Here is a 101,340-nt window from a genome sequence, read left to right as displayed (position 1 = left end):
AATCTACTGAGATTAGGATCAATTGGTTTTCCTAGATAAAAGTGTCCATACAATGTTAATATTTTCTAATGAAAAGAATAATTAAACAGCATTAATGTTCTGTGGAATTGATTGATTTTAAAGAGCACTGATTTCTAACTGAGACTGGCAGAAAAAAGAATATTGCAAGTTGCTAATGGGTGTCCTATTTCTCAATAAACACCAGCTTGGAATAATAATAGTTTTCATCCCTCAAGACCTGTGGTATATTGATTTTGTTATAATAGATTTTACTTTTTGTGATGGTAAATCTGAATCTTGCAAAATGCTGAGTCAAGGACACTTAAATTTGTTGACACTCAGAAATATTTCACTTAGCTTGAGTTCATTTCAGGACAAACTGGAAATCCCTATACAACCTATATGTCAATACTTTAACAATAATGAAATGAATTTACTTTTACATAGTTACTCCATATATATTATGTTCACAACAGCAGTGAGAGATGTTATTCCTTACAGCTTAAGAACTTGATGGTGAGAATGCCTCCCTAACACTGGATCATGTTGGTTGCTGAAATCCTGGTTCATGTTCATTAGAGATTCATTTTTATTTTGAAAAAGTCTTCAGTGGAGATGCTAGGAATATGCTTAAATGCTCAGCACTGTAATTGTTCTGCTTTTCATTTAGAACATTCATTTTTTGAACAAAATGGGTGGACTGCCACGTAGTGAATACAGCTTTAGATCCTGTATTTAATTATGGAACTATTGTCTTTGTTATATGTAAATTACAGATTTCTCTTTTTGTTATATCTTTTGATTTATTTTGAAGAGACTAGAACTGACTTGAGTAGAAGGTCCTACTGACCTAGCCCTTCCATTTCATTTACTTTTTTCACCCTTCCTTTAAGATAACTGCTGCTGATAGCTTTTACATTCAAGAGTTCAGTAATATAACTTCAATTCCATATCCATGTCTGTTACTAGTCCATATTGTGATGATGATTTCTGATGAAATAATGTGACACTGACTCAATCTTTCTTAGCAAAAAAAGATCTGTGCAATGACAGTATAGAGCAGGCATGTCAAACTTGCGACATCACATGACATCACGCAACGTATCAGGACTTTTCTCCCATTGCCGGCAATGGGGTGGGCGTTGTTTTGGCGTGATACATCCAGCCCGCAGGCCGGCAGTTTGACATGCCTGGCAATAGAGTACTGCCTTTATATTTCTTGTTTTATTTAGTTATAAATAAATGTTGTAGTCAAAATATTCTTTCAATTAATTGCAGTTTTTTTGTGTGATTGTCTGAACAACATCCACTATACCAGGCATGTCAAACCCGCGACGTCACGTGTCATCGCGCAACGTATTGGAGCTTTTTCCCCATTGCCGGCAATGGGGTGGGTGGGGTTTCATCGTGACACGTCCAGCCTGCGGGCTGGCAGTTTGACACCCCTGCATTATACTGACTTACCTCTAAGTATGTGTATTTATAGTATCTCAATATTATAATGTTATATTATTTTATATATCAATAATTTACACATTTTTCTGAGCTTTTAAATAGAGGGACTTCCTCTCTCATTCCTTTAATATTTATGAAATTTTATATCTCTAAACTGCAGTGTATTTTGAGGAAAACTATATACTTATTTGAATCTCCTGTTGTACTTATGTAATAGTGCCTGGAAAGTATTATTCATGTTGTCACTATACGTTAATATGGATTTGGTAGCAGTTTATCAGTCGTTCAAATGGTAATAGGGAGGGAGAATGAGAACCAAAGTTATATCAAGAGATACTTTCTTCTGTGCAACTCAGAGCAATACTGTGGAACATGTTTTCTTGAGTTATACAGTTACAGTTGATTTTATTTACAGACTAAGGTAATGGAATTTATGGTCACAGGTGAAATATCAGCTTTGTTCTGTATCTTCTCCCTTGGCACTGTGTGGTGACGGCTTGTAAGTTTTCTTTTTTAAAAAAAACGGGTTAACATGGAAAAATAAAACACAACTTCAGCTTGCTGCATTGAACAGAAAAGTAAATTAGTATATCTGAGTATTTTGTCCCAGTGGAGAGAAGCCTAACAATGTTTTTGTTTTGCAGTCCCCAAGTGGGAATACTGATTATAGGCTGGAAAAGAAGAAAAGTAAATCTACTCTATTCTATTTTAATGGATCTGTTTTTTAATACAATCTGATTTTTTTACTTCATGAGGGGTATAAAAGGCATTCACAGAAAATTCATAATTAAATCTATTTCTGAAAAAGGGAAAAAATAATATTTAATTTATTGCTATTTGCTAGAGGATACTTCATACCCAAAAAGACCAGTTATTGAGGAAGATTTGCATGTGTTTTTAAATTAATGTAAATAGGATGGTAAAGATTCGGTGAACTTTCTTCTACACGTACTTTTCAATCGTTACATATATTTGACTTACAAGTAATTATTTTAAGAACATTTTTAAAACTTTCTTTGTAGATTTAATCAAAGTATAATAGTGAATATTGCTTTACTGAGTGAAATTTACATAATCCTCTCGTTGCTACAGAATTTAGCTCCACTTTCTTTCATAGCTAAAACAAGTAGTTCCTACTTTGTGTATGTGAAGATACAGTGATTAAGGATGAAGAAGTATGCACAAGGCATGAGGTTCAGCTAGATAGCACAAGAAAGGTCCTGACTGAAATGTGAATCAGTAACAGGCTGCTATAGGTAATCCTTGACTTACAATCACAGTTGAGCCCAAAATTTCTGTTGCTAAGCAAGACAGTTGTTAAGTGAGTTTTGCTCCATTTTACAATCTTTCTTGCCACAGTTATTAAATGAATCGCTGCAGTTAAGCTAGTAAAATGGCTTAAAAGTGAACCTGCTTCCCCATTGACTTTGCTTGTCAGAAGGTTGCAAAAATAATCACATGACTCTGGGACACAGCAACCATCATAAGTATGAGTCAGTTGCCAAGTGTCCAAATTTTGATGACATGACCATGGGGATGCTGCAACTGCCATGTGACAAATACTCATATGTCACTTTTTTCAGTACCATTGTAACTCCAAGCAGTCACTAAATGAATGGTTGTAAGTCTTGGGGTACCTTTCATTAGGGGCTCTTCAAATGGGCTGTTGAAGTTTCCCTAACTACCTGTACTGGGTAGAGAGTTGTACTGGTTGGACTATAAGGTCCCCTTCGATTCTAATTCTATGGCCAACACCACACAAGGTATTCTAATGAATCAATACTTAAAGCTGAAAATATATTCTGGTGTTGCTGGTGAAACTGCATCCACACCTGGAATACTGCATCCAGTTTTGGTCACCACGATGTAAAAAAGATGTCAAGACTCTAGAAAGAGTACAGAGAAGAGCAACAAAGATGATTGGGGGACTGGAGGCTAAAACATAGGGAACGGTTGCTGGAATTGGGTATGTGTAGTTTAACGAAGAGAAGGGTGAGGGGTGGCATGATAGCAGTGTTCCAATATCTCAGGGGCTGCCACAAAGAAGAGGGAGCCAAGCTATTCTCCAAAGCACCTGAAAGCAGGACAAAAATTAACGGATGGAAACTAGTCAAGGAGAGAAGCAACCTAAAACTAAGAAGAAACTTCCTGACAGTTAGAACAATTAACCAGTGGAACAACCTGCCTCCAGAAGTGGTGAATGCTCCAACACTGGACGTTTTTAAGAAGAGACTGGACAGCCATTTGTCTGAAATGGTATAGGGTTTCCTGCCTGAGCAGGGGGTTGGACTAGATGACCTCCAAGGTCCCTTCCAACTTATTATTATTAAGTAATATACATTTCTGCACAAATCACATAGTTCTATTCTGGTATTTGGGTAAAATTTTAAAGCAAGATTAATACCAATTCTATGAACTCTTAATAGCAGGAAGTAATTATGAAATAAATAAATGTAAAGCTATTCTTTATTAAGGATGTTCAGAGTTATTAGTTTTTTATAATGTATGCATTCTTTAAAATCCCAGGCTGTTTTCTAATTTAAACAGTGGAACAATTTTCAGAGTTCCCCCAAAATCAGTTGGAAAGCAAGATTTTAACAAGTTCTATAGTTAACAAATTGATATTCTTAGATTAAAATGGCTTCCCAGTTTATGAATATTTAAAACTATGATTGCTGTTTACATAACGAAAGTAGCTGAGATACATATTGGATGCTTAATTTAGAGCAGTAATTACAAGTTCTCATGTGTTTTCTATATCTTTTCTAGAAATATTAACAATCATCATGAATTCAGTAATAAGATAACATGGGTTGACATCTCTCTTCAGTGCCTTTTTTTGTTTGTGCCTTTTGCTTTGCTTTGTTGTTAGCTTTGAAATGCTCTCATGCTACTCATGAAGAAATGGTCATGCTACTCCTGACATTACGTTTGTAAGTAAAATTTGGTTTTTCTTTAAAAGAGAAGTGGATTATTCTGAATTCTAAGAATAATGCCTAAGCTGAACTTTTTGTTGGTGGAGAGAAAAATGAAGGAAATCAGTTCTAGAACTCAATGCAAGTTGTCATATAAGCAGTGGCGTAGCGTGGGTTGTCAGCACCCGGGGCAAGGCAAGCACCGCACCGCACGCCTGGCACCCCCCCCTCCACAGTGGGCGGTGACCCGGCGGCTCGGATCGGATTCGCACAGCCAGCACTGCAGTGAGAGAGAGTGAGTGAGCCAGGCAGGGGTAGAGAGCTGCGAGTGCGAGCGCGCCCCCCCAGATGTTGCGCCCGGTGCGGCCGGGCCCCCCTGCACCCCCCACGCTATGCCACTGCATATAAGCACGAATAAATTATTATGTGAATATGTCTATGGAGATTCTCAGTCGTCCAGGTCATGGTTTTCCCAAAGGTGCTTTTTTCAAAAGGCAACTGGACTTTGTTTTTCCTTGAAGACATTACACTTCTCATCCAAGAAGCTTCTTCAGTTCTGAAGCTTCTTGGATGAGAAGCAAAACATCTTCAAGGAAAAACAAAGTCCAGTTGCCTTTTGAAAAAAAGCCCCTTTGGGGTTATCGTGAATATTTCAATATCAAAGCAAGTATTTGCTTAGTACAGGGCAAAGTAATCATTTCAAGTAAGTTTTACTGAGAAAAAGTTTCAGAATTCATAGAAATCCTCTTAGGCTTGGTCAAAGATTCCAATTTTGGTAAGCTTTCAGTAAACAAGCATTATTGTTATACAAATTAAACTTAAAATGTTTTATTTTATGTAAGTTTTAAGTAGGTTTGGCTAAATCAGAGATCCTGACAGATAGAACCCCAACAGCCATAAGATTTCTTGGATTTTGTTGTCCAACATCAGTGGTAAGGCTCTGGAGGACAAAATTCAAGATCAAATTTTTCCTTACAACTTTGTAACAGCTTTGATATGAGTTGCTTTAATATTTGAAAGATCTTATCAGTGGCGTAGTATGGATTATACAATGAGCAGAATGGAAAGAACTGACGCCTGTTTGATCCAAGTAGTTCTTTTATCCTTTGCCATACCCTGATGCAGGAGAAAACTTGAATCAAGCATAATAATTCGTTTTTAAAATAAAAACACTGGGAAGAGTGTTCCAGTCTCACTGACAGGACACCTGGATAGTGAAGTACTCCAGATAGATCATGGAATTGTCATTTAAAAGCTGTATGAATTTCTGAATTTTACTGCAGTGTATGTTCCTGCTGTTAACTTTTCCTATATATCTTCCATCAGCATATATAATTTAGGCAGAACTACTTAAAATTCAGGAAATAATGTGAAATTTTAGAATGTGTAAACTTTGGAACACTGTTACCATTGCAGTAACAGCAGCATACTGTAGATACACTTGTTACTGAATTACTGTTATGTAATCAGCTTGTTGATTCTAAATCCCATATTAATGGATGATAGACCAAAGTTTTATTTGTGTAGGTAGGTAGTTAGATGCAAAATAATTCATTTAAATTCTATGGTTCAGCAGGTGTTTGAAAATGTGACACAACTAAGTCTTTGTAAATAGCAGAGTTCACAAACCGAGGGTAGGAATCTCTGAGCATCAACATATAAACTTGGAATTGTGCTTCATCAAAAGTATGTATTGATGGTTCCATTATATTCCGGTTAATAATTCCTCTTGCCCTGGAGTCCAGGCTGACCTGTTAATAAATGAATTTATTAAAGTGTTCAATAATATATTTCCTCAATTCTGTTGCTAACAATGAAAACAATTTGATAGTATCACAATGGTCCTGAAAATTGTGTAGACATTTTTTATAATTGGAGGACATTCTGTTACCACTAAAACATTTGACAATGTTCTACTTTCATCTTATTTTAAAATCCATAATTTTTGGTTTTCCTTGAAGAAAGAGAAACAAAAAGGTTTTCTTCAAATGGTTAGCATTTGAAGCATATCCAGGATGGATTTAAAACAGACATGGACATTTTGGAATCCATCATATTAAGGTATATAAATCTCCATCAGGGATTAAAACAATTTTCCATCACAAATCAAATAAAACATTCAAAGAGCTTTCACAAGTGCAATCCCTTGTCTTCATGAAATATAAACACTTGTTTTAAAAATTTTGTATTGAAGGATAAGAATTGTATGTTAAAAATCTATTGTATGATTTTAAGTGATAATTGTTTATTGGAATATTACACAACTAGTATTTATCAATACCTGAAAGGTATTCTAAGGCATTGTATAATTGCAACAAGGTTAGATTTTAATAAATCTATGTATGTAGCAATTTACTATGTAGGTGGACTTCATTAGCAATGAGAAAAGAATCCAAAAATAAATCTTTTGAAACCTTATCCTATGAAATTGAGCTATGTTAGTCTTCTAGAAAGAAAAGTTTAAATTTTATATCTGTCCCCTACTTATGCACTTATCCCTATCCTTATTTGTATGCTTAAAGATAATTTATTCTTTTCAGTTAGAACAAATATATTCTAACATTTTAGTATTTCAGTTTTTAGTCCAAGAAGAACTCCCACTCAAATCACCTCACAAAATAAATGTTTAAAACTTATAAAAAAATAATTTTAAAACTATCAAACTTTAAAAATCTTAACAATCTTGTAACAGTCTTAGTCTTTAAAATATGCCATCTGAGCAGGATCAACTTGGAACAGTTCATTGTACATCTTTGGTTGACTCATTTAAAATCAAGGGTATTGCAAAATGTTACAAACCTCTCTTGGAGAAAGAATAGAAACATAATCTTCATATATTCGCCTGACTTTTTCCTCAATTACATTCTTGTTGGATTCCTGTTTTAAGTCCTCACAGGCCAACCAGAAAAGCATGTTTTCTTCACTGTATTCTGTCCGAAGGAATTCTCTGAAAGCATTTCGGCCTGAAGGTGTTGCCATCAGTTTATCAAAGGAATGCCTCCAAGCACTTGCTTCTTCCAAACTATGTGTTGAGCTATAAATGAAATAAATGAATGGAAAATACTAACTGTATGAGAGGAAAATGTGGAATTTGGGAGGTTTTTATGCATTGATAAATCTGAAATTTGAAGCAATTTAGTTAAAACGTGAAAAAAAGAACAAAAGTAGTAATGGTATCTTATGTTGTTAACATACAGTCAGTATTTTTCCCATCTATTATGTTATTATAGTATGTTTATTACTTATCGAACCACTGCTATTATGTACTATATATATTTACTCAGTATGACCAGTATTCTCATATTCTCTGTTATATGCTATCCTGTTGCTGCAGTATAAGGAACTAAAGTAAAAAAAAGTCTTATTTTTTAATGTTTTCATAAAGTAAAATGTTAAAATAGAAAAACACTCTTACATGAATTTTTCATATTTTCATAGCCACATTTTAACTAGACTCCGTTTGCAGGTGAATGTATACAGTGATCTATATCTTGGTAACTAAAATATGCTAAACTGGTATAAGGTTAGTAATAACCTTATCCAATGTGATGTGCAATATGGTGTGTTATGCAGTTAGCTCACATGGTGTAACAAGATGGTGGGTTTGTTGTCACTGTGAATTGTGGGGGCACGAAGGGAGGCTCAGCCAATCTCAATGTATACATGGTTGTACTTTGACAATAAAGGTTCATTCATTCATTCATTCATTCATTCATTCATTCAAATATGTAATACTACAACTACCATCACTCCCAGTCACCATGATCATGCTGCCTGAGAATTACCAGATCTTTAAATCCACACAATGGTTTTAGTCCCCAGTTAATCCTTACCTTTGATCACAGTACGGAATCATTTCTGATCCAATTTCATGTGCTACTGCTCTTTCATCTTGATTCCTAACAGTAAGACTGTAATAAAACAGAGTTTGGTAAAACTGAAATAAACAATTTGCTGAGATTTTAAATTTACCACTTGGGTTGATACCTGAATATAGGTTACATTCTATTTCCCCCAGTAAAAGAATTGCACTAAAGTACCACACAATTTCTTCTAAATGTGATGTGTTGAACGATAAGGCATCTTAGAAAAATATTGGTTCATATAATACATCATTTGTCTGTGCTTTATTTTAAAAATATCGGACAGAAGAGAAAACAATATTTTAGCAAATGTGATTTCTTCTAGAAAATCTGCAGAATACAAGAGGACAAGAATGGCAAAATGCTACACTGGGAGTTTTATCTGAAAGCAAAATAGCACTTTGATGTCCAGCCACTCAGGGTTATTTATGTGCACTCCCCACACTGCTATTTGTTCTTATGTTGAGAAGATCCCTTTCTCGTAATTTTATTAGACTGCTTCCTATGCTTCCTCTTTTGAACTCATAAATCTACAGGGAATCTTGCATTGGAAAGAACTGCTCTACCTCCTTGCCTTGAAAGAAATTTTATGTTTGATTTAGATTTAGATAAATGTTCAATGGGATAGACTGTGGTAAGTCTTGGCTTTCTATTTCTTCCCAATTTGCAATACTAGATCATGTAAATAGACAGTGTCTTTATAGTTGTCTTAATTTCCTTGTCTCTACAAAACTTTTGTTCCAGTTCCTGACTCGTTTATCTCAAAGTTCTGGATGAAAGGAGTTGCAGTGTCAAAAATCTCTAATTGGACTATTTTACTTTAAAAAAAAAGGGGGGGGGGAATCTGATTTTGATAAGAGTAATGATCTTAATAAGGGGCGCAGTGGCTTGGCACTTAAAGATGCTGAGCTTGTCAGCTGATAACCCAGGTTCAAGACCTGAGTACTGTGCAACATGGTGAGGCCCTGTTCCTACCCAGGTTCTGCCTGCCTTACAGTTTGAAAGCATGGAAATGTGAGTAGATTAATAGGTACCACTTTGGTGGGAAGGTAACAAGTGTTTCATGCGTCTTTGATGTATAGCCATGCTGGCCTCATGACCATGGAAAATTATCTTCAGACAACACCAACTCCCTTGGCCAAGAAACGGAGATGAGCGCTGCACCCTAGATTTGGACATGATTGGACAGGGAAACCTCTATCTTTAATAATCTTACTACAGTATATTTTAGCTTTTCAAAGTTGTAATGGATCTAAGTCAAGAAAACAGCATATGGTGCTGAACATGTCTCACTGTTTATCCACTCAGATTCCCTTCTCTTTTTTCTTTAAAAACAATTTAATTAGGAAATTCAGACTTCAGTCCTGTTGCAACTAAGAGTCTAATGGGTATTTATATACTTAACAGTTAGATAAAGGTTGTTTTCCTTTAAGGTAACCTTAGTTGAATATGATGCTTACTTCAAGTGTCAGTAATCTGGTGGATATCATCATCATCTGAGATACACTTGAACCCATCCCACAAAACTTAATGGGAACAAAAATGTAGAAACATTTTCTCAAGAATTTCAAGGACCACAAAAAAGCTGTCTGGGAATCAATATATACACCTAAATTGAAAAGTTATTCCACCAGTCAAGGAAGGGCTGTTAATGGAGAAAAAATAGAAAATAAGAAAGCACCAAGAGCAGGGCATGTAACAGACTTCAGAGCAAGCATTGAAGCAGTTTACCAAGTTAAAAAAAAGAAAGAGTTAGACAGCCTTAAGAGGTGGCCCAGATGAATTTAGATAGGCAGTAATGAGACAGACAGGTGGTCTTAGTAGGTATGTCTAGAAAGCATACTAGATTTGTAGAATATGTTTTAGGCTCCTTCAGTGACGAGATGGGCAGCATATAAATTTAATAGATAATTTAATGGAAGATCCATCCCAGGATTCGGGATGGAAATTAAGCGTTTTTGTGGCAATCGGCATATGTTCTGTTCTCTGCCTACCCAGTGGATGCCTTTTGGAATGATAAATGAGAACATAAACATCATTAGATGCTACTCCCCACCCCCTTGTTTGCTTTTGTTTTGAGTGCAGTTATCTGTACTGGCTTTTTCAAATACTGCCTTTGAACTTATTTATTATTTGCCAGATTTATATTCCTCTTTCCATTCAAGAGCTCAAAGCAGCATAGACAGTATGCTTACATTTTTTCTGCAAGAACAGCATAAAATGGATAGGTTGGGATAAAACTTAGTGACGCCCCAAATCACCCTGTAAACTTCCATAACTGAAAGTGGACTTGAAATAGATTTTCATGTCTTGGTTGAAACATACCATACATCTTCCATTTCTCGATCAATATGACATTGAAAAATTCCTTACTGCCTGCCACCTTTATTGCCAAGGTAAGTTTTTCATAGTTGTATTATTTATATGCTACCATATTTAAAGGTAGAATGCAAATGAACTCAATAAATTTATAAAGCAAGATTATCTGGATCAACAATGAGTGAGAATAAGTCAGCCTAAAATCCCTGACAAAACTATGAGGAGACATCATTCCTTCTCCAGATAAATAAAATTGTCATGCCTCAGACTAATGGATGTGATCTTTTAATGTAGACGTTTCTTCATGGAAGATTTATTATAGTTGTAAACTGTTTATAATTTCATCTAAAAAGTATTGATTCTAAGTTGTTGAAATGATAGAGCATAAGTTATGGCTTCACAAAAGTCTAACTGGTTGCCTCTTCTCAGTTTATGCTTCAAATATTGACGATTCTATACTTAAGGATACTATTTTTATTCATTTTTTCTTTCAATTCAGATTATTGGAAGAAATGCTTTTTTGTAAACTTAGGAGTATAAGTAGAACATTCACTTGTAGCTTGTTTCACATCAGTATTTGTTCCCAAAAATTGTTATTCCAAAGAAATAAACCATGTTGAGATTATTCTATTTCTGGTCAGATTCCAAGCCACTAAAAGTGTGAGGACTTTTTTTGGCATCACAGTTATCTGATGATTTAACAAGTATTTTTAATACTTAACTGAGCAATTGTTTCCATCATTGTAACTATATTTTAAAAGTAAAACAAAATAACTATTTATATGAAATAAAAAGGAAAAGTTTTATTATGCAGAAATTGATTTGTATTTTTCTTTATACCTGTAATAGAAATAAATGTTATGGGAGAATAAATTGTGATCATTTAAAGTTTTCCTGCAAATATGGAACCAGTGATAAAAACAGCTTTCAAGCCCATTGAGCAATCTAAGTATTATTGTAAATATAATGTTTGAAAATGAAATCCAGAACAGCTAGCGGGCACTACATGGACTGGGCTATTCTTAATGTTGATATGAATAAAAGTTCTTTCTTACAATTTATTGACGAAAACGTGAATAAAATAGACTGGTGGGTAAGAAATAAGACAATTTTTCTAAAAATATGTTAACTCAGAGATATCAGCACAGTACTTTAGGTTACAGATTCTATGTTATCCCAATTGGCTGCAGTGTGTTTGTGGCTGATATTTTGTACTTCACATAACTTAAACACAAAGAGTGGTTCCCTGTTGGATAGGTCTTCCCTGTTGGATAAGTCTTCCATGTTGGATAAGTCTTCCATGTCTTTTGCAAATCAAGCTTGATTCGTAATGACTCTAGCAACATGGCCTGTTTGATTTCTTTAGCAAGAATAAGGAAGTGGTTTGCCACTGTCATTTTTGGGGCATTTTCTCAACTTCCCTGTCTAGCTGCAGCACTGTATTTCCTTGACATTTTTCATTCAAGTGAAGACTGCTTGGCTTTCAAGCCCAGATAAGGCCAGTTCTCAACAGAGCAAGCCCCAAAGAATCTTAAATTTGTTCTGTTGAAAAGAGATTGCTTTGACTCTGGCTTGTTGAAGAATTATGAGTGCCTTTGTGTATAAATAGTTTTACAGTACTATCTTCTTTTCTGCCTCACAGTTGCATTTAGCAAATATTTTCAAAATACTAATTTCAGGTTGAAGCTGTTTTTTTCATCTACCAGCACTTTTGCAGAGACAATAATCTAATTTTCTTTCTTTCAAGAGTGCTGGTTAAAATTACATTGTTTTATCTACTATGAATCAAATGATTCAAGGTCTTCTGAAATGCTTCTGTACTGAAGAACCTACCATTCACAATATAACAGCTACATACGGCCATCTATGAAATGCATTTCATGCTACTCCATGTCTGGATTTTATGTACTGTGTTGTAGGAGCAGGTTGGCAGAATCCTGACTGAGTACTGGGTAGATTTTCTTCTTTCCAAGCTTTTTAAAAAATCCATTCCCTGGTGTTTTGAAAAATTCCAATAGCACCATTATTTTTACCTACAAGCATTGCATATACATTTATATTTATCCCAATAAATAATTCACTTCCTGAATTCAATAGCCTATTGTACTTGAAATAAAGTAAAAAATAAGTGGAGCACTAAGCAGTGCAATTCACATTTTATGAATAATCTAATTTAACCCTGAATCAGATTATTAGTCCATTTAGCCCAGGCATGTCAAACTGCCCGCCCACGGCCCGGATGCTTCACGTTGAAACCGTGCCCACCCCATTGCTGGCAATGGGGGAAAAGTCGCAATACGTCACGCAACATCACATGACATTGCAAGTTTGACATACCTGAGTCACTTAAGCCACTTCCAACTTTATAGATCTAAAATGTATTTGTGAATGAAGTTATCCTGTTTAGAAAATTAAATGGGAAACACATAATGTATGGATAGCATCAATCCTGCATCTTGGTCCAACTCTGCAAACAGCATGATTTTGTTTTCATCTCCACACAGCTGTTGCCTAGCTTAGTCTAGGTATCTTCCTTTCCTGCTTATCTGATTACCCAAGGGACGTATGTCTATGTTCCTATGGTAACTAGCTGTCATCTTCCCTGTGGGTGGATTGAATATATTGTAAAGACATACCAGGAACAACTGCAACAGCAGCACCAGCAGAAGCAACAGGGGTTGGAGCCTTGAGTCTCTACCCCAGACTGGGCAAGTAGGGAGCTTGGTATCTCCTGAGATGCAGAAGTCTGCCTTTTGCGCATTTCCACCTGCTCTGATCCCATGGGCTGCAAAACAGAATATTAGGAAATAAGTTAAACATGCCAGAAAAACGTATATGCTGGATTGCTGATAGCTGCCATGCTGCAAGGGCAACCAATAGTTTTTCTAATTGCTGTTTGAAATGCAAACAGATCTATGTCTTAACAAATGGAACACATTGGCTTCCTCATTTCCCTGACAGCTGCTTTGTCGTTCAGCAAAAATCCTGTGAATGAGGCAGAAAGAGTGTTGTTGAGTCTGAAAAGCATATTTTCAGGATTGACAAGAAGATTAACCTAATCATTATTTACAAAAGTTCTTTGGCTTGCATAACAAATGAAAGCTATAATAAAACAGATGGTATATTATTACATACTGCTTTATTCCGGCTTACTATTGTTCCCAAATTATACCAAAACTGAACTTGTATTCCTATTTAAGAAAGACTGGTTCTAAAAGAAAAGGGAGGAGAAAATACTACACTTTATTCCAGAAATACAAAACCTATTGAATGCTCTAACGTTTCGGGTTATTTATTGCCTTTTCTGTTTTAGAATTTCTGAATGAGGTTTTTTTCTCCTCCTGTGTCTTCTATATTCTTGAAGATGTATTGAAAAAAGGTGGTATCATGTAAATGTCCTGGCTTTTTTCTAGAAGTAAACAGATAACAGATAATTTCATGTTTTCTGGCTAGGAAAAAAGTGTTAAGGAGGGAAAAGCAGAAATAGCTGTACAGCATCTTTCTGTTTTACAGCACGAGGAGTCATGCATCTAGTAGCACCTAACAGCAAAGGCAGTATCTTTTATATGGCCAAATAGTTTAGTTTAGTTTAGTTTTATTAAATTTTTATACCGCCCTTCTCCCAAGGGACTCAGGGCGGTGAACAGGGCATATGATAAAAGTACAAAACTACAAAGGTTAAAATAGAATTAAATTAATGCCCAAGATAAAACAATAAAATATACAAATATTTAAAACCCAAATTAACTCCCCATCAGGCCAGGCCAGCTTGTTCAAACAGGTGGGTCTTTAACCCGCGCCGGAAGGAGCGGAGATCCGGTGCCATCCGGAGCTCCACCGGCAGTTGATTCCACAAAGCCGGGGCGCCCACAGAGAAGGCCCTCCCCCTGGGGGCCACCAGCCGGCATTCTCTGACTGGAGGCACCCTGAGGAGGCCCTCTCTGTGGGAACGCACAGGGCGGAGGGGAGTTGACGCCGGCAGCAGGTGGTCCCCGAGGTATTCCGGACCCATGCCATGTATAGCAGTGAGAAATGCAATAAAACCCACCAGAAACACAAAAATGCATCAGAAACACAAAAACCATTGCAACTTAGTAGGAATGAATGAATAAATGAATATGACAGCTAGATGGGAGAATTCTAAAAATAATATACATTATTTCAGCCATAGTGGATAACTCATTTAAAAAGCATACATACATACATACATACATACATACATACATACATACATATGCACACACCATATTTAAAGGTGGAATGCAAATGAATGTAATAAATTTGGGTTATCCACTTTGGCTGAATTAAGTATATTAGCTTTAGAATTCTCCCATCTAACTGTCATATTCATTTATTCATTCATTCCTACTAAGTTGCAATGTTTTCGCTATGAAGCAAAATATAGCTGTCTGCAATGTCCATCTGACAATTTATGATCTGCATAATAAATTACAAGCTAATGTCCAAAATTAAGCTACTTCATAGCATACCATGTTGTATTATTATTATTTTTGTTGCTTTGGTTCCCTAACATTGATTGGTCAAATGATTGAACATCAAGATTCTTTGCTTTGAATTTGATATATAACAAAGAAGAGGCTTTTGATATTAAAAGAGGGCAGGAGAAAATAAAAATGCAACTTTAACCTTTTTTGCAAGTTTCCAGTGATGGAGTATAAAGAGGAGTCTGGTGGCACCGTTTTCCAACTAACACATTTTATTAAAAAGCATAGCTTATGCCTTTTTTAATAAAAAATTTTAGTCAGAAAAGGTGCTTTCAGATTCAGGATTTTTTGGCAATATAGTGTAACTCAATTATATGACAGAATACTGAGTAACCAAATGTTGAGTAGAGAATGGGAGGTATTTTTATTTCATTGTGCTCTTTGCGCTTTACTTTCATCTTCCTGAAATAAATGTCATTTATAAGAACATACTTCTACTGTATAAACATCAAGTTTCAGTTTATATCTGTTTCCAGTTTACTTGTTAAGTCTACTACTAGTCCCTGAATCAAGTGAATATCATTTCTTGGTCAAGTTATTTGCATAATAATGATATTTTAGAATAATAATTAACACAATCAAACAACAAAAACTGCTGATCTCAGATCTTTGGGAAGGAGTCAATAGATGGATAAAAATGCCAAATCATCTAAACATCTTGGTAACTGTGTGACCAATCATAATAATAACTGATACCTTTACACCAGGGGTGTCAAACTTGTGACTTTTTTCCTATTGCCGGCAATGGGGTGGGCACAGTTTCATCATGACACATCTGGCCCATGGGCTGGCAGTTTGACACACTTGCTTTACACCATCAACAAGAAGATCTGCCTATTTCAGGCCCTTGGGAAGAACTCAGTAGCTGGATAAAAATGCCAAGTCCAGTCTAAACATCTGGCCGACTGTGCAATGAACTATAATAGCTTTAATAATGATAGTAATAACCCCCAGTGAGGTATTACTTTGATATGGGGGTTGCATGCTGGGAGAAAGATGAGAGCTGTGCCATGCTGGATAGGTCTCATTAGAGCAGCCAGACCAAGTGTGTCTCTCCCATAAACGATATGATCAGACATAACTTTACTGAAGCCTATATTGGATCAGTCAATGCCCAGGTTAATAAGAACCAAACTAGATGTTGGAGTTCCTAGAGATCTGGTGACAAGGGGGCTACAGATTCAAGATTATTGACTGAGCAACCAGGGTCAGCAGCTATTGGAGAAAAAATTACTTACGCATCGCATAAACAAAGACTAAAAACATAGATTGCATGCTTGGTACATTAAAAAAAACCTAGCAGACAAAACAGATAACTCTGGCAATAGCTAAGAGCAGGGAAGTTGAAGAAAGAGTCAAAAGAGCTAATTCTGGCTGCACAAGACCAAGCTTTAAGAACAAATTGCATATAAAACCAGAAGACAGCAACAGACAATAAATATTATCTCTGCAAAGAGAAGAAATAGTGGTGCTGCAAGAAGATCCTACAGACCGATTACAAATAACAGCATGGCAAAGAAGCAACAGTGGTTCATTGAAACAGCTGCAAAAAATATCTCTCCCCTGCAATCAAGAACTGGTAAGACTACAAAATAGACAAAACAATCAAAAACGAGGAAGCTAAAGTGCTTTGGGACTTTAGTATTCAGACAGAGAAACATATGCCATAGAACACCCCATACTTAACAACTATTGATAAGAAAGACAAAGGAAGTCTGAATAGTAGACATTACAATACCTGGAGACAGCAGAAGAGAAGAGAAAGAACTGGAGAATATATATATTGACACAATCACTTTACTTGGAACAGTTTACCTCCTGCAACGATACCTTTCATATTATAAAAATAATGTCTGGCTATCACAGGTCCTTGGGAAAATCTCAATGGGAAGACAAATGTGCTAAATACAGTCTAAACATGTGGCTGATCGGGCAACCAACTACAATAATAATAAAACAATGACACAAACTGGCTATTATGGTCCCAGTGGTTATTGATACACTGGGTGCCAACCAAAAAATCTTGGACAGCACTTAGAAAATGTGAGCACTAACAAAATTTCCATCTGTCAGTTGCCATCTTGGTTGGATCCGCACATATATTAAACTGATAAAAGGTAAAGGTAAAGGTTCCCCCGCACATGCGTGCTAGTCGTTTCCGACTCTAGGGGCCGGTGCTCATCTCCGTTTCAAAGCCGAAGAGCCAGCGCTTGTCCGAGCATGTCTCCGTGGTCATGTGGCCGGCATGACTAGACACCAAAGGCGCACAGAACGCTGTTACCTTCCCACCGTAGTGGTCCCTATTTTTCTACTTGCATTTTTACGTGCTTTCGAACTGCTAGGTTGGCAGAAACTGGGACGAGTAACAGGCGCTCACTCTGTTACGCGGTACTCGGGATTCGACCCGCCAAACTGCCGACCTTCTGATCGACAAGCTCAGCGTCCTAACCCACTGAGCCACTGCATCCCTTATTAAACTGATACATTACATCAATGTAGGTTCTTGGGGAGAACTTGATATGTACAAAGGTCAATAACTGCTAAAGAATTGGAAGCTGTAATTTCACATTGTTGTGTATACAATAGCTAATCTAGCCACAAATTTGATCATGTATTATTTGCAAGCATATGTTGACTTTTTAAAGCACATGCTGGTCTAGGTTTAAGTATTTCTGAGAGTTCTTTTAGTCTGCCTTTTGAGATCAAAAGGATCATCTTCAAAGGAGCTTAGTAAATAATTTCCCCAAACACACAATCCTTCTTCCCTAAGCAAATAAGCTCTGCAGAACATTAAAATAGCACCAGCAGTGAAAATTAGAACTATCCAGTTACTACAAACAGTCTAAAACCTTTTAAGCCTGTATGAGATATTTATAAAGAATCTTTCTGAACTGTAATTTCATCCAGACATTATGATCACTTATCTATCCCAAAGAGCCCCTCCTTCCAAATGTCTTTGTCCACAACAGCCATCATCCTCAGCCAGTTGCAAAGTTGAGAAATGCAGAGGAAGTGTGCTAATTTTGTTCAAGAAGAGGTAGGTCCTAAATTCGGGAATTTGTGAGATCCACCAGCCAGATACCTCTTTTCATCTTGGCAAATCATGAATATGTTGATGGGCTCATCCTATCCACCTGAAAATATATTTATTATTCTATTTTATTATCCTTTTTTGAAGTTAGTTTCAAAATTATTTTAGGCTTTTAGGCTGGCAATAGAAAGTTTGCTAACTTTGGATCACTTGTAGTGTCCTGCCTGCCTGCCTGCTCTTCTCGCTAGTTCGAAATTGCGCCCTCTCGTGTTAAACTGCGAAAGATTTGGCTGACTGAAGGCGCGTGTTACTTTCCGTTCGTTTCCTGTTTTTGCCTCTTTAAAAATAACGTGTGTTCAGTGTGTGTGTGTGTGTGTGTGTGTGTGTGTGTGTGTTTGCTAGATCGAATCTATTCCAGCAAGGGTTATTTTTTTAGCTTGGAAGACAAGAATAAACGCAATGCTTTCTCATCCACCTCCTTCGAATATTTCTTATGTGCAAATAGAGGTATTCCCCCCCCCCCTGGTTCGTACTGTACAATTCTTTTCCAACCCATGTTCGTTCTTCCTCAGTTCCGAATGAATCATATTAAGTTTTTTGACGCTGACCTTGCCTGGCATTTTTTCCCCCCAAATTAACGTCCAGTCGGAGTTGGCAATGCCGTTAAATTTTCCTCTCCCACCTTGCCTCCTTAAGGTTTCCTAGGAAAACCAGAATAATCGCAAACGTCAACCTGACAAAACTACCGCCCCTACTTTCCACAGCCCTCCAAGGAGAGCAACCTTCTGATTGAACACGCTGTTCTTTCTTCCCGCGTGGCTTCTCGCGTCCGATGCGTCTGTTTCCGAGTCTCATCAAGGATCTGTGACATCTGAACCTAGGAGTGGAAACCTTTGTATTCCTAACTGGAAAACTCAGACACATCTTTAACCGTTGTGTCCCCAGCGTCTAAGGCAGGGGTCTTCAAACTTGGCCCTTTTATGACTTCTGGACTTCAACTCCCAGAATTCCTCAGCCAGCAAAGCTGGCTGAGGAATTCTGGGAGTTGAAGTCCAGAAGTCATAAAAGGGCCAAGTTTGAAGACCCCTGGTCTAAGGGCACGGCAAGAACAAAGAGGTGAATGCCATTCCGATAGATTTCCGCAACCCGTTCTAGGGTAGTGATTGAAGTACTTACAGCTTTCTCTTCGATCTCCGGAGTCAGGTGGAAATCCTTGCCTTGCTCACCTCTGTTGGCACTATCACTTGCACGGTCGCGATTGATTTATTCCCCAGTTCTTCCCGCTCAAAAGCCCTCCCCCGTTTTTTTTTTTCAGTTACCAAACTTCTCGAGTCCTTTCGCCTATTGCGTATTTTTGTTGCCCGAAAGCGAAGAGACTTGGCTAGAAATGTGGCGAACTGAAGGCTTTGGGAACCAAAGAGGCCGCCCTTTACGGAGGAAGCGTCACTTGCTGTCCTTTCAGGACCTCGGACAGTTCCCGAAAAGTCGCTCAAATGAACCGGCGGCGGCTGAATTGATATTCCTCTCTCTTTTTTCCCCCACCTTCACTCTCCATTCCCGGTCCCGTGAATTACTTCGGCTGGTGGAAACACCTGCAGGCATGTGCGTGTATAAATGCCAGCTCGGTTAGTTGACATGTGAAGCAATAAACAACACACAGAGGGAAAATAAGCCTGAAGAGAGGGGCGGGAGAGGGAGCGACGCCGTTTCCTGCTTAGGTCTCCCTCTGGGAAGATGAATAGAGGAATAAACAAGAGGTGTTTGTCGGAAGGAAAGAAAAAAAAAACAACCACCAACAGAGTAGCTTTCACTAACCCGATGCCCTCCTAGTGTCCTGAGCTTCCATCCCTTTGCTTTCAGGCAAGGCCAGGCACTGGTAGTCCAAAACATTCGGGCGGCGCTGGATAGGTCTGATAGAGGTCAGCCGTCCTCTAGCAACTAACGGGGAAGCTGGTTAAAGAAGCGATTTGTGTCGTTCCGAGGATGTCTTTCCTCTCTGAACCTCAGCGCTGAAAGGAAGGATGGCACCGCCTCAGACTTTAAAGGGTTTGTGGGAAAGAGAAAACTGGCTTTTCCACCGGATCAGTCAAGACGGATCGATAGAGGGGAGAAGTGTCTAAAGGAAATTCTTTCTTTAGATTTCCTAGCAGGGAAATGTGGAAAAGCATTTTGCTGGGCTGTAGAGCTTCTTGATGATTTCTGCCTCCTCCGTTTCGAAGTTCTGTTTCACACAGCCACCCCTTGCCCTTTCTGGAGAAGGCAATGGAGCAGCTTCCTCTCCCAGACACTGAAAGTGATCAGATACAGAAATAACCTTGGCCTCACTTCCTTCTGCTTCTCAGGAGCTGGATTCAGGATCCCCTGGTTACTGGGAAAACAGAGAGCCTTCACATTTAGTAGATGTTAGCCAGGCTGCTGATTTTACTGCAGAATTCGAAGGAAGCTCCCAACCATTCCCAGTTCTCTCCCCTACCACAAATCCTGCTAAGTTGCTGAAATGAGAGTTTCCTAAGAGCAAAAATAGAGTTTTAGAAAACTCTATTTCTAGTTAAACAAGACTAATTTTTAAATGCTGTTCTCTTATAATAATAGCTTGACATCAAAAGGAATGATAGAAACTCTAAGCATGTGAAGAATGCCCCTCCTAAAACTCAAATGAGTAAAGCCCTGTTGGATCAGGATCAGGCCAGCCAGTCAGCATTTCATCTCACTTGGTAGCTCATTGGTTCCTTTTAGCAAGTCCACATTTCAGAGATCAGCACAACCCTCCTATACACACACACACACACACACTTTTACTGGAGTATTTTTCAATTTTATTTCTGTTTTCAACAATTTTATTTTTAAAATTTGTTTTAATTCTTAGTTGCTCTGAATGATATGCCTGCATTAGAAAATTAGACACACAGTCTATAGATAAATAAGGATGGAATCAAATGAAAATACATGACCACCAGTGTCCCTCACATGCAGTGATTCAACCAGTTTATTATAATTGTGTCAGTGAATGAATTGCATTACAAGGATCTGCTGATATCCTTGCCTAAAGCTGGCTCACATTCAAGGTTCTGTAAGTAGAGATACCTAAGCCTAAGATCTCTTCTACATGTCACAACCTCAAGATAGTCGTCATGTGTCCATTACTGCAGCCTTATGCTGCAGAAGGATTTTTCTCATATTAGGAAATAAAATAACACATATTTTATGAACTATTTTTAACAAAAATAAGTTGGTGATGATAATTAATGTGGTTGTCTGCCACCATATCCATTTCTGTCAAAAAGAAAACAAAATGGGACAGTGGTGCCTCTACTTCTTCTAGGGAAATTTCTTTGCAGAATTAGTACTCAGTTGATTGGGTTGTTTGCAGAAAGCCTTGTTTAGCCTAGTACCGCTGCTTTACATTTAGAGCATCTCAGGAGCTCCCGGGAGATGTGATTATGTCATGCCAACTCTTCTAAGAGATCTGCTTGTATGCTATCAAGATGAGCTAGAGACGACACTTCTACCCTAAGCTGAACACTTGTTTGAAAGCCTGAACTACTCCAAGAAAAGGCAGCAGGCACAGCTGGAAGGAATAGCTGATAAGAAAAAGAAAAGAGGGACCTTGGGAAAAAGAAATGTTAGGGATGGGAGAATTTAGAGATTTGGATGACAACATAAAAGGAGGGATGCAGGAAAAGAAAAAGAGAGAAACAAAATACATAATACTTTGCAAGTTTGCTCTAAGCATCCAGGATTCAAATCAGAAGCATTTGATCTAAGTGCTGGATTAACATAGAAGACACTGTTATGTCTTTTTTCTCTTCGAGAATCCTCTTTTACTTAGAAGAAGGTAGCTGGATTATGCAGCAAATTATTTTTGATGGAGCAGGAACTAGATGGAGATGTCATTTTTGCTGTTTCTGGCTACCCTTTCCTGACTAGTTATACTCTAGATCAGACATGTCAAACACAAGGCCCGGGGGCCGGATCCGGCCCGCGAAGTGGTTTCATGTGGCCCACAAAGCCATCCTGGAAACAGTGAGGGAACGGCCCCCTCTGCCTTGGCCCTGGCCCAGAGACCCTCCTCCTGCCAGAGACCCTCAGATCTGTCCCACTCCTGCCCAGACCCCCATAGGCACCCTTGATGCAAACGATGTAGAGCTGGCCACGCCCACCCAGTAGGCCATACACACTCTAGCCACGCCCACCCAGTAGGCCACACCCACCCTGGCCACACCCACCTGGCCCCCTGAGGGCAACTGCGATGCTGATGCAGCCCTCAATGAAATTGAGTTTGACACCCCTGCTCTAGATTCACTGGGCTATAATTCATAAAATCTTTAGATATTAATCAAATATTGCCTGAGAATTCTGGGAGTCATTGTCTAATGCTTGGCTGAAGGATGGGAAAGTTGCTCTAATACTTAATCACAAATTCAGGAAGAGTAAATTTTGAAGTAAGAAGTGAGGTGAAAAAACCCCTGAAAGAAAACATACATATCTTCCTGTTTTTGTTATACCTATGTTTATTTATTTCATATTCTATTTTTATAGCCCACTTGAATTTGGGGCAGATACAACAGAGTAAATTGACCAATCCATTTTATCAGTTAAGGGCTAGCTAAACAGTGTTGGACAGTTCTTTGTTAAAAATATTTTTTTCTCATTAAGCAAACTGTTGTAAGTCAAGGACAACCTGAATTAGACCATCACTGCCAGTATCTTGAAACTGAAAAATATATTTGCTCAATGGGCAGCAAATGTTGAGAGCTTTGAACTTTCTCTTCTACTGTTCTTTGGCTTCCAGGCTACAAACCTAGATCAACCACCAACTGATATGCTAAAGGCTGGAGAGCTAGTAAACATAATTTATTATAATTTGGAAAGACTAATTTGGAAAAGATTAATGTTAGAAGAGAAATTCCATATTGATTTAAACAGTTTAATCAGAACTTTTTCAAAGTTGTCCACCGCCTTACATGTAGAGTCAAATCATAGGGTGAAACTGGGGAAAATGTTGCCATAGAACATCAACAGTAAGTCTTGGAAAGCTGTTAAAGTTTGCCACTCATACTTTAACATCCTAAAAATATAGTTCACGTTTTCCAGACATATTTACCCACAGTTTTCCCTTCTTCAATCAATTTTCTGGGCTTGTATGGTATTGCTTTAGTATGGTATGTGAATTCAGATTATTGTGATATAAAATATAGCTATATTAGTAAATATTGGTTAACCAAATGCAAGGATTCATGATGTAATTTGGTCATTTTATTATTAAATTAAAATCGTCCAGCAGGTGTCACTATAGGCTCAATGTGAAAAAAGATTTTTGCTGAAAGCTATATTTGTTTTAAAAGGAGGTATTGTCCAACTGTTTTTTGCATAAGATTCTTTAACTTTCTTAACATTTATATATTATTATCATCAAATAATAACCTAGAATGGGACAACAGAGAAGAATTGATATGCAATGCAAATTAGCATCTGAGCTAACAAACAGGCCTTATACTCCCAACTTATTGGAAAAAAGTGTGAGAATATTCTCATTTTCCTCTAGAATATATTTTAACAACTCTTCTTTAGTATGCAAGTAGAAAAAACTAAAAAAGAAAAAATATATCACAAAATATATAATATTTGAAATCCTGGGTTTTTAAAAAAATTAATTTATTTCTTTTGTCAATAAGAATAAAATATAAAACAGAAAAATGAACATCCAACACTAACAATGAGAAAAAAAAATCTTGTGTACAAAAAAAGCGGGGGGGAAACCAAATGTCAAATAGATCTAACAATGAACATAAAAAATCCATCCCGGTTCGATGCTGAAAAGTAAACAAAAAAACCTCTTCCCCATAACATAACATAACATAACATAACATAACATAACATAACATAACATAACATAACATAACATAACATAACATAACATAACATAACATAACATAACATAACATAACATAACATAACATAACATAACACAACACAACACAACACAACACAACGTTTTCATGGCAAAGATACTGGAGTGGGTTGCCATTTCCTTCTCCAGTGGATCACGTTTTGTCAGAACTCTCTGCTATGACCTGTCCGTCTTGGGTGGCCCTGCACGGCATAGCTCATAGCTTCATTGAATTACGCAAGCCCCTTCACGACAAGGCAGCAATCCATGAAGGGACATAACAGGTGTACAAATAGTTATAAACTTTTCCATCCTTATTTAACAATAATACTATATTAAATAAAGTAATATTCCAAATGAGGATGTCTAATAATCAAATCGACCCAACATCTATTCATAATATATATGTAAAAAAATAATAAACAGGTTAGCCCAAACATATTAATCTTCAGATCCCTCTGTTAACTATCTGTTATTGTATTTAACATGTAGAAAGTCCACAAACGGTTTCCAGTCCCTTATAAAATGGTCTAGTCCATTGTTTTTAATCAAGGCAGTTAATTTTGTCATCCCTCCTAATTCAGTCCATTTTAAAATCCACCCTTCAACTCAATTCATCTCTTTTCCTTTCCAATGCTTAGCAAGCAGAATCCTCACAGCAGTCACTGTGTGAAGAAATAGTATCCCAAACTGTTTTTCTACTAGTTTGTCCATAATACCTAAAAGAAAAGCTTCAGTTTTCAGTAGTATTTGTATCTTAAATATTTTCTGCAATATGATTATGTTTATCCAGTATGATTTTGTGTTGAATGGTTGCACGGTACTTTTTTTTAAAAAAAACATGCAAACATAGATTTTGAAAACAATACTGAATTGCAAGGAAATTATGGGAGGTTGATGTGTTCGGTCCTGCTTTGTCAGAAAGTATGGAATTGCCTTTCTCTCTTTATTAGCTGCTAGGGAGTTGTGATGTGCAACTCTGTTTGGAATAACATGATTGTGTTAAAATCCCTATTAGTTTGATGGTTTCAGAAGACCTCAATGGGTTAGTCTTGGCTGTCTTAGGGGAAATGGCCATAAACTATTTTTCTTAGCCACAGAATGGCCTAAAATTAATGAATATAAGTTGAGTTAAAATATGAACAAATTGGAAAGTAGCTGTTGGTTACTTTCTAACATTAAAATATGTACAATACTGGAACAAGCCATCTCTATGGATTTTTAAGAAGATGCTAGGCAGCTACTGCTCAAGGATGGTTTAATGAGTGTTCCTGCATGTTGAACTGAGCTTGAGAGGATTTACAAAGAAGAATGGCAGAAAATTCCCTAATCCAGCTGTGCAAAGCTTGTCGTGTCATACCCCCAAAGACTTAAGGCTGTAATTGCTGCCAAAGGTGCTCCAACGAAGCACTGAGTGAAGGGACTGAATACTTAATGTGATATTTCAGTTTTTTTCTTTTTAATAAATTTAGATATTTCTAAAATTCTGTTTCCACTTTGTCATTATGGGGTACTGAGTTTAGATTAATGAGGAAAAAAATGAATTTCAACAACTGTAGAAGCAGGCTGTAGCATAACAAAATTGACAAAATGAAGTGGGTCTGAATATTTTCCGAATGCAATTGTATCTCTGAATTTGCCATGTGCGACCATCTCAGCTGGCTACTGACAAGCAAAGCCAATGGGGGAAGCCAGATTCACTTAATGGCTGCATGATTCATTTAACAACCATAGCAAAAAGGTTGTAAATCAGGCATGATTCACTTACTAACTGCCTTGCTTATCAGTGGAACTTCTGTCCCAGTTGTGGTTGCAAGTGAAGGACTACCTGTACTGTATTTTAAATGTTGTTGTTCATTCAAGAGAATTAAATATAGGATAATACAGCACTGATCTGCATGATCAAGTTGTAGCAGACCTCAGTGCGAGCTACTGTTTTCTGAGGACAGGAATATACAACATTGCTTTCTATCTGCTCTCCGGCCCAATAAGAAGGCAACACTCACCTTATTTACAGACCTTCCTTCCTTCCTTCCTTCCTTCCTTCCTTCCTTCCTTCCTTCCTTCCTTCCTTCCTATTCACAGGGATATACCAAACTGTGTCAAATGTAAGGAGAAATTAATAGCTAACTCCTGCAAACGTTTTATCACTTTGTTCTCAAAAACCTGGCCATAGAAAGGAAAACTTTCCCAACACAGATAGGAGGAATAGGGAAGCAGGAAAATGTATAAATCAGGAGCTGTGGTGAGTATGGTTTGTATAAAACATCATTCTTTATCACTGCTACCAAAGTGGTGGAAGGAATTGAAATTATGAAGGTGATTTTTTTTAACACCAACTTCATTTCCACCCAATTTATGCATAGCATTCAAACACTTTAAGGCTGCAGGCAGAAAAGCCCACAGTCCGGCTAAGATCAATAATATTTATTAATTATACATAGCTTATCAGTTAAGCAAATAGCCTTTAGCTAATCAAAATTAAAATTATGCTAATGGCAGAAGTGATCCCATATGAGAAATCTATTTGAATGGACTCACATCATGTATGTGAGAAAGGGTAGTCTTTTCAATGGCTGAGTATATTCTTTTTTTGTTTTTTTAATAGAAATATGCCTTTTTAAGGGTTTACTGCCATCTGTTTTCCATTTCACAACGTAGGGAAATTACAGGTTTTCAGCAATCTTGGACAGAGGGAAGGTCAAGAATTGAAGAATGGAAACCTGGGCTTGTATGTGGCCCTAGGACCCCTCCTGATTTACACGTATCAGGTAGATGTAGTAGGTTGCTAAGCTTGCCTTGAATAGTTCTTTATTTGTTACACTTCTATCTTACATATTGTGAGCTATAGGCATTCAAATGTAGCTTGCTATAATTAAATTAATAGCAGGAAAGCATACTGTTCCCTGTGAGGTTTTCCTTTTAACAAGAGTAGATTAATTGGCTTCACACAATCACTCTTATTTAGACTATAGAGATACATAAATTTTTCAGCATAAAGTTGAGAACAAAAATGGGGTAAATATGAGTTTAAATAGTAGCTAATTACATTCTGCTTATGATATGGCCACTTCAGTCTGTTGGCAATTTTTTCATGATTGTATTTACGACAAAGTAATGATCGTTAATTTCATTCAGCTATATAATCCAATTATTGCTGGGAGACTTTCAGATTTGATGTTGCACGTGTATAATCCTTGTTAGCTCGGCTTTTGAAACTGAATGAATGCATTATAATAAGCACACTTATTATAAGAGAGCTTGTTTGGGTAGTTTCCCCCAACCTTCCTTTTCCAGATGGGTTGGAACTTTTAATTCCCAGAATTGTCAGTGATGCCAGTCAACCATGTTGGAACTTGCTGTCCCAGCACTTCTGGAAAAGACCAAGCTGGATACATTTGAATGAGAAAACTGAACCTCTTCATAGATCTGAATTAACAATAACAGTGTTCCCAAATTTAATTGACAGATTATAGCCAAATAGTGTGTGTGTGTGTGCGTGTGTGTGTGTGTGTGTGTGAATCCTTTACTCCCTTAGAATGCAGCTTCCTGAGTTGTACTGGGTGCAGTTTGCTTTCAGGTCCAATTCAGGGTTTTGGTTATCACTTTTATGCTCCTCATGGCATAGGAACAGGATACCTGAGGAACCATCTTGTTATGTATTGGGCTTAATTGTAACACCACGTGGTAAGCTGGAGCTAGCTAACGGCCCCCAGCAACTCAGACACCCCGTCTCCAGTGCTGCTATTGGCTGCCCCTAGGCGGCAATGGGTTGCTTTAAACCTATTGGCTGCTGCCTAGGGGCCAGGCTATAAATTGCTGCAGGCTGCAGCTCAGTTCCTCAGTTCAGATCCTGCAAGCAAATAAACATGACCATTGCTGAACTCACTCACCTCGTTTTCATTCCTGCACAACAAACTCACTACACAACACAACACATCTTATCCCAAGTATATCAATCCATCCCACCTGATCAAGTAGGGGAGGCATGCTGCATGCCCCTCAGGGAGTTTCAACTGTCAGGATCTAGGAGGAGGGTTTTCTCAGCTCCTGCTCTTACTTTAAAGGTAAAGGTTCCCCCGCATGTCCGTGCTAGTCATTTCCAACTCTAGGGGCTGGTGCTCAACTCCGTTTCAAAGCCCAAGAGCCAGCACTTGTCCGAGGACGTCTCCGTGGTCATGTGGCTGGCATGACTAGATGCCAAAGGCGCACGGAACGCTGTTACCTTCCCACCGTAGTGGTCCCTATTTTTCTACTTGCATTTTTACTTGCTTTCGAACTACTAGGTTGGCAGAAGCTGGGACGAGTAACAGGCACTCACTCTGTTACGCAGCACTCGGGATTCGACCCATCAAACTGCTGACCTTCTGATCAACAAGCTCAGTATCCTAACCTACTGAGCCACAGCATCACCACCTTACCGTACATTTACTTGCAGAGGTGAGGTGACTCTCTGCTCTTCTGGTTTCCAGAAAAGCATTAAGAGCTGGCTTTGCCAATTAGCATGGGGGTCTAAAATTATAATGCAGCCCTGGGAATGGCCGGTGGCTTGAGGACACTCCTGCTGCTTTTTTTTTTAACTTCCCAGCCTTTGAATTTTAATCTGATTTTTTTTTTACTTGTAAGTTTTAACCTGTATTTACTTCTGTTTTTAAAGCTATGCATTTTTATGGTTTCTTAAATGTGGCTATAACCAGTGCTTTTTTGTAAAAGAAAAAGGTGCCAGAACTCACACATGTCATAGAACCCGCCTTGCCTACCCTACAAGGTTCCACCCAAAAAAGGTGCCGGAATTCCGTTCTGAGCATTCTATGACAAAAAAAAGCCCTGGCTGACTTCCGGTGGCTGCGCGGCGCCGGAGACAGCCTTCCCGGGCTGCCCGCGGCTCAGCTGTGTTTTTTTTCGCCCGAAACAGCGCTGATCAGCTGTTCAGGCGAATTTGAAGCCCCCTCCTCGGGAGAAGAGAAGGGGGTGAGGCCCCAGGTAGGGGTAGAGTTCTCCGGGGCCGCCTGAGCTTGGAGCTTGGGCGGCTGAAGGATTGAACTCCCCCGAAGCCTGGGTTGCTCCCAGCTGGCCAGCGTCTCTGCTCCGGATTTCTTGGAGCAGAGCCAGGCGTCTCCGACCACCCCTGCCTGAAGGAAGGACTATGGATTAAAGGAGCAGGCAGAGTGGTACAAGAGGAAAAGGTGAAGAGGATTATTTTATTATACTCTCGAGCTTGATGGACTTTTTAAACTTTAAGTGAAAGTGCGTCACAATTGAAAAGTAAAAGATGGCGGCTAAACCTCCCCCTAAAACTCTTCGGAGTGGTGGATCTTCTCCTGTGCAACAATCATCATTACAGGCGTTGCATCCTCCTGATGTACTGACACCGAAGGACTTACGAGATGCTTTGGATAAACATGCCCAGGTACTTTTGGAATCAATTAATCAATCAATGGGTGATAAATTTGCACAGATGGAGGAGAAATTGGAGAAACTGGAGGAGAGAATGGAAGAGAGGATGGAACAGAAGTTCAGCGTGATGAAGGTAGACATTTTGTCTTCAGTGCATAAAGTGGCGGAATGTGTGGAAGATTTAGATGAAAAAGTGGATGATTTGACTCAAAAGAATGCAATATTAGAAGTTAAAGTACGGGAGAATGAAAATTTAAGAGACAAAATGGAAAGGGAGTTAAGCCTTGCTCAATATTACCAGATGCAGTTTGCTGTTAGAATCAGAGGTTTAAAAGAGAACATTAAGGAAGATTTAAAGCAGCTGGTTTCTGAGGCTTTCGAAGTGGTGTTGAACCAGCCAGCATCTGAAATAAGAGCAGCTATGGATAAAGTGTTCCGTGTTAACTCATGGATTGCCAGACAGAGAAAGTTGCCTAGAGATGTGGTGGTTTACTTTGCAAAAAGAGAAATTAGAGATGAAGTTATACAAGCTGCCTATGATGCTAAAGTTGTGATTGCTGATCAAGAAGTCTTGGTTTTAAAAGAAATCCCTCCAAAGATTTTAAGGAGAAGGAAAGACTTCACATTTCTTGTTCAAGAGCTCAAGCAACGAGACATAAGGTTCAGATGGGAGATTCCAGACGGGCTGATGGTGATGTATGAAGGCAAAAGGTATCGGTTGATTACTGTGAAGCAAGCGCGTGATTTCTACAATACTGTTTTAAAAGCAACCCCATTAACACTTTTGGAAGCTGCAAAGGGATCTGGAGAAGGAGAAGGAGAACATCAAGAGGATGAAACAGAGGAAAATGGTGCTGGAGGAGATCAAGCTATAACTTCTTTGGATGATCCTAGAGAGCAAAGGGTAACGCGTGCTGCTTTAAAAAGAGCAAAGAAAATAAAAGAACAAGACCAGCAAAAGTCTTCAGAATCTTCACAACGTACTCATAGCCAAGCAGTGGGAGGAGCACGGCCTAAAGAAGATAGTCCTATCAAAGCAGTGCTTCAAGAGCTTTGGGAGGATATGCATGGCAACTAAATTTTTGACTTGGAACGTTAATGGACTAAATTCACCACAGAAGAGAAAGAAAGTTTTTCAATATTTAAAACAATTCAAGATAGATGTTATATGTTTGCAAGAAACGCATATTAGGGCTATGGACCAAAAGTTTTTATTGAACTCAAGACTGGGCACGCACTTTGTTGCCTCTGCAATGAATAAGAAAAATGGAGTGGTTGTTTATATTAAAAGTGCCATAACAGCGGACTTAATTGAAGCAGACAAGCATGGAAGATACGTACTGATAGACTTGTTGCTAGAAGGCAAAAAGACGCTTTTAGTTGGACTGTATGCCCCTAATCAACAACAACAACAGGCTGACTTTTTTAGTTTACTTCATACAAAGCTTACCCAGTTGGATTATAAATCTTTTATTTTTATGGGGGACTGGAATGGTGTTTTGGATGTACAGATGGATAAGGCTGGAGCTTTTAAGCGCATTCCAAGTCATGCTAGACTGCCTAAATCTTTTTTTGAAATGAAGGATGACTTGGAACTGCGAGATATTTGGCGTGAGAGACACTTGCAGGAAAAGGATTATACTTTTTATTCTGATAGACATCAATCTTTTTCGAGGATTGATTTTATTTTGGTGACTAATGACTTTTTTTTGAGGACTAAAAAGGTGAAGATTTGTGTAAGAACTATCTCTGATCATAGTCCAGTTTGGTTAGAGATTGATAAGGAGAAAAGAGATAGGCGCTCGTGGCGCGTAAATGAGAATTTGTTTAGAAATCAGAGAAATGTGGAAGAATGCAAACAGCGGATGAAGGATTTTTTTGAAACTAATATGAACAAAGGTACTTCTATGGATATGGTGTGGGATGCTAGCAAGGCATACATGAGAGGGGTGTTGATATATATGAATAACAAACATAGATGTGCTGTGGAAGCTAGGAGGAAAGAATTGGAGAACGAAATAAAGGAAAAAGAAAAGGCTTTGATTTTGAACTCAGAGGATGTGAAGACTAAGGAGGCTATTAAATTGTTAAGAGGACAATTTGATAAATTAATGGCTGACCAAGTGGCAACCAATCTGCGGTTTGCCAGGCATAATACTTTTTGCAACGCTAATAAACCAGGTAGATGGTTAGCTTATAGATTGAGGAAAAAACAAAGGGCTTCTAATATAGACAAGATTGAGCATAAAGGAAGGGTTGTGTTTCAACAGGACCTTATCAAGGACGCTTTTGTGGATTTTTATTCTAAATTATATGCTAAGGAGAAAATTAATGAAAAAGACATTGATATATATTTGGAAAATGCTAGCATCCCGGTTCTTACGCAAGTACAAAAAGAAGGGATTAATCAACTGATCACAGAAGAAGAATTTTTTACAGCAATTAAGGAATTGAAGGTGGATAAAGCACCAGGTACGGATGGCTTGACTGCGGCCTATTACAAAAATTTACAATTAGAAATGATAAAACCGTTAAAGGAACTGTTCCAGACAATCCAGAGGGGGGGAAAGGTGCCACCGTCTTGGAGAACAGCTTTTATTTCTTTGATTCCGAAGGAAGACCAAGATGCTACTCAAGTTAAAAATTATAGACCGATATCGCTTTTAAACACAGACTACAAGATATTTGCTAAGGTTTTGGCTAATAGACTGATGAGGGTTCTGCAACAGGTGATTCATGGGGATCAAACGGGGTTTATTAGTGGTAGGCAAATGAAAAATAATGTGAGGCATATAGTTGATGTGTTAGAGTTTTTGGAAAGGAACAACCAGATTGCTGCAGTGCTAATTTTTTTAGATGCTGAAAAAGCTTTTGATCAATTGAATTGGAAATTTTTGTTGAAAGTTTTAGACAAAATGGATTTTGGGGAAAAATTTTTACAACCGATTAGGGCATTATATCAAAAACAAACTGCCCGAATTATAGTTAATAATAGCTTGACAGAAGCATGTAATATTGAGAAGGGCACAAGGCAAGGGTGTCCGTTATCGCCCTTGTTATTTGTGTTAACGTTAGAGATATTATTGGTTAAAATTCAGAATTCGGAAAAAATTAAGGGGATTCAAATTGGAGATCAGGACTACAGATTGAGAGCATTCGCAGACGATCTGGTTGTTACAGTGACCCAGCCAGAGAACTCTGTTGTGGACCTGATGGAGATAATAACACAATATGGGAAGGTTTCTGGATTTAAGGTTAATGTGCAAAAAACAAAAATTTTGGCCAAAAATATGACAATACCGCAAAAGGCCCTCTTAGAAGGATTAACTGGATTTGAGATTGTTAAAAGGGTTAAATATTTGGGGGTGATTTTGTCGCCCTCTAATACAAAGCTATATAAAAATAATTATGAAAAACTATGGGGGAAAATTCAAAAAGAATTGGAGAGTTGGGAAAAATTGCAATTGTCTTTGTTGGGACGGATTGCAGCAGTAAAAATGAATGTCCTGCCTAAATTTTTATTTTTATTTCAAATGATACCGATTCTTAAGAAAGATTCTAATTTGGAGGAATGGCAGCGAGGTATCAATAAATTTGTGTGGGCAGGGAAAAAACCGCGAGTTAAACTTAAGATTATGCAGGATACTCGTGAGAGAGGTGGCCTTAAATTGCCTAATTTTAAATTATATTATGAAGCTGCTGCATTAGTAGGAATAAGTGACTGGATTAATTTGACGCAAGGGAGGTTATTAAATCTTGAGGGCCATGATTTGTTGTTTGGCTGGCATGCATATTTGTTGTATGATAAGAAGGTAGACAACGTGTTTAGGGTGCATATTTTAAGGCAGGCATTGCTGAGAGTTTGGAAGAAGTATAGACATAAGTTAAGTTGCAAGATGCCATTGTGGGCAATTCCAAAACACGCAATAGAAAATATACATGCTGGCTTCAAACATGATGTGACTACGTACAAGGAGATCCTCAGTTTGGAAAGAAATGTTTGGTGTTTGAAATCATATAGCCTCTTGCGAGAAGAGAAGGTTGTTCAAAATTGGTTTCAATATACTCAGTTACGGGCCAGGTGGAAAGAAGACCAGAAAAATGGATTTACAATGATTGATGAAAATTTAATAAAGCAAATTAGAAATCAGGGACCAGCACATATCAAACGGATATATCTTGCACTGATAGAGATTGACTCAGAAACAGAGCTTGTTAAGGATTGTATGATAAAATGGGCCCAAAACATCCAGGAAGTTATCACAATGGACACGTGGGAAAAGATTTGGGTGAGGAACATAAAATTTACTCAAGCTCAAAATCTAAGAGAGAACTTTTACAAAATGTTTTATAGATGGCATTTAGATCCTAAAAAGCTTGCAAGTATGTATCCGAATTATCAGCCTAAATGTTGGAGGTGTGGTGATGAAGATGCAACATATTTTCACATATGGTGGACATGTAAGAAGGTTAAGGCTTTTTGGATAAAAGTCTGGTGGAATATGCAGAAGATTTTTAAACAGAGGATAAAGTTTTGTCCGCAACTTTTTTTGTTGGGAATAATTGCAGACGCTACAGTTGTGGACACCAAGTTGATGTTGAACTTAATTACGGCGGCAAGACTTTTGATAGGCCAATATTGGAAGAAAGAGGAACTGCCGACCATAGAAGAGTGGACTTTAAAGGTTTCCGACCTGGCAGAGATGGTGAAGATTTTGGCCTATTTGAAAGATCATTCGCAAGAACGCTATATTATGGAATGGACAAAATGGATTGAGTTTATCCAGAACAAGTATAGGGTTAAGAAGTTTTATGTAGCATTTGAATAAGTCTTCTTTCGTTTTTTTTTCCCTTTTCTTATCTTAGTTTCTTTTTATACATATTCAATATTATTAAGGCTTGTTTTATCCTATATAAGCTAGAGAGTGATGGATTTTAGAGTTTATAGTTGTTAGTATATGATTGTTTATGATTGCTTTTTATATATATACCTTGTATTTAGCTCTGGGAAGTCGGGGGGGAGGGGGGGAGGGGGGGAGGTAGGGGGGGAGGAGGGAGGGGGGGAGGTAGGGGGGGAGGAGGGAGGGGGAAGGGGGGATTCTTAAAGGAAAATTGTATTTTAAAACTTTTCAATAAAAAAAAAGAAAAAAAAAGCCCTGGCTATAACCATCCATAATCACTTAGCTAAGATGGGTGGCATAGAAATTCAATAAACAAATAAAATAAACGAAGCTCATCTCTACTGCTGCCCTGGCACCTGCTGTTTGTACTGAAAGTACAAAGTCTCTTTTAAGCAGATTGAAGTATTCATTTCAGATATTGAAATGTGTGTGTCTTTTGGAAACAGAATTCTCCCTGAATTCTCAGAATTCTTAGTTAGTTCCTAGTCTAAAGCTGGGTTTTTCCAACCATGATCCTATATTACTGTCAGGACCCACCCCAATCCACGTCTTAGGAAAGAAGAACTCTTGGAGACAGGATTGTCCAAGCAGGAACTTTTACTAAAACATGATTGTCAGTGGAAAATCTAGACAGGATCTGGAAACTGTGTTGCAGATTGATATTTTTAAAGTGTCCCCGAGTAAAAAAAAACCCTCCACTCAGTCCATTTGGTCAGTCTCGGATCAATTAAGGTTCAGGTGTCAAAACCTTCCATGGGAAAAGGGATCTTCCATGCCTTTATGACATTTACTTCCTCCCCTTCAGATTCCAATCAGAGATACAAACCAGAATCTCTCTTCCCTCCCCCTTTCTTTGTTCTTCTCAGTTCAAAGGTTCTTTCCCTGGTCTTTGATGATGGCCTCCAGGCAGGCTGAATAAACAACCTTCCATTTGATGGATAGGGATGGCCAATTAACATCTTCTCTCCTCCTCCTTGAGAATGGCAGAATCCAGTGAGGGGTGAGATTTAGGGGTATACAGATAGGGATTTTTAGCCGCGAGCTAAAAACATACTTTTTTGAACAAGCTGGCCTGGCCTGATGAGGGGATTGGGGGGGGGGGTTGTCATTGTTATTTTATTAGGTTTTAAAGATGTATTTTAGTATGTGGGCATTTATTTAATCTTGTTTTAACTTTTGTAATCTGTATTTTTATTTTTGCCCTGTTCACCGCCCTGAGTCCTTCGGGAGAAGGGCGGTATAGAAATATTATTAAATTAAATTAAATTAAATTTAGGAATGGGATATAAATGGATTCTGACAATTACACACCAAGGAAAGCTGCTGCTCTCTGTTTGTTCCAGTGGCCTGAAAAACCCTGAGGATCATTCTCCAACCATATTGCTAGAGGAATCAATGTATATAGTAAGTTGACATAAATTGACAAAGTTCATCTGTGCAGTAGTTGTGTCCATAGCTAGGGGTATCAGACTGGGGCTGACAAAATATGGACCATCTCTAAATAGCATCAAAGAATTTTCTGTATTGTTTTGCTTCCATATAACAGTCATCTGGAATTTTGTAATCCATAGGTTAGCCATATGCGAGCTCATGATATCTGAATACCATCCAGAATGTTAGTTGGTAGAGAGTAATGAGGCTGGTAACTAGGACAACTGGAATACACATTTCTTTATTGCCGCTTTATACTTTTCGCTTCCTAAACTAAAATCTTGCAATTGGGATCAAATAGGAGAACCACTGATAATTATTTTTGACTGGCTAAATTAGTTAATTACTTAATCCCCATATTGAAAAAACAAACCTACAGAGGTAGCAAATATTTTTTTCAAAATGAAAGGAAAGGAGGAGGATGGTTTACCTGATTTGAAATTCTAATTTGCAGCTTGTTGTTTGGTTTGGATGGAATAATGGGTATTACTGAAAAACAGAAGAACTTTGGAGTTTGAAGAATATGAACCAAGTTTTGGATGGCTTGGATATTTGTGTTATAATAAAGTAACACTTAATGTGCATTTTGAAAATTATGTTAGAAATGCCATAGTGAGAATATGGAATAGACACAAATCCAGGTTTTGCCCCTGAACACCTACATGGATGTCAGCACAAGAAGCATTTTGTAGATCTTGATAGGCAAGGACAAATGATTTTAATTGAAATACTAGAATTCTGTCAAGGGAAATGTAAAATAAAATTAAAGGATGAACTGGTGGCATAGGGAAATAGTTGTCAATGCTTCTCCTGTTTACAATTTTTAGAAAGATTTAAAGTAAAAAAAAAGAATTTCTTGGTTTTGAACATTGTAACACTGAGTTTAAAATAAAATTGTGTACGAACGATGAACACATAGCTGTTAATGTCTATGGAGATTCTCAATCATCCAGGTCATGGTTGTTGCAAAGGTGCTTTTCAAAAGGCCACTGGACTTTGCTTTTTCCTTGATAATGTTTCACTTCTCATACAAGAATTCTCAGAAGTGAAGAAGCTTATTGGATGAGAAGTGAAATGTTTTCAAAGAAAAAACAAAGAAAGTCCAGTCGCCTTTTGAAAAGCACCTTTGGAATGTAATTATTAAAATGTATAAACTTTTATTGAAGTTTGAAACAGAAGAACAAGAGAAAGAATGTATGACAAAGTGGGCTAAATTTTTGGTTACAATATACAGATGGAACAATGGGAAAATATCTGGCTAAAATGACTGAAATTTATGTTATAATCTCAAAGAAAATTCTTACTTGATGTACCATTGTTATACAGTATATCATTCAGAGAAATTGTCTAAGAATGTTTAAAGGTGCTCCCTATTTATGTTGGAAATGTGAACATCATATTTTATCATATTTTATCATGTGTTTGCACATCCAATAAACATATAATATTTGATGGATGTGCAAAGAAGCTAGAAATTTTTGAATTCAAATGCTATACACTGATTCAGAAGGTTTTAAAGATTCATCTGCAACTGAGTACAGCAGTTTTTCCTTTGGAATAGATGGACAAACAGCTGGAAAAAAAGTTATGGAACTTTGTACATGACAACTTCAGCGAGATTATTTTATATACGAAGTTAGAAAGGTTCAGCATTATCCACAACGGAGGAGTGGTTGGTGAAGATGACAGAGCTTGCTGAGAAGGCTAAGTTGACATCACTGACGAGAGAAAAGACCATATCTATGTTTACCGCTGATTGGAAACCCATTATAGACTTGTTGTTTGAGACAGTAAAAATGTTTTGATAATTAGACAGTATAGATTATAGAAAGAAGAGAGTTACGTTGTAAGCATATAGTAAGGGAAGAGGTAAATTTATAATTGTACTCAGGGCTTTTTTTCTCATAGAACGCTCAGAACGGAGTTCCGGCACCTTTTTTGGATGGAACCTTGTAGGGTAGGCAAAGCGGGTTGTATGACATGTGTGAGTTCCGGCACCTTTTTCTTTTACAAAAAAAAAGCACTGATTGTACTTATAACTGGTGTAAAGAAGATTGGAAGCTACTTCTTTGTATCTTTCTTTTGTATCTTTCTTTCTTTTTCTTCTTTAAAAAAGTCTTTAATAAAAATGAGAGAGAGAGAGAGAGAGAGAGAGAGAGAGAGAGAGAGAGAGAGAGAGAGAGAGAGAGAGAGAGAGAGAGAGAGAGAAGAATACTATGTTTCTTATGGATGCTAGAAGTTGCGTTCACAGCACCCAGACAGGAAAGGGTTACGGCTCTCTGCCTAGCACAGGGGTAGGCAACCTCGGCTCTTTTATGACTCGTGGACTTCAACTCCCAGAATTCCTGAGCCAGCTATGCTATGCTATGCTATGCTATGCTGGCTCAGGAATTCTGGGAGTTGAAGTCCACGAGTCATAAAAGAGCCGAGGTTGCCTACCCCTGGCCTAGCACCTAACGTAGTGCTTTAGCGGAGCTTGGGCCGCCCTCGGAGACCTTGTCGGCATCCGTAGCTCGTTCAGTGGTACTGTCAGCTGAACTGTGTCATATGATCGTGAGTGTCGGTTCTCCTTTCTCCGCTCGGTGGCTGACTGCGAATCAGTCGTCGTCGCGTCTGCCGAGTCCGGGGGCGGGTTTCGTTGCCGGCTTGCAAAGAGAGGTGAGATTCATAGCTCTTTCTCTCCTCAAGGGCCACCCAGCAGGTCGGGGCCATTCCTGGCGTCTCTAGAGGGAAGCTTGAAAGAATTGGCGGGCAGCGAGAAGGCGCCTGTGCTGTCATTCTCCCCAGTCGAGCTCGGATAGACGTTGCTGTCGCCGGGAAGCTCGGTAGAGGAAGGAGAGGTGAACGGCCTCGCTCCCAAGGAAGCCGTCGGAAGAAGGGCCCTGCAGAGACGCCCCAATTCAATGGTCTTGCTTCCAAGAGCCGACCCTTTCTAGACTTCACAGGGAAGGTCACGCAAGGCGGTGGTTCTTTGCTGCCCTGCTGCTGTCAGACATGTTTTTTTTCCTTTCCCTATTTTTTAGGAAGAAAACCTGTTATTAATATGATTTCATAATTTCTTGGATCTATAATATTCAGACAGCGGGCTGTCTATAGTAAAAAATATGTTAGATAGGTCAGATGATTTAAGCCAGGGGTCTTCAAACTTGGCCCTTTTATGACTTGTGGACTTCAACTCCCAGAATTCCTCAGCCAGCAAAGCTGGCTGAGGTTTTCTGGGAGTTGAAGTCCACAAGTCATAAAAGGGCCAAGTTTGAAGACCCCTGATTTAAGCAAATAAACTGGGTAGATGTAATAAGTCTTCCATATACAGATTATGAGAAGGAAACTGCTTGTTCCAAATATTTTAGCTTTTTGAATCTTTTACGTCCTTGAGTTTGCTGAATTGTTATCGCTCATTCCATCGTTTTGTTAAAAGTAGGAATGATTTTTTTTTTACCACATTACCTTTAGAGTGCGACAGATTTATTTGCAGGGTGATATAGCTGAACTTGGCTAGATTTTTTTTTGAACAAATCATAGGCTAGATCATTCCTGCAGATGCCTTTCTCTGAATTAAACCTTGCTTTTGTTAGCATGCTTTAACCAAAAAAAGCAGTAATAGCTGCTTCGTCCAATAATAGATGTGTATTTGCAGGGGAAGGGAAGGAAGGATTAATCTGGGTTTTTTTTGCATATGGTTAAATCACTGTAATACAGTTTCAGCTGGTTTGGTCAGATAGAGTTGGCTAGTACTGATCAACATCCTGCCCCAGTCATGACTTGATGCAATAAAAGCTAAATAGTTGTTTTGGCATCAGAAATTCAGAGTAGGACAGAAGCTATTTGAGGAGAAAACTAAATGGTGAAGGTCATTGGTGCGAGGATATTTAGCTGTGCTTCTGCTTTTTTGTGTTAGCATAAACAGTTGATATTACATTGGGACCTTAAGTACAATTTGTCCATGTGTTTTCAAAAATAAGCTGTGTTCTGTGATCAGTTGCACTTAATTTAGGAAAAGCATGTGTAGAACTTTAGTTTGAAATGCAAATTTTAAATTATGAAACAATAGGAAGAACCAAAGCCTATAGCTGCTTTCCACATGGAATTGGATGTGGAAACTGAATTGAGATTTTTTTCTTTCATAAGGGACCTCTGTTTAATAAATAACAGGAATTCTATTTTGGTAACTGATGTGTAATAATTTGTAATAATGGGGTGCACATTATTTTGTTTCCACAAAGTAAATTGTTACTTGCAATTTACAGAGATCTAACCAAGAAAAAGTAACCACATTGTAAATAATACATTGTAAATAATAAAAACAATACTCCCCCAATTTACAGCTATTAAAAACCTAGTTTAAACAAGCCATGCTAATTATGTATCAATTATTTCAGAGGGAGTGCATTTTTATACTAATACTTTAACTCCAACTGGGATTCTGTAAGAAAACAAAAATGTTTTTTATTAAAATGTCCAGAAAATTGGTGCCATTACATTAAGTCTGGTTCTCTTCTTACTGAATGAGTTATGAGCATTTGTATGGTCAAAAATATTTTTTATAACACACATAGTATGGAGTTTTGTCAATCCAGGTCTGTGAGTTAGTAATACAGCATAAACACAGGATGATTCATTTTGTGAGGTGTGTAAAATTTTTATGCTTATAAGAACTTTTGAAAATAGTTCAAAGTTGAATAATTGAAATAGATTTCTTGATTTGTTTTACCCCAGCCAAGGAATTGTTTTGATTAATTTTCATAATTTATATATGAAATTTATATATATATATGTGTGTGTGTGTGTGTGTGTGTACATGTGGTGTTAGAGATTGTTTGCTTGGGCTGCTTACTGTTGGCTCTTTGGCAGTTTCTTGATTGGAGTATTGTTTACTTGATTGTTGATTGTTGATTGTTGATCTGAAGTTAATAAACTTAGATGACATTTAAATTGGAAGCTCTGCAAAGGTATTGAAATTTAGCTTTTCAGATCAGTGAAAGTAAATTGATTTCAGTGTTCGTGTATTGTCTGAAGCATTGTTCAGGTTTATTGTAAACTCATATTTATCTTTCTTTCCTTAATAGGATTTAAATTACAGTAATTATGGATATCCGGGGTGCTGTTGATGCTGCTGTCCCAACCAATATCATTGCTGCTAAAGCAGCTGAAGTTCGGGCTAATAAAGTAAATTGGCAGTTGTATCTACAGTAAGTTTTGAAATGGGTACAAATGTTTATAAATGGCATAATTTTTCTAAAATAGTTGCGTATTTTAGAGCAGGGGTCTCCAACCCCTGGTCTGTGGACTGGCACTGGGCCATGGCATGCCAGAAACTGGGTCACGCAAACAAGTGAAGCCCCATCTGTGGGATGCAGGCAGCATGCAAAACCACGCCCCCTCTGCTCTGTGGAAAGACCTCTCTCCATGGAATCGGTCCCTGGTGCCCAAAAGGTTGGGGGCCACTTTTTAGAGTAGCTGTATTGGAAAGTAGAGCACTGTTTAAGACATGGAAAAATCTTGAGTCAGTGGAAATTGGGGAAAATGATTTGTCAGTTATTAGTAATAAGATATTTCAGTGTAGTAGTATATATTATTGTGAACCGTGCTTCTAGTAACATATTAAATGTTAGCTAAAATCAGGTTTTCAGAATAGCAACTTGTCCATCTACTATATTTTAATCAATTATATATTGAGAAAGATATATAGTCTGGGTACAAGTATTTTTTGAGAGCTAACTATATCCTTTTCCATATCTTCTCATCCCACTACTTATGTTAATAAATTATTGCTTCGTAGCAAAACAAGTTTCTATTGTTGGCTTCATTTTTCTTCTTGAAGATACTTGAAAATTAAAGCTTATTGGGATAAATAGATGGACAAGGTTTTTCATACTCTTCTGTATTCTGCCCCCTCCCCCCATGCCCAAGACATTGATTGTATGAACCTGTTTATTTCTTTGTACCAAAATATTGGCTAGGCGATATCCTTCCTGCCTATGAAAGTAATGTTATTCCTTCTTGTTTTTGTGTGTCTTAAGTAAGAAATTATATGATCTTATGATAAAAGTGTCCAATTCAAATCATTTCAATTTGCTTTTGCCTAGTTGTCAATGTCAATTCAGTTCATTTTGTCTTTTAATACATTTGGCCATTATTAATTGATTATGTATCACAAAGTTGATGTTGATACTTAGCAATCACATAGATTTTCTCCATGATAATCTGTTCCGAGCTTGATCTTTATTAATATTAGTTCTACTCTTAAACTGGGTTTGCCAAATGTGTTAGGAATAATAAATCTATTATTTTTTAAACAATGTGTGTGTTGATGGAAAATGTCATAAGAAAAATGTTACAAAAAGATAACAGAAATGTACTTGGAATTGTTTGTTGTGGTAGCAGCATAAACTGTGCTGTGGAAAATAGATGTAAAATATAAAATTTAAACCTTCAAGTAATACAGAGGAGCCAATTTGTCTTGAAACATTAACTTAACTTTGACTTAAAACATACATATTGTAACAAATTTGAGGAGGCAGGGGCATAATGTATTTTCAGAAGACAGCCAGGACATGGCTTACATAAAGGACACATGTATATTTTTAAACAAAAGAAAAATATGCTCACATTGTCTAAGGAGCTTTTAAACAATTCTTGAAACTAAGTCTAAGATGAGTGGTAAATACTTTAAATGTGAGACATAAAGCTTTTGTTTATGAGGTAACATTTTGTCGCCAAGATAGCCCACCCAGTTCATCATTTCATATAAATGATTTTAGAAGCAATTGTGGGAGTTCTGGGGGCACAAAAGAATGAAGGCTACAAATCAGAAGTGCTAAAAAAAGATTCTTTTTTTCTTTTACAGAGGGCTAATGATTTCAGGAGAAGACTGTGAATTCATTCAAAGATTTGAACAAAAACGGAGTCCGGAAGAAAAGCAAGAATTAATACAAGCAGAAGGCAATCAAGTAATACCATTTCTGTGGGGCAAATAATTAGTCTTCTGAATTGTTTTGGTTTTATTTTTTATTTGTTATTGTAATTTATTTGGTTTGGAAAGATCTGTTCTTGTATGCAGTAGTCACAGTTTTTTCAAACTACTTACATTATTAATGTGACATACCTAAGTTATTTTGACAGTTTAAAAATAGTGTGTGCCCCGACAAATATTCTCCAGGAAATAGCAGTTAATCCCTATTATATTACAGTATATTATTTTACAAACTTCTCAAATTAGAAATAAATCCTATTGACCTCTGTGGGGTTTTGCCACAATAAAATTATTCAGCAGTATAATATGTTTATCTGAGTACTCTTTTACAAATTATTTGCTATTATTAACAATCAATCTTGAAACAGTATTCACATTTTGTTATTTGATATGGCTTTCTAGAACAGGGCTTTTCAACCTTTTCACCGATTGCACCCCTTTTAGGATAAGACAATATTCGAGTACCACCAGTTGCCTAGCAAGGTGTCAAAAACTTTATGACCAAAAAAAGGAACAAAGTGATAAAGTACAAGCAGTCCTCAACTTACAACAGTTCTCTTAGTGACTGTTCAAAGTTACAACGGCACTGAAAAAGTGACTTATGACCATTTCTCACACTTACGACCATTGCAGCATTCCCCTGGGTCACATGATTTACATTCGGATGCTTGGCAACTGATTCATATTTCTGATGGTCACAGTGTCCCAGGGTTATGTGATCCCTTTTTGCAACCTTTTGACAAGCAAAGTCAATGGCTGTGGGGTGCTTGTGTGGGGTGGGTGGGTGGGGGGCTGTGGGGGGATCCAGGGGTCTCCAGTGGAGGGGAGTAGGACTGGGGTGGGCACCAGGGCATAGTCCATCAGAGGAGCCTCACCGTCCCTCTTGGGCTGCACGGAAGACTCACAGATGGTGGTACGGGCTGTTCAGAGCCCTGGGCAGTGGAGGGCAAGCGCCCAACCTGGCCCTCCCAGGGCACCAGGACCCTGCAGCTCAACCCAGTCCAGCCCCACTTTCCTGAGGGGGCGCTGCTGCTGCTGCTGTGCTCACTCCTTGGCCAGGTTGCTCATGGTGGATGCAGAAGGGCAAAGTGCGTGGGTCAGAGGGAGGCCCACTCCCCCTCCATGCGAGGAGACCTGGCCTTGTAAACAAAGCATCCTTCGCAATAGGATGGGAGTCCACCAGGTTAGACCAGGAGGAAGGGGCAAGGGGATGGCGAATGGGCAGCAGGGCTGCTGGTGGCCAAGTGCTAAGGCAGGACTTCCCTCAGAGCCTCCCTTCCTCTCATTATAACCTTCCTTCCATCCTTCCTTCCTTCCTTCCTTCCTTCCTTCCTTCCTTCCTTCCTTCCTTCCTTCTTCCCTTTTCTTTTTTTCTTTCCCTCTTCATTCTCCCTTCTCTTTTCTTCCTTCCCCTCTCCTTTTTTCCTTCCTTGCTCTCTTCCCCTCTTTCCTTCTTTTTCTTTGTCTTTCCTCTTTCCCTTTCTCCTTTCCTGTCCCTTCTTGGATGCTCAAATGCAAAAGGGGAAACATTTCTCGATGCCTCCTTGCCTTGTGATCAAATGCCACTCTTGCTAGTAGTTTGTGGCCACTTAAAAGATTGAGAAAAACCAGCCTCACTTTATCCCGTGCTTGCCTTTATTGGGGGCGTCCACAGACAACAGTAGAGCAAAACTGTCAAAATGGTGGCTGTGATAGTTGATTAAAGCTCCTCCGTTTTTTTATGTGGAACAGCTTTAGCATTGAGGAACAGAGGTAGCTTAGCTGCTTTTCTATTAATACATAATCCTTAAAAGAGCTCTCTTGTAGGGACCTTGCCTTGGTCTAATTTAGACTGGAAATATAGCAAATGAAAATATTTTTCCCACTCTGCTTTCTCCTGTTTTCTCCACTGGAAATGGCTGTTAGCAACAAACAAGGAAGGGCTACTTTCCTAAGAGCTCACAATTCAAGAATACCAAAGTTAACTTGGATTGCCAACAAAGTTCTGTCTGTGACAAAACAAGAACCCAAAATTGCTTTTTCCTTTGAACTGAGGCATTTCCAACCAAATTGCCCCTTCCTTCCTTCCTTCCTTCCTTCCTTCCTTCCTTCCTTCCTTCCTTCCTTCCTTCCTTCCTTCCTTTTTTCCTTCCTTCCTTCCTTCCTTCCTTCCTTCCTTCCTTCCTTCCTTCCTTCCTTCCCTCCCTCCCTCCCTCATCCTTCCCTTTCCCCTTTTTCTTCTTTCCTCCCTCCCTCCTTTTTCCTTCCTTCCTTCCCTCTTTCCTTCCTTCTTTCCTCCCCTTTTTCTTTCCTTACTCCTTCCCTCCCTCCTTTTTCCTAACCTTAACCCACCCTCCCTCCCTCCCTCCTTGCCCTGCTTTTTTTTTAAGCAGCCAGAGGCTGTGGGCAGAGGTGGCAGCAGGCAGGCAGCAGTGGGTAGAGGCTTCACATTTTGACTCCTCCCCCATTGTTGCCTTTGCATTGCTCTCATCTCACCTATCCCAGACCCATGCATGTGTGTGTGTGTGTGTGTGTGTGTGTGTGTGTGTGCGAGCAAGCGGGCGGGGGGTCTCACCCCTTGCAGCTTCTGCGATGGCAGGCTGCAAACTAATGAAAGCTGTTTTTTTGGAGTACTTGTTTCTTTTTCTCAACTATAGCTAAACTTTTTTTATATATATAAAATCAGAATAAATTTTTAGAATCTGAAATGTAACATTTTTGTGCAACCCTTATGTACACAATTATTTCTTGCAAAGGAATCTAGAGGGATATTTTCTTTTCCCTTCTCCCCCACTTTAGTGAAATATTTATGAATATTCTAAGAAAGCTTGTGGAGGGCAGCATAGGTGAGAGGGTGTCAGGAAGACTTCTTTGCATGGGTATATATTCATAGTTCTATTTATTTAAGTTATTTTATTATATTCTCCACCAGCCAGTAAAATCCATTAAGGAAATAGAATGAAGGCTATTGCTAAGCACATTGGTTTGTGCTTAAATTGTAAGCCACCCTGAGTCTTCGGAGAAGGGCGGGATATAAATGGGATTAAAATAAAATTTAAAAAAATTGTTTGAAGAAATATCCATTTTAATATAACGGTGTGTAAATGCAATCTTGTTTCTCTTAATGTTCAGCTGTTACAGTTCTAATCTTTTGGAAGAGTGAAGGAAAAAAGAGGCAACCTTCCAGAGCATTTGGTTACAAATGATTTTGTTTATTTTTCCCCAAGTTACTTTTGAAAATCAAGTTGGCATTTCAGCATATTTCCATTTGGTTAATGTGGTTTAACATATATAATTTACTTTAGGGGCAAGTCTTTACTATTCCTCATACAAATCACAGCAAATATTTGTATGAATCTGAATTAGAAGTAACAGAATATATGCAGTGTTTATTTTTATATAATGAAGAGAAGAATAAAGCTGTTGTTGCTCCTCCATATGAAGTCCAGTTGTTTCAGTGATAACTGAAAGAATGGAGTTTGTTCAATAATAATGTGCTTCATGAAAGCATTGTAGCAAATCAACATCTAAAAAATTATTTTTTTCCTAGTGTGCTAAAACATTCATAAGTCTGATGACTCATATCTCCAAGGAACAGACAGTTCAGTACATTTTAACTATGGTTGATGATATGCTACAGGTACGTTCATTAACTATTTTCATGATTAACTAATTGATATGCAGGTTTCTTACTTCAGTATAGCTGGCTTTTTACTTTATATCCACTTTCCCAGTAATGCTGGGCAGATAACACTTCCTGTGAGTACAGTCTTTTAGAAAATACTTTAGCCATTCTTTACATTTTGGCATGATTATATTTATATCCTGAAAACAAATAATGCATCAGTTGATCTACTTGCAGAATGTATCAAAGAAAGTTTAATCTAATTGTTAAGCTGCTTCTCAATAAGCAGGACTTTCATCATGCTATACAATAAAGAGTAGTCAACCTAGTATCCTCCAGATATTATGGACTATGCCCTGCTATCTCATTCAGCTGATAGTTTTGGCTAATATCTGTGAGAGCTGGTTCAGAATTATTTGGGTCTGGATTGGTGAAAAATGCAGAATTAGACTGCTAACTGGTATGCCATACTTATATTAAAAGAAATGATTGCCTGTTGCTTTTCAGGAATAATATAAAGTCATGGTAATCTGGAAATATTATTTATTCTCATAAGCATCTTCATTTCTGATACACATGGCCAGAGATATTAAATTAGTTTTGCTTTATCAATTCCTTCTCTTGGCTTGAATCCTATAAAACAAATAATGTTTACTACTGTATTTATAGCATCTGAATTAATAAATGATCCTTTTATTCTTAGGTATTATTCCAATGAAGTTTGTGTCTTGCAATTTAACTTAGAATACTTTTTGTAGTTTGGCTTTGCTAAATATCACAATTATTTGCATTTTTAATGGTGTGTAATTTTATCAAAACATTAAATTGCAGGGAGGGGCTGTTTTTCGATCTAGCACTTTTATATGCCTCATTGAAGATCTTTTTAAGTGCTATGATAATGGATATATTGCAACAGCAAGGGAATCAAATGGCAAATGGACTGCAGGATGTGTCGATAATGGTGCATTATCATCAGTTTTGATCTAGTTTACTATTATCACCTAATCATAGCACTTATGCAGGATAAACATCAAAATGTAATTCTTTGTATGTGTTATATGCATTGCCTATCTTGCTGGAACCATTTTGAATTAAATCCTATATAAGTATCAGTCATGATCTTTCGACGCTGGTATCAGTATAGTTCATTTAATCTGTTTCTTTCAACAGGAGAATCACCAGCGGGTTACTATTTTCTTTGACTACGCGAAGAGGGACAAGAACACTGCATGGTCTTATTTCCTGCCAATGTTGAATCGTCAGGATCTTTTCACTGTGCATATGGTAAACTTTCAATCAATAAAAACCCCAAATTTGCCAAGTAGTATATTCTTCTAGAAAGAACTGAAATGCTGTTTTCTCTACTGTTTTTCAGGCTGCCAGAATTATTGCTAAACTAGCAGCTTGGGGACGGGACCTGATGGAAGGCAGTGACTTAAATTATTACTTCAATTGGATTAAAACTCATCTTAGTTCACAGGTATATGTAGTCATACTTAAAATATCTGTAAATTAAATTACTTCAATTAAAACAGAAATTACTCTGCGATTCTGTGCTGCATCTATATTGGTGGAATTATATTACTTTCAATGAGACATCTTTTTAAAGTGATGAGCCTACAAACATTCACTGGGCTTCAATAAAGTTGGTCAATATGGGGTGTATGGACATATCATTGTTGCTGGCCTTCTCCTGAAAAATGCATGAAACTAATCTGTGTATTTGAGTACCACCAGGTAGCATTACACAACTAGAAAATTTCCTACCAGCTTTTATGCTAAGAAAAATTACTGGTGTATTACAACACAGAAGTCATGATTATATTTTACTATGACGGTAAGCTCTAGAGAAACCTGTAGACTTCTGTTTTATTGATTAATGAAACACTGGAAGTTTTAAAGAAGAGACTGGACAACCATTTGTCTGAAATTGTATAGGGTTTCCTACCTGAGCAGGGGGTTGGACTAGAAGACCTCAAAGGTCCTTTCCAACTTTACTACTACTTTACAACTACTATTACTACTACTACTACTACTACTGTTACTGTTATTAAACAAAGCAGAATATTCCAGTATGAAATATTTAAATATGTTCCTGAAGTCCAAATGACATGAACTTGACTGAATTCTGGGTAATTTTGTGGATATTTTCAGGTTAAAAAGCCCATACATGAGAATGAAATAAAAAGGACATACTGTACCCATTATTCTTTATGAATCTTCAGAACATAACTTGTGTTTGTAATTGATGCAAACATTGGAATTGCTTCTTTAGAAACTTTCTATTAACTTTGTTTTTTTCTTTTGCCTTTTTATTTTTTCCTACTTTTTCTTTTATGTTTCTGTAGTTTTTTTAAAAAAATCAGTGTAAATTTCCTTTAAATAAAAATAATTCTGAGTGTATCTTTTTTGTTTTATGCCAGAAACTACGTGGTACTGGAAGTGCTAATGAACCTGGAACTGATGTAAGTATCTATTTCTTCCTGAATATAGGCTGGATCTGGGTTAACGTTAGTTCTTTTTGGTAGCAATAGGAAGCTAGCCTGGTTTCAGCAGGATATACTAAATTATTTTTTAGTAGGAAGCTCTTGAAATAATACTTATTTGAATTCTCTTTCAATTCTCTTTTTATTCTAAAATCTTACTCATTCAAGTGTCTAAGGCTTCCTAGTGAAGTGTCTACTAAAATGTGCCTGATGGAAACCTATCAGCCAGAATTTGCAAAACTAGGCTGTTAGCTTAGAGCAGGCAGGTCTATCTCACGACGTCATGTGACATCGCACGACGTGTCGCGACTTTTCCCCCATTGCCGACAGTGGAGTGGGCGCGGTTTTACGTAGTATGATGCCTCTAGCCTGCAGACCGGCAGTTTGACATGCCTGGCTTAGAGAATCTAAGGATGCAATGTAATAGCACTGCATGCAGCACTGAAGTATTTAGGAAATCATGTCTAGGATATTCCTAGCTCTTCAGTCAGTTTTGTTGAAGAGGAGGATGTGTGGATGATTGAAGGATGGTATGTTGTAATGAGAACTGGGACCCAGTTGAAATGCTGGCATCCTCAAGCTAGAAGACAGGTTGTGGTAAGCTGCTTTGGTAGCGGCTTGTGTGTAGATAGTCATAAGAGAATGCAGGAACAGTATTAGTAACCTTTAGTGAACAACCAGCTATAGTCAGCATAGCAACCCAACAAAAGAGCACTGCTTAGCTTTCAAGCCTTGAACATGGCATCTCTGGAGAGGCAGCAGTTGGGACATTTTGAAATCAAATGGAAAACTGATTAATAGGGAAACTTCATTGGCTCTGCTGTTCCCCGAAGAACTTCAAGCTTATCCTTCTTTAAGTCACATTTGATAAATTTGGGGAAACTCAACAGTTTGGGTACACATGTTCTCTTAGTTAGTCCTCATAAAGGGATTGACATAATTAGCTACCTTGTGGAGACTTTTTGACCCTAAATATGATTAGTTAAAAGGAATAGAAGCTGGAATTTTGATGGATTCTTCAACAACTTGCTGATGATGTTTTTGCGTGTGCATAGATGAAGAAGCACAAGAGCTTATCAGCTTACTAGATTTTTTAATACAGTACTTGCTTGTGTAATATTGTAAGACACATTGACTGTTTTTAGATACTATAGCTTCATTTTAAATGTTCATTCAGAAAAAAAATATACGTTGTTTCTATTTTGGAATCTTAATAGTAGGAAAATAATTAATAATAATTAAGAAAAATTCTGCTTTGTGTATAAAGGTTGAAATACTTTTGTTTAGTTTCCTGTTGCAAAATAAGATATATCCATCACAACTGTCTGGGTTAGTTACTGTATATATGAAGCATACTACATGACTACTTATTAGATGTTCTTTGGAAGCAGTGTAGTAATATCGCTTGGTTGCATGCTGAACATTTTGTAAATCAGTCACTGCTATGAGTAGGCATGCAAGAACTTGCAAGTTCTACTTCAGAACAGATCTGGGCCTTTTTTATTTGACTAAATTCAATCTTGGAAAGGACCTAATGCACTTAGTTCTGATGAGTTTCTTCTGAAATCATAACCTATTTTGGTTTAAGTGCTTTGTGGCACCAGATTTTTGTTTATTTTCTCTTTATATAAGGGTATGAAAGAATGAAATAATCCACATTCATTACTGGCTTGGAGTACTTCTTGCTTTTTAAGTTCAAATGTGAATATTTTAATCAGCACAGAATGTGTTTTCAGTGTTGTTACTCTATTAATCGTTTTGAAAAAATCAGCCTTACACTCCATATTAGATAAATAGGGTTTTTTAAAAAATAAATCTTATAAATATATTTGTATAGATCGTAGGAATCTATAGAAAAACAAGACAATGTTGTTAACATGCATTGTCTATAGGTACTGTAGAAGGTCTTAGTTCAAAAGGATATTGCAACTTACCTAAGAATCTAGTATTGAGAAAGTTATTGTGCATGTAACCCAAAGTCTTAATAAACCAGTGAACAGCCTGATATATTTGATGAATTGCAGTGAACATTTTGTTTTGTTTTTTAAATTCGGCTTCCTCCAACTTGAAAGTAGTAACAGGCATTTCTAGTGTTGGGCCAGATTCTGCTTTCAGGATCAATAAATATTTGAGAACTTCTTACTTAAATCATGTTATGTACATATCTTTAGGGAAGTATATTCTTCTTTCATGTAGAGTTCACAATATGTCCAATGTGTTGCTGGGTGTTTGCAGTTGATGCTCAGAGTCAATGAATACCGTTTTGCATGGGTAGAATCAGATGGAGTAAACTGGTAAGTATTTGTAAGACAAATATCAGTGTCTGCTGTTTTAGTGGACTATCTTCTTGGGCCATATTTAGATATCTGATTTAACAGAATATCATTGTAATGTCTTTTAAAAGAGATATTCTCTGTTGATAAGCAGACGATTGTACTTAAAAGAATAATGGGGACTGCATTATATTATGGGCAGAAACACTGGCATAATGGATGATAAACACAAATCTAAATTCATTTAAAATTGCTATTCTGTTCACAGTAAACGTGAATTAAATTGCATTGAATGTTGAGGAGTTGCTGCAGGACATTTAAGTTAGAGGAAAATATTTGTTGTTGTTAGTTGCGAAGTCATATCCGACCCCTCGCAACCCCATGGACAATGTTCCTCCAGGTCTTCCTATCCTCTACCATCTTCTGGAGTCCATTTAAGCTCACACCTACTGCTTCAGTGACTCCATCCAGCCACCTCATTCTCTGTCGTTCCCTTCTCTTGCCCTCAACCTTTCCCAGCATTAGGCTCTTCTCCAGTGAGTCCTTCCTTCTCATTAGGTGGCCAAAGTATTTGAGTTTCAACTTCAGGATCTGGCCTTCTAAAGAGCAGTCAGGGTTGATCTCCTCTAGGACTGACCGGTTTGATCGCCTTGCAGTCCAAGGGTCTCACAGAAGTCTTCTCCAGCACCATAGTTCAAAGGGTCAATTCTTTGGCGCTCAGCCTTTCTTATGGTCCAACTTTCACAGCCATACATTGCAACTGGGAAGACCATAGCCTTGACTATATGCACTTTGGTTGGCAGGGTGATGTCTCTGCTTTTTAGTGTGCTGTCTTGGCTACAGTCCCCATCTGCAGTGATCTTGGAGCCCAGGAAAATAAAATCTGTAACTACCTCCATTTCTTCCCCATCTATTTGCCAGGAATTGAGAGGACCGGATGCCATGATCTTGGTTTTCTTAATGTTAAGTTTCAACCCAACTTTTGCACTCTCCTTCTTCACCCGCAGCAAGAGGCTTTTTAGTTCCTCTTCACTTTCTGTCATTAGAGTGGTCATCTGCATATCTTAGGTTGTTGATATTTCTTCCGGCAATCTTAATTCCAACTTTTGATTCATCTAGCCCTGCCTTTCTCATGATGTGCTATGCATATAAATTAAATAGGCAGGGCGACAGTATACAGCCTTGCCGGACTCCTTTCCCAATTTTGAACCAATCAGTGGTTCTATGTCCAGTTCTCACTGTTGCTTCTTGACCCGCATATAGGTTTCTCAAGAGACAAATAAGATGGTCTGGTACTGCCACCTCTTTAAGAACTTGCCACAGTTTGTTGTGATCCACAAAATCAAATGCTTTAGCATAGTCAATGAAGCAGAAGTAGATGTTTTTCTGGAACTCCCTAGCTTTCTCTATGATCCAGCGTATGTTGCCAATTTGATCTCTAGTTCCTCTGCCTCTTCGAAATCCTGCCTGTACTTCTGGTAGTTCTCAATCCACATACTGCTGGAGTCTAGCTTGTAGGATTTTAAGCATAACTTTACTAGCATGAGAAATGAGTGCAATGGTGCAATAGTTTGAACATTCTTTGGCATTGCCTTTCTTTGGAATTGGAATGTAAACTGATCTTTTCCAATCCTGTGGCCGCTGTTGAGTTTTCCAAATTTGCTGGAAAATTGAGTGTAGCACTTTTACTGCATCGTCTTTTAAGATTTTGAATAGCTCAGCTGGAATACTGTCACCTCCACTACCTTTGTTGTTGCTCAGCTTTCCTAAGGCCCATTTCACTTCACATTCTAGGATGTCTGGCTCGAGGTCAGTGACCACCTCATCGTGATTATCAGGGATGTTAAGCTCATTCTTGTATAGTTCTTTTGTGTAATTTTGCCACCTCTTCTTATTCTCTTCTGCCTCTGTTAGGTCCCTGCCATTTTGGTCATTTATCATGCCCAGTTTTGCATGAAACGTTCCCTTCATCTTGTTCTGAACCAGCCCTCTTCTCGCACCCCTAATCAAAAGAAGAGACTGGAAAGCGTCCAAGACCAAAAGGCTTCTGCCAAGTTTTAATTACACTGTTACAAAAATACAAGAGCTTGACTTCTCAAACGGAAAAAGTTGCTTTCAGCAACCAGCCCCTCCCCAAACACTTCTTTTATAGAGAGCTCAGGGCGTGGTCTCCCTGTGCCTCCTCCCGAGGAGTCCCATAGCCTTTCTTTGTTTGTCCCTGCTCGTCTGCCTCCTGCGTCGGGCGTCCTTGAACAGGGCCAGCTGTGGGTCATCATCCTCCGCACTCTCGGGCTCACACAGCTGAGAAGAGGTTCCCGGCTGAGGACTCTGCAAAGCCTCCAAATCATCATCAGCCGGTTCGTTTCCCTCCTCCCCCACATCTGAGTCCTCCGATACATCGGACCCGGCTGTCGGACCCACAGGCTGGCCCTGAGTCACAACACATCTCTCCAATTTTCTTGAAGAGATCTATGGTCCTCCCTATTCTATTGTTTTCTTCTATTTCTTTGCACTGTTCATTTAAGAAGGCATTCTTATCTCTTCTAGCTATTCTCTGGAATTCTGCATTCAATTGGGTATATCTTTCTTTTTCTCCCTTGCCTTTCGCTTCCCTCCTTTCCCTCCTATTTGCAAAGCTTCCTCAGACAACCATTTTACTTTCTTGCATTTCTTTTTCTTTTGGATGGTTTTAGTTGCTACCTGTTGTACAATGTTGTGAACCTCTGTCCATAGTTCTTCAGGCACTCTGTCTATCAGATCTAATTCCTTAAATCTATTTGTCACCTCTACTGTATATTTGTCAGGGATATGATTTAGTTCATACATGAGTGGCCTAGTGCTTTTCCCTACTTTCTTCAGTTTAAGCCTAAATTTTGCAATGAGAAGCTCATGGTCTGAGCCACAGTCAGCTCCTGGTCTTGTTTTTACTGACTGTATAGAGCTTCTCCATCTTTGGCTGCAGAGCACATAGTCAATCTGATTTCTGTGTTGACCGTCTGGTGATTTCCATGTGTAGAGCCGTCTCTTGGGTTGTGGAAAAGAGTGTTTACTATGACCATTGTATTCTCTGGACAAAATTCTATCAGCCTGTGCCCTGCTTCATTTTGTACTCCAAGGCCAAACTTGCCTGTTATTCCGGTTATCTTTTGGCCTCCTACTTTAGCATTCCAATCCCCCATGATGATAAGGACATCATTTTTTGGTGTTAGTTCTATAAGGTGCTGTAGGGCTTCATAGAACCGGTCAATTTCATCAACTTCAGCACCGGTGGTTGGGGCATAGACTACTGTGATATTGAATGGTTTGCCTTGGATTCGAACTGAGATCATTCTGTCATTTTGGGGATTGTATCCCAGTATTGCTTTTCCTACTCTTTTATTGACTATGAAGGCTACTCCATTTCTTCTGAGGGATTCTTGCCTGCATTGTATACCTGATGGTCATCTGAATTAAATTCACCCATTCCTGTCCATTTTAGTTCGCTGATTCCTAAGATGTCAATGTTCAGTCTTGTCAACTCTTGTTTGACCATGTCCAGCTTTCCTTGATTCATGGATCTTACATTCCAGGTTCCTATGGAGAAAAAATCTTTACAGCATCGGACTTTCCTTTCACCACCAGACACATCCACAGCTGAGCGTCCTTTCGGCTTTGGCCCAGTCGCTTCATTCTTTCTGGCGCTACTAGTACTAGCCCTCTGCTCTTCCCCAGTAGCATATTGGACGCCTTCCGACCTGAGGGGCTCATCTTCCAGCATCATATCTTTTTTCCTTTTGGTACTGTCCATGGGGTTTTCATGGCAAAGATACTGGAGTGGGTTGCCATTTCCTTCTCCATTGGATCATGTTTTGTCAGAACTCTCTGCTATGACCTTTCCGTCTTGGGTAGCCCTGCATGGCATAGCTCATAGCTTCATTGAATTACGCAAGCCCCTTCGCCACGAGAAGGCAGTAATCCATGAAGGGGGAGGAAAATATACTCAGGTTGAATGTTCAATCAAGCCACTCCATAAGTGCAGTTCAGCAGTGAAATTAATAATAGTTGTGGCTGTCAGGAAAACATGTAACTTCATTACCCAGAAAAAATACAGATGCCTCCCATGGCCATTGCTGTTTAAAAGAATTCTAAAAAAGGCTCTACAAGATTTCCCCTTACCTTTATTAAAAAAAGAGAGACCAGCTTTTCGAGATCTTGGGAATAAAGATAAAATGGAGACTGATCAGATAGAAACTGTATTTTCTATATGTATTTTTTTCCTCCTCCAGTATAATGGGAGTATTGAATAACAAGTGTGGTTTCCAGCTTCAGTATCAGATGATTTTCTCTGTCTGGCTTTTGGCCTTTAGTCCTCAAATGTGTGAACACTTGCGGCGTTATAATATTGTTCCTGTTTTATCTGACATCCTTCAAGAGTCTGTAAAAGAGAAAGTAACCAGGATCATTTTGGCAGCATTTCGGGTGAGTCGATGAAGCACATTGACTAGATGAAACATTTGTTGGCAATACTTAGTTGGTTACAAGGTGTCTCAATTTTGATTAGGGGGACTATTTGGGGTGAGGGTTATCTGTGCCAAAGCCTTGAATTAAGACTTACATTGCCTATTAAAAAGAGAGAGAGATGCAGCATTAAACTGCGTGGTAAATTTTGTGTCTGCCAAACCGCTTTTTCTTAATATTTTCAGATTTTAAACTTGTGAAGCCAAATCCACTATACTCGCACACTCAGAATCTCCTTCCCTTCATGCAGCTTTCACAGGCAAGGAAGCTTATTACTCCAGAGTAGAATTTGGGGGGCGTTTCAGTAGCTGTAGAAGGAAAAGGAATCTCCATTTTCTAATTCTGCTGATAAGAGTTTTGATAGAAAAAAGCCATTGAACACCATTTTCTCTAAATTGTTTTAGAGAAACTGAAGGTCTGAACAAATGTTGTTAATGGTGATTGATTGATTGATTATGTGCTGTCAAGTTGGTGGTGAATCTTTGCAACCCCTTACAAACATTTTTCTCCATGATGATCTGTTCCTAACTTGGTTGTTTCCATTTTCTAATGATTCATCCGTTGCCATTGTAACGGCATCCATCTACTTTGCTGCTGGTCATTGTCCTCTCTTTTCATTTTATTTTTCCCAGCGTTAGAGTCTTTTTCAGAGAGGAGTGTACATTATACTTCACATAATGTATCAGAAGTAGGATAATTTGAGTTTGGTCCTTTGTGTTTGCAGTGAGTTGATTTGTATGTTGATCCTTTTATTTGTTTCCTTGGCTGTTGTTAATGGTATCATTTAAAGTAAAAAAAAACTTGTAAAATTGTCCTTGTAAGCTTACTGGAGGGAACAGCTTAGTGGTGTTAATAAATATTAAAATATATGGGCACAAATCACAAAACAATCTATTTTTCATTTATGATAGATGACATTTTAAAAATTCCTTATATTTTTCCCCCTAGAATTTTCTAGAAAAATCTACTGAGAGAGAAACCCGTCAAGAATATGCTCTTGCCATGATCCAGTGCAAAGTACTGAAGCAATTAGAAAATTTGGAGCAACAGAAATATGATGACGAAGATATAAGTGAAGATATAAAATTTCTTTTGGATAAACTTGGGGAGAGTGTCCAGGATCTCAGGTAAATTTTGCATTTAGAATCTTAAAATGGCATAATAAAAGTGTTGGTCAGATTTCAGTTAAAACTGTTTTCCTCACAAAATCATTAGTCATGATCAGATATAAATTTAGACATTAAGTAAACAGTTAATCTAAAAATGCTGTTCCTAAAAACTTTGCAGGAAATCATTTTGAGAGCCCTTAGAAAAACCTCTTCTAATAAACTGTGTCCTTAGATGGTTTGTACTTAAAATTCAAAAAGTTCTAAAAACGTATCTGGTGGTTACCATTTGTCACAGCTACCACAAGTAGCCTTTCAATTAGATCCCTTGTTATAACAAGAACGCCAAACAATGTAGATTTAATAAAGACTATTCAATATTATTAACATAGTTAACTTTTTAAATTTAAATGATGGTATGGTTCAGCTATCTGGATAATGAGTGAATTTCATGGAGCTTATAAATCCATATTTTGAACGATAAGGAAAATATTCCAAGAGACGCTCTTAGAACAAAGAATTTGAGTCTTCTCAGCAATATTACCACCAGTTTAAAAATGAAATTCTAAAATCACTGGAACTGTAGGAGAAACAGCTTCAATAGGACAGCAGTTTTTTTCTTTGGTATTAGGAACAGCAAGAATATATTTTTTCATCAGTTTAAAATAGAGATTAAAAAAATAAAAAATGAAGTCAACTCAAAAACATGAAAAAGCATAAAAGGGAAAGGATGGTAGATGTAAGAAATCATTTAGCTTATTTTGGAATACATAATTAAATTTTAATCACATGGAATAATAGGCAGTCTGCCTATTACACTGATAGCAAACGAGTTCATAAATAGAAAGAGAATACAAGATTGTCAATCTGGGATTGTGCTGACTTTGCAATATTGAAGAGTAATTTGTTTTTGCTGGCCCCCATGCTTGGTGTTTCCATAATTTCTGATATAATACGTTCAGTATTTATATTGTATAATTTAAAAGTATATATATTATTTAAATTTTAATCATCTTTGTATTATTATATCATATGAAACTAAAATAGAACAATAGTGAGTGACGAGTAAATCATTTAAGTATTCCCATACCCATTTTACACTTTCAGTATAAACAGAGTTCACAGCCAATACTTTTAAAACATTTTCTAGACTGCCCAGTAAACATGAAAAAAATGTTTCATTGAGTCTGGTAGTTAAGATTATGAATATGCAGCTGTTCAGGTCAGGTGGAAAAAGCAATAGGATATCATGTATTGTTCTCAAAGATCTTTTGTTCCTAAATTCATCTTCAATTTTTCTGCAGTTCTTTTGATGAATATAGTTCAGAGATTAAGTCGGGAAGACTGGAATGGAGTCCTGTTCACAAATCTGAGAAATTCTGGAGGGAGAATGCTGTAAGATTAAATGAAAAGAATTATGAACTGTTGAAGTACGTTCCCAGATTTCCTCCTTTTCCTCATTTTTTATTTAACAATTGAAATGCATACATTGCTCAGAAGAATGAAAATTGCATTTAAAACCTCTAGGCAAGATGAAATTTAAGTTTAAATTTCACTTCAGGGAAACATTTCCTCTTTAAACAAAATATAGAGGGTGATTCTTTAGATTGCAGCCCTTCTCCCTATTGTTTTGGGAATTGTCTTGGCATTCCTATTGGAAGCCTTCAGTTTTAAAACCATGTATTTGTGATTGCGAAAAAGCAAATAACATTTTTATTGCTTTCAGTTGTATATGCTACAACAAAGATATTAACTTACAAATTCTGTGTTATGAGATGGAACAAATGTTTGTACTTCATTTCTACTAAGTAGAAGGGTTGAACTCCAGAGAAGCACACATATATAGAGGTAAACATATTCAACTCTTATTTCCCAGAAAGGTATGGAGACTGTTGAAGATTCTAGAATGAGCTACTGTAAGGTTCACGGAATCTGCAAATGAAAATAAATAACATTAAATTAAAAATCAGCATCAAGTATATGTAGGTTCCATTTCTTCAGTGAAGCTGAAATATTTTAGATATTTGTATTATCCATTCAAACTGATATGTTCCTACAGCTGTCAGTGATTTTTTAATTTGTATTTTGGACTTCTGGCTTTGAAACCTAATTTGGATGCATATTGAATCAACAGTTTTAGTTATATATGAGTCAAGTTGGCAACTTTCAAAAATACCGATATGTCTTTGTTCAGAAATTCACTGAAGAATATGCCTTATTATTTGTAAACAAAGGAATAAAATAAAACATATTTTCATGGTATATTTTAATAAGAGAATTTATTATTTTCTTTTTTTAAAAAAATACTGATTTTTTACAATGGCAGTCTTTAGTGCATCTTGTCTGGGTTCATATATTTAAAAAGCAATCAATAATTTCTATAATTCCATAATCAATATATTATTAATTTGTTTCCTTGATCTTCCCTACTTCCAATAATAATCTTTATCAGTATTAGACAGATATAATTCTTAATATTTTCAATGCATACAAAGTTGGATATAGACTTTTTTGTATTTGTACAAGTAACAATGACATCTATATATAACATCTTTTCTGATTGACTTATATTTCAATTGTATTTGTAAAAGTCATCTTATTAAATCACTATGCATCCTGTTTTCAAATTCTTATTTTTTAGTTTTTTATTTGTAATTTTAAATTGAATATGTGCTCATTTATGTCATCAAAGTGGTTTTTAATCTCAACATGGTTTGAAACCATTGTCATTTGAATATGTTGTAGCACTGCATACATTTCCTCTTGGAAAGTATTTGTCTCATCTTGGAGTATTGCTCCTGCAGATATCTCCGATGTTCCAGGTTAGGTCCTTCAGATGGGAATATTAGATGTGGTTTCCTGTCACTTTTAGATAGGTATGCAGTATCCATTTTTGTCTCCTCCCTCCAGGTAGTCTTTTACCATAGTCTCTGTGTTTAGCCTTTTCAAACCGGCCAATATTAAAATCCAAACAACCAAATCTCATATAGTTCTTATCTTTATATATGGTTTCCAATTATCAAGACATCAGTGAAAACAGTGTTTTATAACAATTCTTCTGTTCAGGGGTCTTTGAATTATCAACGAGTCAGAATTGCAGCAAAATGTTTCGCCACCTTAAAGCCTTCCAGTAAATCCCCCCCCACCCGAAGATTACCCAAGAGTCAAAAGTTTTTCTTTCTCTGCAAACAATTCTTGAGCTTACACAACAGTTAAAGTTTTTTCCCCCCCAGACACTTCTTAAGGTTATGGGTGGCCTAATATATTTTCTTTCTTTGTTCCCAGCAGTTTTCTATTTAGCTGAGGGTTATTAAAGTTCAAGGGGACAGATTATTCTTTATTTCTGGGCATCTTGCCACTTTCTGAGTCAGTATTATACTATTGTTCTATGCTCTAGTTCTCCACTGGATGTCAGTAGTTATTTATTTCCCAACTTTTTCAAACAAAGATTTTTTTTCTTTTTTTTCTTTTTTTTAAATTTCATGAGGACTCTTTAGGATATAAAATCTTAACAGTTTTCTTAATTTTCAGATTTATTCAGACTATAGTAATATTAATTTCAGTATATTTCTTTCCCCCTTGGAAGTTAATTTGTCGTTTCCGTCTTTGGAGGAGTGGGGATGTGATCCTCTTCCCTTCACTTTCAGAGGATTTCTTGCTTTGGCCATCTTTTCCAAGGAATCAGTTACAAAATAGAAGAGAGAAGATTAATACTCTCACCCAGTTTTCAAGCACACTGTTCGCCATTGTTCTGGTTTGTGCTCTTGGGCTTTGGCTCCTGGCAGCTTGGGCTAGAACAGGGGTAGGCAACCTCAGCTCTTTTATGACTCATGGACTTCAACTCCCAGAATTCCTGAGCAAGCCAAGCTGGCTCAGGAATTCTGGGAGTTGAAGTCCATGAGTCATAAAAGAGCCGAGGTTGCCTACCCCTGGGCTAGAAGCTGGTGTGCAGCTAGGCTTTCTCCTGTTAGAGGGCTTCCCCCGGAACGAATGGATTGACTGCCATCATTCTGTTATCATTGGGGTGCCCCTCTTTCTTTGTGCCTCTCCGGGGTGACATCAGACCTATTTAGGGTCCCCTGGCAGGGCGAAAGTAACCATGGGGTGCGGAACCCTGCAGTCCCTTGGCTGTGTTGCTGCAAGGTAGAACCAGAAGTCAAATTTATTCTTTTCATATGGTTAGTGGAGTTATAAGTTAATATGGACTTAGTTGAAATATTTGTAAAAAATTTAGAATGTTTAGAAATATTTATTTCTAAACATTTAAATATTTTTATAAATATTTTGTAAAAAAATTAATCTTACTATATACATAAAATTGTATTGTAGAATTTTGACAAAACTTTTGGAAGTATCAGACGATCCTCAGGTTTTGGCTGTAGCTGCTCATGATGTGGGAGAATATGTACGACACTATCCTCGAGGAAAACGGTAGGCAAAGTTTACATTTTCTTCCAATTTTTATAATAGCTATTTCAATAGTAAATGGAAGTTTTTATATGATTGCATGCAACTATAAAATGCCTGGAACAACTGTCCTATTAATTGCGTTAAGCTTTTAAATAGATGTATTTACTTGGCTTATTTGAAGATGTAGAAAATAATCTAAATGTCCCCATGGAAAATGAAGTTAATACTGGTTTTTAAAACATCATAGCAAATCAGAATCTATTAAAATCTATTAAAATTAAAAAGAATCTAATCTCTTTTTTTATCTTCAAAAATTCTTGTTATTTTGTTTATATTTCCTGTCTGGCTATTGCTTCCACTGGAATCATTGACAGTGAATTCAAAACAGACTGCAGTGTTGCAGTTTAGCTGGCATTCCATTCTCTCAAGCAGCCATTCCAAGAGCAAATGGGTGCCTGGCTTCTCTGTTGCATTTAATAAATGCCAGACAGGTGAAAAGTGAGAATGCCATTTTGTCAGTAAACCTTCTGAAGAACATACATTTCTATGGACTCTGAAGTAGGATGATTTTCTACTTCACTAGTCTATTATTACATTTACATTTTTGTATAAGGAAAACTAATTATATTTTTTATGCTAAAGTTATGTGTATTTTGATTATTTAGAGCTGAGCTGTTCTACCTTCTGTTTAGAATCTGAAACAAGGTGACTCCTATACAAGTTCATAATTTGAAATTTCTAATTGTGAGAAATCAGAAGAAGAAGCAATGTCAAAAATACACCTGGCCATGTCATCTTACTCACCTAACCACCTTCCTTCCTTCTTTCTTTCTTTCTTTCTTTCTTTCTTTCTTTCTTTCTTTCTTTCTTTCTTTCTTTCTTTCTTTCTTTCTTTCCTTCCTTCCTTCCTTCCTTCCTTCCTTCCTTCCTTCTTTCTTTCTTTCTTTCTTTCTTTCTTTCTCTCTCTCTCTCTCTCTCTCTTTCTTTCTTTCTCTCCCTCCCTCCCTCCCTCCCTCCCTCCCTCCCTCCCTCCCTCCTTCCTTCCTTCCTTCCTTCCTTCCTTCCTTCCTTCTTTCTTTCTTTCTTTCTTTCTTTCTTTCTTTCTTTCTTTCTTTCTTCTCTCTCTCTCTCTCTCTCTCTCTCTCTCTCTCCTTCCTTCCTTCCTTCCTTCCTTCCTTCTTTCTTTCTTTCTTTCTTTCTTTCTTTCTTTCTTTCTTTCTTTCTTTCTTTCTTTCAGTGTGATTGAACAGCTTGGTGGAAAACAGCTTGTGATGAATCATATGCATCATGAAGACCAGCAGGTTCGCTACAATGCCTTACTTGCTGTGCAAAAGTTGATGGTTCATAATTGGTATGTGATGGCTAATTGTTATTTGTGTATTGACAATAATCTTATTTATGAGGTATTGGTGATTAATAATGATATTCTAATTGTTTTTGATAAATAAATGAAAGTAATATAGTTGAAATGGATTGGTATAGCTTTTTATTATTTTTTTCTATATATTTTTTCTATTATTAATATTTCAGTACTTGATGTACATTTATTTGTATTTGTTGAGTTGTCAATGGATGTTTGAAGAAATATAACTGAATGTGTTATTAACAGTTTGTGCTTTTTGCTTATTTTTTGTAGATTTTATTGAAATGTTATTATTCCGTAATATGTTGTCCCTGAAATCTATCTGCATGTGACTGATAAAATATAAATAGAATTTAATATACATTCTCCTTATACATCTATACATATAGTAAAATGTATTAATTACAGAAATTACAAATAACTAACATGTCTACTTGTTTTACATACAAATCTATATGTACACTTTATTCATATTAACTGGAGTTTTTTGGATTTATGTTACAAGAAATCTACACCCTGTCAGATAGCTCCTAGAACTTAATAGCATTATTGCTTATGCAACAGACGTAACATAATCAATACTACTTTACTCGGGCTCTATTTTTCCTGCAATTTTTCAGTGGCTACTTAGAATGCATGCAGCACTATCAGTGATAGAATGTTTAGCTCAAAGACAGGAAAAAAAGTTAAAGTATTCATATAAAAGTCCAGAAAGTCAGGAATACAATGGAATTGAGATTGTAGCATTATTAGCTGAATCTCATTACTGGGGCAAGGTTCTTTATAAGTTAAAAAAGTAATCTTATAAGATTAATTTTACCATCTCTAACTGTTACAAATAGTAGTTCTTCCTCTGTGAAACTTTGGCTACGAGACTTTTCTCATAATAGTTCTTGTAGCATTGTATACATTGGTTATTTATTTATTTAAACCAGGGATGTCAAACTGCCGGCCCATGGGCTGGATGCATCATCTGGAAGCCACCCCCACCCCATTGCCGGCAATGGCAAAATCGTGCCATTGCACCACATTGGTTGGTATTAATCTCTTCAAATCTAGTAATCCGTAAAAACTGTGTACTTAATATTTCAGATAAGAAAGAAGTAGAAACACAGCACAAACTCGTGACATCACAAGTTTGACACGTCTGATTTAAACCATTTATCTAGCCACCCATCTTCTAACCAACTCTGTGGGTTGTTTAGATCAATCAAAAGTTAAGACAACACATAAAGCCATAATAAAACTATACAACTACACATATTAAAATACTAAAAACAAATCTGGTGTTAAATCAAACTCTTAGTGTGCAGTTATCCAATCTGATACCAACACTTGGGAGAAAAGCCCGGTTTTCAAAGCTTTACAAAAGGCTAGGAGGGTAGAGAGCGGCCAAATTTCAGGGTGCAGAGTGTTCCACAGCCCAGGGGCTGTTAAGGAATAGGCATGCTTCCTAGCTCCCATTGGATTGCAATATTTAGGGGCAGGGAGTAGATATGTGCCCACCCTATGTGACCTGGTAGGCAGATAGATATTCTTAGAAAAGGTGGTCCTGCAGATAACCTAGCCCTGTTCCTAGGCTTTAAAGATGATGACCAGCATGTTGAATGCACCAAGAAAGAAACTGCAAGCCAGTGTGGCTCACACAGCAAAGATGTTACATGGGCAAGCCTAGGGGTCTGCATTACTGTGTGTGCTGTTGCATTCTGGACTAGTTGACATTCTTGGCTGATCTTAAAGGGCAGCCTCATGTAGAGCGCATTGCAGTAATCCATACGGAAGGTGACCATGACATGAGTGACCATGAGCAAAGCCTCCCAGTCCAGCTCACCACAACTCCTTTAATTTTTTTTTAAAGTGGTATTCAAAAACATAATTTTGCAATTACTGAGTAGGCCTTCTTAAACATGATTTTTCTCACTGTTTTGGCATCAGTCTGATTCTCACTGATATCTACATTATTCCATACAAAGAGGACCATTGCGATAAGCACCTGATCAATAACTGTGCCACTATGCCTTGCATCTATTCTGTGGTAATGCATCAAATTATCTTTAATTCAGTAACTAAATTTTTGTTTCATGTTGGCATAAATAGCATAGCCATACATTGTGAGACATATATATATAGTCAACTTTGTATGGTTTTCTTTTTGAATGATAGTATGAATATTGGGAGGGGAAAGCATATATAAATACCATATATTTAGCAGACTTTAACAAAGTTTAGTAGTTTTCAGATCTGCAAGATGCTTCCAATATTTATTTATTTATTTATTTATTTATTTATTTATTTATTTATTTATTTATTTATTTATTTATTAATTATGGGACTTATATGCTGCCCTATCTCCCAGAGGACTCAGGGCGGCTAACAGCAATAAAAACAACAGTACAAAAGTTAAGAAAAAAGAAAAGAAAAATATAAAGTTATTGGATTAAATTCCTGCATTAGAGATATTGGGATAACAAATTATTTGTAATTGTGCAGTGCACAAGGCTTTTGGCCTTGAAAAAATGCAAACAAGTGCTTTTTAGAACCAGTTACTGTACATGGTTCCTGAGGCTTACTTTAGTAGAACTGGCAGCATTACATATGTATAATTCCTTTATTTAAAAGTAAAATAAAATTCTGATGCCATTAAATGTATAGTGTTTATGAATTCTACATTGTGTTAACTAGAAAGCTAATTTTCGTTTTGTTGTTTGAAATTAACTTTATAATAATGTGAAGCTTCATAAAATACTAGAACCTAAAATGTTCTCTGTAGTATTCTCCAAGTTAATTTAACACGGTTTAGCTATTTCCGCCCCCAGTAATAAATGTTTTCTTCTTCTGGTGTTTGCTACAGAGATTATGTTCAATGCCTTTGTTATTTTTACTTTAACCTCTCTGTGCATCATGCAAGATAATAGGGCCGGCATATGTGTGCAGATGAAAAAAATATTTTCTTGCAGAGTAAATAAGAATTCAGTCACAATTAAATTGCTCTGAGTAAAAATTCAGTTCCTTTGAATACACAAATGTTAGGTCCCCTGCTTGTCTTGTAGCAAGCGCTTTAAATGGATGGCATGTTCCAGACCCCCCTTTTAAATTCAGAATGAAGTGCTGTGTTTCTACTTCTATTCTACTTCTTTCTTATCTGAAATATCTTAGGAGCCTTGGTGGAGCAGTGGGCTAATGCCTCCTTAAGTAACACCAGCTGCCTGCAATTAGTGCAGGTTCACATCCCACCAGGCTCAAGGTTGACTCAGCCTTCCATCCTTCCGAGGTAGGTAAAATGAGGACCCAGATTGTTGGGGGCAATTAAGCTGACTTTGTAATAATGCCGCTTGGGGTGTGTGTGAAAGCCCTAATAAGCAGGCATATACATAGAATGAAGGCTACTGCTAAGCTTGTAAGCCGCCCTGAGTCTTCGGAAAAGGGCGGGATATAAATGGAATTAAAATAAAAAAATAAAATAAAAATAAATATTAAGTGCACAGTTTTTACGGATTACTAGATTTGAAGAGATTAATACCAACCAATGTGGTGCAATATTTAACATATTGAAGTAGGACTGTTGAAACCTAGTCAGAAGTCCACCTTTAGGCATGGCAATTCACTGGATAATTTTGATAATTTTGTGGGGACTGAATGAAGTGTGTGTGTGTGTGTGTGTGTGTGTGTGTGTATTTCTAGAGAAATTGCCAGTTTTCCTAGCAAAGCTGATGAGGCCACATGAGGTTTTTTTTTAAGGTTTTGTATAATTAAACAATAGCCTTGTTTTTCACCACCTTTTCCAACAACTATTGTAATGATGTACAATAACATTTAAAGCTATTATACTGTCCATGCTCTTTTAATATAAACTAGCATGAATTCTGTTTGATATTTGGCTTCATTATTTAAAATTCCGATTTGAATAAGTTCTCAAAAGTAGAATCTCTGAACTGCCAAAGGATTGACTGGCCTTCCAACAGTAAATTCCGTAGTTGTTTTTCATTAACTCTATATTTAAGTAATATCCATATTTTTTCTCTCTTCCGTTTTCCCTATTGCTTTTTTGTAGGGAATATCTTGGAAAACAGCTACAGTCAGAACAGCCTCAAACAGCTGCAGCACGAAGCTGAGCCTCAACTTTCTTTGATGAGATAAACATAATTGCTACAAGTAGCTTGAAGTACAAAAAAGAAAATAATATAGTTGAAGTCCCTTTAGCTGTCTGCTGCTGTGAGCTTTCCTGCCAATAAATCTTACGATCTTGTTGCCTGAAGGACCTTGTCTTGTAAATCATTTCATTTGCTAGCAAGAATACAACAGAATATTCCAGATAGCTAATGTCTAATGTCTTTATTTTATGTATTTATTGTCTTTAAAAATAAAGAATAATTATTCCATATTTTTAATTGTCTTTTTATTGTTCTTTATTGGCTGCAAATCAGATTTGCTTTGAAAAGTGATTGGGTTTTTTTTTCTTATTTTATTTATTGAAAGCATTTTTATCTGGTTCTTCAGGCAAAATTTAACACCACGTTCTTTTTGGGCCATTTGTAATAAAATCGTTCCTTTTTATTTTATAATTTAAAATATGGGAAAACAAATAGGCAGAGGAAAGAAGAATTTTAAAAAAATCTTTGGCACCAATTTTTTAAATAATGGATTTAGATATAATTTTAGGGAGAGGAGATGAAAAACCTGACAGAGTTGTCGTTCAGCACAATGAATGGAACTGTCCTGCTTGCCATTCCCACTTCCTTTCTGCCTGGCTCCTTTTCATGATTAAGTTGATGATTGATTAGGACAAAGGTCCTGCTGCCAACATCCTTCCATGCTTACAGGGAAAGCTCTCCGTGTTTACTATTGAGTAGTAAAGGTCATGATCATAGATACAAGTGTAATATGTTCAACAAAAATAGTCATTAATGAGACTTGCATGTTTATATTCATAATTTTTATATAGGTGTTACATATCTATAAATGTCTAGACAGGTTGCTTTTTTAAAATATATGTGAAGAGACTTCTCCTTGTGATTCAGTGGATAGGCCCATGTAGTTTTCATGGCCGCAGTAGATATAGTTTACTGTTACTGCCCAATTCTTCTTTTATTTCCTAGTCTAGTTGCGGTCTAGTCTAGCATTTCCTGAGGATACCTCCATCAAAGTACTAATCAGCTTCAATTGTAATTAGTATTTTGGGAATTACCTACTTGTGACCTGCTTTGATCATATTGTTACTGATGTTATGTAATTATAAATATATAATCAATCCAGATAAAAATGTTTCTCATATATATTAGCTATATATTGTGATTCATAGTTTCCTGAATATGGACTATCAACTTACTTCAATTGAAGAAACTAAATTAATCTAAATATTTATTTTTAGTAACATATTAGGCCAGAAAAATCAGCATAGATAGCCAAAGTTTTGACACTTGGGAACTGGAGAGAATATAAAGAAGAGGGTATGTAGGTGATAAATATAAAGAAGAGGGTATGTAGGTGATAAAAATATATCAGGGTAACATCTCTGGCATGTGGTATATTAGAAAATAAGTTGTACTAAATAAAAATGTTTAAATTTCTGCAATTATTCAGCTTACTCATTTTTTCGGTGACTCGGTGATTCATGTGATTCTCATAATATTTTCAGCTTAAAGAACAGTGATTGACAAATCTTAGGTTAAAAGTTTTTCTTTACATATAATGGTACACTAGGATAGTATCTATCCATCTTTTAAAAGTACACATTAAACATTGATGTATTAGGATGTGAAACAGACGATGTTTATTAGGTAGAACATAGCTACTCAGCCACTGTGTACATGTTAGATGCTATAGTTTTTGCTGTAATGAATTTTAAAAAGTGATGTTGAAGTAAGAATTTTAAAGTGTAGAAATGTTTAAAGCGTAGAACATAAAAGTATTACAAGATAAAATGTTAACATTAGGAGTGTATCAGAAAATTAGAGAAATATCCTCATTTGGGGGTAGTTATTAGGTTTTTGTTTGTACAATAAGAATTTCAACAAAAGTGTATGGATAATCTACTGTGTGGATAGACATTTTCCAAGGTAATCTGAAGACTACCAAGAAAGTAGATGGACTTGATTATAGTGGCAAAAGGTACCCTGTGGGGAAACCTGAAAGGCTAGATTGGGGACAGATAGGCAGGTCTATTTATGTAGTCCCTAAAACTTGATGGCACTTAATGCTGTTGCTATTGTTCAGTCATCCAGTTGCTTTTGACTTTTTGTCACTTGATTGGGCATCATTTAACCCGATTGTCAAGTAACTACTACTTATTGCTGATGAATGCTGAATTGAGAATACTAAAGTATACTAAACAGAAATCAGAATGTTTCTGAATCATATCGGGAAACCAGGAGTTTCCAAGCCGCAAAGAAAAAGCCGGCCCGGCCGACATTTGACATTTGACAGCTGTCAAATGGCCGCCCGAAGCAACGGCGCACGCGCACCAACCAGCCGGCCGCCATTCCCGTTGACAGCTGTCAAAAGGGCTACCGGAGGCCAACGCGCACGCGCCGGATTTGACAGTTCCTGGAACTGTCAAATCCGCAGTCTTCAACCTAGTCCTCCGAACTGAGCTAAGCGCTCAGCTGGGAGGAATTCCCTGACAGCCGCCGAGCTGTCAGAGTACTGTTCGTTGATTGGCCGTCCTCAGAACGGCGGGGAAAATACCGCTACCTGATTGGTTGTTTGTTTTGACAGTTCCCTATAAAAGCCCGGATTGTTTTGACAGTCAGCTGCCGGGAGCTGAACCGAATAAACCTTTCGAATCTTGCCTACGGTCTCGCGTCTGTCTTTCTAAAGACAATTCACCTGGCGACGAGGATGGGATACCGGTACTATAGAGCTGTTTACTGAGCCGAGTCACCCCGCAAAGGAGTTCCGATCCCTCCCGCTGACGAGTCACTGCTGAAGCCACTCGGAGGGCAAAGGAACCCTTTTTAGCAGCTTGAACAGTACCGTGGACCCAGACCATGGCAAATCTAGGTCACGTCAGAGAATTCGACGTCCGCCATCCTGAAGGATGGGAGTCGCACTGGGGACAAATTGAAGGCTACCTCGTTGTCAATAAGATAACAGAGGACCGCCACAAAGCTGCCGCCCTCCTCTGTCTCAGCGGGCCCGCTGTCTACGACATCGCCGTAGGGCTTTGTAGCCCTGACCCCATCGCGACCATCCCGTACGCCGTGCTGACCGACCGCCTCAGTAAACACTTCATGCTCCGTCGGTCCGAGCTATTCTGGCGCCTCCATTTCGCCCGCCGCCATCAGCAACCGGGCGAAACCACCACAGCCTTCATCGCGGCGGTACGTCACGCCGCCCGCAGGTGCCAATTCCCCGACCTGGAAGACCGTATCAGAGACCAGGTTATCGCCGGCCTCTCTAACGAGCGGCTCCAGCGGAAGCTGGTAGCCAGGCCCACGATGGACCTCGCTCAACTCACGTTAGAGATCATGGCCTACGAAGATAGCCACCGTGAGGTCTCTCCGGTGTACAGAGGCAGCCCAGCCGGTTCAGTCCACCACGCCAGGGAGCCGGACGACGAGCAACCAGAACCCTACGCCGGCGTCGACGACATCATGTCTCGTTTCAGCAAGATGAGCACCGACCACGGGAAGAACCGCAGGCCATCCAGACCAGCCGGTCCGGGCTCAAGGCCCACCGCCACAGGGCTGAAACCTAAGTGTGCCAGCTGCGGCGGGGCTCACGCCAGAGCCACATGCCGTTTCAGAAACGCCAAATGTCACGGATGCGGGAAGACCGGGCACATTCGCTCAGCATGCCGCAGCTCGAACCGGGAAACCCTCCACGAGCTTGAGGAAATTCCGGCAGGTAGGACCCAGGTCCCTCCCCCAGCCAAGGGAATTCCCCGGCCCTCAGTCTTGTCCATACAAGCCGAAACAAAAAGGTCGCCCATCCACCAGTTACAACCCAAAATTAAAATTTGGGTTAAAATCCAAGGGGTGCCCTGCGAAATGGAGGTCGACTCCGGCTCCTCAGTTTCAATAATGTCTTGGGACACCCTCAGAAAAATTGGGTTAAAAAACAGACGCCGTATTCCCCTGCAGCCCTCCAAAATACTCCTCGCAGATTTTCAGGGAGCTGCCATCGAATTAAAGGGACAGGCACAAATAAAAGTAGAATATAAAAAGTTCCTGGGACATTTAACGATTCAGATCACTGAGGCACCCAGGTCCACCCTCCTTGGGTTAGACTGGTTTGAGGCCCTGGGCATCCACCTAGAAGGCACCAACCGTATACAATCCCAAACATTAGAACAGGTTTGCCAGGCATTCGCAGACGTTTTCGACGGAACACTTGGCAAATACACAGGAACCCCTATAGACCTCAAATTAAAACCTGAGGTAGCCCCCATCCGCATCAAGGCAAGAAGGGTCCCCTTTGCGTTGAAACAAAAAATCGAGGCAGAATTAGACCATTTAATCAACCTTGGGGTCCTGGAACCAACAGACGGGGGAACCTGGGAAACACCCATAGTCACACCAGTCAAACCAAATGGTGACGTAAGACTATGCGCGGACTATAAGGCGACATTAAACCGCGCTTTAAATCCTCATGCATACCCCGTGCCAGCTGTCAGGGACGTGCTGTCAGAAATTGGGTCCGGTTCAATATTCGCCAAACTCGATCTAGCGCATGCCTTCCTGCAACTACCTGTCACCCGAGAAACAGCCGAAGCACAAACCATTGTCACACACCGAGGCGCTTTCAGGGTGAACCGCCTCCAATTCGGCATCTCAGTGGCTCCTGGCATCTTCCAGGAAGTCATGGAGAAAACATTAAAAGGAATCCCAGGTGTATGCCCCTATTTCGATGACATACTCATCGCAGGGGAATCAGAAAACAATTTAGCAGACAGGCTACAAGAAGTATTATTAAGATTTAGAAAAGCGGGGCTGAAACTTAAACGGGAAAAATGTTCTATAGGCGTCCCATCTGCAGATTTCTTAGGCTACAAAATTGACTCGCAGGGAATTCACCCCACGAACTCAAAAGTCCTTGCTATCAAAGGTGCCCCTACCCCAAAGAATAAAACCGAGCTCCAAGCTTTCCTTGGACTTCTAAATTTTTACCATGCTTTCCTGCCAGGGAAAGCAACAGTTGCAGAACCCCTACACAGGCTGCTAGACAAAGGGGCACCCTGGCAATGGACAACAGCCCACGAAAACAGCTTTAGAACACTCAAAAAAATGCTTTCCAGCAACGCCACCATCTCCCACTACAAAGAAGACAAACCCCTCTGCCTAGCCTGCGACGCATCCCCATACGGGATCGGAGCAGTTTTGAGCCATTTAGACAGCAACGGCACCCAAGCCCCGGTGGCATATTATTCAAGAACACTTTCAAAAACCGAAAGAAATTATGCCCAGATTGATAAAGAAGCCCTGGCAATTGTTGCGGGAATAAAAAAATTTCACGATTACCTTTACGGCCGCCCCTTTGTGATTTACACAGATCACAAACCACTGCTAGGACTATTCACATGGGACCGTCAGACCCCCCAAATCTTATCTCCCAGGATGTTGCGCTGGACAACGTTCCTCACAGCATATTCCTACCAATTAATATACAAGCCTGGACACCAAATGTGTCACGCTGACGGCCTCAGCAGATTGCCCCTACCCCACACCGAACCAGACCCAGCCCCAGCAAGCAACATCTTAGCTATTCAAGAGCTACCAGAATGCCCACTGACAGCAAAAGACATTGCTGACGCAACATCATCTGACAAAACACTCAGCAGAGTGTTAGCATGGGTGCACACAGGCTGGCAAACCTCTTGCCCAGGCACAGAGTTTCAGCCATATTTCTCCAGGCAAAGTGAACTAACGTCACACTTAGGATGTTTACTCTGGGGATGCAGGGTAATCGTGCCTTCCAAAAACAGACAAAAAGTACTTGACACATTACATGAAGGCCACCCTGGCATCGTAAAAACAAAAGCACTGGCCCGCAGCTACGTCTGGTGGCCAGGGATAGACCAAGACATAGAAAAGTACATCGCTGGCTGTTACCTATGCCAAGAATCCCGCCCACTCCAGCCCAGAGCTCCAATTCATAAGTGGGAACTCACAAAAAACCCCTGGTCCCGAATCCACATTGATTATGCCGGGCCATTCCAGGGACAGGTCTTCCTCATAGTTGTGGATAGTTATTCCAAGTGGCTGGAGGTTCTCCCGGTTCACAGCACAACGTCTGCCGCAACCATTCAAGCCCTCAGGGGAATCTTCGCAACACACGGTCTCCCCGACGTTATTATTTCAGACAATGGCCCTCAATTTACTTCTCATGACTTTCAGATCTTCACGAGGAGAAATTGTATTAGGCATTCAACATCGGCTCCCTTCCACCCATCGTCCAACGGCCTTGCGGAGGTTATGGTGAGGACCACCAAAGACGCCCTTAAAAGAATCATCACAGGGAACTGGCACCGTCGTTTGTCTCAGTTTCTCTTAGCCCACCATTCCACGCCCTGCACATCCACCGGCAAGAGCCCAGCCGAACTACGATGGGGCCGCCGCCTGGTGACACGACTCGACAGACTCCACCCAGACAGACTGGCAGCCGAAATAACACCAAACGCCCATCCAAAAACTTTCTCCAAAGGACAAAATGTTTGGTCCCGAGATTATGGGGGAAGGGATAAGTGGGCTCAGGGGGTTATCCTGGAACAAACAGGACCATTATCATACACAGTGGACACTGGGACTGGACTTATACAACGCAGACACTCGGATCAGCTCCGACCCAGGTCACTGCCCAACCCCCCTCTGCAACCAACTCCGGGCGAGTCTCCACCAGCTGTCACCCCCGGACCTGATGAATTCCTCCCCCAGGACCCACAACCACCTGCTGAGCCCCACCAAGAAACAACTCCTCCAGCCACGCAACCCGAAGGGAGCAACCCCTGTCCCCGACGATCCAGCCGAACCAAAAGGCCCCCCGCATACCTCGCGGACTTTGAATGGAAGGGAAACCCGCCATCTGTTAAAGAACCTGTTAACCATACTGTTTTGAAATGTTCAAATGTTGTTATGCATAACGTACCTGTTCAGGGGGGGGGAAGGGGGTGAATCATATCGGGAAACCAGGAGTTTCCAAGCCGCAAAGAAAAAGCCGGCCCGGCCGACATTTGACAGTTGACAGCTGTCAAATGGCCGCCCGAAGCAACGGCGCACGCGCACCAACCAGCCGGCCGCCATTCCCGTTGACAGCTGTCAAAAGGGCTACCGGAGGCCAACGCGCACGCGCCGGATTTGACAGTTCCTGGAACTGTCAAATCCGCAGTCTTCAACCTAGTCCTCCGAACTGAGCTAAGCGCTCAGCTGGGAGGAATTCCCTGACAGCCGCCGAGCTGTCAGAGTACTGTTCGTTGATTGGCCGTCCTCAGAACGGCGGGGAAAATACCGCTACCTGATTGGTTGTTTGTTTTGACAGTTCCCTATAAAAGCCCGGATTGTTTTGACAGTCAGCTGCCGGGAGCTGAACCGAATAAACCTTTCGAATCTTGCCTACGGTCTCGCGTCTGTCTTTCTAAAGACAATTCAGTTTCTAACTGATTATAACAAACTGTGGAAAATGCTCAGAAAGTGCTTCAATCAAGTCAAGCTGTGAAAATTGCTCAGAAAAATAGGAATCCCAGAATCCTCATGAGAAATACATATCTACAGGCCAGGAAACCACGGTATGGACAGAACATGATGAAAGAGACTCCAGGTTGGCAAAGGAGTGCAACAAAAGTATATATAGTCTCCCCTTTTTTGAAGAATGTGGATTTGATGGGCATGGTTTTAAAATGGAAGGAAGAAACATCAGTAATGTTCACTATGCTGAGGATACTATTCTGCTGGAATGCAAATGTTCTGTACCCTCTAGTAATAAAAATCAAGGAGCACAGTAAAAACCACTAAAATTAAATAAAAAGACTAATAACCACATGTAGAACAATAAGAATTAGGCATGGCAATGAAGATATCAAAGTGGTAGATAGCTTCTGGCTTTTAGGATCAGCCAACAGTAAAGGAACAAGCAGTCAAGAAATACCCCTTTATAAGTGCTTTATAAGAGCACTCATAAAGGAAAATATATTGAAATATTGTAACATGCTTAGATCTACAAAGACCAGAACTGTGCAAGCCATGATATTCTCTGTGACTGGAAGCAAAAATTGGACTTTGAAGAAAATAGGCTAGGAAGAGTATTGAAGCTTTTGAATTTTGTTGTTGGAGAGACTCTTGAGAATTCTGCAGATAGTCAATGGATCATCAAACAAATCAACCCAGTTCTCACTTGAGGCACAAATGACCAGGCTTAAATTATCCTGCTTTGGACACATTACGCAAGAACCCAGTTATCTGGAGAAGGCTCTATTGCTGAGAAAGTTATCAGGAACACTGATATTTTTAAGAGATACCCATATTTTGTAGTAGCCTATATAGGAAAAGCTTTTGCGTTTTCAAAAAAGGAAAAACATATGGCTTTTTAGAAACACTTGAACTTCTCCTTTTTTCTCAAATGTTAGTCATGTGAAGTCCAGTATTTCTGCTTGCGTGTATGTGTGTGTGTATTTTTTCCATGTATATTTGAAGTCTTCCTTTTTGCCTTTTGAGCTATTTTATTTGCTTAATTCTAAGTTATTGGAAATAAAAGATGAAATGCTTCTCCATTGTAAAGTAACCAATAAACATTATTTCTGTGTTCACTGATTCCCAGAACTTCAATTTTAATATTGACATTATCATTCTAATGAAGTTGCCTTGTTTCATGATTCTGGCATTCCATTTAATAATGATTTATACAGGTATATCTCTGTAGCCTGAGCTTCCCTTTTGTCTTTGATCTTCTGAGCAACTGATCTAATTGATCATGTTTTCAACTTTAGTCCTGCCATATCATAAACATCAGTGCGATTCATATTTGACCTCTGGCCTTCCTTAGTTCAATTATCATCCCATGAGGAGCCTCAGCTTTGATTGTTGTAGTGTCATTGTCCTTGTGTATATGTCCATTTGGTCTTGGACTATAATGGCATGTGTGTTTGTTTCTTCTTTCAGGAAGGCAGTTATCCTGCACTGTCAGTATTGGTGTTCTTGCTAATTTAAAGGAGGAAAACAAACTGCAATTACACCCCTTCATGCAGATGACAAAAGCATCTCCCTCCATTTTCATGAACTTCATCTATGAGAGGAAGAGGTTTTCCCAATTGTCCTCCCCTGCTGCAGAGAATTGGGGAAATGATTTGAAAGGAAAAAAGCAAGAACCATTATATAAGCAAAGTGAGCTGAGATATTCCTTAACTTCTAGCAATAGCACTTAGACTTATATACCACTTCACAGTGCTTTACAGCCCTCTCTAAGCAGTTTACAGAGTCAGCATATTGCCCCCAACAATCTGGGTCCTCATTTTAGCAACCTCGGAAGGATGAAAGGCTGAGTCAACTTTGAGCTGGTGAAAATCGAACTGCTGGCAGTCAGAAGAATTGGCCTGCCATACTGCATTCTAACCACTGTGCCATCCCAGCTCATAAATTCTAGGAAATAAGTTCTAGAAAACAAGTTGCTATTTGGAAGCAGATTCCTCCCTGATTCACTAGGTTATAAGAAGAATGAGAGAGACAGCACAGTCAGACTTGCAAGATTTTGTTATTGCAGTCTATATCAATATAGTTCTTGTCTTCCAATGATCTGGTCTACCCTGAAGGGTTGATACTTGCTGAAACACCTCTTTGCTCTTTTTTGTTTGTTTTGCTTATACAGTTCTGGATGACCAGTTTCCTTTAATGCTGTAACTCATTTAACTAAGTGAGCAAGAGAAATGTTCCAATCAAATTCAGTGAGCAATCAACATCATTCAGGAACTATAAAATGCAGAAAAAGCCTTTGACAACTTGGAATGGCTTTGGAATGTACCATCTCTGAAAAACATGAATTGTAGCCTTATTTTTTCCATATGAATACAGACTATTTATAAATAACAAAAAACAAAGATAATAGGAAATTAATAATAATAATAATAATAATAATAATAATAATAATAATAATAATAATAATAATAATAAAGTTGGAAGGGACCTTGGAGGTCATCTAGTCCAACTCCCTGCTCAGGCAGGAAACCTTATACCATTTCAGGCAAATGGCTGTCCAGTCTCTTCTTAAAAACCTCCAGTGTTGGAGCATTCACCACCTCTGGAGGCAGGTTGTTCCACTGGTTAGTTGTTCTAACTGTCAGGAAGTTTCTCCTTAGTTCTAGGTTGCTTCTCTCCTTGACTAGTTTCCATCCGTTGCTTCTTGTCCTGCTTTCAGGTGCTCTGGAGAATAGCTTGACTCCCTCTTCTTTGTGGCAACTCCTGAGATATTGGAACACTGCTATCATGTCACCCCTCACCCTTCTCTTCATTAAACTACACATACCCAATTCCAGCAACCGTTCCCTATATGTTTTAGCCTCCAGCCCCCTAATCATCCTTGTTGCTCTTCTCTGTACCTGTACACCATACTGAAGTGAGCAAGATAATAAGCCCATATCCCCCCTCATTTCACTATTGAATTTTATTTTATGAAGAAGAAAGCACTAAAAATTTGCTCACTGCAGAAATAATAATTCATTTAGATTTAAAAATTTAATAATTGAATGAAGTTGAATTATTCTGAGCCTTAATTTCCAATCATGCAGTCCACCTGACTGGTTTTAGTATATTCAAATAAGTAACATATAGGGACTATTCAGGTTACTATTTGAATTTGAAAATCTTATACAGGTAATCCTTTACTTATGACCACAATTGAGCCCAAAATGTATGTGCTAAGTAAGACAGTTGTTAAGTAATTTTCCTCCATTTTATGACCTTTCTTGCCACAGTTATTAAGTGAATCATTAAGTGAATCTTCCAGGTATCTCTTTTGGCACTTAAATTTCCCAAAGCTCCTCAGGACTGGCACATGGAGAGAGGACACATAGGAACAATGTAGTCCAAAGCCTTTGGTGCCACTTTCACCTGCAGCAAAACCCCAGTCAACTCATGGACTCTGTGGGATTTCTGAGGGAGCTTGGGGTATGGTGGGAGATTTGGTTGAGGCCTTGGTCACTATGGGCTGGCCACTGATCCTCAGAAAGGGTTCATTGTTTTCATGAGGCCATATACTCTGGTGCTTTGAACTCTATGCCACTAGGTGGCAGATTACTATTATAGTAATGCAAGCTGTGACTTTTCTATACAACAGGGGTGTCAAACTGCTGGCCCGTGGGCCGGTTGCATCATACAGGGGCCAGGCCCACCCAGCTCTGGCAATGCAAAAAAAGTCACAATATGTCACAACACGTCATGTGACACAGCGAGTTTGACACCTGTACTATACAACTACAACAGGCAGGGGTTGGTTTTCTTTTTTACACGTATCCTACATGCAAATGACACTTTTCATTCAAAGGTTTTATCTCTGAAACTAAGCTCTATGCTCATTATTGAAACAGGGTCCAAGTCGGCTCTGAGTCTCTTAAGGAACACTTAGCTGAAATTAATCTTCCCAATTTTAGAGCAACTTGCTTCCTAAAACAGAGGAGTAGGATCACATTTTATGGTTTTCATATCTTCAAGTAAACAATATTTAACACTTGGGGATATTTAATTACATAGAAACCTGAGTAAGTGGACATAGGGTTGGGTATTAAATCACATTTGTTTTTATGCAGAGTAAGCTGAGTTTGAAGGCCAGGAATGTCTTTAGCATTCATTTAAGCATGATGAAATAGGGACAGATGTGCAAAAAATATGCATATGTTGTTTAAAACACTGATCAATATGTTTTTCATCAGGACAAACTGCACTTAAATTACACATTACTATGCAAGATGCACATTGTTAAAACATGACTAAAGTCAACAATTAAATCTGGTTAAAGCAGCAGTAATGTGGGTATATACAGTTCCACATTATTTCTTCTTTTTCAAAAAATTCTATTGCTTCCACGTAAATACAGTTTTTGTTTTCAGGAGTAGAAAAGCTTTGTCTACTACATTGTTTCTTTGCGGCATGGCACAGTGGTGCAAAAACAAGTATAGCATTGAGTTGCTTCCTTTTGGGTGGGAGTCTATTATTGTAAACCATTTTCCTTTGACAGTTTTCAGCACTAAAGTCTTTTTAAAAATCTGTACACACTGCTGGTTGTTCCCCTATTTTTGTAAAGAAATGTTGTCAGATGCTACTGCTGTGCCAGTGGCATTATTCTTATTGATCATTATATGTAGTCTGCAGGTCAATTTGTGTTCTATATGTTTTGTGTATTTTCTGGATGGAAGATTTGATTCAAAGATTACTACTATTAATTCCATTGCAAATAGTGAGGTAAAAATGCAGATCTACTGTTATTTTCAATTGATCTAGTTTTCACAGCTTATTCTGTTCCTTAACATTAAGTGCACTGAAGTTTCAAAAGCTATGATGTTCAAATACAAAGCAGCCTAATTCAACTTCAGCCTCCTGGAGGTAAAATCACAGCTGTGTGGTTGATTAAAACAAAACAAAACAATGTTGTGCTAGGTAGAGAAAAGTTTAATGCAAGGGCCTCTGAAAATGCCTACATTGGCAATCTATATTGGCACCAACTATGAATTCTTTTTAATTATGATGATGACATTTTGTTCATCAAAGACTTCTAAGGGAAATGAGTGTCTGTCTCACCATGACATTTGGTGATATCCACCAACTACCCTATCAGCCTGGCCCTGAAAGCATGCAACATTTTATTTCAATGTTTTATTACTCGTCTGAATTACAATAATCAGATATGCACAGACTGTGGTCTAAGAAAGGCTCAATAAACCAAAGTCTTCCTTATTGCTAGTGTGTGAAGAAGAATGTTCAAGCATTTAGCTGACCATAGTATTGGACCGGTGTCATGGGGTCTTTTTAAAACCACGCTTGGTTGAATTGATTCAACTCAGGACAGAGACAAAAGCATTGGATCTTGGAAACATGGTTTATCTCTCCCTATAAGGGTTAGGAAGATGTTTTATTTTGTAAAAACAAACATAAAAGTGATATTACACATTAGTTATAGAGGAAAGAATATTAATTTCAATTGAAACTATGCTGGAATAGCTTACACTGAACACAGAAAAGTTTTAGGATGATTGGGAAGCAAAAAGAGAAAAAACTTCTACTGTATCAGTTGACCTGTGAAAGACAAATAATTACCTGATCTATTTTAACCTAACAGTTGTGCTTCTTTGCAAATACAATGTTCAAGAAGAGCAAACGGAGGATCTGATGGCACCATTTAATTTTAATTTAATTTAATAATATTTATATACCGCCCTTCTCCCTGAGGACTCAGGGCGGTTCACAGGGCAGAATAAAATACTAAATACAAACGTTAAAACAAGATTAAATAATTGCCCATATTAAAACAGTTGGAATCAAGTTCAAAACGCCAAGTTAAAATTAAAACACAAGAATAAAAACCCCACCAATCCCCATCAGGCTAGGCCGGCTTGAACAAACAGAAACGTCTTGAGATCGCGACGAAAGGAGCGAAGATCGGGCGCCATCCGGAGCTCTACCGGTAGCTGGTTCCACAGCTCCGGAGCGCCCACAGAGAAGGATCTCCCCCTGGGGACCACCAATCGACATTCTCTGATCGGTGGCACCCTGAGGAGGCCCTCTCTGTGGGAACGCACAGGGCGCAGGGAGCTTGATGCCGGCAGCAGATGTTCCCTAAGGTACTCCGGCCCCATGCCATGAAGGGCTTTAAACACTGTTACCAGTACCTTGAATCTCACCCGGAAGACAACTGGCAACCAATGCAGCTCACGGAGCAGCGGTGTAACGTGGGAGTATCGGGAGACTCCCAACACAACTCTCGCGGCTGCATTCTGTACCAGTTGGAGCTTCCGGGTGGTCCTCAAGGGCAGCCCCATGTAGAGAGCGTTGCAGTAGTCTAGACGAGAGGACACGAGCGCATGAGTGACCGTGCACAAATCATCCCGGCTAAGATAGGGCCGCAACTGGCGCACCAGGCGAACCTGGGCGAAGGCCCCCCTAGTCACAGCTCCTATATGGTCTTCCAGGGTGAGCCGTGAATCTAGGAGGACTCCCAAGTTGCGAGCCCTATCTACGGGGGGTAATAGTTACAGTGGTTAGAATGCAGTATTGCAGGCAAATTCTGCCCACAGTCTGGAATTCAATCTTGATAGGGATAAAGGTTGACTCAGCTTTCCACCCTTCTGAGCTCAGTAAAATGAGGACCTAGATTATTGGGGGCAATATACTGACTCTATAAACCATCAGAGAGTGCTGTAAAGCACTATGGGACAGTATATAAGTCTAAATGCTATTGCTACTGCTATCTATTGGAAACAATGAGAAGTTTCTGGGAAGTATATTGTTTTTCCACAAAAGGGTTTCAAAAGATAAAGTAACTGATTCTTAATATATATAAAATGATTAATCATTCTTTCTTAGAATTAGAGCTAAACCATAATAAACAATGAATAGCTGAAAACATATATAAATAGACATCATGTTCTTTCTGATGCTATCGACTTATGCATTCAATAGTAGATCCATCAATAGTTTTCTAGATCCAAAAATACTGCAAGGTAAACTTCAGAGTTCTCTTTGAAAAAAAAGTCAGTCTTTGCTATCAGTTATTGCCTTAATATATTTCATATTTAAATATCCAGTTTATTTAAAAACAAAGCTTAACTGCTTCATAATCTGGAAATTTATTCTGAAATATAAGTATGAATTTCTTTGCCTTGTCTTCCTTCCTATAATTTGGGGTAAAAGTGGTGGTGGTGTTGAGGAAAACTTCATTGTTAAAGAACAAAACATAAAAAACCACAGTTTTCACTTCCACAATTGATCATGGGAAACCCAGCCTTGGATTTTCAGTGACTTTCGTCAGGTAGAATTCTGGGGGTTGCTAAATGAAGGGAGATGTTAGATGTTAGAAGGGAGGCAAAGCAAATTCTCAGAAACAACAAGACACTGCAAATGAAGAAAGGATGAAGAAAACATTGGAAGTGATGTTATTCTGCCCTTTTCCCAGTACAATCACACAGTAGAATGAACTTTGAGAGAAATCTTATGGGCATTGAACATATATTTGCTGTTAACTGTGTTATTAAAAGGAAATCAGCCTAAAGCCTTTGAAAGGTCAGAGCCCAGGAATAAAACAGGGCAGAGTTTCAATGACACTTTATGCCACAGTATTGTAATCTAAGGCTGGAAATTAGGCCAACAGTCCATAACTATGCATTCAAGTGTTCTATATAATCAGTTGCTGGTCTTGAGTAGCAGATAAGGGATTGTGTATTCCTAATGTTATGCACTCTGTAATACCATTTTGGTATGAAAAGTAAAATACTGCACACCCTACTATATACATTATGTAATCACATGAAAAATATTTAAATATATCCTGATATGTTTAAATCTAATTAGTTTACACTTAAACCTTTTGTCTAGGTTTGTTAGCAATCCTTCTTATTAGATTGTGTGTCCAAAGATGTTGGTAGATATGACAACAGCTTTAAAACATGATGGTCTAAAAATATTTAGATTAGTAAGCATTTTATCCTTACCTCACATTAAGTATAAATCAGATCTTAGAAGGAAATGTCACATGGATTTAATTTCTGCATAGCCTAAGCAGTACTGACTAAATGCTGTATGTTACTTCACTAGAAAGTGCAGAAATCAGAAGAAGATTGGCAGATTTTAAAGCCACTGCAAAGGTGTGTAAAGGCATATCTCATTTTACTGCCTTTGACTTTATTATGCTTCTCAGATATTGTGTTTTCTTTTGTTACAAATGGAAAGTTGTGGCAACCCTGCATTGTGCAAGTCTACCAGCACCATTTTTCAAATATTTGCTCACTTTGTGTGTCTTTGTCCCATTTGGTAATTCTTGCAATATATCAAATTTCTTAATTCTTAATTATTATTAATGACTAGCATTTTTAGCAACAAATTATTTTAATTAAGACAAATGGTATTTTACACTCAATAGATACAATATAGTACAAATATAATTTTTATATGAACTGGGAAACAAAAACATTCCTGTGACTTGCTTTAGTCGCTTTCTTGTGGTGATCTAGAACAAACCCGCAATCTCCAAGGTTCATATTAATCCTGGTATCTAAGGAAGTTTATTTGAGAACATATAGCTGGAATCCATCATAATGTATTAAAGAAGAGTTCAGTTTCCCTTAACATTTATTTCACTGATACATCTAGACTTAAAAAAAAATCTAAGAATTATGATTAGCTTATTTGTTTCATTAATTTCAAAAGCCTATTATTAATGCAGGATCAATGGATTGATTATGCAATATTAATATATTATATTGGTTCATTGCACAGACAGCCAGATGTTCAAACTTTGGCATTTTTGTCAGCCTATTGAGTATTTCCTAAGGCCCTGGATGGGCAGATGTGGATATTTGGTGGTATTACAGTTATTGTTGCAGGGTAATTATTATTAATTAATAATGTTATTAATTAGGATTTTCTCTTTCATCCTTACCATTATGTTGCTCATGGCAACACTTGTCAATAAAAGAATAAAAGAAATAAAACAAGTCGAGTTTATGAAATATTTTTTCATAAACTCATTTTCTCATTTTACAAAAAAATTATTTTAAATGTAATTACAAATTACTGAATTGTTTTTGTACTCTGTTTTCCTTTTTTAAAAAAACAGGTGTTTGAGATTTTTTCCAACTTGTTTCTACAGGATTGTTCAGTGTGGCCACAGAAATACCATTGTTTCCATAACAGGTTAGAAACTTCTTGTATTCATAAATTAAGTAAAATGTACTGTAATTGATAAAATATAGTACAAGACTGTGGACAAGCAAAGAACAGGTTGTTTGTTCCAAGAAGAGTTCTACTGACTGTAAGAATAGAAAACTCACCTGAATTTGCTCTCTTGAATCTAGTGACTGAACTGTGTATCTGGTTACCAAGGTTTTTTTTATGTTTTATTAAGTGCAGAGTGGCATATGGATATCCATTAACATTTCTTTCCTTGCTGCAGTTCCTATGGAAACCTGCCCCATTGGTGCTATACATCTGAAAAGGTAAGCTTCCATTAGTTCTAACTTCACAGAAGGGGGGGCAGCGGAAGCATCAAAAGAAGCACATGCACTTCAGCAAAGTGTGGCTTAGGTTTCTTGACTAGCTTTGGCCCGGCTCCGGCCTGTGCGAACTTCCTGTCTCACGTTTCCTTGTGTCTTTGGGGAAAAGTCTATGAGGTGACAGCTAGTGGGAAAGTGCAGCACAGACAAAGGAAGAGGAGGAGGGAAAGTCAGGGAGGGATGAGAACCGAAGAAGCACACCACCCGAACACCTTCCGTCCTTTTTCTTTCCTTCCCTCCGTCCCTCCCTTTCCTTTCCTTACCAGCCACTTGCTCTCAGGCAAAGGGTGCTTTAGCCATGCCCACCTGCCCCTGCTGTTACTGCTGCCACACAGCTCCACGCCTTGGAGAGGCTCCCGCTGCCCGTTCCCTGCTAGCACTGCTGCCACCCAAAGAAGCGAGGCAGTAACTACTCAATCACCTCCTCTTAGCAGGGCAGATCTAAACACATCACGGGCCAGATCTGGCCCGCGGGCCATGAGTTGGACACGTCTGCTTTAGATAAACACATGGCCAAAATCAAAACGTTTCAAAACAGGAGAAAACTTTAAATATTTCCTCTTGTGATGTTATTTTCATGATGAAGTATCAGTGGCTATTTTCAAAAAGAAACTGCTTTACTTATTAAGTGCAAGGTAGTACATTTACTATGTTTTATGGAACTTCTTTGTTGAAATGACTGTGCCTGCTCTTTTTGGAAGCAGCTCAATAAGAGACAGTATCTTCCTCCCAGATTTGGAAGCTAATTAAATCACCCAACACCCACTGTTTAAGAGTTCCTATTTGTTTCCACATATGCTTTTTTGTGTGTGGCATGTTTGTACATAAAGGAAGCAGTACAAAAATGCTAGAAATCTCCAATGGATTTTCAAGCAAAGCAAATTAGAGCAAGAAATGCATTAATTGCCAATTTGCCTGGTACTTTAAAAATAAAAAGCCCTGAAGAACATCTTGGAGACCTTGGATTTGAATAAAATATGAAAAGGAGCATAAATTAAGGAGGAGGCAAGCATATTTCAAGAGGAAAAATGTGATATTTTGAGGGACTGAGACTTTCAGATGTAGAAGAACAGTGGAGGCAAAGGAATAAAACTTTTTGTCTAGTTAAAAATTTAAAAAGTGTTCTTTTTTCTTATTTTTGACCCCTAGAAATATTGAATGTTTTCCCATATATAGTTGTAATGTAAATTTAATCTAAAATTTGTAATATCTTTCCAAATGGAAGCATTTTAAAGCTGGAAGTTATTATTGTTTTTACAAGAAACTAACATGCTTTCACATGAGACACATTTTTGATGGACCAAATATATATTGGAGGTAATTCAACAATTCAAGGAATTAACCTTGATTAATGAATCTGAAAACATTGTAGAGCAAGAAATAAACAATTCAGAAGGATATTTTTCACATTACTGGTTAGATCTTTGTCAGCAGGGTTGCCTTAATCAAATATTATGGCCTGGATAAAGATTTTACGATCCATAAATTTTGCTCATAGTCTGGAGGGATATTTGATAGTTATAGGTAGAGTTTTAAATAAAACTTTGGACCCTTTGCTCAATTGTATAGTTTCAGGTAAATAGAATATTCCTTCATGGGAAGTGTTACATGTTTATTTACTGGAATAAATTATTTACAATCTTATAGTAATATTTGACTGTATCATATTAAAAGTCTTAAGTGTAATAAAGCATAATGAAGCAAGATTTCAAGGAAATTAAAAATGTAATTAAATATCCACTGAAATTTAGCAATTTAATTAGATGCTTTTAAGGCATATTTTACACACTGAATAACTATTTATGCTTCAAAGAAAAAAGGCAGTAAGACATGATAAGTCTGAAAATCAGCATAAGGAACTTTTGATGGATTATGTGACATATCTTAAGTTGCATGGAAATCAACTTGTGTCACAGAATCATTATTTAAATAAATTAAGAAAGCTTATTTAGAGTGAGAAGAAAAACTTCTGAATTATGAGATTCCAGTCTGAAACTATGTCAATAACATAATATTATTCCTACAATAAAGGACTCTGAGGAATATATATATGATAAATCATCAATTTTTTCTATTTTTATACATGACTAGAGAAATTAGATTCATGTTTTTTACATGATCATAAATATGTTTTGGATAAAATAAATGTGGTAAATGATCTGGATAATTGCTTAATGATTGAACTGCTGCATAATTTTTCAAGATTTAAATCAATGAAAAAACTTCTTTTTCAGATGGCTTTCCAACCAATTGTTGTAAGATATTTATTGATAGCCTCTATTCTGTTCCTGCTATTGGATATTCATAGTGATGCCTTTTTAAATAACATTTTACTTCTTTGTTTATTAATGCTTTTATAATTGTGATTTTTGAAGATTGGTAAAGATACTGTAGAGTAGACTGTGCAAGCTATTGTCAATTTCACTATTAAATGTAGAGGATAAAATTTTGAATGTGACTTTGCATGTGAACTCCAGAATATACTGCCTTCAATCATTTATCCTGCACAATCTGGTTTAATAAAAGGCTTCAAGCACTGGATATTGATTAGTAACTGATATAGTGGATATTACATTGGTATTTGTTTCTTGTTGGGAGATGTCGGAGGTAAGCTATATAGGCCTATACCTTTGTACATGGCCCAAAGTCATGTGACTAGGCTGGCATACAAGTTTTTTAAATAAATAATAAATATCAAAGGTAGAAGATAGACATTATATAAAAAAACGTTGTGGCAGTTTATTTGAGTCAGGGCAGAAAAAGATTAAAGACTCTTTATAGAAACCATATCTGTTTAGCATGGAAATTGCTTTAAGATACTTCAAAGTCCACAGTGAAATAACAGAGAAATAAAGAAACAATGACAAATGGTTATTATAGATGTTCCCTCTGTACATAGAGCCAGTTTAGTGTGATGGTCAAGATATTTGACTGAAAAAAAGAGTGATTTTGAATTCAAGTTCTTTCTTAGACATGGAAACTGCCTTGTTTTTTGTCTGCCCAATCCATTTTGGAGAGTGCATGCAGCCTTGGGTTGTAAAAATAAAATAAAATTATAGAATATGCTATAAACTAGTAAATAAGATCAACTTTCCATTTTCCCTGTTCTTGAGTTTCTTCAGCAGAATTGTTGGTGACTTACTATCCAAAATCCTAATAGTCCAGCTCTCATTACAATGTTTCTGCTATAATTTAATCAGGATCTCAGAAAGTAACGTGACCTTTCCTATACTATTATTGAGTCAGGAATAAAAATTCAAGAGGGTGAACCTTACTTGTTGTCTGGGTGTGTGTGTGTGTGTGCGTGCGTGTCAGGTGTTCTTTACTAAATTAAGTTAGGAATTCGTTCTGTCTTTGAACATGTATTTTTTCTCCTGTCTTGTTTTGTCCTGTGCCCGACTGCCTGATCCATATTTCCCCCACCCCCTTTCCCCCCTTTGCAGATTGTTAAAACAGTCTCTTCTGAAACTGCTTTTTTTGGCATTGCAACACTCCCCTAAAAGGTGCTAATGGCAGGTTAACAAGTTTAGCTCTGTGATTAGTTACTTAGCACCCTCTGTCTACCTGTGCTAATTGGCAAGACCCTAAAACACCCTAAAAGCTATCTTTTGCTTCCTAAGCAGCTGGGAACACAGTAAGCAAATAGCCAGCACTATGGTATTCCTTTCAATGTGCATTTTCCAGTGTGTGCCTGTTGAGTCACTTGTAATCTCTTCTTCAATTAATGTAAATCCAAATATTAATTTCCCTATTCCAAAGGTAGTTTCCTTGTGAATTGATCTCAGGAACATAACTTTCCCTGCCATTTGGGCTCACCTGGCTGTTTGGGGTCATATCCATTTGACACTTAAGTATTCAGGAGTAATTTCTTAATAAATCTTTTCCAATATTTATTAACAGCCAGGTGTCTCCCTTTAGTGTCTGTTCTGCAAATTCTAAATTAAGTGTTGACACGCAGATTCATGAAAATACGTTTGAATCCACAGGCAGTAGTCACAACAGTGACAGCTCATATTTGTGTAAATTTTTTAGATTCCCTTTAATTCTTTGTTAGCAATCTAAAAAATTTACACACACACACACACACACACACACATATATATATATGTGTGTGTGTGTGTGTGTGTGATAAGTCATGTTGTAAAGGTTAGGAACAGAAACAGTTTGAATATACAGAATGTATGGAAGAAGATTGTATCCTTTCAGTTCTGATTGTTTTTCCATTTACAAGTCTTTCTGTGTCTGATTTTCAGGCATTCTAATTATATCCTTCAGTCCAGATGACTGATTTGGACTTCAAGCTATATCTCCAAGGGTGACCATTTCAAAATGGATATTTATAACTTCCATTAATCATCTAATTATGCATAAGACTTTGAATTACTGTTATTAGACCACTGAATCCTAATTAATATTAGGATTGCTTGTATCATAAGATTCTGATATATCAATATCTTTAGAGCTGATATATAACAAGTAAAAAAATATGTAAGAAGCTCTTGAAGTTCTATCTATATAGCATAGATGAGTTTCCAACATGTTATGTTTCTATTGCTGGCTGACGTTTTCTATTTCTCCTATCCTTTTTCTTCTATGCATTCAGAAGTCAAGAGGGGAAAAAAACAAAACACCAAAACAATTGTCCAGCCCCCCTACCCCGAGTGCAAGCTTCAGCCTCTCCTCTTTAGGATCCTTTGCTTCCAGTTTTTCTCACTTCTGATGGCATCCAACATTTGCTAAAGTTTCTGATTACTGATCCCTGAACCATAAAGGCAAGCTCATCCACAGCTTATCTCCTTTGTGGGTCCCTGTCTCCTATTCAAATATATTTCCAACACATTTCACAGGAATCATATAGTGCTTTCATGCCAAATAGGTCTGAGATGTATGCCATGGATTACAAGACACATAACGGTCTTCATTCTGAATCTAAACTATGAGAAAGATACTTAGACTCTGTAATCTTTAAATGATGAATGTTATAAATGTAATATTAATTAATTGCTTCATAAGCAGTTGTACTAATCAACCAACTGGTTTCAGAATTTCATACTGTATGGAATAAGCTGGTTTCCCAGCATTTATAAATCATTCACAGAAAAAGTTAGAAAAATGTATCAAGATAAAGTTGGAAATGTAGAACTAAGAATGTAGTCCTTTTGTTATCATTTTATTGTGTTCCTAGGATATTAACATCCTTAGGCTATTCTTTGTGCATGTGGAGTTTAGCGTTGCATTGCATAACTAAGATTTTATTAAAATTCATTAGAAATTTTCTGAAATAGGACTTGGTTAATGATCAAAGTATGAATAACCATAGCTAAGTATATTCAATCCTGTTCCTGCCCAATTGTTTACATTAGGGTGGTCAATTACTTAACAGATGTTATAAGCTACAGATGGGTATAAAAATTAGAGCAGTAGAATTGTAAAAATTGTACTTTACACAACAAATGATGTCAGGAATGGGCAGAATTTTCATACCACTACGAATACTTTAAATTTTCAGGTATGAGAGAGATGGAGGGGCTGACTGACTCTTTTCTGTCTCATGTATTAAGATGACTTGAAAATTTGCTATGAGTTTGGTATAAAGGGAAAATGTGCTTCAGATTAGAAATACTTTTTTAAGTAAATACTTTATAAAATAGTATACTATAGTATGTTATAATCTTTAAGGAGAGGTGAATAGTTATCTATTCAGGTTACTTATCATCGGATACTATTCAGTATTTACTAGTTTCAATCTTAACTAAGGGATTTAATCAAGTTATTTTTCTATATGATTGATTAATGTATTGGATATATTTACACCTACATTTTGAACCATTTTCTTCACTCTTAATGATTATGCTCTGGGGCCACTGTGGAGTAATTGGTTCCCTGGTTTATATATATTTTTATGTTAATTCTGTGTTATAAAGACTGAATTTAAAGTCTTTCATCAGATCCACAAAATAGCCTTCTTGCTGTTTTATTTTCTGTGTAGATTCTTTTTAATGTGAGGACTTGAAATTATCCCCTACTATATCCTAGCATGGAATTGTCTACAACTTCATAATGTTGAGCCTCAAGTCCTGGTAATCAAATCTCTTATAAGACCCAGTAATGCAAGATAATTTTCTCCAACATGTAAAGCAACTAATAAATCAGTGTGTGGTAGCCTAACTCAATAGACTTCTGGAGGTCTTAGGTTCATGGGTGTTGATACTGTTAATGTAACTTTTTTGGTGGAAGGATGAGTCTGCAATATTGTTATTTATTTATTTATATGCATAAATGTATACACTGCCCATCTCACTACTGAAGTGACTCTAGACTGTTTGGAGATAAGGAACTATAAAATCCACACAAAAAACAAAAGTAAAAAAATTAAATGGACAGATTAAAATAGGTGGAAGCAACGCCCTCAAGAAAGCAACCAACCGCAGACTTGCATATCTCTCTTGGGTCCCCATACCAGTGGACAGAGCCAGGTCTTAATGCTCTTCCAGAAGGTCAGAAGGGTGGGGCCAGCCTTACTTCAAGGAACAGGATGTTCCATAGAGCAGTGGCCATGTTCTATCAGGGAGTTCCTTAAAATAATGTTCATGAGATTTTGTTTTTAGAATGCCTCCAACTTTATATCCTTTCCATTTATCATTTATACTCCATCTATGCTATCTCAATGTGGAGAAACAAAGTTTGACTTAGCCCTAATAAGACTGAGTGTTATAGGGTTTTATGCTCCCCACAGCTACTGATTTTGCATCATTACATGTATGGTGTACTATCTGGGGGTGCTCTTGAACCTGGGGGTCCTGCTTAAGCACTTTGCAAGCCATGACAGCCACTTTGCTGTCCATACTATGTACTACTTATATTTATTCCTAGATCGGGAAGCAATGTTCACAGCCATTGTTACTGTAATCACTTCCTAGTTGGACCATTACAATGTGCTCTATATGGTGCTGTCCTTTAAGTCTCTTTAGAAGCTTTGGCTAATCCATAATGCAGTGACACATATGGGAGCACCATGGTATCACCCATATAAGGGCACTGATACCAGAGCTGCCTTGCTTTCCAGTTGGCTTTCAAATAAAAGGTGCTGGCTGTCATTTAAAACCTTACATAGTATGGGGCCAGGTTACCTGCAGAACTGCTTCTCTCTAGTTATATCTGTCTACAAAATCTGGCAGGATCCCCTCTGGGAAGCAATGAGAAGGATCCAGGAGGTATCCCTTCTGTGTTGTGGTGCCTGCTTTATAGAACAATCTTTCCCCTGAGAGCTGGAGGGCTGTGACCCTGTCCAGAAGGCTTTGAAGACCTGAATTTTTCCAACAGCATTGGGCCATGATGTTAGTGGAAACTAGCTATGTGTGCTTTTTTGTAAGCTGCTAAGGAACATTTTAGGTACCTTGAGCAGTTTTTCTTAAAGATTGTAGTAATTCATTGTATTTTAAAATAGTTTTGTTGGTTTATTGTGTTTCCACTTACCTGAGTTTAAGATGGGTGACCATACATTCCTTCCTCTGTACACCGCCCCGAGTCCCTCGGGAGAAGGGCGGTTTATAAAAACTAATAAATAAATAAATAAATAAATAAATAAATAAATATATTGTTAAGCACATTTGATTTGTGCTTAGATTGTAAGCCGCCCTGAGTCTTCAGAGAAGGGCGGGATATAAATGGGATTAAAGTAAATAAAATAAAAAAAATAAAAATATAGGTTTATTATATGTGTGTGTGTGTGTGTGCTCATCTCCGTTTCAAAGCCGAAGAGCCAGCGCTTGTCCGAGGACATCTCCGTGGTCATGTGGCCGGCATGACTAGATGCCAAAGGCGCACGGAACGCTGTTACCTTCCCACCGTAGTGGTCCCTATTTTTCTACTTGCATTTTTATGTGCTTTCAAACTGCTAGGTTGGCAGAAGCTGGGACGAGTAACAGGCGCTCACTCTGTTATGCGGCACTCGGGATTCAACCCGCCAAACTGCCAACCTTCTGATCGACCAGCTCAGCGTCCTAACCCACTGAGCCACTGCGTCCCTGTGTGTGTGTATTTGTGTATTACCGTATGTATTTTCTTGGCCGAGATTCAATATTTACCGTATGTCTTGAATGTGAAAATGATGTTAAAATAGATGTAATCACTATATATATCTTGAAAGCCTTCCTAATTCAAGTAGGAACAGGTGATAATGCCTGGATGACTTTGTCTTCATGCATGATCAGGATTTGCTAGCACATGAATGGGAGAGGTGAAGATTAGAACTGTAGATTAGATTGGAAGTAGATTAGACTGAAAGTAGATTAGACTGGAAGTAAAAAAGAAATCCCAGAAAAAGAGCATGGAAACCCACTATTGTTACCCAGAAAACTACATAGGAGTTTATTTATTTATTTGCTTATCATATTTACATAGCTGCTCATCTCACATGATGTGATTCTGGGTGGCATACAGACAGACTATAAAAATGTTTTTAAAAGCATATGAAGAGTACAAAAACTGATAGTTGTAAAAAGGCTAAGAGAGAATGTCAGATTATGAACAACAGAGCTATCTCAACACATTACCATTCCCTTGTGAACCCCAGGCCTGTTGACACCACTGAATTTAAGGAACTTCTAGAAGATCAGAGAGAGGACGCCAATCTCACCTGGGGGAAGATGATGTTCCACAGGGTGGGTGCCATGACAAAAAAGGCTTGTCAGATATAACTGGATCCTATCAGATATAATTCCTTATCTGGCAGGACTGTAACTGAGTTCTTCTGAGCTGAATTTGACTTGATAGAAACTTTATGTTCTGAGTTTATACGTTTTCAATATTCGAGAAACCAAAGACAAAGCATTTCTGTATCAGAGTGGGTTCTCACAATTGTTCTGGAACACTTTAAACTATTAGATGCAATGTAAAAATGCAGAAAGTTGTTAATGTAGTTCTAATATATTCTTTTAGCTATGGTCCTATGCCCTTCCTTGTAACCTGTGTCTGTAGCAATGAGTGTATATAGCTGCTATACAGCTTTTCTACGATTCCTTATATTATTTAATGTTCTGTCCAGTGGAACCCATGAATCCCCTTCAAAGCCAGGTCTTCCAATAAGCCTGAACATCTCCATGAAATCTCATTTAAAAGATAGAGAAAAAGAGGAAATATTTCAACATTTAAATATGTCAAATGTATTCATGGATATTTTTTTTAAAAAAATGTCATTATACATCTAGAAATTAATGTTTTGGGGAAAAAAACCTTGTTCAGTTGCATATTTGCCTTGCTGATTCTAAAATGCTATTCTTTCTTCCTCTGAAGTATAAAGCTTTTGGTAAACACACACATTTATTACTGTTGCATTTGATTTATGAGATTCATGCTGTAGATTCTACTGCTTTGAACAAATAAAAGTTGTAGGATTATGTTTGGGTTAGCCATGAACATTTCAAGTCCATTTTTATTTGTATTCTTCAGTTTCAAAAGTACCGTATATGATTTTAAAAAGCAATGAATTATCAGGACTTTATTAATTTTAGAAATCTCTTATTGTAGTTATTTTGATCTGAATGAGCTAATAAGGTAAAATCTTTATGGTATCTATCTCTGCTCCCTTATCTTGGAAGGATTATGGTTAGGATTCATGCCTATCTCTACCACCATTATCAACTGTCTGGTTTAAAATTACTTTAAAATATGCCTCTTTGAAAGCCAGAAGTATTTATAGTCATATAAGTTCATGATGTCTCTCAATATCATGTACAAGTAGCAAAGAGAAAGAGTATTACTGATTAATGTTGAGGATTAAAACAATATCTGTTTATGGATACCATGTCAACATTTTGCATATTTGTTCTTATGTCCTTGCTGAACCTGTTTTTATATACAGTATTATTATACCTAAGATACTAACATGGATAAAAACATACATGCTCTTTAATATTTAAATGTTCAAAAGTGAAAAGCTAAAAATGATCAAACAGTAGTTCATATATCTATTTTTGGGATATGCAGTAATATTTCTACACTCACATGTTTTCTTAAGAGAAAAGTCAACTTCCACATGAAATATAAATGAGATGAGTTGATATTATGCACATAAAAGCCATATCAACAAAATTTTGGTCAATTTGTCCTGCCTGCTGATATTTGACAGTTGACACTCAAGTAGGCAGATATTTTTGTGCATATTCAGTACTTTTAGATTCCCATTACTCGATGCATTTCCTGATTTCAGGGAGTCTTGTGAATTTTGTTCAGTTGAATATATTTACTTATTTCCACTGCCATCATGAGAAAATCTCTAGAGATGCCTTGTGCCTTAGGAGAAAAAAAATATATGAATACTTTTTCTTCCTACACCCTCTTAGCTATCTCTTGTGGAGACTAACCACCTGATTTATTTCAATAAATCATAGGTTGTAATCAAAATTTGTGTTATATGGAATGGACTCATTTAAATGGTGGGACTTATATTAATTCTGCTGTATATAATACATGTGCAATAGGTTTCATGTGAGTAGATTTCACCAAGTATTGGCAGAGTCAAAATGAATATAGCCACTCATTATTTCTCTTTCATTGAATGACTTCATATGGATCTGTTGTCCTTTAGGTTTTTTAAACGGGATCCTAGAAGATATCTGCTCTCCTTTATAGATAAGAACATTCCATAGAAAGCTAAGAATGCGAAGTAGGAAGTAAGAATTCTCGGTGAATGAATGCCATTGCATATACATTCACCAATGTAGTCTGAGGGATGGAGGAAACTTTTATTTATGGTTTCTTTATAGTCCCTAATAGGTTTTGATTTGTATATCTACAGGGCTAAAGGAAGTTTGGCATGAAGTTGTATTTGCAACAAAATCCTGGGGACACAAGGATCAGCCAGAGCTTCCTTGGAAATCTTATTCACAGCTTTCCTACTCATGAATTATCACAAGCTTGTGATCACCATTAAAAGGAAATCTGTTTATGTATCAAAATGTAAAGCTATCTATCATATGACACATATGATTCAAAATAGGCTCTTTGTATCTATAGCATAATTATTTTCTTTGTATCATGTGAAATGTTGCTTACATTAATAGTCAGAATCTCAATCTGAAGGTGTGACAAAATCAAAATGTCAGTACTGATTTCCAATTAGCTGGAAGAGGGGATGGTTTGTGTGAGGGGCAGGCACGCACATGCACAATTTCATTTGTGTGAGGTGGGGCTGTAAGCGCCAGCATGGTTGCAAAGAGACCATGACCTGGTAGTGGGGCATGGCCCAAAGGTTGGGGAGCCCTGTTATAGGGATTTGTCTTAAAATGAATGCATCTTATTATTTAATAGCCTCTTTTATGCTACAATCAGAGAAAAAACACTGCTAGCTGGAATTATAGATTTTTTGCCTGGGATGAATTATTGTGCCTTTTACTTGATGGACTATTGGTGTCTAAGAGCAACTGGCAAGCATGATGTTTATAATAAAAGAGGCTGAGGAAGGTATGTAGACATCAGAACGAAATTTCTGCCGCATTTTAGGCAAGAAGATTCTAGCTGGGTTCTGTTTTTTAATAGTAATTTTATTAAAAATTACAATGGAAAACATAATGCAAACTAAAAAATAAAAGAATAAAAAGAAAAATAGAAAGTACAGAAAATAAGAAAATAGAAAGAAAATAAAAAATAAAGAAAGAATAATATAGTAAAAAAGAAAAGAAATATATAAAGACTTTCAAGTCAAGCTATTCTCCAAAGCACCTGAAAGCAGGACAAGAAGCAACGGATGGAAACTAGTCAAGGAGAGAAGCAACCTAGAACTAAGGAGAAACTTCCTGACAGTTAGAACAACTAACCAGTGGAACAACCTGCCTCCAGAGGTGGTGAATGCTCCAACACTGGAGGTTTTTAAGAAGAAACTGGACAGCCATTTGCTTGAAATGGTATAGGGTTTCCTGCCTGAGCAGGGGGTTGGATTAGATGACCTCCAAGGTCCCTTCCAACTTCTTCTTCTTCTTCTTCTTCTTCTTCTTCTTCTTCTTCTTCTTCTTCTTCTTCTTCTTCTTCTTCTTCTTCTTCTTCTTCTTCTTCTTATTATTATTATTATTATTATTATTATTATTATCATTATCATTATCATTATCATTATTATCATTATTATCATATAAATTTTAATAACTTATTATCTCTTATCATATCTTATATCTCTTCTTCCCTTGTTCTATATTTCCTATTTATAAACTATCTCATAAAGCTTTCTGATTTCAGTCCTGATCGGCAAAAATCCTTTAAGGGTTGCAGAGATAAAATGATATAATTTTTTTCTGCTTGGTTGTTGCCTTTTTGTTTCATTCTTAACTGTTTTCAATTATCTCATTTGAACAGTGTGTAAATATGGTTTATTATGTCTACTTATGGCTGATTTGTCTGAATGAATTCCCTAGCAATTTTAAATCTAGCTTGGCTAGGATGCTCACAATTTCCTATGAGCCTGGGAACTATGATAGAGTCTGTACATGTGTTGTGAGATTAAGAAGTTTTCATTGTGTCTTCTGACCGCTAATTGGTGTTCACTCTGCTAGTCTTCTGCCTGTCTGTCCTACATAGTGGCTGTTACTGTTCTTACACTGTATGTTGCAGATATGTCCTGTTTTTTTCTTCTTGGGCTACTCAGTTTTTGGTTTACTTAAGATGTTTTGGAGAAATGTATTCATAAAACAATGTCTAATCAGGAAACTACCAAGGAGAAAATTGGAAAACGGGCAGTGCAAGCTATATAAACAGCCCCACATTCACTCATATTGAAGATATTACCTAGTTGGGTAATGAAATATCTACAACCAAATAACCAAACTCACAGATCACCAAGGACTCCATAGTTCGACTGTGAATTATATACTGTATGTTATATTTTATTGGCACCATTATCTTTCTCTTTTGATATTTGCTAAAAATACAATAATAATTCACTTTCCCTTTTCAAATGAAGTTTTCTACTACTTACCTTGTCGTCCCTTTTAGAAGCAGAAGTACTATCTATGTATGGATGATGGAGAAATGAAAGATGTGAGGTGATCAGAGAGAAAACATTTTCAGTCTTTCCATCTGCTAGTTACCAAATACCTTGAATGACATGCATGATTAATTGTCTTTTTTCCTATTCAGTGTTTATTCTTGCATTTTAATGGCTCATTCATCAGCCATGAATTATATTGCACCATTATTTAAAGGCTCATAAGATATAGACAATGAATTTTAATAAATGTTAAAGAGCCAAATGAACAGGCAACTTTAGTATGAATGTAGCTAGTAATAATGATGGAGTAGTCTGCCAAGTGCTGAGTTTTTAATTTGGCACATTCAGTGTCCAAGGTGAGACACGTGGCTCTGATATTGTGTAGCAACTTATCATATCAGTCTCATTTTGATTATAAAAAGTACTATATGACTTGTTTGTCATTCATTGTCAGCACAAGTTTTTGAAAAACCTTAGGTAAAGGTAAAGGTAAAGGTTCCCCCGCACATGCGTGCTAGTCGTTTCCGACTCTAGGGGCCGGTGCTCATCTCCGTTTCAAAGCCGAAGAGCCAGCGCTTGTCCGAGGACGTCTCCGTGGTCATGTGGCCGGCATGACTAGACGCCAAAGGCGCACGGAACGCTGTTACCTTCCCACCGTAGTGGTCCCTATTTTTCTACTTGCATTTTTACGTGCTTTCGAACTGCTAGGTGGGCAGAAGCTGGGACGAGTAACAGGAGCTCACTCTGCTACGCGGCACTCGGGATTCGACCCGCCAAACTGCCGACCTTCCGATCGACAAGTTCAGCGTCCTAACCCACTGAGCCACCGCGTCCCTTCCTTGAAAAACCTTACAAGTGCCTATTTTTAAAATGCATCTTTCCCCCTCTCTAATAGGAAACAAAGTCTGGGCTGAAATAGGAATTTAATTCTCTAATTCTAAATCCCAGAAATCAGTGATCTAATATCAAGATTATGTTCCCTGGGCTGCCCCTGTGATATTTAGCCACATGTGATTAGCAAACAACTTTTTGTTCATGACACCCAATGATGGAGAACTTCTTTTTCTATGCAACAGACCGTATCCTTTCAGAGACATGAGGAACTACGTGTATGCAGAGTGTAAGCAAGGAAAATAGGCTCACCTTTGACAACCACCCCTTTGTTCATTTCTTCTTGACACTAACCATTTGCAATGCTGAAAGAGTACATTCTGAAGCACAAGAATGGATCGCCATGATAATCTTTCCAGAGCCTTGATCCAAGATGAAGAAATGTCTAAAGCAACTATCAGAACAGAAAAATAATTTTAGTTATTGCCTTTGGTCAAATAGCTGTTTATAATTTGCTTTGGACTTTCTTTTGTTTGCCTCAGCAAGCCACCTAGTTCACGTAGCAGAAGCTCAAGTGTCTGCTGTTGCTGGATGGAAATTGTAGGTTCATTGATAATACTAAAAAATTGAAAAAAAAACATTGCAGAAGAAAGCAATAGCAAGCCTCTTCTTTACTGTTTCAAGAAAATTGCAGGAATACAGTTGAATCAACTTGGACTCAAGGGTATGTCCATTTTCCAGTTGTATTCTTGGTAGGTTGGATTTGCAGATTTTATTTTCCTTTTAAGATGAATTATGTATATGGCTTGCATTATTTTCTTTTATCCACACACCCCCCCAGCAAGACAACTTACTTCATTTTGTTAGAGTTTCTCTCTAAATGTCACCAGTGATCTGTGGACCTTTTTTTTTTTTTTAGGATTTCAGATTTTGCATCCAGCTTAGGGACAATGAATTACCCTTCTCTGATTTAGGCCCATAAATTAAATGTGTAGTTCATGACATAATTTTTGTAATTTGATTTTTAAAGTCTACAGAATATTTTAAAGTTTCATTGAAATAAACAAGGCTTATTGCATCTTCTTAGAAATAGAAACAATTGTGTATTGTGATGCTGCATAAATACACACAAAAATGTCACAATGTTTTATGCAGTGATATTTCTTCCACTGAACCTGTAAAATATGGGCAGTGAGTCAATAAAATAATGATGGGAAAACCTTTTTCTACTAACTGTCAACCAATGCCTAATTTCTGAAAACTGAAAAATAATTATTTGCTATTTGTGAAAAATATTGCTGGCTGGCATTTAACAATTTTCTAGAAGCTCAGATGCTTTAAACTGTTATTCAGGAGATGAAAAATGAATATTATTCTCCAGTGTCAATTTTAATATCAGTGCCAAATAATATAATAGGAAAGGGAATATAGTAGAAAGCAAAGTCCATTAAAGAGGAATGAAGTTGGGATTGAGAACCCTGTAATATAATAGCAAGCCAGATACACAATAAGTACATAGAAAAGTCTAGTAACTTTTAAAATATTTACCTGGACCATATTATTACCAGCAGTAGCACTCAGAGAAGAGAAAGAGTTATGAAATGCAGTTCTGATTTATAATTCTTCGTGTTCTTTTCCTTCTCAGTGGTGGAAAGTTCAGCGTAATTCTTCCAATAAAAGTCTATGCAGAAGAATCTATCAGAGTAATATGCATTGCAACGCACATTGATGTATGACAATATATCATATATTGAACATATATTACAGAAATTCAAAGGCAAGCAAGCAACCTCTTAGATATTATGGGAACATAAATAAAACCCAGCAACATCAATTCTGGTTCTTCAAAATACTATTTTCACATCATCATGCCAACACCAGGATCCCACTTTGAAGGCAAAGCCTCCAACAGAAATTCTGAAAAATAAATCAGGGAGAGTGCAACTTTATTTGAGGTTAACCTCATCCTTCATTTCATTTACTGTGCCAGTTTCTTCTGTCTGCAGTACATCTACGTTATCTGCAGTTTTCAATCTTTTTGCCTTTTCACAAGAGAGCTTCCATGGGGAACTCATGCCAATTCACAGAGGGTGTCGTACTTGTTTTGTAGAAAGAAAACTGATAGAACTAAAATGTCATTTCATAACTTAAATGTAGGGCTGAAGCGTGATCCAAAATTGTTGTTGAAAAATACTTTTTGTTTGGTTTGTCTAATTGTAATGTATTGGGCTTGTTTTGTTAAGGGAACACCACATGGGAAGGTTGCTTGAGCAGGGAAGCTGGCTAATGACTCCCAGCTCCTCAGACAACCCATCTCCAGCGCCGCTATTGGTTGCCTCTAAGGCAGCAATAGGTTGCTTTAAACCTATTGGCCACCGCCTAGAGGCCAGGGTATAAATTGCTGCATTCGCAGCCCTGTTTCTCAGTTCAGATCCTGCAAGCAATAAACAATGATCTTTGCTGAACTCACTCGCCTCGTCTTCGTCATTAAGCAACGAACCCAGTACATTACAGTAATGTATTGGGGTTTTTGCTTGTACTGATTCACATGTCTGTTTAAATGCTGCATTAATGGTTGCTCATTGGAGTGTATGCGTAACAGCTACTGACTAAGCCAGACTTGTTGTCTCCAGGACTATCATTGGTAGATTTGGGGCGGGAATGACTCCTTCAAATCTATTGGCCGCCGTCTAGTGGCCAACCATATAAATAGCTGCACAGCAGCCACTGTTTGAGTTCTGTTCTGCTTGACTTCAATAAAGCATGTTACTGTTTGGAACCTTCGTCTCGTTTATTGCCTGCAACGAACCGACTACACAACAGTTTGGTTCCATTCTTTTCTTTTCTTTTTTTTTTACTAGTGCACTATTATACAATTAGTTTGCAATATGGAGCAGAGCAAAAGATATAGCAAAATCAGCAGTAAATTTCCAGAAAAGTACAGTCTGTATTCCAAAGTACTTCAAGCACAGAACTGATTATCTTCTTTTTCTCTTCGTTTCCAAATTACTTTTAAATTCCTTTATATCAGAAATTTCAAGTTTAGATTGTCATGACTGTTAAATAGCGGGTTCTTTGGCGCAGGAATGAAGATGAGGTAACTAAGTACAGGGAAACTCATACTTTATTTCGTGCAGAATCTGTACTGGCAAATGGCTGCAACTAGCCACAATATATAGTCTAGCCCCTAGGCAGCAGCCAATAGGTTTGAAGCAACCATTGCTGCCTAGGGATAGCCAATTATAGCACTGGAGACTTGTAGTCTGGGTTGCTGGAGAGCCGTTAGCTGCTCCAGCAACCCACGTGGTATTATTAATGAGCCCAGTACATAACAATGACTGCCACATGAGAACTAATTTATTAGTTCAGGAGCTGTAATACTGAAGCTTTTTCATACATTTATACAAAAGTGTCTAGGGAAATAAAAATGAGGAAAATGAAACAAAATAAGGCGTGCCCTTAAACCTAAATTCATGAAAGTCCGAAAAACTATTGCAAAGCAACTAATTTTTGTTTTTTCACTTAGGTGATACTTGGGGTATCTTTTGACATTAGAATGGGGTGTGGGGTGTGGAGGTCAGGGAGCAGCAGAGGCTGGAAACCTCAGAGTAATGAGGAAGTGCTGAAACTCCAGGAAGCCTTCCTCTCTTATTGGAACTAAGCCTTGATCATGGCCTGAGAGATCATGTCACTGCTTTCCTATGTAAGACCTCTGCTCTTCCACAGGCCTCCTGGGAGAATAAAAGAGCAAGACAAGCATAGAGATCCCATTGGACTAAGTCATGTTTAGCTATTGCTAGTAACAAGGAGCTGCAGTAGTAATAGGGGAGTAGGAAAATGAAAAATACTAGGCCTGACGCGAGCTGTGATGGTGGTTAGATGCACTACTATGAATATATGTGCTCCTCAGCTTATAGCTGCCCATATATGGAGCCA

At 37.8% G+C, this 101,340-nt stretch overlaps 2 protein-coding genes across 3 annotated transcripts; one reads left to right on the top strand and one right to left on the bottom strand.

The window, feature by feature from the left end:
• Positions 1 to 5,932: 5,932 nt before the first annotated feature.
• On the bottom strand, positions 5,933 to 13,334 carry RGS20 (regulator of G protein signaling 20; the record flags this gene model as incomplete). The annotated part of the gene is made up of 4 exons (XM_083360316.1): positions 5,933 to 6,121; positions 7,170 to 7,404; positions 8,204 to 8,281; positions 13,189 to 13,334. 4 exons carry the CDS (start codon positions 13,332 to 13,334, stop codon positions 5,933 to 5,935), a joined length of 648 nt encoding a protein of 215 aa, XP_083216442.1.
• Positions 13,335 to 38,259: 24,925 nt separating this feature from the next.
• ATP6V1H (ATPase H+ transporting V1 subunit H) lies at positions 38,260 to 66,674 on the top strand. Of its 2 annotated transcripts, XM_083357598.1 has the most exons (14): positions 38,260 to 38,365; positions 40,774 to 40,896; positions 42,555 to 42,657; positions 46,210 to 46,299; positions 47,455 to 47,568; positions 47,660 to 47,764; positions 48,708 to 48,749; positions 50,967 to 51,064; positions 55,309 to 55,501; positions 56,489 to 56,667; positions 57,951 to 58,076; positions 60,976 to 61,077; positions 62,294 to 62,407; positions 66,471 to 66,674. In XM_083357598.1, exons 2-14 carry the CDS (start codon positions 40,793 to 40,795, stop codon positions 66,529 to 66,531), a joined length of 1,431 nt encoding a protein of 476 aa, XP_083213724.1. In that variant the 5' UTR covers positions 38,260 to 38,365; positions 40,774 to 40,792; the 3' UTR covers positions 66,532 to 66,674. The 2 variants fall into 2 exon arrangements, with proteins under 2 accessions (XP_083213724.1, XP_083213725.1); XM_083357599.1 differs by lacking the exon at positions 60,976 to 61,077.
• The last annotated feature ends 34,666 nt before the right edge of the window (positions 66,675 to 101,340 follow it).

Source organism: Vipera ursinii (genome assembly GCF_947247035.1).
Source record: "Vipera ursinii genome assembly, chromosome: 3".
Lineage (NCBI taxonomy): Eukaryota > Metazoa > Chordata > Lepidosauria > Squamata > Viperidae > Vipera > Vipera ursinii.
Note: the sequence above shows the minus strand (reverse complement) of the source record. Positions and strands in the feature narration are given on the sequence as shown.

What these genes read in the sequence shown, in the direction of transcription:
- ATP6V1H (XM_083357598.1), top strand. Translation starts at nt 40,793, where the DNA reads ATGGATATCCGGGGTGCTGTTGATGCTGCTGTCCCAACCAATATCATT. An exon ending in AAGAATTATGAACTGTTGAA is followed by an intron (nt 58,077 to 60,975) that starts GTACGTTCCCAG and finishes ATTGTATTGTAG; the next exon opens with AATTTTGACAAAACTTTTGG. An exon ending in AAGTTGATGGTTCATAATTG is followed by an intron (nt 62,408 to 66,470) that starts GTATGTGATGGC and finishes GCTTTTTTGTAG; the next exon opens with GGAATATCTTGGAAAACAGC.